A 112944-nucleotide genomic window follows, 5' to 3' on the forward strand; every position below is an offset into this window, starting at 1 on the left:
TTTAATTAGCCTTAGCAAAACAGAAGTATTTGGAGAAAATATCTCTTATACTGAGTTTTCATTTGCGGATTACAAGTGCTTTTTTTTGTTTAAATCAAAACTTTTTAAAAGTAGCACTGCTTAAACCTGAAAATTTTCATAGGAAATCAATTTATTGTCTTTAAACTTCAAATTGAATTCTTCTTGCTATTGTTTTCTTATCCTGAAGGGGTGAAAGCATGTTTTCGGGAGAGCTGAAAGTGTGAAATATTCCAGAAAATGTGGGCAGGATACAGTTCCAGAGGATGCAGTTTTCAAGAGAGGCATCAAAATAAATAACTGGATCAGTGAAAGACTCAAATCACAGCAGGTTTTCCATTGCAGATTTTAAAAATGCAGATGTAATTATGCATAATGCCTATCCACCAGTGTTGCTCAGAACACTGCAGACAACCTGTTTTAAAATTGGGAACAACTTTGTGCATCCAGTCATTCTGAACCATGTGCCATTTGTCTGTATACTTGAATGCGAGCACTCACTCCTACCATGTGTTGCCCTTCACATGACGATACAGGAGAGGCAGAGAAATCTCTGGAGTTTTCCATTCAGGAGTTGCCTGCCCTACTGACTTTGCAGCAGAACTGTAGTTGCTCTTTGCCTCATAGGATCAGGCCTATCCTAGGGGAACAATTTCTGCCTTTTCCTCATCTTTTACTGCTGCTCTGCTAGCTCCTGGCTGAGCTGCTGTGTTGTAACTGGATGTCTGAAGCTTTTTTTACAAGTTTGTAACAACCAACAAATCAACCGAAGCATTGCTAGGTGGCTTATTTCTGACTTGTAGAGCAACCCAGCTGAAAGCAGTAGGCAACCTACCAGTACCTACACTGCTTCTTTGGCAGCTCATGTGAGGTGCATACTGTGATGAGTTGGTCACAGAGTGCACCATTACTCTGTCCCAACTGGGACAATTGCAACTTGATGCCTTTTTTTTTTCACCAACTCTTCAGTTTGTTAATAGTTGATGTTGCAACCCTGATTGTCAATACTACTGCTATAGTCATCATGGCATCTGTCTATCTAATAATCTACAGTTAAGACAACAGAAAAAAAGGTGTGATTGTAATTTTCAAGAATTTAATATATCGTGGCTTTCCCTAAGCCATAGCAAAGCAGAAGCTCAGTGGAATTTCTGCCTTTGCACAGGGGACGCTTTTGGTTCTTTGTGCTAATGCATTCGTTCAAATTAGAGTAATTCTGTACATTGTTAAGTGGTGTAATTGGGAAGAAGAATGAAAGGAAAAAAAAGAACCTGATGGGTAATGGGTTAATTTGTAATTTCTATAAACACGAATACTCCTGAGTAGAAGTCCTCATTGCTTGCAGCCTTTTGAGGATGGGACTTACTGGTGCTTCTCTTTTCTGGGAGCATGTCACGCTCTCCACTTTACTTTCTTCAAGACAGCTACATAACATGCTGGCGGTGGTGGTGTACTTTCTGTTTCCATTGCCATCCCATTATTTAAAGTTACTTGAAGTGGAAAGTTCTCCAAGACTGAGGAGCCAAATTCCCAATTACTTGTTCAGCATTCCCTCAGTAATACATCAGATCCTGTAAGTAGTAATCTGGCTTCTGATGGTAATCTAGCTGAAGGAGCTTCAGTTTTCAATTGGAGCCAAGTACTGACACAACAAAGTCAGCTATGAAAGTCGCACTGACTCCATGCAGTCAGTTTATCTTTCTGCTCCTCCATCTCAATTCCTTTGGGATCTGGAATCCAAGTCACACCTTCTCCCTTTACTTAAAGTCCCACAGTTTTAATGCAATGCTATTGCTGCTGCTCCTGCCAGGGCCTGGAAGCTGAAACAGCGTGGTCAGAGTGAGTCATGCTATATGGCCTGTAGAGAAGCAGAGGCCTAGAGGCTCTGCAGGGCATACGGGGCACTGGGAGCGCCTTACTGGTGGCAGCAGGCCAACCCTCAGCCCCAGCCTGCCTCACCATGAGGCTGGGGGCTGCACAGTGGCCAACAACTGAGGTCAGTGTGGCATTGAGCCCTCTGCCAGCCCACTGGGGCCTATGGAGAAGCAGGCACTGTGCTTCTGCTTAGCTCTGTTGAAAAACAACTCCACCCCGTTCCTTTAGAAGGGGCTGTGGGGATTTACTGCTTGTAGGAAGGCTAAACGCTGTAAGCATCTACCTTTCAGATGTGTTTCCAAAGCTAAGCCCCTGCTTTTGAAGGCTTGCCTACCCCTATTAAACACTTCAAGGGGAAATCAAAGCAGGCATCCTCTGCTAATGCAGGCAAGAAATGCTGAGATGCTAGTGCCAGATATTTTGGCGAAAGGCAATAAAGATGAGGGAATAAAAGCCAAAATGATTCTGCAAAGCTGAAAAAGATTAGCTCATGGTGTGCTTGGTCTAGACTACAGTCTTTAGTTGTTTTAACTAAATTTAAAACATGCTTTTGAGAAGCACGTTGCATTTTGGCCATGTACAATTGATTCAGGAAAAGGCTGTATTTGTGTTGAGCATGAGCATTAATGGCTGTTCTGGAAAGATTTTTCATTTTATTGTGCTGTATTAGGTTAAAGGGAAACCTTGAGACATGTTTGTCTTGCTCTTGAAGATAAGACATATGTGAGGGCATTGCTTCTGAGAAATACCACTAAATCAAATTAACGTCATCTTATAGAAATAATCTGTTTGGTTGTGCTGATTAAAAGAGGAATTCTTATTTACAATGGAATATAGTCCACTTAAGAAGATATATTGTGAAATTTAATAGAAATAGTTTCTTACGTGACATTTTTGAAGATTTGAGATGAGATTGAATGGAAAATTATATATCTGCTACAGAATTTTGGAAATAATTACAATATTTTAATTAAAGCTACAGCATATAGGCTCTTCCTCAATAAAGAATATAAGATTTTAGGGGACTGTCTGTGGAATCCCTGTGGAGTCATATAGGAATTTTCATTTATAAGCTGTTCTCTTTCTGTATTCAAAAACATGAAAAGATTCTGTATTACCTGGAAATATGTCAGACAGGAATCTGTTGGAAGTTAATTCAGTCTTGGACTCAAGCACTCTAATGAAGTGAATTTGTTTATCACATGATTTACATTGGAAGAGAGGGAAGGGAAATGTGTGCAATTATTAAATATCCATTCAAAGGCTATTTCATTCATTTCTACTTCGTATTTTCTTTCTAATAAGGAAAATAGGAGCTCCTAGATTTTCTGTAATTAGATTGTGCTCTGAATAGAGGATGGTGTTGCTCATGGAAGTAAATCATATTGATGACTTAACCAGTCATGTCTAAGTGTCTTTAGTACAGGTCTATAGATTTTAACTGAGAGCTAGAAGGAAAGTCTAGTACTATCTCATGTATGTTTCCAAATTACATGTATACTGCCAGTGTTTATTGTTCTCTGTGTCTTTGTATTATGTATGACTTGTGGACCTTATTCCAGGAAAAGGCCTCTTAATTAGTAGTAAGTTAAACACACTACTGTTACTTTGTTATCATAGTAACTGTACTGAGTTGTGAAGTTTTTTTTTTTTCCCAACAGCATCTGTTTTATACAATAAATACCATTGGTGGTGAGTGTTACATCTTTAAAAAGCCTTAGTGTCTAAGAATTAGCAATAAATAAATAAATAGCATCTGTTCCATGTGATCATGGAGTCAAGCAATTCAAAGAATGCTTTTCCTTTTGTCTCCAAAGTTTGGTGCCACCAAGAAGCAGGGATGCATAGAGAATAATGTTGGCTGGCTGCAGGTAACAGGGGCACATCCTACATCCTGCTTGCCTTTGGACATTTAGTGCAAAAAAGTGACTGTTCCAAGAGGTTTTTCCCTCATAGTCCTGACTGGCTGAGAAAGTAAGGTTTGATACAAAATTTTCCCATGGAAAATGGGACATTTTAGTTAATGCAAAACTTTTTGCCAGGGTGTGGTGACTACCCAAGATGGACATTATGGTCAAAAGGAAACGGATGACAGAAATGGACAATAGGATGCATGCGGCCTGGAATTGCTTTTATCAGAGCACTGAGTGTTATCAGGGCATGTGAGTGTTGGGATAGCATACTCCACCTACTGCACACCTTCAGTTTCCCAGGATTGTTAGCACTGGACCTACACTCTTTCAGATCAGTGTGAAAGCAGTTTGATCCAGGCCTGATCCAGGCCCATGCTTGCACTTGTGCCAAGTGAGCCAGCCTATTGCTCATTGAGTTTAATCTAGCCTTGAACCAGCTGCAAGAAGAAACTTCATCCAGCGCTAAGTCGACCATACGAAGTTAACTTTTCAAAACTTCTCAAATGTTTGTCTCGGTACAGTATGGTTATTCTGGGTTAGCAGGTAGGGTTTGGTGACTGGAGAGTTTTGGGGACCCCAGGCTTGGAGCCCTACAGGTGAACTCTGTTTCACATCCCCAGGTCTAACCCTGACCTAGCACGGAGATGTGAACCTGAGTGATCCAGGTCACAAGAAGAGACCCTAAATTTTGGTTTTCTGTTTATTCTGGGTGACCCAGATGCAAGCTAAGGTGCACATATATTATTTTTGCAGACAAAAACATTTTTAAAAAGTCTTGATTTTCACTTGATCCTAAACAGCTCCACCCTTGAAAACCTCGACATTTTTCATTTAATAGCATCTTGACTATCTGCCAGCACCACTCACACTGGACCTCCATGCCTGTGGGCACTGTTTTGGGGCAGAATGAGCCACTTTGAGCTATACTTGTTTTGTCATTCCTCCCTTCTGCATCTGACTGCGTGACTGAGAGGCAGGAGTGGCCCAAATGGTGTGCAGAGTGTGCTTTTTGCAATCAATGACTCCCCATTAGAGAAGTGTGAGTGCAACCATTTTGTTTAATGGGGATGAACTGCCTTTCTAGCTTTTTCCCCTGCAGCAACAGCCCTGCCTGTGCAGCTCAGATGGCTTTGGCATGTATCAGCTCATGCTATGGAGCTGGAGCAGCTTTGGCTGGGAGCATGAAAAACGTGTTGTGCCTAGGAATGTCTAAATGGGTCTGGACTGGGAAATGTGTGAGTGACTTTAAACTAAGAGAGTCCAGTGTTTGCTTTCAGCATTTGGATTGGGCAGCAGAGAACATCGTCCTTCTGGCTGCACCTCCGTGACAGCAGCAAAGTATACACTTAATTTAAGCGATGTATGCGAGGGTTAAACTTGCTTCTGAGTGGCTCCAAACTGGGGGTTAGTTTTTATGGAGAGAAAGGGAGCCATCTGAACTAAGTGCTGGAAATCAAGAAGGAGGTTTGCAGCCCAGAAAGAGCCTCCGGGGCGAAATGTCAAAGCCAAGTGCACTTTCTGTTCTCAGTATAGTTTTGAGATAATCCCTTTTGTTGCATTAACAGCCCCTGAATAGGGCAGTATTTCTTCCATGCTTTGACAGGCTGCTTCCAGGCAGCGTTTTTCATAACTGCTCTGTATGTATGCATCTACTTGGACTCTTATCCGGGCTGAGATCTGGAGTAACTGCTTTGAGATCAGTGGATTTACTCCAGGCTTACATGCATGTGGCTGAGATTAAGCCAGTTCCAAAAATCCCAACCACCAAACAATGACTTCACAAGATCTGACATCCCCAAAATAAACATTAAGGAGTGCGAGAAAGGCATCCTTTGGGCACAGTTTCTCCCACTCGAGTTTATAGCCACACCTGCTGCTGCCCTGCAGCCAAGGGGCAGGGACTTAGTGCATCCCTTTTGCAGCACCCACCCTGCTCCTCTTCTCAGTGGAAGGCTGTACCTTGCAAAGTTGCAGGTCAGAAAATACAGTAAAACATGTGAGTAAAACACGCCTCTGCTTTTGGGAGTGCTTTGTAGCAGCAGGGCTTCACGCACCTCCCAGAGGGGGTGAGATGGTTTCCAGTGCGGACAGATTGCTGCAGTGGAACATGCTAATAATCTCAGGCTGCAGTGCTCAGATAGCTGCAGTGCTAACCATGTTGTGTCTGCAGTGAGGCAGCATGGCCAGCAACCAAGTGCAGCAAGGCTCTCTTGACTTCTTGATGAAAAATGAGGTGTCTGATCCAAACTGGGAGAGAGGAACTGGGGTAAGCAAATGAGCAACAGCTCTGACTGGGAAAAGGAGCCTTAGTGGCCAAAGAAAAGGTTGAGTTTGTGATCTAATTATGGTTTGCAAATATTAAGTGTCTGCTGTTTTGGCTCATATGTTAATCAGGCGGTATTTGTAGCGCTCCATGGGATACAGGGTCTGCGTGCCACCTCGTTCCCATCTGTTTGTGCCTCTTATCACTTCACTTCATGCAGGTGGAACGATATTAACAAACCACAGAAACTACAGATGAAAATCTGTCATTGCATAGCTCCCTGCATGCAGTCTGCCAGAAACGTGTAAACGGCACACAGTGTTTGCCTACCAAGTGCAGCTCTGCCCTCATTGTAATTCAGGACCCCACTAAGGTGTCACTGGTACTGTAGGAGTCCAAAACATGAGGCTGGTGGGTCTGTGTGCCAAGCAAGAATCTCTTGTGCGAGCCCTCAAATAGTGATAGTGACATTCTGAAGCTGCACGTTCCCCCATTGTAAGTGTTCTCATTGTGAGCCCAAGCAAAAACTGTTACCGCATTACCTGTTCCTTAGGTTCTGCTTCACGTCTGACCCAGGGCAAAGCTGTCACAGACTTTTCACAGTGGGGAGAGTTGCTGTAGCGAGCTGTTGCCTATCCTACAGAAGAAGGAAAAAAAGATTAGCAGTTTTACTATAATCCAGTGGAAAATGGACTTAAAAATAGTAGTGGTTTGGGGATTTGGCTTGTTTTCCATTATTTTGCTTTGGCTACAAAGTATGTTAGAAAAATGCTTGAATGACAGGGGATGCCAGTGCCAGGACAAAAGCCTTATAAGAGAACTGGCTCTCTCTCTCAATAGGAAATGCTACAGCTAATACAAAAATAAATCATACAACCATAGATCCATGTAAAGGTGACTATGAAGATGCTTAGAATTTAGTACTTAAGTGTATTACTTTTTTCAGGTGGGAAATAGGTCTTTGATGAAAGGTACTTTTGAGGCTTTTTCATTCTTTTTTCTTTAAATGCATGTGAGTAAAGTGTGATTTCCCACTGAGCTAATTTTTGATACAGAATTGAGTCCCCTGGCACTCTGAGAAGAAAAGCTGGTGTATTTGTGCTTTGTGTGCTTGTAGGTGATTGCAGTGTCATGGCAGCATTAACCATAGACTCACAGAATGGGCTGGGTTGGAAGGGACCTTAAGTTCCAACCCTCTGCCATGAGCAAGGTTCTCACTCTCCAGATTAGGCTGCCCAGGGGCCCAAACCGTGCAGGAAGTGTCTCAGAGTCACTTGTTAAGTTCTTGAAGTAGATGAGTGCAGTGTCACCATACGTGGTCTTTTAGCCACCTCTGCCTGGACTGCTGCCCGTTGCTAAAACCCTCACAATTAGTGGTTCTGGGCTGCTCAGATTCAGCAGCCACCAGGGTATATTGCTGTGCAGCAGCTCTGTCAAGCAAGCTTGGTGCTCTTCTGTTGCCAAACCTTATATCTCTATATGAAAGCTAATTTCAATACCAGGATTTTTTAGTCTGTTGTGAAAGAAGTGGGTTGTAGAGTAAGAGGAATTCTGCATTTGTGGGGAAATGAAGCAGGAGATGGTTTGGGTTGGAAGGGGCCTAAAAACCCATCCAGCCCCAACACCCTGCTATGGGCAGGACTACCACCTAGCAGCTCAGGCTGCCCAGAGTCTCATCCAAACTGGCCCTGAGTGCCTCCACGGATGGGGCACCCACAGCTTCTCTGGGCAGCTATGCCAGGGCCTCACCGCCCCCTCAGTGTAAAATTTCCCCTGACACCTAATATAAATCTCCCCCTCTTTTAGATTAAAATCGTTCCCCCTTGTCCTTTAACCATCTATCCATGAAAAAAGTTAATTCCTCTCCTGTTTATAAGTTCTAAGTATTGGAACGCTGCAGTGATATCTCCCCTGACCCTTTTCCAGACTGAACAAGCCCAGCTCTCTCAGCCTGTCTTTATAGGAGATGTGCTTCAGCCCTTTGATCATCTTCATGGCCTTCCTCTGGACCCACTCCAACAGCTCCATGTCCCCCTTGTGCTGGGGGCCCCAGTTCTGGACACAGAACTGTGGGGGGGGCCTCAGGAGGGCAGAGCAGGGGGGACAATCCCTTCCTTCACCCTGCTTGCTACCCCTCTTTTGATGTAGCCCAAGACTGTTGGATAATAGGTTTAGAGATATTGGAGACAGTTGTTTTGCATACAATTTTTGGCACAGAAATCACTAATGCACCTGCTTTCCTGGCAGCAAAGGACATGTGAGTGCTTTATAGTCCTTGCTGCAAAACCTTTTAGCCAGGACATTTCCAACCACTCTCAGCCACAGGTTGGGACTGAAAAATAGATGTAATAGGAAAAACTGTGCAGAGATGCAGCTCTGCTGACTTGCACTGAAGGGTTCCTGGCAAAGCAATGAAGTAGATCTTCCCCACCCTTCCCCTATTGATTTGAGACAGGGAATTGTCTGAAGTTTTAAGACAAACTTACCAGATTCACACTTTCTGATCCTTTTCCTTTTCCCTTTTGTTGAATACATGTGCATTTTATAATACAGATACATTAACTTTAGACTAATTAGATGTAATTGTGGCACAACTACAGACCGGTCCTAACTTCATTGGAGCAGCTTTGCAGTTTTGGGTTCCTATGATTTGGCTCCATGATCGCCCTCTGGCAGCCACTTGGGAAACCATTCCCCTCACTGTCCATACTGGATCCTTGCTGAATGTGGAAGAAGAGACTGGAATGGGCTGCCCAGGGAGGTGGCTGAGTCACTGTCCCTGGAGGTGTTCAAGAACCGCGTGGATGTGGCACTGAGGGATGTGGTCGGTGGGCACAGTGGTGTCGGGTTGGGCTTGGACTAGATGATCTTAGTGGTCTTTTGCTACCTTAGTGATTCTGTGATTCTATGATTGCCTTTGGGTTACTGACTAGTAGTCTCTAAGGGAGCCCTGAAAAGCACGGAGACAAATCACAGCTAAGATGGACCCTTACCCTCACCCCTCTGCAGCCTCAGTGTGCAGCTGTCACAGATGCTAGAAAATCTCCCCTGGGCGGGAAGCAGCAGCCTTGCAGTGCCTGTGCAGCCTCAGTGCAGAGCTGGCCGTGCTGCCGGGGCCAACATCCCTAGCAGCTAGGGCAGGGTTTGATAGAAATACCAAGACATTGACGTTTGCATATTTTGTTTTCTGGAAGCATTCACCATTCTGTTTGAAAAGGCCCGTTCTCAAAAATGTGAAGGTGTAGGGAACGTCTTTTGAAAACAGCTTTGTGCTAAAGCAATTAAGTAATGTTTATGTCAGATAATTAATTTCAAGGGAAGGATTAAATTGCTAAAAGGCTAAATAACAGAGTGAAAACAATCTGCAGGTTTTCGAGGCATTTCTCATTGGGAAGGGAGGGCTTATTACTGAAATTAGCTTTTCGGAGTTGTAAAGGAAGGTTCAGCAGCTATAAAGGCTGGGTTGTTTGGCACCAGCATCTCAGTTTGTGGCTCTAAGTGTCTGCTTGCAATTAATGTAGGTGCAATAAACATATGTGTGCAAAAGAATTTGTGGAAAAAAAAACAGAGCGAGTGCTGTAAGAAATGTGTTTCAGCCAAATGCAAGTGTAGTTAAGTGAAAATAAATATTGACAACCGCATCTGAGAAATGGGAAAATTCTAACCTAATGCCAAAGTTCAGAATGATCTCTGGAACTGATGTTTTTTCTGTATTTGTCTCCTAAGTCTGTGCCTCTCTCAGTGCCCTATATGACACTAATATCCTGCCAGAGGTGGCACCTGGTGCAGATCAGTACACAGCAGAGGTGGCAGGTTCTGATCAGCATATAAAAGCTTCCTCAGTAAGAATGATTGTCCCTTTCTGTATAGCATATTAGCACTATCCCCATCCTTTCATGGGACAGAGAAACTATGGGGAAACATGTTCACGGTTCCTCAAAGATAGGACATTTTTCTGTTTTCCAGATAGACTTACACTGTATTGCATACTTGCTTGCAATGTTACCTCTGTACAGGAAGTTATGTTTTTAGTTTTTCTTCCCTTCTAGCAGTCTCACCGGGACTCCTCTCTAGGTAGAGCCCACATAGTGGTACAGTCACAGTGCATCCATGATCCCCCAAGTGTTGTTTCAGATCCTTCTGCTCCCTCTTTTGTTTGGAGAGAGCTGCCAGGGCTAAGATAGACTTTAAGTCTGAAGCTAAATTTTTATCTAGTGAGAGCTGTAGCTCAATATGTAGTATTTTGGGTTAAATAGTTACAGATAAGCTAATGAAGTGCCTCAGGCAATAGCAATTGAAGTTCCCTCGTAAAAATGCTGAACAAAATTAGCGGTATGCTAAGTACAGCAACTCAAAGCCCTGAATTTCCAGCTCAGAGGGAGTCACTGGAAGGATGGGCAACATTTGCATGAAGTAATTAATAATTACTGACTTAGTGTAAAGCTATACAGGAGCAAGACCTCAGTTCAAAACACGATTCCCTCCAGAACCTTTTGGAGAGGCCTCTGACCCCCCTCCAGCTGTGCTTTACTCCTCTCCGGGTTCCATGCTGTGCAGACCAGCACTAATAGCAACCGCCACTGGGGCTGTTTGCTCGAGCCTTCATTGTGCTGTAATGCTTTTCCCTTTGGTAGCACTCAGTATTACTGTTATTACATGACGCTTTGCTAGCTTGCTGTTGGGAAAGGCAGCTGCCTTGCACGGAGTGGTGCAGTCTACCATTACACTGTGTGGGATTATGCATGCTACTATACTTCTGGCATCTGGGTCTGTCATTTAGATTAATTTGGAAATTACATAGTGACATGAGAAAAAGTGCTGCTGAATTCGTGTTTGTTATCTTGGACAATATAATTAGTTAAAAAAAAAACAACAGTAATTGTGTAAGAAATGTGATACTGAATGGTGTTGCATGTAAATTGGAGTACTAGAATGTAACTGTACCTTTTCCATTTTTCACTTTTTTTCCAGTATGGGGTACTGCATCCTCTTTGTCCATGGTCTGAAAAAGCTGACTACGTGGTTAAATAAGTGGAGAATTACTGTTCTGACTCTCTTTGCTTTACTGCTGCTGCTGTTCTCTTGGAAGACCGTGAAACAGAATGAAATCTGGCTCTCCAGAGAGTCCCTGTTCAGGTACGGGCAGCCATGGGAGAATACTTGTGTTTTCATATTGTTTAAAATAAGTTGTGCCTATTTGCTACATGGAATAAATGGTTTGCTATGTCACAAGGACTAGTCCAGCTATTAATGCAGTGGTGCAATTAACATTTTGATTATTATACATAAAAAAAGTCACCACCACTTACTTTCTGTTTTTTGACAGCTGTGCAAAAACTGGTGTCAGCACTTTATGTGCGTATGCACAAACTTTTGTTCTGGTAATAGCATTTTTAAGACACTGCTTTTAAATAACTTCAGTGCTGTAGATTTACCAATAATGTAATGCTTTCCTTTTTAAAGACATAGCAGAATTTTGTTGCAGCCCAACAAAACACCATAGTAACCCTATTGAATATATTGAATTTTCTTTAGCAATATTCTTAATGACAAAAATGAAATGCAACAAAGTGCCAAGCTTAATGTACCATATTTCATTTTATTTGATTACTCTTTGCCAAACAGCTCTCTTTATAACCTCATTTATATATTTTTCTGCATCAGAACAGACTGTTTCATTTTGTGTTTTGCTAGGAAATGTATTGCATTTGCCTCCAGCTGCTTTCAGCAGTTGTCTAATTGTGAGGTAATTGTAGAAACGCAGGTGATTTGCACACTGGTTGCTTAGCTTTATTTTCTAACTTATTGGCCAGAGCAAAGTTTAATTTACTCGGCACTAAAGAGTATGAAATCACTTTTTATGTGTACCTTTCAGACTTCAGGAGACACTCTTGAAGCGGTTGGAGCTCTGTTAGTGGAATTTTGTTTTAAATGTAGAGTAGGGCTTTCTTTACTCCAACACAATTCATTGCCTGTCTTTCTGAACCTCTGTTTGCTGTTCAGACAGCAGCAGCCATGGTGACCAATCTGGGCTCTCACAGCTCCGTGTTAAATGTGGTTCCAGTCCAAGCCATTCTGGTTGGTGGTGGCCACTTGCAGGAAAGCCAGACAGCTTCCCAAATTGGGTGACTCTCTTGTTGAAAGGGGGTGGGAAGATGGCAATTCCATATGTTGTGCATTTGGCATCATCTGTGTATCGTTGCATACGGCTGTGGTCACCTGTGTTTAAGAAAGATGAAGTCAAACCAGAGTGGATGAGAGGAAGCTATCTCTCACTCTTCTCTTCCAAGAGAACCCCTCTTGGGATGATTCAGTGTGCCAGAGGGTCTGTAACAGAAGAGACATAACCCGTAGTTACTTCAGCTTAGTTGGATGCAAATAGAGTTATAGAATCATTAAGGTTGGAAAAGACCACAAAGACCATCATGTGCAACTGTCAGTCCATCACACGGTGCCCAATAACAATGTCCTTCAGTGCCACATCTACACTTGAAATAGACTTGTATCTATCCAGATCAAATTCAGAAGCCATAGAACTGTGTTAGTGCAGCACTGAGCCAGAGCTTGGATGGACACAGTGCTCTGAGGTAGGGATTTGGTCTTGCCCACAGCATTATACTGGACTAAGTAGGTGGCTTGGGTTAGGCTGGCCAGCTTGGGTTTTTTGGGGACAAGTCTAGGAAAGATATCTGTCCTAGGCTTTTGAGGAGAAGGCAAGAATGTAGGTGTGCTCATGCTGGGTTACCTGGTATCACCTCAAAAGGCAATTGGCAGCAGATGCCTATAAAAGCAATTTAAGAACCAGACAAGCAGCAGTGATGCTTCTCTCAGTCTTTTCCTAGCTTGCACTGATCTCCAGTTTAAAGACTTCCTGAGTCAGGATTCATTTACTTTTTTTTTTTTCTTTCTTTTTTTGCATTTAACAGCTGCTGATGGACTTTTCTTCCATTAATGTCTCTGGCTGCTTTTTCAAATCTATTTATAGTTTTGGCTTCCATAGCATCCTGTGCACTGGGCTCCATCGTTAAATTACACAGTGTGCAACAAAACGACTTCCCTTTTGTATGTCATGAATGTTCTGCCTGATCATCTTTCTTGCTTTCCTCTAGTTCTGGTGTTTTGAATGAGTAGGGAGCAACCTACTGATCATTTTTCATGTGCCTTTCGTGTCTATACAGCCCAACCTCTCCCCAAGACCCTCACCCAGAGCTGCCTTTTTATTGTGCTGGAGTCTGCTAGTTTTGAACTCTCCTCATATGGAAGCTGTTATGCTTCCATATCAGTGGTTTCTGATCCTTCTTGTCACTATTTTTAGGTGTTTTCCAATTCTAACCTATCCTTTTGAGATGGAGACCAGAACAACATACTCCATTCAGATTTGCAGCTCAGTGCTATAGGGCCGTTTTCTGGTTGTTGTTCTCTATTTCTTTCCTATTAATGTCTATTTCTATAAAAGTGTCCACACAAGCTCCAGGATACCTATTATGAGTGGAAATGTCTGATGTGTAGACACCAATCTAAAACTTGTGCCTGTAACAGAATTCCATTTCATTTGCCGCTTTCTTGCTCAGTCTTCAATACTGCGAGATCCTTCTGCAACATTTTTTAGTTAGCTTTAATTCCTGCAGTGTGATTCATGTTGTCATTTGTAAATGCGTTGTCTCCCAGTTTGATCTCGTATTCAGATCTTTTGTGAACATATGAAGTGGCCTAAGTGCCAGTGCATGGCTCTTGGAACCCTGGTGTTGTAGTCTTCTCCATTTAGGAAAACTTTTCACCTACCTGTTCTCTTGCTGTATTTCAAGCAGACAGTGATTCACAAGAGGACCTTCCATCTTATTCCACGATGCCTTAAAGAAATGGGAAAACTTCAGTGAGGGATTTTATCAAAAGCCTTTTTAAGCATCCAGGTGCACAACATTGAGATGATTGAAACTGACTGGGCTTTCATAAAAGCTTTCAATGGCTTTAGTATCACGTGCCTGTTGAGTCTATCAAAGAACAACGGATCTGTTCACCTAACTTCTTTCTGCAAAATACAAGGTTGAATTTTTCCCTGTTGGATTGTAGCTATCCAGAAGTTTGTTAGATCTAGTTTTATTGTTTTATTGTTTCTCCTCAATTACTTGAACAGGAAATCGGACTTGCTGCTCTGTCACTCCCCATATCCTTTGGGTGGAGGCAGCTGACATCATATTCATCATCTCCCATTTCTCCTATATTAAGGCTCATTTAAATGATAGGTTACATACTGCAGCTAATAGCAGCTTCACATTTGATTTCCTTTGGAAAAGTTTGCATGCTACCAGACCCTGTGGATTTTTAGGTGTTCTTGGTGTTGGTTTGTTTTAATGCTTCTCTTAGTACCACTTTAGTTTGAGACACTGCTTTGGACTTGCCCCTCTAAGGAAAGGTTCTAGTGTGGGAACATCCTTCAGTTCCCCTTAGTGAGCTCTTCTGTTGTGGCCTTTTCGTCTTCAAGTATTACTTTTAGAACCTCAGATATTTCCTTTAGTGGGAATTTCTTAGGCTGATTTTCTATATCTGATGTATTGCATTCTTAGCTTTGATATCTTTAGCAAATTTTTCCTTATATCTGTTTTGGTCTGCCTAGTTATGGTTTATGTTAAACTGGTTAAAGTTTATACACTTAACTTTTTTACCTCTTCAGCTGCAAAGTTTACTTTTTAAAAGGGTGTTTTCCATTTCTCATAGCCTTCTTTATTATGCTATTTAAGCAAGTTGGCATTCTGTTGTCCTTTAAGATCTTTTTTCATAGATGTTACACATCTGTTGAGAGTCTATAATATGGTATGATGGGAAAGAAATACAACAGTGGAAGACTGGAAGAAGAAGATAATTTCATTATCTAAGGAGCATAGAGGCTGTATATGGAATGATGTTGAGAGGAGTGAAGGAGGGAGAAGTGGTTGGAGGCATGTTAGACAGCAATAAATTAGAAAGGACAGAGAAGGAGGAGGAGATAAGGAACAGTAAAGCAGTTTGAGAGAAAATAATAAGGAAACAGAGTAAATCTATATATGGGGAAAGGAGACATAAATCAACCTAGTTGGTAGTCTGTGTGTGTGTTGATTTTTTTTTAAAGAAGTATGTGCTGAGAGGATTTTTATTCCCATTCTTAGTTCTCTATTCTTCTTCCTCCACTTGCTGCTTTAATTAATTACTGATTCTTCCCTCCTCTCGTTCTTCCTCTTCACCTCTCCTTTCAATTCCTCCATTTGATTAGATGTGTTTCTTCAGTGTCAGTCTGTCTTAATTCCTTCAGTTCTGTTATACATGCTTTGTCTGCACTTTTTTTTCCCCAGGAGATGTAGATGTATTCTCAGCATGTTATCAGTTTTGTACTTTGCACCTCATCTTTTTTCATTCTCAAGGTTTGCCCTGCTTTGACACAGTGCTGCCAGTGTCAGCACCATCACCCTCCCTGCTCATGGCTGCCACAACTCTTGGGCTCCAGTACAGGGTCCAAATCTGGAGGAACCAGAAATCTCTAAGTCCTGGCTACCTCAGTGAGGAAGAGAATGATACCACCTGAGGAGAGGATGCATCTACACATTTGTGCATAAGTGTGTGTGCAAGGGCTAAAAGTGAGAAGCAAATGACCCACAAGCATAAAAAAAAATAGCTATAGCTATTTGAAGCATAAATTTCTAGAAGCTTCAAATTTGCCTGACTGCGTTAGCAGGTGGAGAAGGAGATCCTGTTTGAGGCTCAGGCTCCAGCCAGAGAGGGCGAGATGAGGGCTGTGGGCTGACCCCTGCATCCGCTGTGTCAACCTTCTCAAGGTTTGTGAAGCTGCCACGTTTCCTATTACTCCTAGAAAGCATTGCGTGCACAGCTCACATTTGTGACAGTGTCTGGAAGTAAGGCTGTAGCCAGTAAAGGAACTATATAAAAGTGGCTCTTTCTTAGTTGGCAGTTCTCCCTCCCTAGTCAGGTCTGCTGACCTCAGTAATGTGTAAAAAAAAAAAACAGTCAAAAACAAAAAAAAACAAACAGGAGAAAAATAACCAACCCACTCCAAAGGAGACATTTACTGCTGTGTGCTTTTGTTAATTCTGAAAGCCAACTCAGCTAAGAAGAACAATTTCCCTTCCATCTTCTCTAGAACGGTTCAGAGTCCCATGTTGATATCTGTGAAAATCAATACAGGGATATGAGGCCAGGGACAGTGGCTGTTGGGATCATCCAGGGAACATTTTGCCATAGAGAACCTTTATTGGTGATAATGATTCCCAAAGCAGAACGTATCACTTCAGTGTCCCAAGGTTCCTGCTGAGACAGGAGTGGTCTCGTTTCCTTGCAAACCGAATGCTCTTCATATGAAAATCACAGAAAATCAATGTATTTTCTACTCCAGACTTTGCAGAGTGGGACAGGCGCTGAGGAAAATAATATCATGGGAGACTTTTGCAGGCTAAATGGGATTTGGATTTGAGGTTGGAAGTGCCAGTGACATTTTGTTTCTCTGCGTTATGACTAACAGGCTGCATCCTTTCCATGGGGAGGAAGTGCTACGTAAGATGGCTTTCCTATTGCTTATTTTCCATTTATGTTATTTAGTACTGTCGTGGAAATCAGAAAGGAAGGAAATGCTCCTGATGAGTGACATTGAATCTCAGTTGACTTGTTTCTGACTGGCTGGATAGTGGGTCCTTAGGTTTTCAGAAGGGCATGTGTGCTGGGTTGGGAAGGAGGGAGACAGGAGAATTTGGAAAAGAAGTTGGAAAAAGAGATTGAAACTGTGAGAGACTGCGGGCTTGCGGGAAGCAGAAATGGAAAGCCATTGTGTTCTGCTTTGTTATTTATACTCCACCCTTTCCCACTTGGCTTTCATTTGTGGACATTATTGTTTCCCCTGTCAATGAGCAAACAGTGTTCTCAGCTGGTCAAGAATCAATTAGCAGAAGTGTTTGCTTAAACTCTCCAAAAAATCCAGTCTGCCTCCAGCCGGGTGTTTGCTGTGCTGCTGACAGTGCGGAGTCCACAAGCAGTTTGCCTCAGTCATTGCTGTGTGCGTTTGCAAAACCAAACACCCCCCCTCCCCACCAATGCAAGGAGAATAAATAGGTCGGGGAATGTGAGTGGTGTGATGCAGAAGCCAGCATCATGATGACTCGAACTCAAGCCAGTTTCTGTTTCCTATGTCACCCCCACCCCCAGCAGAATCACACAGATGAAAGAGCTTTATCGGTGACGTTTTAATAAATGGGACCAGCAGGATTAGTAATAAATTCTATTTAAAGAGAAACAGCCCAGAATTAAAATATTTAAACATATGCATCTTACTGTTAAAACTGTATCTCATTAGAACTGCAGTACTTGTGCATATGTAATATACTTCCCACCATTAACTCAGTGTGCTGTGTTTCAGCGGGGGCTATAACAGAGCCAACAACTCATTGCACATAGCTCTGAGATGGTAACAGCTTTGAGTCTGCGTCTCTGCCTGTAACGCTGTCACTGATGTAATTCAAACCTCTCTGTATAAGAATTAATATTCCGGTAATGCCCAGAGGTTGTAAGTGTGTAGTTAATAGCTCCCAAGGCCAATGGAAATTAACACAGCCATAGCAGTCACACATTACTTGCTGCTGGTGCAGTATATCTTTGTGAAAACTAATATAGAAAATCATTCTCTTAAGAATAGCATCAATTAACTGATTTAATTCAGCGATTAGTCACAAAATGTCTTATTCCTGTAGTGCTCCCAGTAAGTAATTTGGAAGTACCTGATGATTAGGAAGCCAACTGCAAGGTCTATTTTTGATTTCTGTAGGCAAACTGTGGCTGTGTTGTGCTGAACTCCGTAAGGCGGCCGTGGGCGAAGCTTTGGAAGCTCTCACAAGAAGGCATTAGTGACGCTTGATGCCACTGGCTGCAGATAACCAAAAAGGCAACAGATTTGCCACTAAGATTCTCCAGTGCCATTCAAAATGAAATTCCTAACAGAGGGCTTGGGCACCTGTGGGTGCCTTCTCCCCAATGTAGAAGCTGTTTGCAGCCTCATCTTTTCATGGTTAACTTCACTGCCCACCCTGCTTAAACAGCAGAGACATTGTAGGCAGAGTAAGGCTTGGAATGCCCTTACTCCTGAGTTTCTTACCTTGAGTAGGAAGCATAGAGCTAGTGGGGAGGAAGGAAGACAGCAGCTGGCAGGGATCTGCTTGTGAGTGAGAAACAGTGTTTTTTCTGCTTTTACATGAACAGTTTAATCCACTTTTATTTCCCATTACCTCAGAGAGTCCCTATTTATGTGCTGGAAAAAATTTCCCTGTTAAACAGCATTTTGACTTCTCTGGCTTCTTGCAGGGGAAATGTTTCCATGGTGTACGTGCTCTTGAGATTTCTTTCTAACTATAACCTCGAAGCAGCATTTCCTCCAGCTGTGCAAGGTGTACCTTGTTTTATGTGCTGTCAATTAAGTAAATAAGCACATGCCTGCTCTTCTCCTTTTGTCTTTGCACCCTCATTATTAATTCCAAACATTCAGTCCAATCTGCATAGCAAGGAGGATGAAGGGGAGGGCTGGGTTGGCTATGCAGTCACATATCCACGGTCATATGTTATAATCTGAGAGCATTCTACTTGCCAGCTCAGGGCAAGAGTCGTTTTAGCCCTCCCCTCCTGATCCCACTCTGCTCAGTACTGTGCTGCATATATATGTGTGCTGGCTGGGTGCTCGGTGTGCTGTGAATCCCCTCTAGTGGCTGATGCCTATGGAAAGCATACTTCTTTCTGGTGCCTGCAGCTGACAGATTGAAATCAGGGTTTTCATAAGGTGCTTTCATGACACTCAAGTTTAAGCAGGGCTGGAGATGAGGGAGCCTGTTACAGCTGTATTACAGAAAGTACTGCATGCTTTCCTGCTGAATATTAGGCTTTTTAGGGTCTTTCAATTTAACACATTGTATTTTGAATTACCACAGTGTCTCACCACAGGGAAAGTTGCCATGCTAGTGCTTACGCCATCCTGCTTCTGTTCCTTTTTGCAGCTCAGGAGTGAGGACTCTACCCCACAACGCCAAGGTGCACTACAACTATGCCAATTTTCTGAAAGACCAAGGCCGTAACGTCGAAGCGATCTACCACTACAAAACTGCTCTCAAGTAAGTTCCCTGAAGCCCCAGCTAGGCTTGCACTGTGTGGTGCAGCCCACCAGTAGCACACCCCTTCCTGCCAGGGGCTGCCTGCTCCTCACCCCCCAGCTCCTTCCCTGGGGACAGCTCAGTTTTCGGAGGTTAGGAAAGTTCCTTGGCTCAATGTTGCGTGTGTCATTAAAAGAGGGAGCCTGGCTTCCCTCCAGATCCATGTGTGTTTGTGTGTATACTTCAATATGAGATATAAATGTTACCATAGCTACACATTGAGCAATGAGGTGTCACTTACTTGGCTGAATGTGTGCTGGTAAGCAGGAGGTAGTTGTCATAAATGCGTTTTCAGGTTCCTGGGCCATTTATCTTAGTAAATTGTTAATGGTGCATGCCTGGAAAATGCCAGTGCTGTAGCCATCTGAAGTAGAGCAATAATAATAGTACTTACGGCTTGTATTGAGACTCCTGTCTGCAGAGCTTTACATGAACACTAAACTAATTGGTGCTGACAATGCTCCTGTGCAGTAGCAGGTAAATATAATTACCATAGCTCTGCAAAGGGGGAGGCTGAAGCAGGAAGGTGAACTGCCTTGCTTATAGATGCATGGTAAATCTTGGCCAAGGGCAGGGCTTAATATGCAGGATCACCTGGCCCAGGCTGTGCACGTGGTAGATCCTGGGCGACACATCTCCTGACCCCACATAGAATAGGGGCAGCTCCCTGCATGCGGTGTTCCTCCATTTGCTGCCCCACAGGGGATGCTTGCCCAGGGCTTTGGATGCTCCCTGCTGCCCTCCGGTCCTGAGAGAAGGGACTAGCCGTGTGGAAAGGTGTGCAGGTAAAATGGGAGTGGCAAAGGAGAGCCAGCATATAGGGTGCAGACAGTGCCACCGGGAAAAAAGGCACATATGGAAAGGGCAGACAACATGAGGAGTGGCTCTAGTGGCAAGAACAGAGCTCAGCACAAAAGGGCATGTCAGGAGGTGCAAGAAATATTCTTTCCTGACATGTGGTGTGAGAGGAAACTACACCTATGTTTTATCTTCTTGCCAACTGATAGGGTTATGCCAGAGACTCTCAAGGGCTCTTAACCCACCCATGAGCTGGGAGGGCAGGATGTTATTTTGTCAGTAAGGATTGAGTTAAACTGGGTGAAGGTGATTTTTAGATTTTGTGTAGCATCCTTTTCTCTTTTACCATGCTCAGGATTTAGGAAATCATTTAGAAAAGTCTCCATCCTATTTTTTAACATTTCCAGGAATGGAAAATCCAGTACAGCCGTCAATAAGTTGGACTGAAGGTTAATTACCCTGGCTGTTGGAAATGTCCTCCTTTATTTTTAGTCTGTTTTGTTTAACGTCAGCTTCCCGTCATTGGATTTGTTTACACCTTTAAATGCCACGCTGAAGAGCTCATTATCAGAAGACAGTTTTCTATACAGTGATCAGCTTCTCTTCTAATCTGCTGCTTGATACAATAAATGGAGCAAATGCAAAGCTTGCTCTGAAAGTAATGCCTCCTATTTATTTCCCTGGAAATGACGACAGCTACAAAGAGCACAATAACACTGTTCGATAGAGCAAATTCTCAGCTCCAAAGCACTATTTTTCAACATAGTCACCACCATTAGCTGTGCATTTTCACCAGCCTGCATGCTGTGTTTGTAAAAATCTGTATGGCCATCTGGAACATGGCTTGTCTTTCACATCGGTGTCACCACTGCTGGATTGCACCATCCACCGCCTCACTGCGCTCACATCCAGTGTTTGGTCTTCATAAACCTTCAGCAAATGTCAATGAATGTCAATGGCTGACATTTTTTCTGTGTGGAGAAATCCATTTCCACACTTTCGCTTCACATGTACTTCTATGATGCCATTTTGTCACTCTCCCTCTGCTGCCATCTGTCACATGGCAACAAAATCAAATAGGCCAACATAATCAAATAATAGGCATTAGTTTCAGAGCAGCCCTCCTAAATGCTGTCACTTTCACTGTTACGCAAGTTTTTGTGATCACTAGTAATTCCCATAGCTCTTCTCCAAGCTCTCTTCAAGTTACCAGAAAAGCACATTGAAAAAAAAGAGAGGGACTAACAAATATATTCTGAACCCCACTTTGAGCGTGATACTATGGAGTGTAACATCGCTCACTGCTTTCTGCTCCTGCCGACATCACCTCTGCCTGTGTAAATGGGATTTACTGGCAAAACATTTTTTTCTCCTCTGACTCAGCAGCACTCATTTATTATAATTATAATGCTGTCTTCTGCTCAGCAGTATTTCAGTTACAAGAGAGTCTATTTTGAAATGTGATTTCAAACGTTTCCTCAGTTGCATTAGATGGCACAGTCTGTGCTGCTGGTATTGTTTATAGAGCATCCAAGGCCTGGTCAGGGCTCAAGTCCACATGGAAGCACTTCCCAGGTACCCAGTGTCTCAGTGGCTCTGGCTCATGCTCTGATTGCTTCAGTTATTTCGGGATTAGTTCACATTTCTGAAAAACCATCCCCTGCCCCCACCTTGCATGCTCACTATCTGTCCTCGCAAGGCCTGCACTGCATGCATGCCAGGAGTCACTGGGGAGCTGCACTCCTTACTTCCACCACCTCAGCAATCTGCACTTAGAGTGGCAAAGTTGTGAAGGATCTGGAGCACAGGCCATATGGGGAGCAGCTGAGGGAACTGGGATGTTCAGTCTGCAGAAGAGGAGGCAGGGAGTGGGTTGGCCTCTTCCCCTATGTAACACAATAGGATGAGGGGGAATGGCTTCAAGTTACGCCACAGGAGGTTCAAGCTGGATATTAGGAAAAAATTCTCTAAAAGAGGGTGATGCACTGGAGCAGGCTGCCCAGGGAAGTGCTGGAGTCACTGTCCCTGGAGGTGTCCAAGAAACGTGGATGTGGCACTGAGTGACATGGTTAGTAGGCATGGTGGTAGGTGGACAGTTGGACTGGATGATCTTGGGCTTTTCCAACCTTTATGATTCTATGATTCAGTGATTCACTTAGACGTTCCTTATTTTTACGCTCTCACTCAAGCCCTGTTGCTGAGTTTTTGAGGCTGTACAGTAAGCAATAGAGTGATATAATTAAAAAGAGCTATATGTTTGCCTGTGGAGAATTACATTCCACGTTTTCCCCTTAGACATATCCATCTGAAGTGTTTGGCCTTCTGTGGAGGCCTCACAGAGGCGACTTGGTGCCTGTGGTAGTGGCTACAATGAAGAGATGGAGAAGGGGATGGATATGGGACAAATAACGTGATGGTGGATACTCTAGATAGGTGTTGCAGTATATAACAGTTTTCATGTTCACATTATTTTATGCATCCTCACAGACTCCAGCTTTGCAAATCACTGCCCCGATTGTAGACCAATTCTCTACAATTAGAAAGAAGGAAATAAGTAGTTGTACTGTCCTGACCACATTTTGATGATTCAGAATATTTTTGGCCACTGACCTGAAAACGGATGAGAAGCTGGGAAGCTGAGGCAGCACTCGGAATCACAGAGTTGTTTGGGTTGAAAGGGATCTTAAAGCCTCTGCCAAATTCCAATCCCCCTGTCATGGGCAGGGACACCTTCCACTAGATCAGGCTGCTCAGGGCCCAATCAAACCTGGCCTTGAACGTTAACAACACCAACTTCTGTGACATTCCCCCAGGTACACCTCACTATGTGTTTGGTCTCCAGGTGAGTTCAGATTAATCCGCACTCTCCAGATGACAGAAAATACAGATCTAGTCAAGGGGCTTAGCAATCCAGCAGCAGCTCTGTGAGAAGGATGGGAGATCAAAATACCACGTCTGCCTAGCGTGATGAGGAACAGTGGGCATATTAATAGGGAATTAATAAAGAAAACAGAGTCAATAGGGAAGCAGACTGCTGCTACCACCACCTTGCAGCGTCTGGGAGGTAGGAGAGAGAGCAGCACTGCTGTAGCAGCTCTCTCTGAGGCACGTGGCTGATGGCTCATTAATCATTCCAGCTCCCTCCCAAAGCTTGTGCCAAACTGCAGTGTAGGTTTGCCTGATCTCTGGTGAGTGAATTTAACTGTTTGCTAAACAAAAGTGATCTTGTCAGTCCATGCTTGGCTCTTTTTACTGCTTGCAATTACCATTCCACCAACGTAACAATGCGTTTCTACTTGCTGCTTCTCTGCCAGAAGTGTCAGCTGCCACATCACTGTTTAGTGAAAGTGACCTATTGCTCCTGTGGTGTAGGCAGGTGGTGTAGCTATGGCTGTGTGAAAAGATGTTGAAGTGCACATAGTTTACATACGGAAATAATAGCGTTTGGGACTAAATCCCAGGAAACTCAACCCCATTCCTACTTTTGAAGGCATTTGTAGACAGGATCTTCCACTGCCATGTGTCGGTTTATCTCTTCAGCTAAATTGTGGAGCAGAAGAACGTGTTTTCTCTGACACTGAAATTGCAGGGCAGGTTTCCAAGGCAAACTCCACAACTGATGCCATCAGCCAGCTCCTGATACACTGCTGATGTTTGAGACTCTTTGCAGGTGGCCCCTCAAAAGGCTTACCCCAGCCAACTAGCTAGTGATGCAGTATCCTGATGGAGCCTGATTTAGGTAATTAGCGCAATCCAATTATGCTGCCCAAGAATGAAGGAAATGAAAACTGAAATGATATGCAGAAATAGAAAACAGCAGCATAATTTGAATTGGAGAGAAGGAGAATGAAAAGGAAAAAAAAAAAAGTTTTGTGTATATGGGAAAAGCTCCACCTGTAAGTCAGGCTGAGGAAAAGCAAATGGAGGCATAACCCTTTGGAGCTGCAAAATGAGTTATCCATAAAGCAGATTTTATCAACAGCTGGCATTCTGTGGTTGTAGCAATGGCTTATAAAGCTTTTAGCTTACCTTCAGTAAAACAATAAAAACACACTGCTGGGTTTCACTGCTTTGGTGGTTTGCCTGACATATGGTAGTGACCCCAGGAGATGCTTGTTTTTTGCTTCTGCAAAAAGCAAAGACCAGAAGTATTCTGCCTGAGATACAATTGACCATGGCTACTCTGAAAGCCAGCCTGAAAATTCTTGGTCCTGTTGTTAGGAATTTCGGAGACCTCCTGTAGCTGGAGGTTAAATAGTTTTACATAAAATAAAACTTGTTTTGCCATTCTCATGTCTGTGACTGAGAATACAAGGCTATGCAACCTTATGCTAGTATGAGGAATATCTGTGATGTGCTAATGAAGATATCTTTGTTGTTGTTGATAGCTAACAAGCTTTTGTCCTGCTTCTTTAATGGCCTCATTTGCTTGATGTTGCTTGAGATTTTATCACTCCTCAGAAACTCATATGAACTGACATAACCAAAAAGCTTAAAACCAGTCTGACCACCGTTTCTTTTGTCTTTAATAACTCTTCAAGCAACAAAGGGAGAAGAGAAAGAATCACTCTCCCTGCTACTTTTGAGCTCATTCAAAATCTAATTCCCAGAGCAGCTTCATCTTACAGTCTGCGTTTCCATGGCCAGCATCTCAGAGTATACTTTGTAGGCATGCTGTGTTTGCTACCAGGTTCCTGCTTCCCATGGATCTCTTATCAATGTGAGCAGCAGCAGGTGATGCTGAAGGAAGTGATGATGGTAATAATAATTTGATGGTATGCAAACTACATCATTGTGTCCAGCAAAAAGTTGACACCTGAAATTTTACATTTGCACTTTCAGACATAAAAGCACATAGGTTTGCCCTTAATTAATAAAATATCAGTAGAATAATGAGTTTAATAGTGCAGGAAAAAGAGCTATGTGTGATTGAAATCAGGTACTGTGATCATCAAATGGTACAAAATGGTAGCATCACCAGAATTATTTCTATCAGAAGATGAAAGTTGCAGAAATGAATTGAGATTGGGGCAGCTAAGAAAGGAAAAGTGCTGGAAAGAAAGATAAAAAGTGTGTATGGAGAAAGACAGAAACTGATCTGGCTCTCCTAGCATCAGGCAGCCCTAGGGCAACCTGGACCTGCCTTTCAGGCTACTGCTCAAGGGAGGCAAGTGCTCATTGTGAACCGTCTCTTACCATCATGTAATATCTGATGGTGCAGAGTCCTGCAGAATGTATTCACTATATAGGTAATCCAGTGAGTTTTGTACATAAATGTCCCAGTGTATGTGCGGACAATATACATGCTTTTGCATATCTGTGTATGGACGTGTCCATCAACAGGCTCATTACCACATGTTCCCTTTGTGCTTCTGGCCAAACAGTGCGAGCAGAAGGGGGATCAGCCTGCTGTCAGCAGATGAGTGCAGAAACCTCTGTTCTCCCTGATGGCACTCTTCAGAAAAGGGGGTTGCAGGGCAGCAAGCAGGAACCCTCAGGCTGGCTCTCTTTGTGGCTCAGCCTTGAGGGAAGGGAGACTCTGGGCCAGGAGGCAGGCCAGGCAATAGGAAAATGCTTGGTGCTGCAGCATGGGCAGACTGTCTTTTGAGAACTTGCAAATAATAGAGTTAAGGGCATTGTTTGCAGCAGGGAAACTGGGAACGCTGGTTTGTGGCATGGGAAGCATCATGAGTTCCTGACAAGATGTGAGAGGAGGAAGCAATGTGAGTAGCAAAGCCATATCCCTCACTGAGGGAATAAATTGGTGCATAATGCTGCTGGAACAGGTAGAAAAGGAACAAGCTAGGCTGCCCTTTCTCCCCCCTCCACTTTAGAAATAAAGCTCTAATGCTATAAGGGAGACTCAGGTTTCTTGCTAAGCTTTCCCCCACATCTACTCACTGGCTTTCCATGCATCTTACATCAGCACTGTCTGGGGTTGTTTAAATTTGGTTAAATTGCACTCTCCATGCAGTAAGAAAACAGTGTTCGTATGGTCCTTGATGCATCGCGTGTGCCTTGGAAATGCCTCTCAGTGTCGACTGCAGGTGGCCTTGGATACCATCTGTGATTTATTTCTGGAAAGAATTAAAATACCAGCACCATTTGTTAGCCTGTTTTTACAGGGAGTCAAAAATGTGCAGTGCTGCTTTGCTGTGACTACCGGAGCTGTGTTTGCTCCTAAAGCATCGGGTGCTCTTCTGACACTTGGATTCCTTAGGTCAGGCCCTTGGAGCAAGCCCTCTGGTTAGGCATTGATGGAACATCTTCAGAGAGAGTTAACACTATGCCCTCCTTTAGTGGATCTTACAGGCCTGAGACAGCTCACGTCCAAGCTGTCGGGAGCATCTTTGTATGGTATTTTTCTAAATCATGCCTTGTCAAGATGTGCTTTTGGGGTATTGGTGCTCTTATATATTATGTGGTGGCTGTCCTGAAGCAAGACAAACCTGTTGAGTGATTTAATAATAACTGACGATTAAAAGGCTGCCTGGTAGTTTGAATCAGAGCTTAATGGCCTTTGTAACAGTGCATGGGATGATGGCCAAATTACTTCAGCCACTGTAATTTATTTTTTAACCTGTTAAACACTACTCCATGCCTATTTTGGGGTGTACCCCATGTTTGCTCAAATGTTCTGCCTTTTGTTGATGAAATGCTAATCAGGATGTATTTACTCAAAACCAGAGCAGTGTAAGTGTGACCATGAGGCCTCAAGCACAGGCATTACGTGTATCACTGCGGTGGAGCAATGGAAGCTGGATGTTCCTGCTGGAATGGGAGCTGAATGGCTTTGCCTGATCATAGGCATCTGCACTGAGTCACTTCCTAGGCTGTGGCTTTTGTCATGGGTACAAGCCTTTCTACACTGTAATACAAGGACTTGCTATCTTCTCCAAAGCATCTCCTCAGAGAAGAGCCCCTGTTATCTGTGACAATGGCTGTGGAACATTCCTCATATAGGGTGTGTAGCTCGGACTGTTTCCAAGGAAGCAAATGCACTTGATATTGAGGCTAAAAATCTGGAGAATGGAAAGCACTTTCCTAATGAAGCTGCAAAGCATTTTACTTATTAAGATGAGATCTGTTTCAGTTTTTATGTGAACTATGCAGTTTCTACTGTACTTTTTACTTTTTGCAAACAAGAATGTCAAATCCAAGGGCTGATTACTTTTAGTTCCTGCACTGTTTCTTTTCTGCTAGCCAGCTGCCTTTGCTCTTATTGAAACTTTGAGACCACATTTGTCCCAGAGAACAGCCATATAGCTGTATAGCAGTGGTTATTGCTGTACAAATCATGAGAGATTTGGCTTCTCTGGTCTTTATCAATGGGCAGCAGGAAAATTGGTTCGCAGCAAGTGTCTACTGAGGATAGTCTAAAGACTTCTTGTGAAGCCTTGGTAGGTGAGAGTGAAGTGCTCTCCTCATCATCAGGAATTTGACCCTTCAAGCAATGTGGGAAATGCTGGAATAGGGCTGCTCCAGTTTACATCAATGGCTGAGGCAATGCCCAGCCATTTCAGAGCCAGTACAGACCGCACTTTGGGGAACCGCTGGATATCACAGCATGACAGAATGATGTGAATTGGAAGGGTCCTCAAAGCCTATCCAGCCCCAATCCCATGCTGTGTGCAGAGCTGTCACCCAGCACTTCAGGTTGCCCTGGACTCCCCATCCAACCTGGCCTAAGTTCCTCCAAGGATGGGACACCCACAGCTTCTCTGGGCAGCTGTGCCAGAGCCTCACCGCTCTCTGAGTGAAGAATTTCTGCCTAATGTCTAATCTAAAGTTGGACATGTTTAAACAGATGGCAGGTGTGATTCTGTCCCATCTGCTTAGGCACGATGTATGTTGTTCTGTACCCTCATGTAAATGCTTGGTTGAAGAATTTATCTGAACTTGCTGTCTCCTGTTTGCTGTGATGCTGATCTGGTTTCTGTGGGGTCTTTGAAGAAGCCTGTACTGTTTCCTCTCTCTATAGGGCAGGCATGTCTTGAATTATTAGTCCATTGCTGGCCTTGAGTGGTTTCTGGGATTTTAAGGACTTACATGGATCCTACATAAATTCTTTATATGAAAGCAGAAGCAGGCAGCCCTATTTGATAACCTCTCATTGGCTCAACATCACAGGAAAGATGTGAGTTTAGGAGGGGGGCTTTTATTTACTTATTTATGTTTAGCTGTGACATTGACATAAAATCCTTTCTTTCCTCCTCAGCTCTAAATTTCAGCTTCCATCCCTACCCAAGTTTGAAAATTTAATGAAATACTCTTTTAAGTGCTACAGGCTTGGTTTTAAAATGTCATGCTTCTGAATGTGATGTTTTGAAAGTAGGTGCTGGGGTCAAAGAATAGATGTGGCTTTTGTCAGTTTACAGATTATATCCATTCAGCTCCTCTTGTTTTGATGCCTGTGTCCTGTCGAGCTTTCCCTCGATGGTAGAGCATTCTGCAGGCAAGGAAAGCAGGGTGGGCTGGCTGGCCAGCCCGCCCTTCCCTGAGCCCTGGCTTGCCCTTCAGCAGTGGTGAGTGGGACAAACTGATGAGTGTCTGAAATAGCTGTAGGCATTCCACATACCCCTGTTGCAAACTGCATGCAGCATCACTTCTGAAACCAGTTGTCACAGAATCGTAAAATATCCTGAGTTGGAAGGGACCCATAAGAATCAAGTTATGATCTTGGTGTTTCCATCAGGGCCTGAGCTGGTCCATGTAATGCCAGTGAAGACCCTGGTGGGACCCACAGAACCACTCATGGGGTGGAGCACACCGGCGAGGTTCAGAGATGCTCTGAGAACTGTGTGAGGTTAACCCCATGAGGTTAGGGTTGCTCCCTGCCTCATTCCTAGCATTGTGTGATGTGCTGATCCAACCCGCCTCATCACTGAGTAATATAGAAATGGGTGAGGTGTAATAGCAGCAATCAGGGCTGTGCGCGTACAGTGACTGCTTTGTCATGCTTTCACTGAAGGAGATTATGCCTGAGGCTTTCAAAAGAACCTAAAAGCCTTAGATCTCTCACTTGTCTGACTTTCAACAGGATTGCCAGGTTTAAAAAAAATCCTTGCCTGCCACAAATCTTATGCCAAGCTGAAGGGTGTTAACTTCGAGGAAATATTGATGCAACTATTAAAACTCTTCAAGAGAAACAAGCTGCTGCTTAATATTGCAGAATTGTCTCTTCGTCTATAAAAGGTATTCACATGCTGCAAATTGAAGGTCTTTTGGAGGATGACATAAGGTCTGGCTCTGTGACCTACATCAGATATACCTTTCAGACAAAGATGCCATGATGTCATGAGGCCATGACTTGACTTGTTGCCAGTGTAGGGTTATTCCCTGTAGGATGGCTGCTCTCTGTATTGCATCAGCTTTTAAATCAACCTTACACAGAGCTTTATGGAGAACCTAAGGAAACACATGAAAATGAGTGTGACGTAATATTCAAATTGGAAAATTGGGTGTATAGGAGTAAATATAAAGTGAGTAGTATAAAAATTTGGGACAGGTGTAATATTATTGACGTAACCTTCTTCTGTTGGCAAAATGATGCCAATAAAATATTACTATAAATGTTGAAATGGGACAAAACGTGTCTTAAAAACAAGTTGCTGTGCTGCCAGCAATAGGGGTGGGGTAATTAAAGCCTGATTGCTCCCTTAGTTTGGCTACAGCCAGTCTGTGCCTGTAGAGCACTGTGGCAAGGTCATATAGGCTCTGGAAGGATGACGAGTGGCAGCCAGGCAGCGTCCAGCATCTTGAAGAATGGGTGAGAAAACACAGCATCCTCTGGTCAAGAGGTAACACCAGCAGTTTGCCTGCAGTGGCACAGCAGTGATAATGGACCACAGCTGCTCCAAGGGTAGAGCATACTCTGTGTGCCTGACATGAACACGAGAGAGTTGGCCTTTTCTCCTAGATAGCTAGTGATGAGAGTTTATGGCCTTAAATTGCACCAAGGGAGGTTCAGGTTAGATATTAGGAAAAAAAATTGTCTCAAAAAGAGTGGTGATGCATTGGAACGGGCTGCCCAGAGGGGTGGTAGAGTCACCATCCCTGGAGGTGTTTGAGAACCGTGTTGGTGTGCCACTGAGGGACATGGTTTAGTGGTCATGATGGGCATAGTTGAGGTTGGCCTTGATGATCTTAGTGATCTCTTCTGACTTTAATGATTCTATGATTATTTAGTTAAAAGATAAGTAAAAAAAAGCAGGCATGCTATCTCTCCAGTTCAACCATTTGCTCATTTTTATCTCTAGCAGAAAAGAATATGTGCAGAGCCTCTTCGAGTATCATACAAGGAGGTGCAGGTGTATTTTTCTTTTCTGATGCTGTTAGGGCATGGCTATTAGGTTACTTATGTCCCATGTTGTTTATGGCTTTTACAGTCTGACTCATGTCCCAACTCACTGGGAGCACGCTTTTGACAGGCTTGTCATAGGTACTTGGGGCATCAGGGAAAGCCACCAGGAAACGATGACATCTCATGGGTGTCCCAGCTCTAAGAGATGGCTCAGGATGGCCTTCAGCAGCCCTCGTTGTGCTGCTAGACCCTCAGAGCCATCAATGGGACCTGTTCTGTGCTGTTTGTGGTCATTTCCCTGAAGAACTGTGCCTTAGAGTGGCTCCATCCCCTTTGCTTTCTACCCCTGTCTAGTGTTGGCTGTGCAAAAGCCCTGTAACACTCCAAGAGTGAGTGGGGAATTGTCAGGCTAATGCTTTTTGCCCCCTTAATACTCTGGCACCAGACCAAGGACTGTTTAAGGCAGATCCTGTGAGCAGAGCTTGCCAAGGGTTTAAGTGGTCTCTCTACATCTGAACTAAAAGAATTAAAATTCTTAGTGGATTATAGGTTGTATCCATGACAACAAACTCGCTCCCTTTCTCTTTTGGGGGGGGATCTCTTGTAGTATAAATATGTTGCCAAACAAAACCCTTCAGTTTATTTTTTTAACTAACGTTTCACATAATAACAGCATTAATTAAAAAGCAAAATAAGTAGACGACAGCATTTTGATGATTGTATACGTTTTATGCCTGGTATCATCTTATGAGACTAGAAGTCTCTTGACTGTGCAAGTCAATAGTGCTTTTGTTCGATAGTAGTAGAGGGAATTTTGCTAGCCTAAAAGAAGTGAGGATAATTATTAACAGGAGTTCTTGCACACTGTATACCTGTAGTAGCTAAAGGAGAAGCTGCTTAAATTTATTCTGACAATTGCAGATGCAGCACTGGAGGAATCATTTGAATTATTCATTCTGCAACAAGGAAACATCCCACTTGTCTTCTCTTCAGAATTGAAATCCCAGTCTGATTTAAAATATGCTTTAAAATATATGGTGTTAATTTCTTCTTTTTTTTTCTTTAAAGTAACTGCTGTTTCAAGACTTCTATTATGATTACCTATGAATGCAAGTTTTCTAGAGAAAATAACTCTGATTTCTAAAAGAAAGGAGAAATTGATTTTTTTACATGAACTGCTTCTTGTAGAATAGATTTAATGAAATTCAGCTTTCTTTCATAAATAATGCAGCACTTGCATTTGATTAGGTGAAGCCTAGAGGAATTTCTACCTAATCAGATGCATAGCAAGAATATTGCCTACAGACTGTTACTATTATCAATGGTGGTGGCAATGAAAACACAGCACTGTGTGTGTCCAGGCAGAGTGCTTTGTTTTCTTAAGAGAAGTTATAAAACACAATATACATTATAACAGCTGATTTTTTTGCTGGTGTCCCAGCTGTTTGTAAAACAAGGTCTGAGTTCTGGGTACTGCTATTATTGTGGCATGAAGAGACACCACGTTACCTTGATACCCCATTGTAAGGTATTTCTTACTCTTCCAAGAAATAGACACACATGTGGAAGAGACAATCTTTGCATCAGAGAATTTTCAGTTGAGATAAACAAGGTAGCTATCAGAAATCATTGGGACCAATATGGAAAATCTTGAAAAGCTATACAACTCTTGCAAGAACATAAAAATGAAAAAAAAAAAAGAAGTACATCTCCCTTCTTTTACAAAGATAATAGATTATGTGCAGCAAAAAGCAAAAATTGGCAAATGATATATCTGCAGATTTTGCAGAAATCTTTTGGGAGTTCTTTAGCAAATGTTGCTTTAATTAGTTATCTCTGGTCAAGTTTTATGATGTTCTGTAAATCCAGCCACAAGACTTTGTTCTGCTCTGTTTTATCCCTAGGAAGCTGCTATTAGAAGCAGCGAGTGCAGATGAAGAGGGTAGGATAGACCATTAGTCCTGAAGTCAACGTCCATATTAATACGTAGCAAAGGCTCTGGGACCCATTCTGTAGCCCTGAGGACAGCTGGTATGATTGGCCTGCAAGTATCTGAGAGATTGTAGCTGAGCCCGAGCTGATTTTGGGATCACACCCTGGTCTGGGCTTAGTGCTGGACCCCTCCTGGGAAGTGTTTCAAGATGGGCCATGCAGTGGCTCTGATTGCTTTACTCTAGGTGTTGCTGTCTTATGGCTTGGTTATGCTCTCTACTGGGCTCAGTCGAGTATCATCTTGCAGTATCACTGTACTAAAATAATATTCCAATAAAAACTTATAGAACTGAACCTTAGAGGAAAAGACCAGCACCACTGCCTTATCTCCCCATGCTCAGATTTTTTTCTCCCAACATTTGTTTGGATATGTAAAATTGCAACTGTCATAACTTCTTCAGGCCAGATGCTAAGCTGGCTTAAGCTGACAATTTGTGCTGGTTGAGGTTCTGTTTTTTCACTTACATTTCTTGGAAAGGGCAGTGAGATGTAATGAATAAATGTAAAACATAAGAAATAGAGCCCAGGATACATGGAGTTGTGTCTGCATCCTGTGATTTGCTGTCAAGAGGTTTTAGCGCTGAGCTCAGAAATGTATTTATGGAACTGTTGGTCAGAACTGTACAGTTTAGAGGTGAAATCAGTGCTGTTTTTTAATCCTGAATTTTCATTCCTCTGCAAATTGTTGCAAGCAAATCTCCTGGGCCTAAAATGTCATGCGGAGCAGTAGAGGCCTAGCGTAGAATTAATTTCTGAAAGTTTGAGGACAAAACCATCAGTTTTTGTAGAATGTTCATCTGTTTCTGGATTTCCCGAGAATTGTCTGAAATACCTCTGGCCGCTTACGTGTTGAGGGACTTCACGTCAGATATAAGAGCTCTTTTTATATGAGTATTGACAACAGGGGTGCTTGGCTTTTATCGTAGCCAAATGGAAACAAGAATCGAATATAACTACCAAACCTTTTTAGTTGAAAGCAATGTTAAAATCATGTGGGAGAAGCAGGAAGCAAGGCTGAGCCTTTCCTTATTTGCCAAAAGGCAGATAGAACATTCTTTACTCAAGATGGTGTCTGAAGTATCCCACAGAACTGCATGCCACATGGTGAAAAGCAGGCAAGTACAATCCTGTCCATTGCTCCACAGCCATTCCTGTGGAGATTTTCCCCTAGTCCTCTTCATCCAGGGAGGCTTAGCCTTGCTGGCCAATGGAGTTTAGGGCTTGGGTAACATTCAGCCCCTACCCACTGATCACTTTGTCTTTTACTGACTCTTCGCCAAGTGCAGGCAGCCTCTCACATCCAGAAGTGCTTCATACTGGCTGGTAGCTTCAGTGATGGAAAGTGATGCTATTTTCATGACAACTGGAGGCTAGCCTTGGGTAGCCTTCTCTTTGTTTCTCTGTAACAAGATCAATTAAGGACCTCTTCCAAAATCATTTAAGCCTTGAATGCAGGTAGTGTGGATGAATGTTGTGCAGATAGTGCAGATGGTGGCTTGTACATGAAAACTGCACCTGAAGGCTTGCATCAGGAGAATTGATTAGTTCTGACAGACAAGATACTTATCTGTACAGGAGGAATGTTGACAGAGCCTGCAGTCATTAGATATGAGTGGTGGTTATTACACTTACCCTTTGTCTGTATAATACTCTGAGTTTATATAAAACTACACAGCTCCAACCTTGGATGCTCTGTCCTCAATGATGTGGCTGTGCGATGTTTGTCTGCCAGGCTCAGTGATGGGCAGAAAAAGACTTTTGGGGCTTTTTTCTTGTTTAGCTGTAGGAAACATCCTGAATTTGTTCCTGGTGCACGTCCTCTTTTCTCAGAGTTTCCTCATGTGTTCCTGGCTTCACCCCCAAATAAGACCCTGCCAGAATCACTTATGTGCTGTGGAATGAAAATATGACTGATACAAATGTTGCAGCAGTGTATAAAATGCTAAATTATTCATGGTACTTAAGTACAGAAAATCCCAGGGCTCAACTGACAAAATGAGGAACTCCAGGCAAGAAAAAAACCAACATGGAAAGTCTTAGATTAAAAACATTCTCGAAATTTAGAGTTAGACCACATTATAATCTTAATCTCTGCTTCCTTTAAATGCCCTTCCCCGTGCCTGAGCTGTCACAGCTAACTACTTTTAATGTCATTATCCACATCTCATTCCCATGAATTACAAAGCTATTATCCACACTTTACAAACAGGGAACCTAAGGCAAAGAAACACCAAATGACTTGTCCTGGCTTGAAATAGAAAATGTGCACTGGCAGCAGGATTTGAGGCTAGGTCTCGTCAGTCTGAAACCTTGGCCATCTTAATCTCTTCCTCCCTATCGTGAATAAAATGAGCATCAAGATGAGGTCTGTGGGCACCTTCCTTTCCAGCTATTCTCCCAGCTTGTGTGGGATCTCTGTGGGCGTCTCTCTCATATTTCTTCATTATCATCATGAACCTCAGTTTTCATGGATCTGTGATACAAAGGGCCCTAGATCACTTTTACCTCTGGAGTTTTCCAGTGAAAAACCTACAAACTGCAGTGTGATTGTAGGAGCATGATTTTGCTTGAGAGTTGAAGCAGCTGAGTGGACCACAGTGTGCTTTTTTATTCATAGGGAATTTTAACAGAGATGCATTGGGCCCAATGTGAAATGTTTTAACTGAAACAGATATAAGTTTTTGTTTTGAACAGATAAAAGAAGAGCCAAGTGGTAAAAAGAAAAAAAATACAGCTAGAAGCTCAGGGAATTCATATCATAATGCAGTCTTTTTCCGGATTTTTTGATCATTTTGCTTCATCCTGAAAACATGGTTCAGCAGCTGATTTCAGGCTTCACTTTGCCCTTTATTAATGTCACTTTTATTGTGGGAAACAGATATTTTTAAAAAAGCCACGTATCAGTTTAGCTGTGTTGTGTTGGTTTCTGTATATGTCAAAACATATTTCCACTGGAAAGATATTTGTGACTAAGGGTTCTTGCTTGTTCGAGAAGCATTTTGAATAAAAACATCCAGGCTGCTCTGATCACTCTGCCTTTTGCTTGGAGGGTAAAACAGCATTTCAAAGCTGTTCAGTGTTCCCTTCTGCCCTGGAAGCATAAGGGAGCTGTAAGAGAAGATCTGATTTACAATCTCTTTGGGAGTTGAAAAGGTTCCTCATGATGCCATCAGGACCTGCAGCAAATGAAAGGAAGATGTTATTTTCTAGCTTTCCTTCCCATTACTGAGTGCTGAACAGCAGTGGTGGCTGGACAAGTGGCTTGAGCTTTGTGTGTCACTTAATGAGTGTCTGTAACTTGATATTTCCTTCTCCCCAGACTGTACCCTCGACATGCAAGTGCTCTCAACAACCTGGGGACATTGACCAAAGACGTGGTGGAGGCAAAGGATTACTATAGACGGGCCCTGCAGTTAAACCCTCAGCACAATCGAGCTCTCTTCAATCTCGGCAATCTGCTCAAGTAAGTTGTACACAGACCTGGGAAATCCAGATTCTCTCGGTGCACATCACCACAATGGGTTTTCTGCTGACTGGTGAAGGAATGGTATTAGTTCTTACTGCTGGCATGGGGACAAGACTTTGTCTGGATGTCCTTATGCTGTCTGCCGGGTCGCTTCAGGTACTGTTTACAGTAATGTTTCAGCTGGAGGGCATTCACTTGTTCCGAATTAGGCATCAAAAAATGAGGAGTGCAAATCCAAACCAGTCACCTGAGATTTCCATCTCAGTGAAGAGGTGTAAACCTTTCCAGTGAAGCAGGCCATGTTGTTCAAAGGGAGGCATTTGATGCAGATCTAATGAATAACACATACCCAGCAGATCCCTCAGAGCAAATTCCTCTTCTCATTAGTTAGCTGTAACTGGAAGGTCTGCTGTGTAGTTTCAAGATAAGCACCTAACTTTTGAGGTGCTTGGTGAAGCAAAAGAGAAGGTTCATCCAATTCCAGGGGTGGTGTGGGTCTGGGTTTGAGGGGAAAGCTGGCTTACATTCCTATGTGGTTCCTCTAATGAGCAAGAAAATGAGTTGATCAGCTCTTAATTTGATATGTTGTCATTTAGAGCATTAGCCTTTAGCAAGGAGAATAGCAATCATAATCTTGCAAATTAATTTGACTAACCATTTCTAAAGACTGAACTTAGATTTACAAGAAAAGCTTTGCCACTATGTTAAAAACTTCTAGAGGTGCAATTAAAAATAATCTCTATTAACCGCACTGCTGTTTTTTTGACATGATAGTGTTGTGGGTTTTTCCCTTGCCTTGCCTTGCCTTGCCTTGCCTTGCCTTCCATCACTTTGAGTGTGAAGTTTATGTGAAGGGTATTAAGTAGATTGCTGAAGCTCTGCGTGGTTCATTTGGTAATGGAGAAGTTGTCAGACTAATACTACAAGTAAATCTGATGGTTTGGGGTTAGAATATGGCAGATAGGTAGTTATGTAGAAGGCAGGTTAGTGCTTTATTGGAAATACTCACAAGAAAGGTAAAGACGGTCTTATTGCAAGATAAATGAAAAGTCTATATTATTCGTGATTTTTGGTTGATTGAAATTAACCTTAGATGGCAATGCTGTTTAAAAATATATATTGTCTTCTTAATCCATCCCATTTACTTTAGTTACTATTCTCTGTGATTTTTTTTTTTTTCTAAGTATAAAATATTAATACAAAAAGACAAAAGGCAGAAGCAGCATTGGAATATTTTCTGTCAATAACACTTAAATCTGGCAAGCTGATGGGCTCTTATGACCCAGCAGATGGGCAGAAACCGGATTTGTTGCGCTGGCAAAGCATAAAGGAGGCCTGTGGGAAATTGTCTTAGAACTGCTGTTTGTTTTGTGTGCAATATGTCATGTTTTTTCCTGATGTGATATTTAAGACACTGTGTGATACATTAGGTTGTGTGTACTCTGCATCCTTCTGTGGTGTCACGTACTGCAATATGTTAAAGGTGTATGATACTTCTGCTGACCTCTTTAAAATAAAGCTCTCAGGTTCCCTCTCCCCTTTTCCCACACCTATTTCCTACTATTTTCTAAGCTTTTTTGGGCTTCCAAAGCAGCCTATTGCGTCTGGATGCGCTAAGGGTTTTAATTATAACAGAAAATGGCTGTATCTTCCTGCTTAGGTAGAGTTCCTGGTGAGGGATTAGCACATATACATGTAATGCAGAAGCACCAGCACTTCTGCATAAGGTTTACTAATCCTAAAGGAAGTACACGGAGGCAAGTTATCATTCATCAGTTTAATAGAGAGGTACTCATGTTACTGGGAGTGGCCAGTCAGTTGGTCTCCTCCAAGTTCTCAGTACTGGTGGCAGCTTACTGGTACAGTGTCTGCTCTGGGATTACCCCCAGTGGATACCAGTGGTGGCTGGCTGGCAAGATGCCCGTGCCACCCCTTAGTACTGTGGCCATATATATAACAGCGGGAGAAAATAAGGCATCACGTATCAGGATAAGAAGTGGAGTCATTCACAGAAAGCATGGAGATTTAGTGACAGTTGCAGAGCAGTTTCTCACAAGCAAGCTTCTTCTAGCCACATGCAGAAGCTAGAGGTAGTTTACTTGTGTTCCCAAGCTAACGCAAGCCCTTTCTCACGGGCTAGTTGCCTGCCCAGGCTGGGATTTGTATTTTTCCACGCAGCATGTAAAGCAAATACTGTGTAGGCAGCAGGTAACAGTGATAGGATGAGAGGGAATGGCTTTTAATTGTGCCAGGGGAGGTTCAGGTTGGATATTAAGAAACATTTCTTCTCAGAAGGATTGATACTGCATTGCAAGAGACTACCCAGGGAGGTGGGTGGAGTCACCAGGTGTTCAAGAACCCTGTAGATGTGGCACTGAGGGACGTGGTCAGTGAGCATGGCGGGGATGGGTTGACTAGATGATCGCAGTGGTCTTTTCCAACCTTAGTGATTCTGTGATTCTGTGATTTTCTACCAAGTTATCCTTTTATTCAACCTAATCAGGAGAATGCAATGAGAGACTGTGTTCTACTGGGAAGAAACCTGAGCTGTGCTGCGGGTATAAGGCAAGCAGAATTATGCAGACACGAAATGCTATTATAATCTAGGTAATGAATTGAAATTTGCAGAATATTGCAGACGGATATTGCTTTCTGGCTGTGACATGAGACGTTAGAAAGGGTGTTTTGATATTTAAACTGATGGCAGTGAGAAGATAAAAGGTCAGGACATAGAAAGGATTTTCTGTCCTCTTAACAGGGGCTATGGTGACTATACCAGATACAGAGCAGAAAGAGACACATTTGCAACATCCAAATCTTGTCTAGTAACTATGTTTTGTATAATGGGACATGTAACAAAATGGTCTGGCATGGAATTCCCAGGCAAATTCTGCTGCATTCCTTACACCCACTCAAATCTGATTGCAGATACAGGATTTTACCTCTGCAGTGCTGGGAAAGGGGAACTCCAGGGTTTTGGAAAGATGGGATTGCTGTTCCCATCCAGGAATCTGCTGCTCATTACTGCCTGGATATAAGCTGTCTGTTCAAGCATCTGTTGCTGTGATTTAAGCTTGAGTAAAAATTTGTTTGGAGAAAAACAAGATGGAAAATTTTCATTATTATTATTTTGTTTTCTCTGGATACCCTTGATTAGAAAGAGATTCCATTTTCTGTTTGCATATGATGAAGAAAACTGCATGCCAGAAGATGAATGTTCTCGGGAATCATTGTAGGACAAAGGCTGAATAGACCACTGGTTTTGTTTACATATTCTAAAATAAAGTTTATGTCATCCTTTTCTTGCCTACTATAAATATTGGACAGTGGATAATTAAACAACACAGACAGATATCTTAGTTAAAATAGCCCCAGAAGGTGGCCTGCCTAAAAGTGAGAAATCTCTTTTTCCACTTTCATGTTCCAAAGCAGCTCAATGCTGCTTTCTTTTGTTTTGCTTCAAAGTTTCCTGCTACATAAATATTTAGCTCCTCTATATAGATTCAGCTTTGTTGACATGCAGCTTGAAAAACTGAGATAAATATGTATCATTCAGACTACCTCACATAAATTTATAGCCCGTGGGATATTCTGTAAGGAGACAAGAAATAAAATATTATGAACATTTGAAGTAAATATTTGGGATCTCAGCTTTCTTTTGCAGAAAAGGAGAGAACTTATTCTTTGCTGTACTCTCTCCAACGTAAAGTGCTCTAATATTCAATGCAGCATTTCTGATGAAGAAATGCCTCATAACTCTTACATGCTTTCAGAGTCTTATGGCTGAATTTTCAATGAAAAAGTGAAGTGCCTAGAAACAGTGTCCCCTGAGATCTTGAGTTAATTCAAAGGGCTGATTCTGTTCTGCATGTAGAGTCACAAAAGGTGTTCTGTGCATTTTTTGCTCTTATTTGTTCCAAGTTTAGCAAACTCTTCTAGTCAGAGGAAGGAGGATTGCCTGCCTCCCTAATATAGGCTTTTGGGTATGTATGTATTTGAATGTGCTAACATGGGCTTCTGTAAGTGCCTGAAAAAACTGAAAAACATCAGGTAGATATTATGTGTACTGAAGATCAAGATCTTTCTGAAAGTGAAATGTTCCTTCCTTCCTTTCAAGGAAGCGAACTGAACAATAACGTTCAGTGATGCTACATCTGGCTTTCTGGATGATTTCTGGTTAGAATACTCTTTATTGCTTGAAGTGCTGAAGTTGTACCACAGTATCGCATACATATTTTAGCTAGCTTAAAAACAAAAACAAAAGCAAAACAAAAACAAACCACAAAAAACACTGGCAGCATCAAGTTTAAAATAGATTCAAAGAGTAACTCAGGTTGAAATTAACTTCTTGAAGATCATTCAGTCAGTTCCACAGCTCAAAGTGGGTCAAATTGGTTCATGTTGCTCAGGGCTTGTCCAGGTGAATCTTGAACATCTCCAAGGACAGCCTAGACCTCTCTCAGGCCTTCCGCCAGTATGATCATGCCTTTCTTCCATGAGAATGCCCAACACTAGGCATTGCTCCAGTCTCATAAGTATTGTAAGAAAGGGAAGGATCATCTCCCTGGGCCCACTAACTTGGGACGCTCTTGTCCTTCTTCACCATCAAAGGCCAATGGCGAACATGTTGACTGCCAGGACCTCCAGAGCCTTTCCTGCAGAGCTGCTTTCCAGCCTGTTGTCCCTCAGCATGTGCTGCTGCATGGAGTTATCCAACTCTGGGCACAGGAAATAAACTTAGTTTTGTTCAAATTCTTGAGTTTCCTATCAGGCCTGGTCCTTCTGAAAAGGCGCCCTTCCTTGCACTGTATTGCCCACTGCCCTGGTTTGGTGTCATCCATCCACATAGAATAGAAGAAAACCAAAGGAGTGCATCTCACTGATCTGAATGGTTTAAACCCAGCGAGTTGAACAAGCTTAGGAGTTTCCTTTCAGACAATTACACACTACAAGCTTCCCTTGGATTATGGTGTAAAACCGAGGTGAGACGTTTAGAACTGTTGCGGAGTCCTTACTAAATTTCATGTTTCTGGCTTTAAAGCAGTCAAACTAACTTCACATTGTAAAGCAGAACTTGAAAATTAAAAAGTCCTCTAGAGCACTAATTCTAAATTACTTTTCTGTTGTGAATGAAATTTGCTTCAGTGCTAATAATAGCACACACAGCCCTGTGGATCGCCAGGCTTCTGTGGGGTAGTTTAAGCTGATGCTTCTCAAACTGCTGGGCACTTGGAAAAATGTGTAAGTGATGCTCCAAGGGGAAGAAGCTACTCCTTGCATTCAGCTATGCTATGGTGGTTGTGGAGGGCTGGAGACTCAAGTGAAAGAGGGAATTAGGAGAGGGCATTGGAAACCAAGGTAATTTGGGGAGGAATAGGATTAAGTGATCATAGGCTCCTTGTGTCAGTTGAATTTGTTCTTCTCTCTGTCATGTTGAAAGTATATATTACCTCGCTGTTTCTGCTGCAGATTCCCAGTTTGTGGTAAATCTTTGGTGTATTTGGTGTTTGTGGTGTATTGGACTGTTCTCCCAACACTCAGTGTTCTCCCAGATTGCATGAGATTTGTAAAAACTACAGCCTTGATTCCGAAAAGTGCTGAATATGTTGGCCTTAGTCCAGGAAAGCACTTCAGCCAGTAATTAATTTTCAGCTTGCATACATAAAAGTTAAGTATGTGTTTAAGTGCTTGGCCAGAGCAGTCAGTATCTTGCAGGACTGAGCTCTCTGAGAACCTATTGAATCTGCTTTTTGTAATATAACTCAGGCTGTCACATAAAAAGATGCCATAATCTTTCCCTCTCTACCCCCACTTTCAGGAGACAAACATTGTTCTTGGATCAAACGAAGAAAAGGCCATTTAGGAAAAAAAAGAGTAATTAGGAGGACTGCCCTATATTCCTAGAGCATGCTTGTGGTTAATGGGAACTTTTACTGCTGCTGAGCAGATCACTTAATCCTTTTATTTCTGTAGCTGGCATTTCCTACATTTTTGCCAAACATCAATACCTTTATGAAGCAGTCATCTGGTTTTGATTTATGAAAATGTGTCATGAAACTCCATCCAAGGAATTGAAAAGTTTTATAAATTGACAAGCTAGCTGGTCTCTAATTAGTGCAGGGGAAAAGTGGTTCTTTATTTGTTTTTGATTCATTCGTGTAATTTATATGGAGCACCACTGGTAGAAGAAAAAGAGTAGCACAACTGTTTTCACTTAGCATAACGGACAGGCAAAATGTTCCTACACTTATATAACTAGAAAAGGGAAAAATTCTGCAAAGCCACATATATTATCAGCTGAAATTTGCACCTTATAAACAAGATCTGGTTACTTGACCCTGTCACTCAGATGAAATCTAAGCCCCAAGCGGCAAGGTGTTCACATACTTTCTCTGTTCCAGGGTCCTTTGTTTCTTTTTGTAAGCCTTGCTATTCGTATTCCTTGTACACCCAGCACAAAGAAAATGTTGTTCCAGTCCAGCTAAGCATCTTTAGATGTTTGCTCAGGAAACCTTCTCATTTTTCCAAGGGAAAGAATACAGAGTGGTACTGGTGAAATTGTAGCTCGAATAATAAAACATCCATAGGTTTTTGTTGAGGAAGGCTTGTCCTTTTTCCAGGGCAGTGAGTGTAAAGTAACTGGAAGAAATAATCTAGCTCATTAACAGAACCATTTTTCAATATTCTCTGCTCATAATCCATAGGATCTGAAGAATAGAATCCTCTAACCTAACGATTAACATGGTTAGGTATTATTTAATGAGATCCAATACTTTTTATTTAAAACATTAACGTAATGAACTATATGCCTGGATACATAACAGCTCTAGCAGTCTAGCAACTTGCAAAGATTCCAGTGTTTTTAAGAAGTGCAAATGCTTTGCACCTCTGCCCTGCAGCTGTGGAAACCAGGTTGCTGGCAGATGTCCTACTCCCAGGTTGCTTGGTGCCTCAGTGGCACAACTGGGGCCACATTAGCTGACTGCAGACCTACTGTTACCCATGCCAGCTTCCCGTCCTGGCATGCAAATGGCTTTCCAGGAACTCATGCCTGAGAATGCTTTTGCTGTCCTTCATGTATCTAAAGATCCTGATTGGATGGATTAGGTGGAATTTGGTTTATTTTCCAAAAGGAGAAATACTGAGAGTACAATAAGAGTAGTTAACAAATCTAAAGGTTGTGACTTAACAGAGCATATGGCCTGTGCTGATTGCAGGACAGTCAAAATAAATTACTTTTTGCTCTTCACAGTGTGGAGTATTGAGGAATTCACCATTTGGAGATGTTTTTTCTTCACTGAGTACACTGCATAATGCTCAGTACGAACAGTCATCAAAGGAGTAGACCAAACAGCAGATTCATTAAAACCTATGTGTTCCCAGCTGCTGAGATTAACGTATATGGGTGCAAAGAGCACAAAGTCTCTGAGTTGGTTGAGGAATTGTCCTGGTGAGCACACTTCCCACTGTGGTATGAGGTAGAATGAGTTCCTTCATCTCTGCCAACGTGATACAGATACCTGTGTTGCTTCTTTCCTCAACAAGTGACCCACTTGCTTCTCTCTGGCTCCTTCCAGACACATCTGATGTCAGTCTTCCTTCCTTTAGTAGCTGTCTGGGAAGGGAGAGGCATTTTTACAACAGGGATGGGAGAAAGAGCCCACGTTTGCTCAAAACAGTGTGCTCTGCTTGTCAGCACCAGAGCTCAAGCAGGCAGTGCCTGTGCTACTGTTCTTGGCGTGCCTACCATTCCAGTGACATACAGGAGTCATATCAGGGGCATCTGCATCACTTATGGGAAAGAGTATGTGCCAGCAAGCAAAACTGAGCATGTATGCAGTGACCGGAGAGCCCACCCTCTTTCACAGGGCGGGTAGAATGGTTAAGTACCATGCCGGTGATGCTGGGTGTGTGCATTGTGGAGAGGAGGCACAAGTGAATTATTTAGCCTTTGCTGAAAAGAACAAGATGGAGTCTTTCACATCTCTTTCAATGAGCTGTTCAGTGGGTGATCTGCTGCTAAAGAACTTCCCTTTCTTTTTTCCCCCCTCCCTCCCTGGCCTGCAGGTCTCAAGGGAAGAAGGAGGAGGCTGTAATCTTACTGAGGGACTCCATCAAATATGGCTCAGACTTCGCAGATGCCTACTCAAGCCTGGCCTCACTGCTGGCTGAACAGGTAACAGGCCTCATTTGGGGCTCTTGCTCCTCCCGAGGGCTGTGGCACCAGTGCTGCAGTTGCAGAGTGGAAACACTCACTCTTCCTTTGCAGAGTGGGAACACTCTCACTTCACACACGTGCAGCAAAGTGCACAAGCCTGAGGCTATCTGGAGAGATCTATTGGACTGCTGCTTTAGAGATGACTTGTTCAGTATGGAAGACAACTCAATGAATAATTACACTCACGTGGTGTGGTTCTGAACTAAATCACTGTTAAAGATGTGAGTAAATGCAATTTCTGCTCCTTCCTACATCTACAGCAAAGTCTTTATCCATTGCATCTTGAATGCTGACAGCACAATAGGTGAGTGCTTCCCCCTCATGCACACCTACAGAGGTAACCTTGGGGTTTTATAAGAAAGCCCTCCAAAATTAGGAAATGCCAGCAACAAGATTCCTGAATTTCAGCTTTTCAGTTCTGCCCCTTGCATCTAACCCATCAGGGTACAGCCCTTAATTACCACAGTCAATGATCACGTACAGTGGGTAGAGAGGCTCACTTGCTTTATGTTGCTCTTAATGAGCAGCTGTTCGATATTTGATTTAACCTCATTGTTCAATATGTGCCCCAGACCTTATTTACTGCACAAGGCCTAGATTGTGCTCTGGAGGCAGGATTACTCATTTCTTCATGGGCTTTTTCACCACGCTCGTTGCTCAGGGCTCTCACTGCTTGCTGTGATGAGGTAATTTCCTTCTACAAGGTCTCTGTGAGGTGAAATACTGTCTCCACATAGGAAAAGGGAAATTGAGGCATGAAAAAAAGTGTGGGTGCCCACACTGAGACCACCAAGCCCTTCTTTCCTGCAAGCAGGCAGCAGCACCTATGAGGGATGCTGTGTTTTGGGCACTGCTCCTATGGTCTGCAGCCTCAACCAGTGGCCCTAGTCTGGCCCTGTAATGGTGAGTGGTAAGGTCCTTGCACAGCAAACACAAGCTTCTACATAGCTTTTGAAAACTGACTTTTTCTCCCCAGAATTTCAGATCTTACCGTTCTATGGCATGGGATGCTAAAGCTTTCTAAATAAAAGCTTGCCAAAATGCAAATACAGACAGCGATGGAATGCCATCTTTCACTATTTTCCATTAGTCTAGTTAATTAAATCTTTTCTCTGCAAGTGGATAAATTTCAGCTGAACTGTGGCTTTGGCTTCTTTACTGATGTAGATATTCTGCAAAATTCATCTATGATATATACGGGTTACTTAAACACATGCTATTTTATTTTCCCTTTTAAATGACTTTCAAGTGCTTGAATATTATCGATATCAGTTGCAGGAATCTAGAAATATAGTAAATGAATTGAAAGAAGAACCTTGTTGAAGGGAACTCTCCTTTGAATGAGCCCCTCCATGAGGAGTCTCCTGCAAGTACAGGAAATGAGTTGTCTGCAGTAATACCTGGTTTTAATATTAATTGAATTTATTAATTAGAACCATCAGTTGTAAGGTCAACAGAACAATAAAACGACTATAGAACCCTGAGGTCTTTTGCCCAAAGGAAATGTCATTAGTAAGGCCTGCAATAATTCATCTGCTTTTATGTATAGATCGTTTGTCCTCTTGTGACTTGAGTAATTGCTAAGGAAGAAAAGATAGTTTGTAAAGTTTCTTTAGAAAATAACAACTTCCTGCAGGCTTTTAACACGTTCTCATGTTCAGCCACAGCTGATGACTGCCTGATTGAGCACCTCCTTCCTCACACACCCGTCCTGGTGACCTTGGCAGGGATCCTACCTTGAACGTTTGAGAGAGGGGCAGAAGGGCTAAAAGCTGCACATTTAAGTAACGCTCATGAAGTGATCACTTCTGTGACCAGCTTCTGCTCTTTCAGCTTTGCATTAAGGCTGAGAAAGGGGAAAAAACAGTTGAAGTGATACGGTAAAATGGTATCAGAACTGTAAAAAATACTGCAAGAGAAAAGTCTCCTGCACCATTTGCCTGCTACATGCCATGATTACCCTTTTCTCTCCTTGCTAATTGATTCAAAAGTCAGAGCCCACCTGGAAAAAAAAAACACCTTCACACTGTATAGAAATTTATGTTGTTTATTCCTTTTATAAGTGCATGCTCTTACTATTGCTCTCTGCTTGATAGCATAACTCAAGCACAACCTATTGCTGCTTTCCCCAATCATTTCAGTGGTACTAGAATGAGAAATCAAACATCTTTGTTTGCGATTGTTGTGACCCTGTAACAGTGGTTCCCCTCTGAACCTACACTGTGCTCAGAGGGGCGGTGAAGCCCAGGCACAACTGCCCATAGAAGCTGTGATGCCCCATCCCTGGAGGCAGTCAGGGCCAGGTTGGATGGGGCCCTGGGCAGCCAGAGCTGCTGGGTGGCAGCCCTGCCTATGGCAGGGGGTTAGGACTGCATAGGCTTTAAAGTCTCTTCCAGCTCAAGCTGTTTCATGATTCTATGAATACCTTATTTCTAGTTTTTTCAGGTTTATCAGTCGTCTCATACTACTGGATGGTTCTTTTCAGGCTCTAGTTTCTGGATCCAAAAGTTTCCTAGTATTTTTTCTTTTTTTTTTTCCCTTTTCTTTTTTTTAAAGAATATTATCCTACACTAAGAAAAAAGTTTTTAACCCACTTAGTTGCAGAAGAGAGCCTGCTCAGGCATATCCACACGGAAAATGCAAGTCATAAGAAAATAAAGCAACAGAAAACCAGGCTTAAAAGCCCTGCAGTTTAACTGAGAGATCCTTACGTGCATAATTTTTCTAATATCATAAAAATCTCATACATTTTTAAGCCTGTCTTCTGAATTTTGTGAGCGTGATGAATGTTTCATGAAGGGCTGGGAAGTGGCGTTATTAAGTGTTAATGAGAATCAAGCCTTGATGAACTTAGAGCATTTCTCCTCGGAAGAGGAGCGGCTGTGAGGAGGAAATCTCTGGCAGAAAGAGATGGGCCCACCCTTCCCCACTTCTGACTGCTCTCAGTACAAACGCTTTGTTAGAGAAATCATTCCAGACTCTTGCATTGAGCCTGAGGCATGCAGGGTTAGGATGTTAGATGCCAAAAAAGCATTGTACAAATGCATGTGCAATGCAACCGTGACAAAAATGCTAAAAGTGCTTAGAACCAGGGAGTGGGAATGCTTTGAGATGGGACGCTGCTGCTAATCCAGATTAGCACAGCCCTGTCTTGCTTCAAGATCAGGTTTATGGTCGGTAAATAATACAAAGGAAACTGACATCCATGCATACAAAGCCATACTTGTCTGCAGCAAATTAAAATTAGAGGAAAAGAAATCAATACAGAAAAGCTTCAAAATATACTCATTAATGCATGTCTAAGACACACACTATCTCAAGAAGTTACTGTTCATTTCAGTCAGTTCTGATGGTTGCTTCACTTTTCCTGACTCTGCAGGACAATGACATCAAATTCACATAAAAACATGCACGATGTCCAAACTTAAGCACTTTTAAAAAATGTGTTTCTGTGTTTTATCCCACCCTATCTTTCTGCTGGCTGACCTTCATCACGTAAATGTGAAAGCACTTAACCATGACAAACCATTTGCTTTCATCAAGCCATAGTCTTCCATTGCTATTAATTCCAGCTTTCCAGTTCTGAAATAGGAGGTGAGAAAGGAGTCTGTTCATTTAAACAGCTATAGATCCAATGCTGCTCTCAGGTTCACCCTTTAAATCCAGAGGAAGCCCGATACGCTCTGGGATTTGTAGGTCTGGAGGAGAGTTCACAGCTGGACTGAACAGCAAAACCAACTCTGCTTTACACAGAGAAGTGGCTCAGGATCCCAAAAGCAATACTTTTTCAGGGACTGCCTTGACAGCCAGACATTGAGCCAAGGAGACACTGTGCTCTTGACACCAGGCTGTTGGATCCCAATCACAGAGAGCATTGGTGGGACAGGGAGTGAATGGATCCATCTCATTTCATCTCCTCCACATAAGGTCTGCTGTGGTGTTGCCAGGCTTTCCTTATAGGGCTTTGAATAGTTGATTTTGCGTGGGAGCTTTGTTAGGAGATTGTGGGGTTTGTCGCCGTAGGACTGCTCCATAGAAGCGGAGAAATTGGAAAAAAAAAGCCTTTGCCTCAGGAGATTTACCTGGCATCCCTCCACACTGCTGTTTTCCATTGTGAACAACCTTCCTGCCATAAGTACACCCAACAGCAAAACTCTGAGCTTAGGTGGGAGGAAAACCTTAATAAGTGGTGCTAGTGAGCATGTGGGCAGCTGGCACGTACCGTCTGGCGGAGGGAAATGGAAACCTTATTAAGTTGCTATTTGATCCAAACTAGATGCCTTGTTTCTGTTTCAGGACCTGCTGCCTATAGCTCAGGCTAGACAGGTCACAGCTGGTGGGACACTTCCAGAGGCAGAGTGTTCCCAAAGGAAAGATGTGCATTTTTCAGAAATGCTCTGCACCTACAAGCCTCCTTGAAATCTATGCAAAATGTAAGGGCTCGGCCTATTGGAGAATCGGCAGTAGCACATCCCATCAGTCCCAGGGAGGTACATCTCACACATTGACAACACCTGTTTTTCATCTGAATCTGTCAGGTTTTCCCCACTCTTCCATCACCCCCAGTCCTTCTCTTGCTTCCCTCATAGCCTTGTGCAAGCTCCATATCCCTCAGCTGTCATGCACACCGAGCTTTCATTCCTTGTATTTTCCCTGCTGCTCAGGGAATGAAGAGCGAAGCTCCTGAGGGGGAAAGCTAGCCAGCAAGATGCTCATTAAACAAATAAATTAAAACATATCAGCTCCCAAATGACAGATTGGTAACAGAACCAACATAACCCCTGTCACTATGTGTTTCCCAGCTGGGTGCGTGCTAGCTGAGGCTCACTGACACTGCACACAAATTGCCCAACCTTTTCCAACTGATGTTTTTGTTTCACAGGTAGCTCCAGTTGTGAATGCATGGGGGGGGAAGCTGTTAGGATTGCTCTGGCATACCAGAGTGCAGATGTATTATGCCTTTGTCACAGGGTAAAATGTTGGCTGCTCAGAAGCCAGGGGCCGTGTTCCCCTGCTAAGGGGCTTAGAGGGGGAGGGCTGATGCCTGAGCTCCCTGTGTGGCAAGGGGAGCACACTGGTGGTGCCAGCATGAGCACTGCCTCAATCTCCTTTTCCTTTGGAAAAAAATTCTTCTCAGAAGAAGCAGTGCTGCAGTGGCACAGGCTGCCCAGGGTGGTGGTGGAGTCACTGTCCCTGGAGGTGCTCCAGAACCGTGAGGATGTGGCACTGAGGGACGTGGTTATTGGGCATGGTGGGGATAGGGGGATGATTGGACTGGATGATCTTACAGGTCTTTTCCAATCTTAATGATTCTGTGATTATATGATCCTGTTTCAAGGAACGGCTGAAGGAAGCAGAGGAGGTCTACAAGGCTGGCATAGAGAATTGTCCAGAGAGCTCCGATCTGCACAACAACTATGGTGTCTTCTTGGTTGATACCGGTAAGTGAAATGGAACAAAGGATTTTCTCTCTCGGGATTATTTACTTTGACATATTTTATTCAGCGCTATACTTCTAAAAGAGTTTCAAAAGGTACTGCTGAGCAGTAGCTGTGCCTCTACTGTAGCTTAGAAATAAATATCCCTGCTCTGTTGAGCTGGCAATGTACTGAAATGTGTAGTCAGTGCACTCAGTGTGCAGCAAAGGCATTCAGCCTGCATGTTTCCTCCACTGTTTCTCACCATCTTTGCACAGGCAGTTCTCTCTTCAGTTCGAGCTGGGCAGCACCCTAACAATTCTGCAATTTCTCTGGGATAGCAGGCAGCATCAAGTAAAACCTCAGTTTAAAACCCTGGGCACACAAGTGGATCGTTATTGTCTTTGAAGCACTTGCAGCTCTTTAGTGACAAAGCAGCTCTTTGACTAAAGGTTGAGTGCCACTGCTATAAAACAAATATGGCTTTTAAACCACAATCCTTTGTGAAAACAAAATGTAAGATACTGTGGGGTGAATTGATTTCTCAGGGGCTCCATAATGACATAGAAAGCCTTTCTTTTCTGAGTTCCTGGTTCCCATCCAACTTCCATGGACTCAGGCACTTCCTGGCATCCACATAAAATGCATCTGCAGTTGCCACCTCTTACTGACAGCTTTATAAGCTTCCAAATCTGAGCTGACAAAGAGCTAGTGGAAACCAAGCTATTCCCTGAAGTCTCTCCAGAACAGAGCTCTGACTCAGTGGAGAAGCATCATAGACTTACAGTGTATTGCTGCTCCCCATTCAGTCCCTTTCACGCTCTGCCCAGCTCTGATGGTGCTTGGGAAGCAGGGACAGTGGCAAAGGGCCGTGCCCTTCCGTGTGCAGCTGGCTGTCGTCCCTTTGAGCTGACACTTAGCCATCACTCTCCTGTGGTACCAATGTGAAATAAATACGAAGCCAACAGGAATATTCATCATTGAAAAATGCCTTGCAGCAATAACGACAGATATTGAGATCCTGAATTTGTGCGCTGGCAAAATTCAAACTTGCAAATAATAAAAACTCCAGCACTGTACTCCTCTCTCTTTCACGACCCAGATGAACAGCCCTACGCCTGCCAAAAATTTTGGTTCAAATGCAGTGCAGCACTCTTTCTTTTTTGCACTTGGGTGTTCTGCCAAAGTCCAAACTAACTTTTCCTGTTTTATTACTACACTTCCCTACACACAAACAATAGGAAAAAAAAAACCAACACTGAATTTCAAAACCAAAATCCTGACATGTAAATAACCCCCAGGAGACATGGTAAAGTGTGAAGGAGCCGTGAGGGACTCAGCCTGTGTTCCCCCCTCAATGGACACTGGAGAATGGCTGTGATGCGCCATCCTGGGAACCTGCAGGTTTAGTGCAAGGTCCTCCAGCAAGTGTCAGCTCTGGAGATATGTATCTCTAAGTGACTCTGCAGTGAATAGGGATGCTCAGTGTGTCTCCCTTCCTGATTTGTGTAGTAATTTAGTTTGAACAGGACAGGCATTGGTTGACCTTGAGGACTTCGGTGCTCCCGAGCTGCTTTCCTGGCCTGTTTTGTAGGTGTGGTTTTCACAGACCTCCATCTCCTCAGCAGTGGAAGCAGAGTGAGACTGCTGCTGGATGCTTTAAGAAATATTATCCTGAAGGATAAGCAGTTGGTCTTTGATGAATCTTAAGTGCTTCTAAATCTTCCAATAGACTTCTCCAGATCTCCTAAAGAGGAAACATCCGAGGAGTGTTAATGGTACTTTTATGTTGCGTAGATAATCTCAAGGAAACCAAACTTTGTCTGGAAAGCTGTGAAAATAAAATTCCCACAGCAGCTTATGTTCAGTGCTTGAACACACACAGGCTGTTTCAAGTTCTGTTTTCCAGCAGAAATTGAATTAAATTATTTTGAAGTGATTTGTCTTAAAAAATGCCAATACTGTAACGTAGGGATGTCCAATCATTTGGCTTGCCTGAGCAACATTGAATGAGGAGGAATTGTTTTGGGCCTCATATAAAATATATCCTATAGTTAGTGTACAAAAGTAACAAAACTTCTTTTGTTTTTACATATTTAATTAAAACATAAAAAGAAAGTGGATTGGAAGTGTAGGCAGTCTAATGCTTTGCTATGGACACAGATCTGTGAGTATCAGTTTTCACCATCAGATTAGTTTTTCTAGACTATACGAATCAATTAAACCCACACTGTAGCTCAATTTACAGTATCTGCATTATTGAAATATTGGGACTTTTTACTGTGCCCCATTCATTTCTTCAGTAGCTGGTTAATGGGTTCTGCACTGCAGGGTCCCTCTTGAGGACAGTCATTGTTTAGATAAATAAAAATATACTACAAGAAATAGCACTGAAGTTGATGAATGAGTGGTCTGGCACCTTTCTTCCATTCAAGTTGAGCATTGGCATTTCCTAAAAATACAGGACACTAGTGAATTATTTCGGGCTTTCGGAGGCGTTTGCAGTCTTACATTGTGGTGGTGATGATGTCATGGCCTGCAGGACCTTTCCCAGGTAGAGCGTTTCTCACAGTGAAGCAGTGCCACCCAATGGCACTGAAGCACAGAGACAGGGCCGATGTGCTCCAGCGTAGGCATCCAGACACCTGTGGGCTCACATTTATTGCACCGAGCTGGGAATGAGCTACTGGAAGCTACTCCCATGCACAATGCGTAAAGACTGAGCAGGACCAACACTGAAGGGTGATAAGGAATAGTCTCTGGTTTGAAATGGCCTAAAAGATTTGCAGTGGTGGGGCTGCAAGGAATGTTAGTGGCTTGTTCTCCGTGCCTCTGTGGACCTCTCTCTCAGAGGGTGCTCTCATGGGAGGTGGGACACACACAGGGGTTACATCCCTTCGAGTGGGATAGCATGGGCTGAAGCACTGGTATAAAAGTGTTTTCTTCTCCAGGGGCTCCTGAAAGAGCCGTGTCCCACTACAGACAGGCCATCCACCTGAGCCCCACGCACCATGTCGCCATGGTCAACTTGGGGAGGCTTCACCGCTCCCTGGGTCAGAACAAAGAGGCCGAGGCATGGTACAAGCGGTAAGGAACTGAAGTGGGAGGAGAAAGTTTCCCTTGACCCTCCATATGGCTCATTTCTGCTGAAATGCCTGTGATACTTGAAACTGTCAATGCATGCTTGGATTCTCCATCCATTCAAAATCAGATATATTTGCCTATTTTTTTTGAGAAGTGCTAGGCAGCACTGACTGAGGCCTGCAGGCTGAGCACACTGCTGCTTTTGGGTTGGGTTTTTGCTGGAGGGATGTTCTAACAACAATGTCAGAGGTGTTTTCAATGGCTTGAGCAGGTTTATAGTGCTATTCCCACTGTGCTGAGGGTTGCTGTGTGAGTGATGTGCCAGTAACAGCTATAACTCCTGCATAGCCCCGCCTCCTTTTTGGCATCCCAACCTGTGCTCGCACTCTCTGCCCCTGCCAGCTATCCCAGCACCTGCTGTAAGCTCACATGGACTTTGGATTTGGCTCCTCCTCTTGGATGGCTGGAGAAATTGCTGCTGTGGGCACACTTATCCCTCCCCATGACCTTAAAATCATGCTTCCCATGGTGGGATGAGAATGCCATGCAGAGTGGAGGGCTTTACTGCTGCATCTCAGTGCAAGCCACAGCTCACTCTTCTTCTTTGGTTCCCACATCACCTGGAAACATCTCTTCTTCCCAAATTCCAGGGCACTGAAGGTATCCCGCAAGGCTGAAATCCTTTCCCCACTGGGGGCTCTGTACTACAACACGGGGCGATATGAAGAAGCTCTGCAAGTTTATAGAGAAGCAGCATTACTGCAGCCTTCAAACAAAGAGACCCGACTGGCTTTGGTGAGTATGGGGTGGAGCCCCACCTGTGGATCCCGCTGCCCACATTAGTGTGGCCGGAGGCACAGAGCTTGGTGCTATCTCCACGCCAGCCATCCAGTGACCATCTCTCCCACCCTTTTTGTTTCCTCCTCACTTCTTGTCAACCTCAGAACATGTGTCTCAGCCACTACTTTTCCTGGCTGTGTGCAGTCCTTCCATCCTTCCTAGAGGTGCTGCCTCTTAACACCAGCCCCTGCCTCACTGGAGCCTAGCACCAGCACTATATAATAGTTAGCCGAGCTTTTAAAATCATAAGTCTTCTTAATATGGCTCCACAGGCCCAGGTGTTAGCAATGATGGGGCGGACGAAGGAAGCAGAGAAGATGACAAACCATATACTTGATGAAGATGTGGAGTGTCTGGAGTGCTACCGCCTTCTGTCAGCCATCTACAGCAAGCAGGAGCACTATGCTAAGGTATCGTAGTTGCAAGATAGCCTTGTCTAGATGTCATGTCCCACAGCACACACTCAGGAGATTCATTTTTTTTTTTTCACTGTGCAACATGATTTTTGAAGTTTATGAGCACTTCCTGCTTGTGCTGCACTCAGCCCCATTGCCCATCAGCCATAGGCGTCTAAAACACCCATTTCCACATGCGATAACTGTGGGGCAAACAAGGGAAGGAGAATGACTTGTTGCTTTTCTGGCTCGTATTCTCAGAGTAGTGGTGAGACCATCAGAAAAGGAAGGGCACAGAATATAGTGATTCAGTGTCCTCTTGCTTTTTCACAGGCACTTGAAGCTATAGATAAAGCTCTTCAGCTAAAACCAAAGGATCCGAAAATCATATCAGAGCTCTTCTTCACTAAAGGAAACCAGCTGAGAGAACAGAATCTCCTTGATGAGGCTTTTGAGGTATGACTGCTCTAAGCCCCCTGTATAGTTGTATAGGTTAAAATACTGAGTTAACTCTTTGTGTCTAATACTCCATTATGCATGTACCTTGGCTGTTGGCTTCGCTTATTTATCAGTTCATCAGTAGTACAGCTAAAGATAAGGAGCAGCCAATTTCACTAGTTACTTAGAACTTTTCTCCTCAACAGAGGGCTGCTTTCTACCCTTCACATCTATCTTTTTTATTCCAGTGTGAAAATACAGCTTCTTGCCTTGAGAGGTTAATTATGGAATCATAGTGGGACCATAGTAGAGCTCAGGCGCTGACCAGACCCTTGATCTATCCTGCCCCAGCCCCTCTCACTGGCAGTGGCAACTCCAGGTGCTCAGCTGAAAGCTCAGGGACCTGTGAGAGCTCACAATGTCGTTATATCTCACCTCATTAACTAATAGCTGATAGACTGGCTTATCCTGTAGAACAGAAGGCTTGACAGCTCAGAAATTATGTTAATGCTGAATAATAGCACAGACAATTATGTTACTGGGACGGATCAGACTATTCTCAGTATCCCTAGAGACATGTAATCCTAGTTTGAATTCTTTTCTGTTATGAAACGGTAAAAACAATGCTGTTTGACAGAGTCCACAAAGTCTTTTTGCTTGTCCAGAGTACAGTGGCAGAAGCAATGGGGAGGAATAGAGCTGCGCTCAGGTGCTTGTGAAACTCGTGTGCAGATGGCTTTACCATAGTCTGCAGCCAGCTCCAAATTAAAGCCTTGCAGAGGGAGTGCACACTTCATTATTTTTGTGTTGTTCCAGTGCTGGTTTTGTTCGAAAACCCAGGCTCCTAACCTAAAAATGTTTCATATTTATGTAGAACTATAAACGGGCTGTGGAGCTCAATTCTGACCAAGCTCAGGCCTGGATGAATATGGGAGGCATTGAGCACATCAAGGTATGTTAATTTTGCTTTTCTTTAAGCTATCAGCTGCAGGGACTACTTGGGACAAAAAGCTAAATTTGCTTTGGATTGCCAAGAGCTGCACATTTATGCACCAGTATGGATCAGTAAGTGTCCTTGACATATTTTATCCAAAAAACAGGAAAGTCTATACAACCCCAGCTAGATTTTCCCAACTAGATTGCTTAGAAATATTTAATATAAATCCCGTATTTTTAAGAGGATAGGCTGCAAGGATCAACCTGCCCATCTCTTGTGTTTCTGTGCCCAAATTATTGACTTACCTTAGAAAAATTTCACAGTGAGCCAACTTCTAAAATTTCTTTCTACCTAATAAATTTAATAAAGACGTCTACTGCAGAATACTGACATGAAATTATAGAAATAGCCAGCTTTCTTATCTTTGTGAATTCTTTAACATATGATTTGGGTCTTAAGGATTCACAGTGTGTGTGAGGATGTCACAATCCTCAAGGTATTCTCCAAGTAAAGTTAACTCTTCTGGTACAATGTAATGGAAACATGTAAATCCACATTTTGCCATGTGTTAGTTTGAATTTAGGCTAACAGCACTCGGTGATCCGTTACGCAATGAAATATTTCAGCTATGTAATAATATTGTGTTTTATAAACACTTTTCCCTTTGTATTACAGTCTTCACTTTTCCCAAGCAATGAACTTCCTTTGCCAGGGAATACAAATGCAATCTGTCACTCATTTTCTTTGTAGGGAAACTACATCACTGCCCGTGACTACTATGAGAAAGCTTTGCAGCTGGTACCAAACAGCAAGTTGCTAAAGGAGAATCTGGCCAAGCTCGATCGCTTGGAGAAACGGTTTCAGGAAGTCCAGGAGAAAGATCAGACATAGCATTCAGTCACACCAGTGGAAAGAAACTCGTACCCCTTGGAGAAGAATGTGGTGGAAGCCTATTGCTCAAAGGAATTTTGGCAGGACTCAGAGTTACAGAAGGCAATTTTTGAATGCATGCTTACGTTTGATCAAATAACAGGAGGCACTCTGCTCCTGTGGGACATGCTGGAGAACGAATTAAAACCTTCCTTTAATCAAGATTTATGTTTAGGCTGAACCCATTTTAATCACACCGTGAGTGGTGGAACATATAACTCCAATATCATGGTTATCACTAGGGATGCCATGGGGACAGAGCACTCATTCATTGAAGCAGGGGTGAAGTAGCACCTCCTGTTCCTCAACGCAGGCTCACCTTGTCCACAGAGAGCACCACTGATGAGCTTTGTTGCAAGTGCTGCTAGGTCCATCTGAGCCAGAAAGGATGGTCCTATAGGTCACATAAAAAGGTTTCAAGGGGTTGATGTTGAGGAAATGGTGGCGACTAATACAGCTCTAAATGTGACTTGAAGATGATTCTAAAGAGAGGGAAAGCAGTATCTGAATACCACCCTAGAAGGATAATTGAACAAGAGGGACAAATGACCCTTTGAGGAAAAACCTCAGCTGAATGTTTTATGCATATGATAGTCATTTTGTAATAATTTGGGTACATGATATCAATATTGTCAAATACCATGTAGCTTTACCCTTGCCCTCTCCCTGCAGGACAAATAATTACTATCCTGCAAAAATGGAAGTATTCAAAGGCAGTAAGAAACTCTAGGATTACTTGTCTTCCTGTCCAGTCCCCAGTAAAAAACAAACAAACAAAAAAAGAAAACAAAAACAATAAAACTGATTGGTGTAGGAGGTAAAGTAAAGCCACAGAATGATTAGGGAAGATTTGGCAGGCTGGGAGGGTGCTAAGGAGGCTTTTTATGGGTGCGCAGGGACAAAGCCCATTCATCATGGTGATAACACTGACAAAACACTTCATCAAAGTGTTCTCACCACCTCCCCTAAGAGATGCAGAAAATAAGCTATAGCTAATCAGTCATAAATCTCTATTTTTAAATACTGAAATGGAAAAACAAGTTCTCTTCAGAATTGGGGTTTTTATTTTTGAGCTTTATTTATTTAACTTATAACCAAATGATTAATATATTTTCTCTGTTTTATATGAATTGGGCAGTGTCATTCACAGCTGGCCACGTGGCTGGGCTTTGTCACTTGTATCGTCTGAAGTCAGAAAAGTGCAGCACCACTGAAGTGTGCTTTAATAATTCCCCCTGATGATAATTCTAGAGTAAATGGCTGTGGAGCACATTGGGCCAAACTTCATCACAGTAACAGCACTGCTGTTCGTTCTGTTTGTACCAATTTAGAGAAAGCATGAATGGTTGGTGATGTTGCACTTGGTGGTCCTGCCTTTGGGTGTTGATATCAATTTGTTCTTCTTGCTGCAGAAAACTGCTCTAAAACGTGTATTGAAGCGTGGTTGTGCCCAGTCCCTGCAGAGGAGCAGCCCAGGGTTTGGCATTGATGCATGTCTTGTCAGAAAGAGCCTGTGTGGCAGTGATCTGTATGTTGCCCAGGTTTACTTAGTGGTGGTCATGACAGCCCTGTGCTGGCTTCACTGGCTTGATTTACAAAACTTGGTGTCATGCTGCTGCAGTTGGCCAAATTATTGATGTAAAGCAGCTGCATCTGATGCTGAGAGGGAATCCAGAGCAGCATAGACATCTGCTCTGCTACAGCCTGGGGAGCAGCTAGAGCCATGGAGAGGCCGGAGTTGTGAGGTGCCAGGTCCTGCAGTCCAGTAAAGCCAAGACCAAGGAGATCAGCCGGTGCTTGCAGTTGGGCAGAGGCCAGCTCCTCGAGTTGGTGGGAGGAAGAGGTCATTGGTAGGAGAAGGTGCTGATCTATTTCTGGGCTTTCTTCCTTCAAACTAACTTTGTTAATTCCAAAGGAACAGCTAGGACCAAGAGAAAGCTTCTCCCTGGTGGATTATTCCTCCCAGCCTCCTTGCCTTTAGAGGGTGAGGGTAGGTTTGAGGGCTTGGGGATGGATCAGCAGCAGCTCTTGTCTGGTTGCACAACTTTTATAGCCATAGACTTATTGACATAACATTTCTGCAAGTTCCCAGTGCCAGTGCTGCACTTGATGCCTTGCATGGAGTAGCTTTGCACAGCCCAGGCGCTGCCAGGGGTCCTATTAGCAGAATCCTGTGGGATGCTGGGTGGGGAAACCAGCACACAGATGGCCTCTTAGAGCTATTGATCTCCATCACGCATAGCAAAGCTGTAGAGGTTTCATATCCAAGATAATCAGAGGTACTTGGACCATACTAAGCAGCAAGGAAAAATAGCCTGGGCCTTACCAAGAACCACAGGCTCTTCTCATTATGGTCCGGTAAAGTGCCCTGCCTTTCTCCAGACACGTTCACCAGGGGGCTGGCTGTCTGCTGTACTGCTGGGCAGCAGCAAGGTTGGGGCTGGCAGGGATGTGCCTGGTGCAGACCCTGACACAGTGCTGTGCAGAGACCCTGCTAGGAGGCATGTGGAGAGAGTGCTCCGACACCCAGTGAAGCAGGGAATGGGCCAGGGGAGATGTATATCCTATAAAGTTTGTCTCATAAAGATATATTAAATAAATACTGTATATTCTACAAGCTGCACAATAGTGTTGCTTTAAAATGTGGCCAATTAAACGTATTTTTTTACGTAAATTAAAAAAAAAAAAAAGTTTAATTTTTTATAACAGTGCTTTGTGAGGGGAATGATTCGGTTTTGTGTTTATAACTTTAGCTTAAAACTTCATTTGTCTTTCTTGAGAGACCTGGTACAAATGTCTTGTTCTCCTAGAATCGAATCCAGTCCAAGCCATCTTGGCCTCCTAAAGCTGCTGCACGTGTGTAAGTACGATAAGGCTTTGGGTGCCCCCTCCCAGGTCCTGGGAAAGGATTACCATGATGGTAATGCTGTCTTCCTTGCAGAATAATCTAGAAAGATCAGATTCTCCTTCCATTGAGGGAGGCAGGTTGGCTGGAAGGCATGTCTCATGTTCATCCAGTCTTCTGAAAGAGGCTATAACATGTTCATGTAGAATAATCCCAGCTGATCTGGTTACGTTTCTGTGACGAAAGACTGTATTTATGGTAGTTACTGAGAGAAGGGTGGTTAATGACCCCCAGATTCCCAAAGCAGCACTTTATACCCTATCTATGCAGGGTGATGGTGTGCGAATTGGCAGAGTATCTGGAGAGTGATTCAGGCCATGAGCTACCAAAGCAGTTAAACGCTCGCGAAGTTTTGAGCTGACTCCCTGTCTCATTGGCTCCCATCTAAAATGCTGTGTTTATTCAGGACATTAATCTTGTAAAAGATTTATTGTAGGTAAAGAAGAGCAATGGAATATAATACGAAATGGGTTACCTCCACCAAAAGAGAGTACGATTGTGAAGGATAAATAGAGCGACTTACTTTGTGATAAACTGAGTATTATCCAAACATCATAGGAAATGTCCTCTTCTTCTAGCTCTGCATGGCTCATAAAATAATGAATTATAAATACATTGTTTTCTGCCAACTGCGGTGCTCAGCATGGTTAGCAGAGATTACAAATTAATAAATGGCTGAAGCTCCATGTAGTGGAAGGGAGTTTGTGTAAGTTGCGTTGGCTAAACCTCAATGCTCACCAATATTAAAGTGGAGAATTAACTCAAAGCTGGTGAGACGGCTCCTGTCTAATGCTCACTGTGCATTTTAATCCTAAATGAAAAACATAATTGTGTTGCTTTTTCCTTTCTCCATGAATAACATTTTCAGCTGATGGATTTTGTTTTACTTTATTGCTTATTTAAAGTCCAACATTCTTTGCTTCCATTCCTTTTTCATCCCTGAGGACAAATGATGCAATGGAGGGGATATTTTATCTCTCATAGATTGCTTGGACTTGACTTTCCTAAAAATGTGCAGGCAACTGATTTTGGCCACACAGTACATGAATGCAACAGTGAAAATAGCCTTTGTTCCAGAGGTCTCAATGAGGACGGAGGGTGTGTGCATGCAAGCAGGCACATGAATGTGAAAAGTCAAAGTTGAATAATTCAAAATAAAGAGCCTAACTTGGAGGGGAAACTGGACACTCCTTGAAATATCTAAACAAGCATCTCAAGCAGTTAACAGGAAACCAAGCCAAAGGTGGTGTACAGTATTTGGTGATGGAAGATAATGGTCATTTTAATTTTGATGATTAGGCCTTTTGGAATGTAATTGTATGATTTTTTGCCCTGTTTGCCCTCCAAACTGGTGAAGCAGTTGGCATGTGCTTAAGTCTCCAAAAATATACGTGCATTGAATTGACCAAGTTCTGGATTGCTGTTATTCATGTATGAGATCTTTGGAAAAATTGAGCCCTTGGAGGCTTTTTCTCCCCAACCTTCACTTTCTTGCAGCAATTTCAAAATGCACCATTTTGCTTCCACATACATTTTAAACACAGCAACAACGACAGCAACAAAAAGGAAAAATAGATTCACTCGTGTTTCATTGTGGCAAAGTTGCTTCAGATAATCTTGATAACTTTGTGCAGAAGTTCATTGCCATGTTTGTACTGACTTGCTGAAGTTTTTCTTCTGGAAAATACCCGTGGTGATATCCTATGTAAAAGTTACAGCTTCTACAACTGTATTGCTGTAGAAATCTCTGCCCAAAGTGGATGTCACACATGCTGTGTGTTCCTCTGTGTGGGAGTTGTTTGCGTTGGCTGTTGTTCATATGGTTCTTATTTCTGTATCTAATTTTTTAAGATCAGTTATGCATATCTTTTCAAAAGAAAACAAGAGAACAGCCCATGGATTAGAACAAATAAATTCACTCTCAGCAGCTGGATGTATGTCAGTGGTACAGGAATTTGCAAGTCTTTGCTTTTCTCACTGTGGACATACAGCTAGATTTCACATACAGGAGTTATGCTCGAATTTCTTTGCAAAAGAAGATGTATGTAAATGTCTATTTTATATAAAAAGTAATAAAAGCGAGTGGTGTGTCTGGCTTTGTTCTGTTGGCCGTGAGGTCAGTCTGTTCCTTAGGAGCAGCCCCAGGTAAGTTCTCTTGGAGGTGGAAAGGTGTCTGTTTCTTATTCCATTTGCTTTCCATTTTACTGCCCAAGGAGTCAAACCGATTGCTCACAGAGGAGCAGCTTTGCAGCACATACATGTGCGTCTGGTCATATAAAAATATTTCAGCAGGCATTTTTTGGAACTGGAACATGGGAAAAGTCGAGGGCTGGCGCTTATGCAATGTCTTAGTGGTTTGGACACATTATGCTGACATAAGCTCTTCATGTCAGGCTTTACACATCTGTCAGAAATGTATCAAACAAAGCGAAGCCTGCAGGGTATAAAGAGAAGAAATAGAAAGGAAGAAGAAACTCCCTTTGTTCTCATTCCCTTCTCTCTGGAGGATGTCCTCAGGTACTCCCCCGTGCTCCCCTGGGACTGGAGTTCTCTCAGGGGATATATGATGGTGACAAATGGCACTGCTGGAAATGGAACTGGAAGAAAATCAAAAGCCCTGAAAACAAACCGTAGTGTTTTCTGCCATCTAGGTGTGAGCACAACCCTCTGTAGCACAAAGGGGAATCGCATGCTTACTTTGAAGACATCCTGTATGTCCTGGGATTCTCCCATATCTGGACAGTGCATTATTTCATAATGGAGCTTGCTACCTAGCACTCCTTGCCCAGGTACTCACTTGCACTGATGGAGTACTTCTGGCACACACTTAACAGCCTCTTTGTAATCCCTGTGCATTGCTTCGAAGAAGCTGCTGGATGGGAGGGAGATGCAAACACACCACTATGCCTTACAAACACATCTGTCAGCCCACATCTCCTCCTATCCCCACTCTGCTCTCCTGCCCCTACAGGAGTGCTCTTTCTGGCTGGCCTGGGAGGGTAGGCAGGGAGTCCATGAGGTGAGGAGCACGGCTGCATGACCTTTTCCTGCACCATCAAGAGAGATTTGCTTCAACAAGCAAAGACTGAAGTGACTTCAGGGCTGGTGGTGGTGTGGGAGCTGTTATACCCTGCTTGTGTCCCTGATGGCACAGCACAAAGAGGAGAGACCAGGGAGCCAATGGCCTCCTGCGTGATGTGGCTAAGAGAGCCTCCAGACCTACCTGATTTGCAGCCCTGCAGCCTCACCTGCCAAAGCTGGTTGGCCCATCACCTATTCCAGGGGCTTGTTAACTAGGAGGAAGACGATAGTTCTGATGTGTGGCAGAGTGCAGCCTGGGCTCAAGGTTCCAGCTTCAGGTACTTCCTTGGATCATGGTGGCAACTGGGCTCCTGCTGCTGCTGGTGTCTTTTCTTGCTCAGTGTGGTGAGTCCTATGCTGGGGCATAGGGGCTGCAGGGGAGTGTGCCCCAACATGGAGCTATAGCAGTGAACACCAGTACTGTTAATGCTACTATACCAAAAAACAAGTGACTGTACCCAGTCAGTTTTGAAAAACCTCTCTTGGTATGCTCACCCCAGCAGACTGGGCTCTACCTCTGCTGGCACTGAAAGTTTTTGGTACCCTCTCCATCCAGGTGCTGCTCACCATGGTCCTCCCTTTGCTTGCTGCAGCAAATGGGCCTTTCCCCACTCAGGCTGCTCAGCTGCGCTGTGGTCTCTTGTCTCTGAGAGAAAGAGAAATAGCTTGGTCCTGCTGGGCCTGCTAACTGGTGATTCTGGGGCAGTTCACTAAGAGAAAAATTTAGGAGAGCGGTATTCTTGAATCCTTCTTATCTTTCTTCATGCAATGACTAGCATATCTATAGTTCCCCATTTGCTCTCACATCCATATAAATAATTATTTCCTAGAGGTGCTTTGAAGAGGGGAAAACAAGCATAGGGCAGGTTGAAAAGAGAGGTCGGAAGAGTGTGGATCTTCAAGCAGCTTCACCCTAGCAATGAAGCTAGTGCCAAAAAGATCTGCCCAACTGGGGCAAGAAATGGAATACCAGCTAATTGCCATTCATCCCATCCCGGTTCACTGTGATGCTGGTTCTTCCGCTGTTGCTAATGCAGTTTCTCTTCCCTGCCCAAGGGTATGGTGTTTTCTCCATTATTTACCACCTTAATAAGCTCTATTTTCTACTCCAGCAGTAGGCTTGCTGCTATAGCAATAATCACTGTGCTTTCTTGCCAGAAGAGCCAGTCAGCAACAGAGGCTGGGGAGAGCTCGGTCCAGGTCAGTGGCTTAGAAAATTGTGTCTGGTGTTGTGACTGAGCTTTCTGTGGTAGTCAAATACTTTGAGGCCAACAGTGGATGCCTGAGAGTGACACAGCAAGGTGATAAAATGCTGTATGGGAAGGGGGGGGAGGGAGAGGCTCAGAGCCCCTCTGTAGCCATGATGCTGTGTAGGGATCCCCACAGCCTTGTGATGGAGGGTCAGTGGTTGCTGCTGAGTCTTGGGGCACTGGCCGTGCAGTAGGAGGAGAGATGTGGGCTCCTCAACTCACTGGCACTCGAGTACAGCAGTGCAAGTGCCTGTGGGGCTCTCTTGTGCCACTGTCCTGATGGAAAGGGTAAGTGAGCATTCAAGGCTGTGCAGAGGATGTGTGGCCCAAAGCCAAAGGAGAGCAGATGGGCGATGCTGTTGGTGACATTTTCTCTCCTGGTGACTCCAGTGAGTTATTTCAGGCTCTTGCCTGGGCAAACACTATGAGTGCCTCCCAGTTACATTGTTTGAAGGGCAGAGAAATGAATCATAGAATTGCTCAAGTTGGAAAAGACCTTAAAGATCATAAAGTCCAACCTCAACCTAACCAAACTACCCTACCTTTAACAACCCACCGCTAAATCATGTCCCTGAGCACCACAACCAGATGGATTTTAAACGCATCCAGGGATGGTGACTCAACCACCTCCCTGGGGAGCCTATTCCAGTGCTTAACCACCCTACCCTTTCCTGATATCCAACCTAAACTTATCCTGGTGCAACTTGAGGCATTTCCCCTCATCCTGTCACCTGTCACCAGTGAGAAGAGACCCAATCCCGCTCTCACTCAATCACCTTGCATATACCAGAAGAGAGCAATGAGGTCTTCCCTCAGCCTTCTCTTCCCCAGGCTAAACAGTCCCAGTTTCTTCAGTCGCTATGAACTTTTGTCCTGGTCTCCCACCTTGGGACAAGCAGATGACCCCTCCCCTTGGCTTCGTACCATGAGAAACACAGGAGCCAAAGTGATTAACAGAGTGACTCTGGCTGGTGCACACGCAGCCCAGCTGAAGGGAATGCAGGAAGAGCTGCTGTTCCTCTCTCCTCTGAGGAGACAGAAACCTGAAGCTGGGGCTCTCTGAAACCACCCAGCCCGCAGCAGCAGGCCCCTGGTATGAGTGCTTACAGTTGGCTCTTTGCTTTGTGGCTCTCCAGGTGCAATTTGTGCTCCCACATTGTGCAGTGGTTTTGAACACCCTGCCTCTGTGCTGGTCAGTGCACCTTACACCCTGCAGCCCTGAGGATGGCTGGGCTTTTCCCTTTACAGTTCTTTCCAGGAAATTGGATCACCATGCACATCTATCTCTCACTGCACAGTTCAACGAAGCATCTAACGCATTATCAGCTCCAGCCATCCCTGGTTGGCCTCGCTCTCAGTCAAACTTCTCCCATGCTTGTTGCTCACATTTTTAAGGCACAGTTGATGCCAAAAGCAACGTGAGAAAGCTTTGTCTCCTTGCAGTGCATTTCAGACCAAGCCAAGACTGAGTGCTAGGTCAGCTTGATTCAGAGATGAGCTCTTTCAGGATGACTTTAGCTGCTCTGATTAAGCACCGCAGGGCGCTGCTAGATAAAGAAGCTTTGAAATAACGTGCTTTGAATAAAGTCAGGCAGCACCATTATAAGCTGTTGCACTTGTTACTAAATTTTCCTAAGTTCCAGTTGCATTCTGTTAAGGGTAACTAGGCTACCGGACGAAACCTGAAATTTATCTTATGACTGTGCATGCACACGCATTGTGAAAGTACCTCACAGGAGACCTCACTTTTCTGTACATCAGCTTCTCATCAAGAAATGTAATTTCTGTGCATTTTCATTTACCTACATATCACTTGAAGCTCAGGCTGGAGTCAGGAGACCCATGATAGCTGGGAGCTGTTCTGTTAATTCCCTATCTGCAGAATGTCTGAGGTGACACAGTTGAGCATGAGAGATCTGCCTCACTGCAGTACTCTTCTTTCTGTCCTCTAAGTAATCCTCAGGGGTACTGCACTGTCTCCGTCCTGGGGGAGCGGTACTTTTATTTTGAACATCGCCAGATCAATCTCTGGCAAACAGTTTTTACCACCTCCTTCTACCCAAAACCCAATCCCTACACGTGCAGCAGCTTGGAAACGTGTGCAGGTGGTAGCATGAAGGGCAGGAAGGCCTTTTAGGAGGGAAGAGAAGGCAGGGTGCTGGGTTCAGGTAGGTTCCTCTGGATGGCTGGCTGGGGTTGAGCTCCAGGAATGCTCTTGCAGCAGTAAGAAAGATGAGTGGGACCTGTGTGAAGTCCCCTCTGTTTTGGAGTCTTCTAGGGTTTCATTCCCTTCAAATACCTATTGGGGGTGAAGGTGGAGGCTACAGGTCAGCCATACACAGCTTTTCTAGGCTGGGCAGATCTTTGATACCTCATTTTGGGAGCAAATGGGTGTTTCCTCATCTCAAAATATATCTGATCCTTCCTTTAAAGGGCCTGCATTTCTGAGAAAGAAGGAGCAGTAGAGAAACTTCCTGGTTAAAGCAGCCCTGGCATCTGTCCTATTACCTACAGCAATCACTTTGATTTTGTATTTTTAATGCAAGACCAGCTTTGCTAAAGACCTCTTAATGGGCAGGGGCAATGATATAAGCGACGCCTTTGCCAGCCCTTTTACAATCCATTATGCTGTAATTGCAGTCCAGGCCGCTTCTCATCTGCTTCTTCCTCAACTTGAGCAACACCTCTGAGAACTGATGTTGAAGAATGACAACAATAAAAACTGTAATATGCAAGATGAACCTTGACGGCAAAGCACATCGTTGTTTCTATTGCCAGTGTTTCTGCTCTCAGCTGTTGTGCTGCCCAAGCTTGTTTCTGTGTTCCCCAGAGGAAAAGTTTCCCTAAATGAAGAAAATTGTTAATTATTTACGGAAAAAAGTTTAAGCAAAGACTTATGGTGAACCCCGTCTGCAGCTTTCTGGGGCACTTGTTGGAGGACCCAGTTATCGATTTTCTATGTGTTGGATAATGCAGCTCTGACAGCATAGCTGCCTAATTGCTGAAAGGCATTCTGAGGGGCACCTTGACTCTGCTGAAGCTGATTGCTCTCAGCTGAACTGTGATGTCGTATTGCTTATCAAATATGCAGAAAAGGCATAAAAGACACACTCTTGTTTAGCATTACATGGATCTATATAGTGTAGCTGCCCAAAAAACTTCCAAACTGTTAAATGTCTGCCTCTGCTTATATCCTTAATGCACTGACAATAAACAGAGAAGGAGGATCTATGGGGCCAGAATGACTCTGATGCTCAGTTCCCATGCTTTTGAAGTTTTGCATGTGGTTATGTCCTGAGGGACATGGTTAGTGGGCATGGTGGTGATGGGTTGACTGTTGGACTAGATGGTCTTAGTGGTCTTTTCCAAATTTAGTGATTCTTAGTGATGGTACGACCCTGGACTGCAGGTAACAAGGTCTGAGCTTTGTGTTTGAGGGCATTGTGAAACTGGCATTGAGATTGGTGAGGTGCAAGGCAATAGCCACTGTGCCTCTTCCCATCCAGGCTGGCTGTAGAGGAATCTGCTGGGACATCTTCTGGCAGCTCTATGTGGCCGTGCATGAGCAGTGGCTCGATGGGCAGCAGATGAAACAAGCCTGCTCATCAGTTTAAAGTGAAGTGCAGCTTTTCCACTGAGATCAGTGGATTCTCTGCATGGCTGCTGAAGTGAAGTCAGCCCAGCTGGGAGTCCTGTGACTGAGGGCCAAAACCAGTTCCCAGCACAGGAGCATGTTTTAGGGTTGCAGCATCTGTGCCTTCATGGGAACTGGCAGGAAATATTTTACATTGTGGCAGCAACTCCTTCCCACAGAGTGTTTTTTTTTGTTGTTGTTGTTGTTGTTTTTTTCCAGTTAGGAGACTTTAGAAGAGCCTGGTGGCCACTGTGAAGATGTGTCACCTGCAATGGGTGGACAGGCAGAAGTGTCCCAATCTCACGTGTCATTGTACACCTCTGGTTTAATTGGCTGTGCTATATGAGCTGTGATGTGGCTGTGCTACACCTGCAGCTCCTTAAAGCCTGCTTGCTTCAAGCACTTCTGCCTGCAAAGTCTCTGGAGGTGATTTTAGGGCCTCAGTGTTAGGGAAGTGATGTGAGCTTCATCTCCCAGGTTTCTTAAAAGCAGTTCCCCGAGCTATATAAAGCCATGCCAAGATGCAGTGAACTGGTCATGCCTGATCGTAGCCATTAGGTGACAGATCAGCCAACATAAAATAACCATCTGTCACTTATGCTGGCTAGGTAGTCTGAGCTGAGGTAGTTTGACTTGGTGGTGGTAGCCTTGCTTTTTGCCTGTAATGGTAGGAACCTAGGAAGTAAGACCCAAGAAATAGTTGTTTCAGAACTGTCTTGATCCAACTATTGGAGGAGATGGTTCAACATATATATCCCTGGAGGAACATTAAATCAGCAAGAGGCCAAATGCTGTCAATGGATATATTACAAATTCTGAACAGCTAAGGAATGCAGGGAGGATGGGGAAGTGAGTGGTAGTAAAGGGAGAAATCCTAGCAAATGATTTATAAAGCAGGGGATTGTCAACATCAGGGATCCAGCAACGCCTCCTTGGTCTGTAGGGTGGCAGCAAGTTGGTCAGCAATGTCCAGCACTGGTCCTCAGTGAGGAGAATGATTCACAGAATTTCCCAAATGCCATGCTGTTCCCACTGTGTGAGACTGATACGGAGGCTAAGTGCTTTCCTCATCTATCATTCTGTTCCCCACCTTCCCCAGTATTCTTCTGCTGAAGTCAGCATTCAGAGGCAGCTAACTGTCTTCCTGATCCCTTTGTGAATTTGCCATGCCTCAGTGTAAAGCTTATGACATGTGACTAACTTCAGTTTGTACTTCTAATTCTTAAATACCTACGTGTGGCTGCAGTGTTCTGGGAAGAGTCATCACAGACTGGCTTGGGTTGGAAGGGACCTCAAAGGTCATCTGGTTCCATCCCCTGCTGCGAGCAGAGCTGCCAAAGAAAGAGAAAATGGGAAAGTGTGGAGCAGTGCGATCGAAGGATGTTGTTTGTACCTGTAAATCAGATGTCCTCCTGGAAGTACCGAGTCAATCTGTGCGCCATTCTTTCTGCAGGGGATGAAGTCCAGCCTGTCTGTCCTCCAACATGGGTGAAGACTTTGAGTCTGGGATGCTGTACATGGCCAACGGCTGGGGCAAGATGTCTGCGGGTGATTGAACTTGCAGGGATCTCTGGTCACTCCAGGGAGAAAGGGTAGTGCATAAAGGAGGGGAAGCATTTTGTTTCAGATGCAGAAATACAAGAAAAGGAGTAGTTTGATTCTCCACCTGACAGGATATGCCTCTCTTGTCAGAGATCCTCTGCTTGTGAGAGGACTGTTCCCTGGATGAGATGTACAGATCAGCATTTTCCTGCAGCATGGGATCTTGGAGCTCATTAGCAAAGGTTGTGCTCTGCAGTACTACCGTGCATATTCATGTATGGATAGCTGAGCCTTGTGCAAGCAGAGCTGTCCCTACAAGGTTGCCTTCTACTTAAGAATGAATGATAGACTCTAATGGAGATGAAAATGCCTGAATCTGTACTTTCAAGGGCTACTCCTGATGATTCCTTCTCTAAACCCCTTCTCTTGATCCTAGGGTGAAGTGAAGCAGTTGGGGCAAGTGACTTCTGCTGTCTCTCCCCAGCTGAGCAGCACTTCCACATCCCCTGTGCTTTGGGGCTCATCCAAACACGCCTGTCACCCCTATTCCTTAGCAGCCCTCCCAGGAGACAGCACATATCTGTGGGAAGTGATGGGGGAGTGTGGCACGGGTAGTGCTACCAGGAGGCTGAGAGGAATGAGATACCTTGTGTACATAAAACAGGGTGGCTCTGGAGTGCCCCTTGTCTGTTTGAGGACCGGTGGCACCTGGACACAAGCTGGTGTGGTGTCCAGAAGTGCTTTTTTCTCTCCTATCTATTCAGCAAAACAGGGACTAGCATTGTCCTGCTGCTCCACCCACAGCACTTCTCTCTAGTTTCAAGTTGATGCATCAGCAGCAAAGCATTTTTATTATTTCTTTACCTTTATTTTGCAATGGTAGAACCAAAAGTTGAGGTAGACATGTCCCCAGATGGAAATCCCATGTTAATAGCAGGTCTGACCTGCAGCAGGGTGAAGGAGGTGATCCTGCCCCTCTGCTCTGCACTGATGAGACCTCAGCTGAAGCAGTGCATCCAGGTGTGGAGTCCTCAACATAGGAGAGATGTAGACCTGTCGGAGAGCATCCAGAGGAGGGCCACAAAAATGATCCAAAGGGATCCAAGGGATGGAACATTTTCCCTACGAGGACAGGCTGTGAGCCAAAGCTATTCAGCCTTGGGAAGAGAAGGCTCTGGGGAGATCTGAGAGTGGCCTTTCAGTGTCTGAAGGGGGCTATAAGAAGGAAGGAGACAGATTCTTTAGCAGAGTGTGTTATGATAGGACAAGGGGAAGTAGTTTCAAGCTAAAAGTAGGGAGATTTAGGTTGGATTTAAAGTAGAAGTATTTTACAGTAAGGTTGATGAGGCACTGGAGCAGGTTGCCAAGAGAGGTGGTGGATGCCCAATCTTTGGAAACACCCAAGGTCATGTTGGATGGGGCTCTGAGCACCTGATCTACCTGTGCGTGTCCCTGTTCACAGCAGAGGGTTAGATCAGTTGGCCTTTAGGGATCCCATTCAACTCAAACAATCCTTCCTACTCTGAAGGAAGAGCAGAAGGCTACTCAAGTTGATATGTTCCTGGATGGATGCAGCCCTTCCAGTTGGGAGAAGTAACCCAGAGAGCTGCATATCACTTCTGCCCTAATAAAACTCCCTTTGAGTGCTAGCCAGCTCCAGAACCAAGCTGTGGTTGTGCTCTTATAGCAGCTTGCAGGATTTATGGGGGTCATCTCCTAATCAAATACAACTTTGATCACCATGTGGAAAGAGGTGTGCAGCAGTTGTAGTGACTTATCACAAGTGCCTTTTATAGCTGGGCACAGGTCTGGGGGCTCGCTGCAGGCCACTTGAATTTTTCTGTACAGATGATTACAGTGCTAATGCAAGTTATTAAGGAGACGGCGATATTTCTGTCACAGCCATCAAAGTCGAGGTGTTAAATAATACCCCATCCATTATGGCTTCGCTAGAGCCCCATAATGGTTACTCTTTGAAAAGGTTTCTGTCTGCAGCTGAGTATGGGCCTGGTAATTGGGAAAAAATAACTGCAAGGAGTAGGAGCTGTGTGGCTACAAAGTGACTGCTTTCGCCTGTGTGAAGCAGAGCTATTGGCATCCACGTGGATCAAATGCCCATAGAAGATCAAGGACAGAAAGTTATAAAAATTGTGCTGAAAAATAAGCTTGGAACAGCCACGTCAGCTCTTAGTGGGCTGAGTGAACACAGGCCTGCTGTATTGGCAAGACAAATCCTGAAATGCTGGTGATGTTTAAGTAGGACTTTAGGGAAGAAATTGTGTGCGACCTTTAGAGTCTTCTCTCAACTTTGTCAGGTACTTCTGGTTTGACAGGACTGTGCCTGCATTGGAATACACTGTACAATGCTTTTCTCTCCCTAGCTGCTGTTCAAAGCCGCTTTCCTGTGCTGGAGCTGTGCAGTCCCTAGGGCTTGCTGGTCTTTGGAGAAAGTGGCCATGTTCAGGAGAACAGCTACCCTGACAACAGCTATCTGCCTGAGCAGCCAACTGCTGCCTTTCCCCTGGGCACCCACCGAAGTGTTTCCCAGGGCTCAGAAGCACCAACTGCTGCTGGCAGTGTCCAGATTACAGCAGCAATGCAAATTCCCCTGTGCTCTCTGGGCAGGGTAATGGGAATCCTCTCCACAAGGAAAGGATGACACAAAGTCCATTTGTAACGCAGCTTGTGTCTGGGCTGCGCTCACAAAATGGCTGTGGCTGGCTTGAGATCTGTTGTGCCCTTTGTGGCTCAGCCACATCCGTGTCAGCTTGCACAAAGAAGCTTTCAGCTCTTGCAAGAGGCACAGAAATGAGATAACTGGGCTGGCAGTGTCAGTAGCACAGCACTAAGCTATTGCTTCTGTAAGGAAACATTGGTCCCCACCTAGTGCTGGGCAAATTCACAGCATTCCTCTGCACTTCTCAGATGATAGAGTAGTAGTTGGATATGCCAGCTGTTGGCTTTTGGTACTTGCTTGCAGGAAAGTAATTACTGGAGGTTCCCAGCCCAAGGTGGGACCACTCATGTCTAAGCTCAGCCATTCAGATTCATGTCTTTGCTATTGTTTCTGTATGATTCTGTGATTGTTTGCTTCTAGTCCAGGTGTGTGGAATATAACAGTACCGCAGGAGAAAATGATCCTGATCTACTTCACCAAATTAGATGTAGACTACCATGTTGGATGTGACTGTGAATGTGTGTCCCTCTACTCAAGCAGAAGAGAGCCAACCAGTAAGTCTGGGTGTTTTAGGGAAGTGAGAGGCACAGGTTCTGATTTTTTTAATTCATCATCACGAAGAACAGCAAATAGTTGGCTTTGAGAAGCCCTTTTTATTGCATGCTATGAATCTGACAAGCTGGAGGTGATACCCAAGTGGGGCTGAGGGACATAGAATCATAGAATCAAAGAATCACCAAGTTTGGAAAAAACCTCCAAGATCATCCAGTCCAACTGCCCACCTATCACCAGTATTTCCTCACTAGACTGCGTCTCTTAGTACAACATCTAAACATTTCTTGAACGCCTCCAGGAGCAGTGACTCCACCACCTCCCTGGGCAGTTCATATTTGTCCTGGCATCTAGTGTAGTGTGGTGGCCTAGTATGAAGTGTCTCAACAGTGTCTTTCAGCTGCATATAATGAATCATGCCCAGCATTCCTTGTCTCTCCCATACCTGTTTTATTCCTACTATGGATAGCAGAGTAAGCTGAGTGCTTATTCTTGCTTAACTGATGCATAGCCAGGTTACTTTCTGATGTGTTAAGCATTGCCAGCAGGCATACTGGAGAAGCAGCTCAGAAAGGATGGTTATTTGTTGGTTCCAAACTGTTTACATGGCCCAGGAAATGTACAGATTACTGAGTAACTGTAGAGGTGAGACCAAAAGAAGCGGCCTCTTGCCCCTCTCTAAGGTGCTCTTAATATTGAACTGATAGAGAATAAATATTTCAAGCAAATACTGACTACTTCTCTCCTCTCAGCATTAGTGGCTATGTGCTGTAATAACCCATCATCCGTAGTCCACAATTCATCCTCTAGGAGCACTCAGTTCTTCATATGGTTGTTTTGGACGAAGTCCCTTCTCCAGTTTTTCTCTACAGCCTCTAAATATTTTATAGGTAGAGAAAGCTGAACAGTGTCTCCATTTAGCACGAGCTGACAGCTTCATGGAGGGATCTACCTTAATGAATCACTGTGATATTTGCCTGAATAGATGCGTGCTATGACCACCTATGCCACCAAATCCTTGTCTCCCTCAGATAAGCTCTGTGGGGAGATGTTTCCAGCCCTCTGCTGATAGTCAGACTGGGCCACCATTATGTTTGTTTGTGATGGGAACAATGCTACAAACAATGTGGATTCAAGCTTGCCATCACGGCTGTCCATAAGGACTCTGAAGCAGGTGAACATACCTACACTGTAGAAACTCCTACCCTTTCCTTTCTGACCCCCTTAAAATAAATAACAAAACCCCCCTAACTTTAGTGTTGGTGTGGGTTTATTAAAAAGCACTACGTAATGCCGGTCATTAAATTGTCTCTGTTCTCTCTCTCTGTACTGTAGGTTTGGGCTGTGGGAGTGTTGCAATACTGGTGGAAAAGAGAAAGATTGATACTGCTAATTACCCTGGCTTGTATCCCAGGAACACGAAGTGCCACTGGCTCATTGAGGCTCCAGCAGAGTATGCTGTAAAGGTAATAAAGGAGAAACTGCACTTAAACCTCTGCACTGAGAACCATTCAGGGGAGTGATTCAATAAAATCCTGCCAGAAACATCTGTGACACGCAAGAACATAAATTGTAAGATTTCTAGGTCGCTGACTTTTTACAGGGCGTGTTTTGTCAATTAAACATCACCTCTGAACCAGTGTGCGGGGCTGCTGTGACTGTTCTAAGTACTTTAAGTCTGGTGGCACCAATCTCATCACTACATAGCTTTATCTTGAAAACCAGAGCATTTGAAGTTAAAGAAGAGGTAGAAACCACGTTGTGAACAGCCAGCTTTTTTCTTGTGGCAGTGTTAATAACCGCAGGCTGTTCCTTAGCCCCATACCAAGGTGTTTATTCTTGTGTGTGGGTAGTGTAGTGATGGTTCACACACACAGTACCAGCATCTCTCTTTAGTTTTACTGCACATCTCTGTTAGAGCGCAGCAAGCATCCAACTGGCGTTGTTCTGTATTGTCATCTTATGTTGTTTGGAACATGTTTCCTCCCCTGCTGCCTTGGTTAAGGGATGGAAAAACAGTGTTAAACCTAGGAATGCCCAAGGGTATGAAAACCTATTCTTTTGGTTACCACTGCTCTGTTAGTGTTAGATCTTTTGGTCTGGATTAAAACCAAACCAAACAAAGGAAAAGCTCCTGAAAGAGCATTCCACGGGGGATACCCTTCTAAAATATAAGGCATGGAGTGTCCCAGTACAGATAACAGGAGAAATCCCTTAAGGCGAGACTTAGGCTGGATCCATCCTCTGCAGCTGTCTTTAGCCTCACATAGAAGAGCAGTCCGCACTATTAGGCCAAGACTGCCCACAGACTGCTCTAATGCAAAATGTGACTCACTTGCCAAGGAAAGCCACGCTGGCAATCCTAAAAGTGACTTTTCTCTAGCCCATGATTAATAAGGGTAAGAGCTTCAGTCACTACTCTGCTCTTGATGATTCCCTCTTGCTTGTTCTCTTTACAGCTGAAGTTTGAGAACTTTGCAGTTGAACTTAGCCCAGCTTGCGTTTACAGTTCAGTTGCTGTTTACAGTGATGAAGAAGATGAAAATCAGCTGGGTGAGTATTAATACTTTCAAAATGGAAATCCCTGTGGAAACAGGTGCCACATCACCAAAATACGTTCTGTTAGTGTGATATCACAGGAAGAGTGGTGTAAGCACTTCTATCTTGCCTATCACGGCCAAGTGTACCACTGGCACAGGAGATCCCACATCCTAGTTGAGGCCTTGCTTTTCCATGTTGCTGGATGGTGTTGAGAGGCTTTGTACAGGACCATGCTCATGTTCTGCTGCAGAGCACACTACTGCTCTGCATCTCTATCAAAGGAGAGAGCAAGAGCAACGTCGCTCTGAGTTTCATTAAGAAGACAAATGTTTAAAGTAAGGCAGAGGAAAAGCACAGTTGTCAATTAGTGTCTAATTCCACTGCAGTAGATGTGAATTCTTTATGAATTCAGCTAATTTGATTTGGATTTCATTAATGAAAAAAATTGCTAACCTGAGGCATCTCTTTCCAATGCTTTCAGAAGGAAATATTTTCTCAATTCTTCACTTTATATCTGCTTCAGTTTTATCAACATAACAATCTTTAGCAAAATAAATGTTCTTAATTTTCTTGAATACATATTTCCAGATGTTCCTCCTGCTTGGACAAAAAGAAAGCATGCTGTAACACCACAGCTTCTTTCAAAAACAGTTTCTGGGCACAACATTCACTTTAGCAGAGCTTGATATCTATTTTTAAGGTGAAAAGCAATCTGGCACTCAGAAGTGAAGACTGAGTTGAATTCTGGCTACATCTTTACAAGCCTATATGTGAACCAAAAAAACAGAGTAGGGTGATGAGATGTCCATTTCTTTATACCAAAAAAGCTGGATAAGAGGCCCAAACTGTCCTGTATTTACCAGTGACAAATGATCTTTGGCAAATTGCTTCTATTTTTTCCCCATCTGTTTTGTAGTGGTAATTTAGTTGCATATGTTTACCAAGTGCTGAATGAATATTAACATTACAACTCCCTTGAAAAGAAATCTGGTTTCCATTGGAAATCAGTGTGTACTTACACAGGAGGGGAGAAGGCTGGCAAAATCAAACTTGTAATCTTCTAGGGGAGAATGTCAGCATTCCAAAGCATTTCACTCGATGCTTTCCAGTTCAGTTTTGCTGTAGGAAATTCACATTCTTACAGGAAAGCTGCTTGGGAATAGAGTACAAGCTTCCTGCCCAGCTGCAGCGATGGGAATTCCAGATGCTGTGCAAAAATGGTGTGTCCTCCAAGGGAAGAAGAAACCTCCAGTAGATTGCTGTAGGCACATCAGCTTTACAAGTAGATCATTCAGGAGAAATTCCGCAGGTACCATCACAAATAGCCACATGATGGCAAATAGTCCTTAAGCAAAGGTTCTTTGTGCAGCGGAAGGCATTCACACTATCTGTTGTAATTCCACCATTAGAAAGCTGGGATTATTTTTGTATGCCTGTAATATGATTGCAGGAGATAAATTCTGTCTGCTATTGCTTGCTGATGTCACTGACTACCATTGTCATGCAACTTTTTCTTCTCAACAAAACAAGAACTTTTTCAAAAAGTGACCAAGTCCAAAAGTTTTATGTGTTTTTTAGAAACCTAGATTAGCTAAAAACACAAGTGCTTAAGGGATATCAATTCTCATCTTAAAAATACATCTTGTTCCTTCCTGCAGCTAATCTCTGTGGATTCTCAGCTCCCAAACCAGTGCTGAGTCCAGGAAATACTATGCTGGTGCATTTTGTGTGGATGTGATGGGGAGAACAGCTTCAGAGAATTCAGAGCCCATCTCACTTTTATTCATTCAGGTTAGTAGAGAGATGCCTGCTGTGTCTAAAAATGTCTGCACCATTTGCATCTATTCTTAGATAGCCAAGCCTATTTTTTAACCTAATCCTGCTGCATTATGTCAAGATAATTTTAAAACAGAGTAGCTGCTTGTGGCAGACCTGTCAGCCCTGAATAAATGAGAAGATTTAAGGTTGTTTTTTTCCTATGTCTCTCAGGGAAATGAGACGACTAAATTCTAATACCTGAAACAAACAGCCTTGTTAATGTTATTATTCTGATAACTCCCACTATCAGTACAAGCTGGGGGGGATAAGGATGGAGCACAGCCCTGTTGAAAAGAACCTGGCAGTACTGGTGGATGGCAAGCTGGGCATGAGTCAGCAATGTGCCCTCACAGCCCAGAAAGCTAACCATATCCTGGGCTGCATCAGAAGAAGTGTGGCCAGCAGGTGAGGGAGGTGATCCTGCCCCTCTGCTCTGCAGTGGTGATGCCTCACTTGGAGTACTGCATCCAGATGTGGAGTCCTCTACAGGAGAAACGTAGACCTGTTGGAGTGCATCCAGAGGAGGACCACAAAAATGATCCAAAGGGTGGAGCACCTCTCTTACAAGGACAGGCTGAGAGCTGGGGCTGTTGTTCAGCCTGGAGAAGAGAAGGCTTCGAGGAGACCTGAACACAGCCTTTCAGTTTCTGAAGGAGGGCTGTAAGAAAGGACAGACTCTTTAGCAGGGTCTGTGGTGACGGGACAATCGGGAATGGTTTCAAGCTAAAAGAGGGGAGATTTAGATTGAATATAAAGAAGTATGTTACAATCAGGGTGGTGAGGCACTGGAGCAGGTTGCCCAGAGAGGTGGCGGATGCCCCTCCCTGGAGATACTCAAGGCCAAGCTGGATGGGGCTCTGAGCAACCTGATCTACCTGTGGGTGTCCCTGTTCACTGCAGAAAAGTTGGACCAGATGGCCTTTAAGAGTCCCTTCCAACTCAAATAATTCTATGATTCTACAATCCCTTTGAAAATCTAGTTATAGAAGAGAGTCATGAACCTGGGACCTAGTCTGCTGTCACTGCTTTCTATTTTCATGTCTGTGTGCCGGCTGCTGCTTGGGGAGATGAATAACATCTCTCTTTGAGTGGGTGTTTTGGAGATCTATTAATCTGATTAAGAGCTAACTGTTACTTTCTCTCTTGCAGGTCTGAAAGTCTTTCCCCCAGTGTGTAAGATGGATTTTGCAGCGAGGCAGGTTCTTGTTGATCTCAAATCCTTTTGTGCACTATTTTCCTGAACAAAAAGTAATGAGGTAACCAATCTTTGATTCCATATGCATGTGATATGCTCTCTTTATTCTGGCTGCATGCGCTTCCTGCTGAGTTTGGGGCCACAGAGGTAGAGGGGAGGAGAGAACTTCTTGCAGTTCCTGAGCCTTGTTTTCTCTCTCAACTGCTAAACTCCTTAAGATTCAAGCTTTCAAGTGTCTGTTTTTCCTTCCTACACCACTTCCAGACAGGGCAAATTTGGTGTCTTTTTGCATCTTTGACCTACCTATACCCACTGTGTAAAGTTACCTAGAAAAACAAGAAACTTGCCTGCAAAAGCACAGCCATTTTGATGTATCTTGCAGACATCTGTGGCCTTCCCCAGTGGTGTTAACTAGGGCTGAGTAGGCCTTTCCTCACATCTGGCCGCAGTATGCTGCTCTGAACCTCCTTTGAGACTACCAGTGTGACGGGGTTGTCATCAGCCCCATATGGATCCTGACAGCTGCCCACTGTGTGCCCAACTGTTGCCTCTGCTCCTCTCCTCACGCTGTGTGTTCCTCTGGGCTGGAGAGAAAGCAGCCAGAGAGCTACAGATTGTATTCACACCTCTGAAACTTCCCTTCTGCCCTTCCTCCTGTGAACAGTGTTTTGGGAGATAGCAACGACTTTGTCTTGCCTCTGAGATCTGTTAAAGTTAATTGGACTATCTGTGATCAGAGCTGTAACAGAGCCAGAACTGATGCAATGCATTTGTTGTGGTGAGAAGCTCTTGCTCGGCAGTCCTGGGAATAAGTGACTAATTAGAGAAGAGCCAGAAGGGATGTATGACTGCTGAATAAGGAAGCTGAACAATTGACTATAAGTAGCTCCAATATGTTTGCTCTCATTATACAGATCCAAGAAACCCTGACACAGTCCATGGTAGAGCCCTGAGAGATTCAACAGAACAGGTGAGAAACAAGCAAGAACATGAGAAATGTTGTCTGTGATACATTTGTCCTTACCATATTTCTCAAAACAGATCTGTGTACACAAAGAAAACTGTCTTGGCAGCAAGGCAAAATGACTGGTGGGTAGCACAGCTTCAGGAATGAGAAAGGAAGTCCAGTAACTTGGTCTCACTGAGGTAACTTACAGCTTATGGAAGTGTATTTTATACCTGGTTCTTATTACTTGTGGTAAAGACTTAAAAATCTGGTATATGAATGAGTGCCCTCGATATCTCACTCTCTTGGTGCTGAGCAATATATCTGTCTATAAAAAGGTTGCTGACTTTCTTTTCTCTTCTAATGGGGAGGAGGAAGAAATACATGTGGAAAAGAGGTGACTCACTCTAAAAAAATTATTGGTTTGTATTTGCACAGCTTATTAGCTTGTATTTGCACAGCGCTACAGTCAACCATCACTGTAGGCTCAGGAAATCTAAATAATGTGTCCTGGCAATATTCTCAACTGAAAAGTGAGGGATTTCCATTTGAAGTCCTTGCACCTTATTTGTTTCTTTTTAATGAGTTTGGTCATTCTTTGGGGTTTTGCCCTCCTCCTTTATAGGTATGTGTTCAGGATGCACTTACAGGGCAACTTGTCCCTTCTTTGCCCTGACCCTCCAGTGTGCTGCCTCTCCATTTGACATGGTGAGCTATAACTCTGACATTGCCCTGATGCAGCTGGATGTACCACTGCAGTATGCCACTGCAACAGCCCTGAGACATGGTCTTCCCTCTGCACTGCATCTGGATGGAAGAAGGATGGTCTTCTGATTTTTGCATGTTGCTCATTATTAACAGAATATATACTTCCATCTCATTTTATTCTTGTGCCCAGACTTAACCTAGAATTATTCCCCAGCTGGTGGGAGCTGAGCTAAGCAATTTCAGCAGCTAGAGGGGAGTGCTCCTGAAGGTGTCTGCATACAAGCATTGGTAGGTCTCCTGGGGGAGAGAGCTGGCCAGGACAGAGAACGGCAAGTAGCAAATGACAGCTAAAACTCCAACAACCTGCTGTCCCTGAAATGGACACTGCTTACATGAGCGGTCAATCTGTACTGCAGATGCAATGTGTGGTGATGCTGGGAAGTGAGATCATGAATTGTAGTATTGTTTCTCTGGACAATAATATCCATGGTGCCTGTGGAGAAGAGAATGTTCTTCATTTGCACATTGAGTCCTATCTCTTCCTAGTGAAATAAATATTTCCTAATTGTAGCTGGCTTGGAACCTTTTTCAAGGCATGCTCTTCAAGATAATCTGTGAAGACTTGAATTGTTTTTATAAGGCTTATATTACAGCAGTGTCCAAGACTACTCTCTGTGAAATCATGAGGCAAGCTAATAAGAACAGCTGAGTAAATGAAAGGCAAACTAATTTTTATCAAGGTGCTGTCAAGCTAAAATGCAGGTTCTGCTCAGCATCACAATCTTATGGCAGGGTGCTATTTCACATGTACAATAAAACATGATTGACTAGTGCCTTTTGATTTTCAACCCATGCTCAGTCTTCATCCATACTCATAAGAAAACCTTCAAATCAGTCTCTTGGTTCCAGATCTAGGTTGAGTTTCACCATTAGCTGTGCCCTGTTCTTGCACAGAGGATTTCTTGGGCAAATCTGAGCTGTGACAACTCTCCTCTCAGGTACAGCAATGCAGAGGCCAGATGAGGTAACTGCAAGATCCCTGTCTCTTGGTTCCTATAGTGGTTCTGGTGGCCCCTTGACTATAGCCCCTTTGTGGAAAATATTCCAAACATGTTGAGGTTTTGTCTGGTAGACTTGAAGAAAGCAAAATCCAGGAGGCTTCAGTGATTTCCAGCAGAAAGTCCCTTTTTCTTTCTCTTCCTCATGGCTTCCCCCTTTAAAAAAAGATAAAGTCTAGTAGAAATTGGAATGAGAGTTTCAGAAGCATAAGTCTTGTATTTAACACTTCTGTCTCTTAAATGGAATACTACATTTGGACAAATACCTTTCTCAGTAAAACCAGCTGCTGCTGAAAATTCCTGCCAGACCCATGCTTTGATAGACAGGGCAGTCTGGGACAGCACTAAACTGAACTTGTGGATGTAAATATCTAGATGTTCAAGTCTGTGGGATAAATTTCTCCAGAGAAAGTAAGAGAAACCATAATTTATAATATGCATTGGTGAATAAGGACTTATTTCATGAAAGTGGGAAATTTCTTACAAATACAGAGGCCCCTGTTCTCAAACTGGGTGCTCTCTCGCAACAGAAATGAGGAGATCAAACCTTCGTAAAGTGCTTTATGTGATCCCAGTGCTGTCATACCACTTTCCTGCCCCAACCCACTCTGCTCCTCTTTCCCAGCAGTTTCTTTCCTCCTTAGGTCAAGATGAACATGGCTTTATAGTTTTGTTGGCAAATGGAAAAATCAGCTCCTCCACCACATTTAATCTGACACGATTCATGAGACTTCAAAGAGCCATCAGATAGCTTCAAGTTCCCTCCCCTCTGTGTTAAATAAATGGGTTTGTCATTCTAGAGAAATGTTTCACTCTGGCCTTTGGCTCAAGGTAGCTGCACTGGGAAACTGCTGATGCAAAACATTCATCTTTCAAGGCTCTGTCCCTCCTCCTTCTCTGTCTGTGCACACATACAGCCAAGAATGTAATTCTCCACTTGGTGAATAGTTGGGACTGTCCCACAACTTTTCTTGGGAGACATCTAATCCTGGACAGTTTTCGTGTTTCTATCCTCCTTGTGTTTTATTATATTACAGAAAATGGAAGACTTAACTCTTTTTTTCTTTTTTTTCTTCTTTTTTTTCCCCCTGTAGTGTGCTGTAGTTATGAACAGGAAATTAAAGTGTATGTTAAGGAAAGTGTGGATAATGCTCCACTCTCGGGTCAGATGAGAAGTTAGACTCCTGCTCTGTGCTGCAGCCGCCTGTATCTCTCCCTCATATGCCATTCATAGTCCCACGTAGACCTATGAGAAATGTTAGTACAGGTGCTGACTAGGGGAGAACTCTCTTCTGAGTTAAAATCAGTCACCAAAACAACCAAAACTGAGTTAAAAACTGTCACATGAACGACAGCCAGACCATTCCCAGAGGTAAGCTGGGAGCTGGCTGGAGAGCTTCCATCCCCTGGGATTTGACACAACTGGCTGCTGACCCTGGTGCTCCATAGACTGTAATGACTTTTGTGGATTTACTGGAGGTCAGGTAGTTCATATAAGAGACTGCTCAGCTCTGTAACTATAAATCTTGGAGATAGATGCTTTAGCATTGCGTATAGCTTTTGCATATGGTTTTGTACAAAATGTTCAGAGCCCTGAGGGCTCTTTGAGCTGGATGCTGACCACTGACTCATTTATCCGACATTCATACAAGCATATTTGCTTCTTATTGCAAGAAGTGCTTGGCTACGATAACAGTTACTGAGCTGTATATTAAATGGAGTACTCTGTGCCTGTCCTCTGATGCTGCACGGAGCATGCCATGGGGAAGCAGCACTGCACCTGGGACCTTGGCAAAGGAGCAGCCAGATAAGCTGTCCGCAAAGCTACAGTAAGAGGCATCCACACACAATAACTGCACGGCTCTGGGGGTGGCTGAGGGCAAGAGGCCACAGCACATTGTCTGCAGAAGGTGGTGGAGCTGTTCAATCTGGGGAGCAGCTCTGTGTGATTCTCCTGAGACGCATCTTCTGTGTTTTAGACTGAGTCTCTCTGGGTAAAGATGACTACATACACTCATATGCATGTACCAGAGCACCCATCTTGTGTGAGGAGCTCTATCACCTTGTTGTTGCTTTTTAAGTACAACAAACAGCCTACTGATGCCTCCTACCACCAATAACGCTTTTGATTTTCTCTGCATCTGATGCTGTGACAGTGCTGGAGGAAAGGCTTGAGGCACCTTCAAGTTACTGGGTGCCAGTGGCTCTGGCAACAAATCAGAGAGTATTATTACTCACAGCTTCAAAAAATAGTATGTTCTGGAGGGGAGGTGCTACCAGTTTGAGGACTTGTGCTATAGCCAGGGTGTTGGCATGCAGTGTGTGCTTTGCTCTTCTCATTGGCATCCTTGCTGGTGCTGCAAAACATCACACTACTGAGATAAAAATAGGCTCCCTGAAGTGAAAAGCAACAGGAGGTGCGATTGCTTTCCTTGCATCAGCCCAGCAGCTCCAGTTCTGGTTAGCTGGAAATTCATATGAGGTTCCTGTGTGCCCTGAAGCAAGCTTGTCTCAAATGCACTGCTTGTTGCTGGGAGAGCTCAAAGTCATGGCAAGTCCATGGTGCTGCCATGACCTGAATGTGGGGCTTACTCTGAATGCAAAACAATTTAAAAACTAACTTAGAGACAAGTTCCTATGGCTCACCCCTATAGCCTCCAGCTTCCAGATGGCTGCGTGCACACTCATGCTGCCATTGCCCACTGGAATCACAAGGACTGCATCCTCCAGCAGTGCTGCTTACAGACAGGAGCCCTTGTCTTGCTCTTTTGCAAAGCTGTACGTTTAGCTCATCAGTTTTCAACCTGAGGTGCTCAGTCTTTTGCTTTCCCTCTCCCCGCTGGTGCTGTTAGTATCCCATGCAGGAACACAGAGACACGGTGTGTTGTATGCATCTGCTCTGAGCATAAAGCTCATAAATGTTGGTGTAGAAGAAATCAAGCTTAAACAGAATTAAAGCTGTTCTATAGAGGGCATGACTTCAAAAATTGCTGCCTTGGGAGGCGAACAACCCTATTCTACTTGCACTAAAGGGACATAGCGTTCTCATTAGTGATCTTGTTTTCTTTCATCCTGCCCTATTATAACTACTGAGATGCTTCCAAATATTTCCCTGTTGAGCTGGTCTCTTATTTAACAAGTGTTGAGCCTAACTGCACTGTGTGTGTGTGTAGCTGCAGGCTAATCCTGCTCTCCTGCTGTGTTTCTGGAGAACTGGAGAATGCACAGACCAAAATGTAAGTTTTTATAATTCTTATCAAAGGTTGGTAGCAAGATTAAGGGAAAAAAAGAAATTATGCTTCTTCCTAAGCACTGAGTGAACACTGAATTGGGATAGAGTAGGCCCTTGACCAACCTGTACCTGAAAAACAGATAAACAGATATCAGATTTATAACACAGCTCAACACTAATTTGCAAGCAAGTCAGCTTTCCTCTGTGACCTGGAGTCTCAACCCTTTGTTGCCCACCTTGTGTCTGCTCCCTGAGTCTCTGAGGCTAAGGCAACAGGACTACCTCATGACCCTCCGCAGTCTGCATGCAGAAATGTAAGAAATTATCAAATTGTGTAGATAGGCAGGTTATTTTTATATATACACTGACCAAAATGAATGGATCTTAATCCTATGCCTTTTGTTTGTGTCTGCCTTTCCCGTGTCTGTAGTAGCTGTGCTTTTGCCCATGATATTGGACTTACTGGAAATATCAATATATGATAATTATGAATATTATGGTTGGACTAGATGATCTTAGAGGTCTTTTCCAACCTTAATGATTTTGTGATTCTGTGATTATATCTGAGAGGATAGAGAGGAAGGAACTGGTTTCCAAGTGTACGTGTGCATGCATATTTACCTCACTAAAAAACCATTTCCTACTGCATTTATTGACCTGTTAGACTATTTTCAATCACAGGTAGAAGTGGCAGGTTTCATATAAAACTGACTGTTTCTTCTTGATGCTTTTATTGCTGAAGTGTGCGTTCATCCACAGAATGTGTGGCAGAAATGAAGCTAGAAGAGCCTCAGGAGGTTATCTCTGTTCCTTCCTCATCATCAGGATATGTGGGAAGCACAGAGTGCTTGGTTACTCGGAACATCTCTGAAGAATAAGGTGAAGATTATAGTAAAACATCTGTCAGTAACAACACCAGGCTGCCAAGAGCAATTTCTAGGGATTTACGAAGAGAGTTGAAGAGGAAGAAAAGCGCTAGCTAACAACAAATGGTACGACTGAGGACACTCAGTCCTAGAAATTTCTCAGTTTCATTTGGGCCAATTTCAGAATGGGTTTTCATCTCTGATTGCATGACTCTGATGTGTGGTAGAGGCTTTAGCTCCAAAGCCTGAGTTGTAAACTTGGCTGAAGCTCTTAAACAATGTGTGTGTGCTGCATTGACCCTGTAGGAGAGCTGCCTATCAATCCACTAGGGAATAATAAAACAAACTGTATAGCAATGTATTTGGGCAAGTTGTAATGAAAGAAATTTGTGACACTGTGGTAGTGGCAACTCCCAATTTAAAGTTAATCCCCTTTTCTCCATGCGCTGCAAAATCTGTGAGATAATAAACTGAAATGTCATGGCAGTAGCATAGAATCCTAGAATGGGTTGGGTTGGAGGGGACCTCAGAAATCATCAAGTTCCAACCCCCTGCCATGGGCAGGGCTGCCACCCAGCAGATCAGGCTGCCCAGGGTCACATCCAACCTGGCTCTGAGTGCCTCCAGGGATGGGGCACCCACAGCTTCTGTGACAGAATGCATATAGGAAGAAGCAATGAATGATACTAAAGCTTTAGGTCTGGGGAGAAGGATCAAAATTATCTAGAAGTACAGGCAAGCATGATGGGTATCCAGGGGTAAGTCTAGCGCTCTGTAGGGAGAGACTACAAGGAGAAAGATTCAACAGGCTGGAAAAAGTAATTGAGGAGAAAGGCAGTGGCTTTATGGACTGCCATAAAGGGCACAGGAAGGTTACGAAGGAATGTTTAGCTACTAATTTTTGCAACATAAGGAATAGGGATATCAAAAGGAAGTATCGCACATCAACTTGAAAGCAAAAGGGTTTAGTTGGAAACTGTTGATACAAAATGTAGATCAGGAGGGGAAAGTAATGGGAAAGGAACAGAGGGAAAACTCATGAAGGCTAGATCTTGCAGAGGTTATTTTGGGTGTGCTGATTTGAGATGATGTTCCTTCTCCCAGCTCTTTAGTGAGTTTTTCTTTCCCTCCCCCTCAACCTCTTCCCTTAATTTATTCTGCTTTATATAAGTCAAACTTTTATTGTGATTATGGAAGTTAGAAATGAATTATACAGAAGGATCCACACTGACATCCAGATGAAGGGTGGTGGAGAAATCCACCATCAGCCTTTAGGAACTCTTTGGGTGAATTCCAGTGTATGGAGCTTTCACTCTCCATATATTTTCAGAATGAAGTAATGCCTCTGGAGGAAGTCTTTAGATGATATTCTGTATAGACCCTTGTTGTCTTACATCACACCAGTGATAAGTAAAAAGTTCTAAATGTAGCATGTCAGGGAACTCTGAAGTAGAAGGGAAAGGACAGATAAGAGAGAGGATGTGCTAAGGAGTACTTAGCACACTCCACAGCTATCTTCCTCTGAGAGCTCATTTATAAAAGCACACAAAAAATCTCTAAAATTCTCAGCCTATTACAGCTGAGAATAGCAGTTTAACTATTACAACTATTTATATGCAGGACAGAGGAAAATGCTATCAGAAATGGGGCCATCAGTCAAACTTTTCCCTTAACAGGAGTCTAATAGATGTCTCCCTAGAGCATCCTCCAGCACACAGACTCACTGCTATGTAATAGCATTTGTTATGGCTGGCAGTTTTTCAAGGCTGGGTATATTAAACTAGATTCCTATGTCTATTTATATGCCAACATACTGAAACAGCATCTTATTTTTTTCTCCACTCCTCCAGAACCAATGAGCAACAGAAGTCAGTGCATGCCTGCCTCTAAACCAAATAGCTTCTACTGAGAAATCTAAAACATAGATTTGGTCTTTCATGCTGACATGTCAAATTTTAGGATGACGGTATGATGGGGGAGAAAGAAGTTGGAAAATTCAGAGATCCAAAAAAGAAAATCCCAAAATATTTTAGTCTGCTTTACAATTGGAAATACTTAACAATGGAGGTGGAATAATGACAATTCTCTATCCCATCTCATTTTCAATTTATTAATTTTTAAGTAGTTCAGCAATTTTTCAGAATAGACAAAATGTCTACACTTCTAGGCAGACTTCAGGCAGTTGATGGTAAGCAATGAACTGCACAAATTCCTGCTGGCCAGCAGTAGGACAGTTCTTGCAGGAGAAGAGATGGAGGCTTTGCTTGCTGCCTTATCAGGACTTGATCCCATTGCTGCTGCATTACTGGCATTGAGCGTCTCTAAAATGTGAGTAGTTGCCCCCTTTTCTGCCTTTCCATAGAGTAACTTGTATGAGATTTGCCTACATATGAGATGTTTCTCAAATGTGTTGTGCTTGGATTTGCTTCTAGCTGTGCTGTGAAGTACCCCGAGGTCTCCTGTGGTTTCTCCAGAGTTTTAGGCCTGTGGTGAAAGTGTTGCTTTGTTCCATCAGCCATGCTATTTCTTAAATGATAGAATTAAATGCTTCTTAAATGATAGAATCACTAAGGTTGGAAAAGTCCACTAAGATCTACTCCAATCATCAACCCACCACCATCATATCACTAAAACCCTCAGTGCCACATCTACACAATTCTTCCATGGACAGTAACTCCAGTACCACCCTGGGAAGCCTGTTCCATTGCATTATCATTCTTTCTGAGAAGAAATCTTTCCTAATATCCAACCTGAATCTCCCCTGGTGCAACTTAAAGCCATTTTCTCTAGTACTATAGCTAATACTTGGGAGGAGAAGCCAACTCGCTCCTCACTACAATCTCCTTTCAAGTCATTGAAGAGAGCTAGAAGGTCTCCCCAGAGCCTTCTCCAGAAAAAAACAATAGGCTAAACTTACTTGATGCCCAAAGTCCAAGGTACAGTCAAGCTGTACACTGCTTCCCTCTACAGAAGATGAACTGAGCTGTTTGATTTTGATTGAAGCTTCAAGAATGTTCTCGTTTACAAGATATTTTTATGGGCATTCTGGAGGCTTTCCATATAGATATTCTCCAAACATGTATAAAAGCAGAACTCTCTTAAGCTTCAGCTTGGTAAAACTGGCTGATATGCAAAATGCTGAAGCTTTAAATGAGGCTGAAATGAAACTGAGTTTTATGAGATTATGGTGAACAAGATCTGGCCTAGTGGAATAGGAATGTAGCTTTCATGATTGGCTCATCCTCTACTTGAGCACATCATATCATGTAAGAATTGTCCTAGTCCATTGTGAAAGCCCTTGTAAAACCTAGTATTAAAGATGAATTTCATACTTTACTTTCTTATTCCGCTATGACTTGACAATATCCAGAAAAATCCCAAGGAGATGAGTTCAGAGCTGTCGCAATATAAGGATGACACCCTTAAAGTCTGAGAAGGAAAGATGGGATATCTTGGTAACGAGATGAGATGCAGAAACACCACCAGGTGAGTACCCACATTCAGACTCTTCAGAATTCCGGCATTAAAATCTGCAAATACTGAGATGTCTTTGGATGAATCTATAGGTATTACAGCGCATGTTAAAAAAAGCCCAAACCGGTCAAGTTCCTCAAAAACTGTCAGGAAAACTGGGGTTACCAATACCTTCTCTCCAGAAAACATCAGACAAATCTGTTGTCTCTGGGCAAAGTTGTCATCATAAAACCTGTTAGACTCCTGAATGTGGCACAACTGAGGGGTTAAAAATGGCAGTGTTTAACTGTGCTACTAAAAATCTTTTGGCACTTTCATCTATTTCCTTTTCTACCTCCTTTATTAGGCTTAGTTAGGATAAGAGATAATTTTCCATTCACTGGGCAATAGCACAAACTTCTGAACTGTTTGAAAGCTTAACTTCAGAAATAACGAATAATATGCCTGAAATAGATTCAGACCAGTATCCTGTCTTTGACTTTTTCTTTTTAATGGGCATTACAATCCCATTTTCCCTTGGCTCACATTTTGATAGCTATCCCTAGGAAATAAGAGCCAATTGTAAAATGTGCCAGCATTGTGACTTTGTTCTTTGCTTTCTGCAGCAGCTGCCACTGGAGAGTTATAGCCCCATTAAAATCCATTATTTGAGTTGAAGTCCTGGACTTATGAACTGAAAGAAATCTGTCTAATTGTCATGACCAGCTGATGGTGTATGAAGGATTTGGACTAACCAAAGAGTTAATATGTGAGAGAGTGCTTACCTTAATGCTGGGGTAGGTGAAACAGTGGAACTGTTCTAAGTTTCTTTGCAGACAAATGGGGATTTCTACATGGCATGTTTCCATGCTCCAGGAGAGATTTCTGATAATACTTGGAGCTCCTGGCTCGGTATCTTTCCCTTCCCAGGAATGCTGTTGCAATCAAATGTATTGAATGTGAAATCATAATCATGGCAGTTCTGTGCCTGGGAACAATGCAAGTCTGTCTAGGCTGCTTTTCCCAGGCCTGAATGTGTAGCATGGCAACTATCTTGTAGACTTGTGCTGTAGTCCAGTGCACGAATTCAAACCTGAATGGCACCAAGAGTTTGATACTAAGACACTTTCAGAAAGGGAAATATTTTATAACACCACATTTTTGGAGGTTCTGCTTCATAGGACTTGAGGAAAGGGAGAAAGGCTTACATTACAGCCTGCCCTATTTTGCAGGCAACCTCTATTTCATGCTATTTTTTATTTTTTTTTTTCACATTAGATGATGTATAAAGTATTTAGCGTGTCAGATCTACCTGCTTTTGAGAGAAATGATCATTAAGAATTAAAGGTCTAGTAGTATTTTTGAGTGCTAATGATTAAATGCATAAGTAGTGATTGAAATCTTGTGCTCATTCTCTACTACAAACTTGTAGAAAGGAGGTATTAGCTTAGGTGTTGACTTATATGTCCCATTCCATTCTGCTCTAGCAAACCAATGCTCTCACAGTCTGAACTCTTCAGAGTTCAAGTTGTTTTCAAGTCTGTAACCCTTTTTCTAGTTGATCACATCTGTGTAAACTCCATGTATAACTTGTGCTTAGAAGCCAAGCAAACTTCATTTCAACCAACAGAACTTAAATCTAGCATTACAGTCTAGGCTTTCTCCAGTATCAACAGGCCTGCTTAAGGAAATTCATGCAGAAAAAGGTTTAAGCAAGTGATATGATTGTTTTATTTTGTATTGTTTTGATTGTGCCCAGGACATAAATTGAAGACTATTAGAGACTATAACTAAGGATGCAAGGATCTGCATTTGGAATTTAGTGTTTATGATGGACCATATCTCTCTCTCAGGCAAGAGTCAAGTGGCAACAGGCTTCCCAAGAGACACGAAAAGAAGGTTTGTCATCAAGGGCCTCTTAGGTGGAAGTGACCTGCACTCAGTCCATCCTGATTTCCATCATCATGGATATGTAGGAGGATACTTACATCAGTTCATTTTTTACACCCTTTGTTTCTCATCTCGCTGTCTGAAATGCAGTTTGAGCAGGTACTGCTGTGAATACCAAAACTGCCTTGTGCCATAAAGATATCAGGATCTTTGGTTACCAAAATATTTACTGAAATGGCTTTTCTGATTTTCTCACTGTCTCCATCCTTTGTCCTCCCACATACGTAGACATTTAGAGAGCTGTTTGTTGAAGTAATCTCACTGGAGTATGAGATACACATTCATATAGAGCATGGGAGCAATTTGGCCATTGCAGTACTCCAGTACTGAAGGCTCCACTTCTACATCCTGGGTAGGAAGCGACGTTGCATAGGCCACTGGAGACACATCTCTTGAAAGATCTCACAGCCATCTTAGCATCACTAGCATCTTCAAGTATTGAATGTTTTAGATTAAAAATATGTCATTGGAAATAGTAAGTATAGGTGCTGAGTGTCAAATTGTACTTGGCAATGACTACAACTACAGAATTTTATTTTCAGCAAACTCATGTGGCCAGAAAAAAATCTTTTAGCATGTTCTTTAGTAGCAGCTCCTTACCTTCATTTCAAAACTGATAAATCTGTGGGATAACGAGGCTTCAAAATCCTTCTTGAGGAGCTGTGTCAGCAGCCAACACAAAGTGAGATGGAAGGCAGCAGCCAATGTAAGTAATGATCTGGATCTTTCCCTGTCTGCTTTGCAAAGAAGTCCTGTTGCTAAAGTAGTATTGAAGATTACAGGCAGGTAAATTTGTAATTTTTTCTGCTTTCCCCCTAAAGCTATTGCCCTAAGATAGTGTCAGGATAGTCTTCTCTGCTCTCATGTATCTAAAACTGTAGCAAGTTAATTCACTGCTCACTCCAAGCACTTCTCATTAGGCAGTAGTCCTCATATCTCTGCAGTTCTCACCATCACTAAGCCAAATATAGAAACGTTCCTGAGGGATGACTGTTGCTCTAAGCAAAAGACTAACCAAAAAACTAGTTTAAGATAGATGTATATTGGGAAGAACAATTGGTCTCACCTTGTAAATGACCTCTGATTAATTAATAACTATTCTCTGGAACTGGACGCTTATAAACAGGAAGCAGAAAGCCAAACAGTTCAGTCTATCTGTGCTAACATTTGCTTGAGAGCTTGGCTCCCCTTACTAGAGGGTCATGCCTTTTCCTGGGGCACAGAAAAAGGATAAAAGGAGCCTGTTATAAAAGTTTAGCTCTCATCACATGATCCAGAAGCCCCGCTGTGAATGAAAGGGAATAGGGGATGTGTCATACATCAGCCCTTAAAGTTCTCTATAGGTTTCTCCAAGCCAGCTCTGCCAATTTCAAGTATTTCATGGACTTTTTTTGTTAAGCATTTTTTTTCTTGTCTAGACTCATCCTCTGTATTACTGACATCTGAGGAAAGTAAATACTGCTCACTTGCAGTTTTCTTTCCTTTCTCATGCTAATGCTTCTTGTGAACAGTGAAAGCTGATGATGGTGGGATTGCAGTTATTTATGCCCTGTTTAATTTGCTGTTACTGGAGCTGGTTGAGAACATCTAACGAACTAATTTTGGGAAATGGAAACTTAGTGTTAGGGAAATGATTCAAAAATAACAACTTTGACTTAAAATTAATAAATCAAGGAATGCTTCTTACCTAAGAAATGTCACTTTCTGAAAAGCATGTAGGAGAACCACTTACACCCAACATAATGGCCAACTTCTACATATCTAAGATGTCAAGGTTCAAGTCCTTCCTAAATTGGTATTAGCTCACGTCCTTATTTTTTAGTACAGAATATATGGATATCTTCTATTCTTTTGAAGAGAAAAATGCTTCCAACTCTCCAACACAGACATGTCAATCCCACCAGAAGGCTGTTTCAGAACCTTTGGGTGTATCTATTGAGAACAAGTCTGTTATTAGTTTAGTGTCGAAGCACACCAGTTCACTCTATTTTCTTTATTTTTGAAAAAAATAAATGCTAACAGTATGGAAATAATTCTAGAGAATGCACATTTCCAGTAGTGGATCCATTCCGTGTGCTGGAGCCTGAAATGAGTGCAGAACTGGGGAAGCTGTGTGGGAAGCTGGATTGCAACTGAGCAGCTCTGATGTCCTGGACCTGGCTGGCCAACCTGTAGTACAAGGATCAGCAGTTCTGTGGAGGCTTTCTGACTGATGGAAAAATGAGTTCTGACAGCTGCACATTGCAAAATCAGGTGGATAATGTCCTCTCACCCCAAAACGCTGAGGGCTTGTTAGCATGAGGAACTGTACAAGCTCTAAGCCATCTTGTCAGTTCTGGCAAAAAATAGGTAAGCTTGGTGTTTCCCACATGTCTTACGTACAACCAGAGCTTTCCAACAGTAGCATGGTGCTAGTGTAGGCAGTGGTGGCAGTAAGATAGGTTTTGGTGTGCAACTGGTAATTCGTGTGCAGGCAGTCATGTAAGAGCTTGTCATCTGCCTGCCAAAGCTGCTGGCACCCATGGTGCCTGTGGCTTCCACTGTGTATTTAATAGCCCTTGTAAAGCTGTGGCACCACTTGATATTGTTAAATCTTCAACTTTGTTATACATAGACACCCATGGTGTCTTGGTCTTGAATGTTTCATCTAAGCTATAATACAGCCCAAATTTGTAGCTTTGATATAAGTTCAGTCCATGTTGGGTTCTGATTCCTGAGAAGATGAGTGACTGACCCACCTCTGGACTCTGTGTTAATCATAACAGCAGCAAACCTTTGGAAATGGAAGTCCAAGTTCTGTCAGCACAGAAAGCAGTGGTACCCCAACTGGGACTCCCCAAACTGTCCCCATGATGTTAGGTTCTAAGTCCTGGAACATGAACATTGCTGGCAGCAAATGTTACTTGTGAACTTTGGGCTCCCCCAGTGAAACGATGGAGTACTTTAGACTGAAAAGGATTTTCATTTTCCTTACTCAGTATTCAGATGAACTGTGAAGCTGTGCATGTGTACTATGTCTTAAGTGGGTTTCCTTCCAGAAGCAATCTGGCACTCCTGAAGCTGCAAAAACTTATCATTTACCACGCAAATGGGCAGCTAGCCTTTGGGACAGTTTGCTTCCTATCTGACTAAAATGCAGCATAAGGATTAGGAATGCTTCTGCTATTCTCCACAGGTTTTGAAGCAAGCTCTTCTGAGCAGGCTTCCCTGTGACTTTAGGGTGTAAGTATAAGCTGTATGTGGTCAGGAGAATAGCAATGATCACCTATTCTATGTGTCTCAGCTGTACTATGATCATCCAAATTAATGAGCCAAAATTAAGCAAACATGTCCCAAGGGAGCAGTTCTGCAGCCCAACACTACTGTCCATGTGCACAGCGCTAATGATACGCACCTCTGCACTGGTCACAAAGTAATGTACTTGAGGAAAGCAAAAGGAAAAAACTTCTATTTTGCCTAAAATGCCCAGATTCTTGTTAAAGGAATATCTTGTTGCAGTACAGAACTTAGGTTTTATACAACTAAATGCAGTGCTTGGATAAAGCTGAGAGAAGTTATTTTTCTGGCTAATACATGTAGCTCAGAGCAGGACCTGGGGGAAAGAAACTGGGAGAGCAATAAGCAGTGAAGGAATGAGATCTAGACAGAGATGGGGTATGAAAACAGAGCATTGAATAAGGAGGATAAATGAGCATATGGCTCTCACTATACCGTGGTGAGAGTATCTACAAAGAAAGAAAATCACAGTCTTCCTAAGAACTGCTTAACTACATGAATGAGTAATGGGATTTCTGCCCTCAAGAAGAGAAATCCTGGGTCAAACCAGCCTGAGGTAAAGCAGCTGCCCCATCCCCCCAGCTCCCTGACTCTTTGCAGGGTTTGCCTCTCGCCTTCCCAGAAACTACCTTCAAAAAATGTTTGGTTTGAGTGTGCTGTGGCCTCAGACAGCAATACTGATAAAAAGGCAGACTTGACTCATTAAAACAGCGCTCTCAGGCATTCGGCATGTACAGCAAGGGAACACATACATTATTAAAGCCTTGCTTTGCAGTTATGGGATACTGGAGGGAAAGAGGGATGAAGCAATGAGTTAAGAGACAAGAAAAGCAGGGGGCTGACTGAGGTAAGAGCGAGGAAACTGCTCCTGGCACTGGCAGGAGTGTGCTTTCCAGCACAGTGGCTCGCTTACAGGCATTGAGAGGGAAGCAGGCACTGATGCATGGTGCCGAGCAGCAGGACAGTGAGATGGGAGCTGGCAGTACGTGTGCCTTCCTCTGATGTGGGAGAGTGCCTATGGCCCATCAAGAGCAGTGACAGTTCAGAGTGGGGGCAACACCAGAGAAGATCCCCCACATCTCCTCCCCAGGTGTTGCTTACAGCATATGAAACATTTTTCTAGGTAGAAGCTGGGCTGCTTTCTCTGTCAGAGAGCAGCAGCTTCCAGAAAGTCAAAGCCAAAGTAGCTTTGACATAACTAGTGAGAGGATGAGTGGAAATGGCTTCAAGTTGTGCCAGAGGAGGTTCAGGTTGGATATTAGGAAAAATTTCTTCTCTGAAAGAGCTATCAGGTGCTGGAATGGGCTGCCCAGGGAAGTGGTTGAGTCACTGTCCATGGAGGTGTTCAAGAAGCATTTAGAAGTGGTACTAAGGGACATGGTTTGTGGGGAAATATTGATGCTAGGATGACCTTGGAGGTCTTTACCAACCTTGGTAATTCTTTGGATGGCCACTGATCTGTTGGACCTATGGGCATTATAGACTGGTTGGTATTTTAAACTATATCAATGAAAAATTGCCATCTAGAGTCACCAACACTCTACATCTTCAGCCTACTGAGACTGGACTTCATCAGTCACAAACCAAAATACCTGAACTTAAGCTGGAGATTTTCAGGTTTTGGTGTACTTTTCCTCCATTAAGAAGTTGTGGAGTACATTCGGTAAAAAGTGTGTGATTCAAGCCATCTTTCTGTAGACTTTTTCTGGTTTGGAATTTCAAACCTGAGCAGTCAGTTTTAGAAATCTTGTTACTGCAGCACATGTTGTGGTGCTGCAGTTCTGAAGATTCAGAGATGTGCATAGGAAATACATGGTTCCTCAGGGTTAGGCACATGTTTTATGTCAAGTTCTTTCCACAATTGGCACTCATCTGTCAAAATAAAATTGGTAACTCCAGTTCATCTCAGATGATCTGATTTTACCAGAAGTAATTTGATTTTTAAATGCCACTGCCACAGCATGGATATCAAAGATGAAGTTCTTTAGCAACAGTGGTACTTTTCTTCTTTTTAGCAACCTGGAATTTGGCATGATAGCTCATCCATTGTAGATATGTCTTCAAGTGTCAGAGAGATTTATTTATGACAAGCTGTTAGCCTCTTCTCATACTACAAAGGCCATGCTGACACAATTCAGTTTGCCAGGAGTTTGGGAGCCTTTTTTTTGTCTTTTTTTTTGTCTTTTTTTTTTTTAATGGAAGGCTTCAAGTATACTTTTGAATAGACACAGAATATTTGAGGAAGGAAAAGTGGTGGCTGAGTTATCTACCAGTTCCTAAGAAGCTTTGGATAAATACTAGACTTGGAAGTGAGTGTATTTGTGAATAATGCCTATACAAGCAAATACATGCATACACAAGCCAAGAAACATCTACTGCCTGCTCTCTTCCAATCTGCTGTATGTTGCAGTCCACTTAAGTATGGAAATATGAATATAAGAGTGCTCGTGATGAGGAAACCTCATGGCTATTGTCTGGCCAAGAAACCTTGACCACCATCTGCTGCCAAAATGACTTAAGTGCTACAGCCTACCTTTATGCCATCTGCCATTCAGGTACAATAGTTTAATAAATTAGGAGCTACACGTGACCTTTTGACTTGCCAAATGCTAGCCTCTCTGTTGCTTAAAGAAACCATTCTCTCTTCAGTCGCTGTCCCATGCTAATTCTGGAAGAAAGCCTCAAACACGCTAGCACAAGTCAGAAAACATCAGTCAATCCTTATAAAAATAATAGTTCTCCTAAACTAGTGAAGTTGTAAATTGCAGTATTTATCAAGCTGCTGTTACTGATGACTGACTTTTGTGTTATAACTAACTTTAAAAAAAATTGCTCTTCCACCATGACAGCAACCATGGTGTGGGTTTTGGCTCAAAGATACGATTTCCCCAATGCATCTTCAGCTGTGAAAATAGAGCAGCCTAGGGTTTTTAATTCAGTGCTGTATTACAGGCTGCTGAGACTTTTTTTCAGTGAAAACGTGTACAACATTAAGTGAATAATCTACTCGTTGAAACCTCCAAAGTTGCAGGGATAGGATGGGCTACCCATTCACTCCTCTTGGTGGCATTTAGACAGGGAGAAGGAAACCTGTCACTAACCATCTGACATCCCAAAAGAATCCCAGGCACACTGGGCAGTGCTATGGGGCGAGACCAGGCTGTGGGTCCCATTTGTGGAATTAGCAGGACCTCCAGCCTGTTTTGGGGGTTTTTTAGCTTATACTTTCCTCCCACTGAAATTTAAGGAAAACTTATGGTAAAGCTCAAGAGAAGCAATAAACATTAATCTGAACATTTTTTCTTTACTAATCTGTAAATGGGCTGCCCAGGTACTAAGGGGGGTTAACTACTTGCCTTGTAAGGGAGCTGTCATTCTGTAAAATAATTTGGAATTCTAGCTCAGAGTTATAATTAAAATGAACATGTAAGGCATCTGCTGTTTACACTGTCCTCCAGGATCTGCTGTGTGCTCTCCTTCTGGACCATCTGTTTGAAACAGGGATGTCTGGTAAGAGACGAGAGAGCCTCCAGTCCAATGTGATATGCAGTACTTCCTACAGATGAAGGCTTCCAGGCTGCAAATACAAACTGCTGGCTCGTGTCTGGCTTTTTGTCCATCAGGACCTCTTCTCCATTGGGCTGCTCTCAAAGAGTTCTTTTCCAAGTCTGTACGTGTATCTGGAATTGCCTTGACCCCAGTGCAACACCTTGCTTTTGGCCTTGTTGAACCTCATTAAATTCTCATATGCCCACTTTTCAAGCCTGTCCAGGTTCCTCTGGATTGCATCCCTTCCTTGCATTATATCAACTGCTCCACTCAGCCTGGTGTCATTGGCAAAGTTGCTGAGAGTACACTCAATCCCACTGCCTATGTGGTATGTGTAAAGGTGTTGAAGAGCATTGGTCTCAAGATGGACCCCTGGGGGACACCACTTTTCACCAGCCACCCTCTGGACATAGAGCCATAGAGCCATAGAGTTGACCACAACACTCTGGCTGTGACCATCCAACTAATTCCTTATCCCCTTCAAATATGTATCTTTTCAGTTTAGAGATAAGAAAATGTTGTGGACCATGTCAAAGGCTTTGCAGAAGATAAGGTAGATGACACCATTCATATTTGCTTTGTCCACCAATGTCATCACTCCCCTGTAGAAGGCTACCAGATTGGTCAGACATGATCTGCTCTTGGTGAAGCCGTGTTATCTTGGACCACTTCCTCATCTTGTATGTGACTTAACATTGCTTCCAGAAATATCTGCATGATCTTCCCAGGCACAAAGGTGAGGCTCACTGGTCTGCAGTTCTCCCGGTCTTCCTTTCTTTTCTTTTTAATAATGGGAGTGATGTTTCCATTTTTCTAGTACTCACAGGGGGAAAGAGAATGTCAGAACGAAGAATTGTTTGGACTTTTTGAAGGAAGTGATTGAGATACTAAATAGAGGAGATGGGTGACTGGGGAAGCGTGGAATTGTATAACTAGAGTGAAAAGTATTTCCTGAAAGTATAGATCCTAGCAAGCTCTTTTCTTCAGTCCTAAACTTGTTTGATACAAGAAAAAAATATAAATTAAACCATACATCATTGCTTTTGAGGAATATCTTTGCTCTCCAGGACTATGGCTTTACCATGCTGTAGATGTTATTCCTGACAGCCCATTAGAAACACATCTCTGTGCAAGAAATTCCACAGTACTGATGTTTTTCCATATAAAGTGGGAAGATAAGTGTACTGAACCAGCTGTAACTTTTGTATGTGCTTTGTCTGTGCTGCCAGCAGAGATGTTCAAAATCAGAAGACAAGATCTCCTGGCTGCCAACTGTTCCACAGGCCCAAAGATACGACCGATGCTAACTTGGCTTTCTTGTTTTGTGAACTCTGGAGTTTGTATCCTAAAGTGTAGAGAGTCTTGTTTGGTATTAGATGGATGCGCTTGAGTGCTCTGTGCATATTCTTCATGGTACAAAAAGTGAGAATATGAAATCCCAAATAGGCTTCAGTAGGCAGGAACACAGTGAGTCCTGGTGCTTCTAGAATGTTTAGCAGTTACTGCACAAAGTTCATTCTCCTATCACAGAGGCATGTTCTGCTTAATTGCAGTGGAGATGTTATCCTGTTTCACGCTTCTTTCTGTGTAGATTTTTTTTCTGTTTACTTAAATGTAGTTCAGCATGAAACTACAAGCTGCCAACTGAATAAATATTTTCTTTTCATATTAGCGAGTGCTGGTTTAAGATGAGTGGCACGACGTTTCTTTAAATGGAAGAAAAAGAAAAAAAGACTATGGAGAAAATCCAGAGTTTTAATTACTTTTCTCCCAGAATACCTTGTCCTTAATGTTGGGGCTCAGGTTTCTTCCTTCTAATGCTCTAAGTAGCCTGTCATATTTGTACATATACTGAAAGGCCTGTGAGAAGAATTTGAAACATTTGACATAGCTAAAACTTACAAGCTCAAAAGCAGATCAGCATGTCCTTGAAGCAAAGTAGATGAGATGCCATTTTTTCCCTCCCCCGAACTGGCTGGAAGCTGCTTTAGCATCTACATTTCCTTGCAAGAGCAAGCCAGCTCTTTGTGTGTAAGTTTTCTTTGGATACAGAATGAATGCACCCACACACAAATAAGAATCAGTTGCTCTTTTTCTCCTCAAAGAAAAATTTAATCTACGCTTGCTACACTCCTTGCTCTCCTTCCACTTAGTGGCACCATTTATATAATTGCTGCCTTTAATTAAAGTGCTGAGTACAAACTGCAAGTTTGATATAAGACAGCCAACATTCTTTAATTGCCTTTAGTTCAACTCTGGCTGTGGCATATCTCTTTGAATGCAGCTGACTTGCGAGAAAGTCTGGGAAAGAAATGATGCACTTTTTATTTATGCTTTTTCTCTGGCAAAATTGCTCTGTGAATTTTTATCTCCTAATGGTTTCTCTGACACATTTTAAAACTGTTTACCTCTCACCAAGAGACTATTTTATGTGAGATTTGGGCCTGTATACTATTTCTCTGATCTGGGATGCGCTGTCCTTTCTTCACAGAGCAATCCGTTTTGAAATTAGCTGGGCCTGGCTGCTTAGGAAGAACTTACAGTTGCTTGGCTGCTATTCCTGAATGGACCCATTAAATGCCCTATTTCAGTAAAAAGCTGCAAAAATCTATTGCTGACTAGCAGGTCCTGAAATTCATGTGTATCAAGGGTAGAATAAATAGTTCGTGTGTGTGATCCTTGTGTGAATAGTGGTCTCTAGCTTAGTAAATACTAACTTCTACCTGGTCTATTAAAAACATGATTATATAAGCTGGAAATAAGTTGAAACTTGAGTAGAGCTGATAGGAACTGGCTTCTCCTGTATTCAGAATGCCTTTTGAAAGTGGCAGTGCGTAGTGATATGATTAATTAACCTCTTCTGTGTTAAGCTATGGCCATTCTTGCTGTCCTTCTCCCACATGGTTACAGAGCATGACCTAAGCCCCAAGGTCCTGCCTTCCTTGTCCAAAGTATTTGGTAGAAGTGCTGTCACCTGTATTACTCCCAGTACTGCACAAGGAAGGCACAGTCTACGTTAACAGGGGGACAGGGTATCACTGGGTATGTGAATAACCCAAGAGAAGATAACTGAGGAGTGTGATCCATGGGCTGAGAAGAGGAAGTGCGCTGTGTGTATGATGTCAAGAGCACAACATGCCTTAAAATCAATCACAACTCTCCATGTTTAGACTTGTAAATGGGAGCAGAAGAGGAGGGCACACATTTGGAAGTGACAGCTCACTGGCAATAGGCTGGGGAGGAGAAATGGGTCCTGAACGAACAAGTGCGGTTGGCCATTCGTGAAGGTAGTCAGCTACAGGTGTCCCAATGTCCCTAATCACTGCCACTTCTTCCCTTTCTTGCACTGACCATGGAGTGGATTCTTAGTTGCTGGGAGGAGTGATCCTCCCCCTCTACTCCGCCCTGGTGAGGCCACATTTAGAATACCGTGTCCAGTTATGGGCTTCCCAGTTCACTAAAGATAGGGATCTCCTAGAAGGAGTCCAGTGGAGGGCCACAAAGATGATAAAGGGCCTGGAGCATCTCTTGTATGAAGAAAGGCTGAGTAACCTGGTCTGTTCACTTGGGGAAAAGAAGACTGAAAAGGAATCTGATTAATGTTTAGAAATATCTAAAAGGAGATGGGAGGCAAATGGATGAAGTCAGGCTCTTTTTGGTGGTATGTAGCAATAGAACAAGGAATAACGGCCTAAAATTTGAATGTAGGAAATTTCATAAAAACATGTAGAAGAACTTCTTCACTGTAAGGGAGACAGAGCACTGGAACAGGTTGCCTAGAGAGGTTGTGGAGTCTCCTTCTATGGAGATATCAAAACTCATCTGGACGCCTACTTGTGTGACCTGTTGTAGTGTACCTGCGTTGGCAGGAGGGTTGGTCTCAATGATCTCCTGAGGTTCCTTCCAAACCCTGCAGTTCTGAGTCCACAGATCACACTGAAATGGTTTGAGATCTCCATAATACAGAGCTACCTGAGCACTAATGCCAGCAGTCAGCTGACATCACTATGGAGAACTGCATTTGTACTGTGTCCCAGTAGACACATATTCCATCATACGTGATGGTACCTTCCTGTGGAGCTGGAAGTACTCAGCAGATGGCTACTCAGGCCTTTCCTTTGGTATCTGTTTACTGGTGGCATTATGTGGGTCAGAAAAGGAGCTTACTGTGAACACAGCACTGCTGGAGATACCTGGTTCTGAAACCCGTTGTGAGGGATCTATTCTCCCTTTGTGTTCAAGAAGGGAAAACACTTAAACAGGAATGAATTGAGTTGAATTTCTTTGCAGTTGTCCCCTTCCTCAGCCCAGTAATTTCTGGGAAAATACAATTCCTACAAAAAGCAAGAGGAGTACCCTTCCCTACAACTCTCTACCTCAGCAGGAATTCATATATTATTTGTACCAAAGTAAAAGCACAAAGTTTAGAAAAACACAGGCTGTGGGCTGCTCCTCACCTGTAGCTCCCTTGGAAATCCATGCAAGAGTGACCTGACTGGAATTGCCCCCAAAGTCCTGCTGGAGAGGTGTCTGGGTACTGTCAGGTGCCTTATTTTGCCATTGGAGCCTTCCATGGCTATGGGACAGAAGAAGGGTGCACCCACCTGCCTTTCAAGAGCCAAAGATGACCATAATAGCTGCAACAGATTCAATTACACCAGGTATTTCTGAGAGTAGAAAACCTCAGTTTAGTTGCTTGGAGGTTTTCCTTGCCTGCCTCTGCTTTTATTAAGCTCATTTTTCTTTATCCTTGATCTGTGACAGTTGAATCAGGCTTCCCAGAAGAGAGATGTGTATGCAAGCAGGTGGCAGGGGGCTGGGGAATACCTCTAGGCCAGCTTGTTGTGTGAAGGATGCCACACAGTTTGGGTTCAATGTGATCACCCTGTCCTGGGGTTCCTGCAGAGAGTGCCAAGTGACAAAGTGTCGCTGAGCTGCTGCACGGTCATCTGTCTTCTGCCTGGATTTGAGTAGCTGCAGGCAGATGCTCAGTGTACAATTCCTGGGAGAGTCATACCTGGTTGTGATTCAGCAACATGCGTTCAACTAAGGAACATTGCAGCTCAGGTCACTAAAGTTTATCTTCAGGCTTCCTCTGGATGATTTCTCACTTTCCTCCTCTGCTGCCACCATGTGTTCCTTTAGGGTTCAGATGAAACTTAAGAGAAGGATATGTTCCATCTTTGACTATATCGCGGCTTTTAACTGTACAACACATGTTTCTTCGTTTGCTGTCAAATATAGCTGGGAGGAACTTCTGACACATTTAAATAACAAAGCAAGGAGAGAGGCTCTTCATCTTTTTTTTTTTTTCTCTTTGCCATTTTTCTGTTGAAAGATTTCCAACGGCTATGCATTTTTCAACGCTCTGGAAAAGGTTATGTAGAGTAACTGAGTTTGCATACCAAGTTACAAATCTCAGGCAGAAGTTTTGCAGACATCTCAATCAAGAGCCAGGCTCGAGCCTGAGTAAAAATTTTTCCAAAGGGCCATTTATGAGGCAATTATGTGCAGAAGAAATCGTGTCACTGAAGGTTGATTGACTGACTGGCTTCTACGTGCCGTACATTCAGTTCTGAACATTGCACTTGGGACTCTGCACCATTTGTGTGCTCCTGGAAATATTGTGAGCAGCATTCCATTAAAACTGCCAGCATGGACTTCTGGAGAAGGAGAGGGACTAATGAAGATGTCTGGTGCAACTCATAGTTTTGTTTCAGAAGAGCACTGGTGCAGTAGTGCAACCTGTGTCCTATTCACCTGGGGGCCAAAGCTAATAACAGCATTTGGAATTGGACATAGGGATGATGTAATTTTAGATCAAACTATAGCTTCTTTTCTTTTTGTTTGTTTCTTTGATTTTCCAGCTATAACTTTCATTGTTATGTGTTATTTATTGCCTTTTGCTACATAGGCATGGTAAAAAAAATGAAACAACACAACACAGTATATAAATGCAGCTGATAGAATTGTGGGGGGACAGGTCCTGCAATCTTAATTTCTCTGAGGTTAAAATTACTTGGTTTAGCATTACATGTGAACAAAATGATTAGTGAGTCCTTACTTTGCCTAGCAATAGGGGAGCATAAGGGGAAAGAACAGCAGCCCTTCCCTCGACAGTAAGGGACTGAAAGCAACAGGCAGGTTGGGGCATCGGGGCATCTTGTCTCCCACCCTCCCATACAGTTCTGAGTGCAGTTCAGGGATAGTTGTTGGAAGAAAACACCCAAGAGTGCTCTCTCCTTTCTTTCAGAGAACACCCTTATGAATGGCCAAGGGGGTCTCATTTGTTCACTTTACGGCCTTGCAAGGGGACAAAAAATAAATGAGACAGACTTTAAGACATCAAATGTGATTCTAGGTGTATGAAAGCCTGTGCTGAGTCCAGTTGTCTGCAATGATGTGTCAGCTGCCAGCAAAGATTACAGCTGGATTCACTTCTTGATATTAGCTACATAGCAGGATGCTCAGTGTGTTCAAGTACCTAAAGAATAATTAAATCTCATGTGGTTTCATCCATTATCACAGCTCTGACAAGCAAGAGTTTGGCCCTGAGGCAGTGAAGTCCTGGTGTCAATATAAAAGAGAATTGCTATTCAGCCTCAGAAAATCACAAATGACTTTTTCCCATTTTCTTTCTCTTTCCTCCCTCTGCTGGCCAACAGAATAAAATCATAAAGTACTTAGATTTTAATTTGGGTCTTCAGAGACCTAATCTAGAATTCAGCAAAACTTCAAACTCTGACTCATCTTGAGCGTAGAATGATAATCACAATAGGTTCATTGATGACGTAGTAGAGGTTTACTTGCTGTTCCTTATGCTAACCTTAGTTCTAGGTCTGGGTTAGCATGTCACAAAAATGCTCTAACAAGGTTTATGTCTAAGCAGAAATTGCCCTAGAATGGGTTGCCAGGGCAGTGTCTTGTCAAGTTTTTGGTATCTCCAAGGATGGAAACTCTACGACTCCTCTGGGCAGTCTGACCACCTTCATAATAATATATATATATATATATATAATATATGTATGTATACATATATAAGTATGTATTTCTGATGTTTAACTGGAATTTCTTGTACTTCAGTTTGTGCCCACCGTTTCTAACTCTTTCACTCTGCAAAGAGCCTGGCTCTGTCTTCCTTGCTCCCTCTTGTCAGGTGTTTGACACATGGATAGGAGCCTGTTGAGCTCTCTTTTTCCCAGCACGTACTGTTGCCTGATGCCATTCCTTCCCAAGTGCAAGACTTTGCACTTTGCCTTGTTGAACTTGATGAGGTTCCTGCCAGTTCATTTCTCTAGCCTGCTGATGTCCCTCTGGATGGCAGCAGAACCCTCTGATGTATCAATATCTCAGTACCTCCTCATCCAGGTTGTTAAAGAAAATGTCAGAGTACTGGTCCCATATCCCACTGGATAGTAGGATATGCTGCTGCAGACCAGCCTCTAGCTGGAGGGGAAACAAACCCCAAACACTTCTGTTTTAGAAGCTGTGTGTTGTCCTGTGTAGCGCCCAGATCAAGGAAAAGAAAACGAGTTTGTTGTTGGTGTCTAGGTGTGAGAATGAGGTGCTTTTCTGGACCCGTGTGATAGGGATGGAGCCTGCTGAGCGACAAACAGTTGTCTTGCTTCCCATCTGGGAGGAAACTCAGGCCAAAGGATAAAGCTTCCAACCGAGCTAGTGTGGGAGCTGCTGATGAGCTCTTTCGCTAGATGTTTTCATCAGATTTTGAGATCTCATTATGCAGTGCATTCACAATAACACTGCTGGTTCTCTTGGAAACACGCAGCAGCCTGTACTAGAAGAGTCACTGTTCAGGGGAATATAACCTGCGTCATTCTGTTCCTTCTAGAAGCTTTTGAGGATGCTAACTGCAAACCTTGCAAATATGCAGTATTGGAGTTGAATGCTTTTACACCCCAGAGTTTTAGATTAAGGGTTGACTTTCCTTCTATATTGCCTACTGCTTTATATTTTCTAAAAAGCAATTTCTGAGTATAAAATGAGATGATACAGCAACAAACACTTTTTAAATTTACTGCTGCTGGAAAAAAAAACAAAAAACCCACCAACTTATCCAAGCACACTTAAAGAAATATGACCCTCTTAAAACTGCTCATCCCCTCTAACAGAAGAAAGCCATATTCTGCTCCGCCTTAGAGAATTTAGTAGCAGCTATTTCAAAAACAGCTTTCAGCATCTTAAAAGGAAACATGCTTTTGTCAAAGCCCCTAAAAAAATAAAGGACCCTCATAAAAAGCATATGTAATAAAAGATACTCCTTAAAAAACAGCCAGTGAAATAATACTGAGCTAAAGTTAAATTTTGCTATCTTTTTTATTACTGGGACCTCTACACATAGTTTTTCTCTCTCTCTGCTGCTGTGTATGGGAATTATTTGGAACAGGTCTGGTTTAGATTTAGTACACTCTTTAGACCTACATTGAGAGAAGCCATCTTTAACCATCTCTTTTACCCTCAGGAGACATCTTCATTTTTATACATGGCTCCTTCTAAGTTTTTCATCTATGGCAGATAGATGTTTCATAGCTTGTCTTCTGAGATGCTTAGAAATGTCCACTGTGTGGGAATGTGTTTCTTACAAGACTTCTTCAAATCCTCTGTATATCGAATTCACTTCCTCATTGAAAATGAGGTAACATCCTTGGGAACGTTTTTTAAGGTTGTTTTAATCTAGCATTTAGTGTTCTCCACCTCTTCCTTCCCGAGTGCAGTTTCTCAAAAAACAGCTCTGTCTCAATAGATCACAAGGAATCCCATACTTTAAGGAGAAATATTTCCTACAGACTACACAACTGGTTGGGATCTCCACAATTTTCACCCTTGCAATACTTATTGGTCTGAGTATTGGTGAGTATTACAAGCAGCAGTTACAAACATGTTGGCTTTTTTGTCCTTGCTAAGTAGGCAATGGAGCTGCAACAAAAATGGCCACTCAAACACTGGTGTTCTGCAGGGTCTGCTTATGGCTGCAAAACATTGCATCCCTTGGAAACGCCTGCAGAAAGAGGAATAAAAAGGATTTTGCAGTGTACTGGTGTTCATTGGATAACATGGTAAAAAATACTTGAATGCCGTCCAAAACTTTGGGGTTAGTTTGTATCCGAGCACGTCATCCATTAGGGCTAGCTCAGAAATTATAGGCTGCCATGTTAGAATGTGTAGCAGTAACACCCAGGGGACCAAAGAAAAGCACAGTGTGTCCATTTCTTACCCAAATAAGAACTTTTGAGAAATAATGTTTTCCAGCCATTGGGCTGGTGTGTTTCCATTACCCTTGCTTCCCAAGTGACCCAAAGGTGTAACTAGCTGTACTAGAACAGCAAATTTGGTCTTTTGTTGAAATATCCAGGTGCTCTGCTGGGAAGAGTGATAGAAACCTCTTGTTGTGTATTCTTTTGGAAAGCATTACATCCGAACATGCAGACATGGGAACCATCCTCCTATGTGTGGGAGTTAAGAAACCAACCCCATCAATTCAGGAACAATCACTTTCTTCTTCCTTCTCTGTTTTTTGAGGTGCAGCTCTTTCAGTCCATCAAACATACAGTTGGGACAAGTGCTCTGTGATTCTCCAGGGGAAAAATAATGAAAAATCACCCCTGCCTTACAGTCTTTTCTTTGATAAGTGATTCTCTGTGACAGGTTAATGATTTCAGTCATTGTGAAAATGTCATCAGTGAACAACCATCCATAAACTTACTTGATAGCCCCTTGGATTTAGATGCTTTTAGAGGGTTCCTTTTTGAAAAAAGATGGAGGGTCTCTTTTTAAGAAAAACTTCCTATAAATAGTTTTGCAAGCCTTCTGTGAGTATAAGGTAGTCACAGCCTTAGTGCTTGTAGGATGCACTTCTGTGAGAGATGCACTGATGTACAGAGTGGTGGTTTTAACATACCTCTGCATTTTAGATTTTAAAGCGCTCTTAAATTGCTTTACAACATCAGCTTTGACTTCATTACTGGTAGCAGAGTGGTGAAGAATGTGTTTGAGGACTTATTTAATTGTGGGTTTTTTTTGTGCTAATGGAGCCATAATTTACAGACATGCAAAAATGAGGCCTGCCTAAATAGTGGCAACTGAGTCTTCCATCTTCTCATTTAACTATAGACCTCATCTCAGGCATGCTCGGACAGGATTGCCAGCAATTCCATGTTCTGAGAACAGCCCAGCCCAGCTGGCTGCATCAGAAGCAGTAATTCTGTTTTCCTTCAAATTTATTTCTGCTAAGAACAGAGCACGTACATCTTGCTGTGAAAGCTCAGCTTCCGCCTGTCATTTTTCAAGACCTTAGCTTGTTTTTGGTTTCAGGGAAAAGAGCACTTGCCCTTCCAGCAGTAGCAGGTTTGTAATACATTTTGTTCAGTAGCGCACATTTAACCTTTCAGAGAACCATTCTATTATAAATGTATGGCACTTTTCAAATATACAGTAAAAATCACCCTATAAAACATGATTTATTAACCATGTGTAGAAGCCCAATAGTTTACAGATCTTTTACTCTCTAGTTATCCAGAATTATTCTTATCTCGGCAAGAATTGCACTAGGTCGCTTACAGCACATTTAGAGATATACATTGACCAACATGCATTATGAAAGCCTCCAATGACATCTCACTGCTGAGATCTAAGTGATTGGGAAGGAACCTTTTCTTTGGCTCTGGCTTCTCTGTATCTTCTAACCAGATAGGAGCAGACACCACTTGTAGCACAATCAAGGAAACAGCATGCTCATGAGCCACCCTGTCACAGAAAAGTCATATTGGTTAGATATGGTCAGACATTGGTAAGCCAGCTATTCACCTGAAGGTAATGGCTGCATCCATTATGTGCTGGGATCTGCTTCATAACCTCCCCAGAATGGAAACTAATCTATCTGTCTCTGGATGCCCTTCCTGTCCTTCCGGAAGGTAAGTGGGACACTTGGCTTTTTCCAGTCATCAGGAACCTCCCTGAGCTCCAAGACATTTGATGATTACGGAGTGGCTTCATGAGGATATGGACCACTTCCCTTCTTGCCAGGAGAAGCTGATCCTCCTTTTCTGCTCTTTTGCCTGTATGCTGCCTCAATTTTTAGCTGTTTTCTATCTGAAACACTTTCGTCTTTTTCCCCAATTCACTTTATGCCTGTGTCTTCACAATTTTCCTCTGTAATTCCAGTCATTTCCCCTCTCCGTCTTGCTCTTCCTCTCCCTCTGCCCTCCTCCTTTCCCTTAGGAGGAAGATGACATCCAGCCATTCAAAGAAGAAATTTTGCAGAGACATTAGATTTTAAGATTTCAAACAGGATTTTTTCCTCACACTGGGCACTACACTCAAACAAGTTGCTCTTATTTTTAAACACAGCCCCTCTACTATAAGACCTGTAAGATGAAAAGATGTTTAAGCAAACAGGTATCCACCTGAGTACCACTAAGCTGAGCTACTCTTTCCACATCATACTTCTTTTTTAATGGAAACCTACTGGCTGCTTCAAAATATACTGTCTAAACAAGCACTGTACAGCTCTTCTGAGAGCCAGTCGCTCCAGTTTTGTACGTGCAAATTCATTACTGAATCATACTTTGAAGAAAAGAGCTTTTCTATGCTTCCCTCATCTGCATAGCACTCTTCCCATAGATAAGTTTTAAAATTCCATTGAAAAAAATAGCAACCATGAAACTTAAGTAATAAGATGAAATAATCTTGATTTAGTAATGTTAAGGGGCATATTTAAATTCCATTGGAAGTCTAACCAGAGTGTGAACATTTAAGGAGATCCCTTGAAGGCAGATGAACCAAGAAAGCTGAAAGCAGATATGTGTCTAGAAAGTCTGGAAAACACTATTCCAAAGAGATACCAGCTTATCCATACTGCTCCCAGTCTGAATGGATTACGGTTGAGACTGGCTGCTGTCAAGTTAAGTTTTAGGGATCTTCTCACAACCGCAGTATTCTTGCTGCATTATTCCCTACCCAAACAAAGGCAGCGTGGACTCTGAGGCATATTAAGGACCAGTAAGCATTTGAGCTTCTTCCATTCTCTTGCCCAAATAGTGCTTAGATGAAAACTCAGGATTAAATCTTTTCTCACTGTTAAGCCAGTCCACTTATTTGTTATCTCAGGACACAGACATCTTTATGGCTGGACAGGAAAAACAACAGAGAATATCAACTTATCTGTACTTCTAAGTCTTATCAGCCATTCCCCATAATTTATTACAGTAAATTCCTGATGGAGAAAAAGAGTAGGATTTACCTGCATACACATAAACAATATTTCTTCTACTATCTTTTTCAGACCTCCGAAGATTTGTTTCTTTTCCCTTCTGTTTCTCCCCATCCATTATGTGAAATCTGTCTCTCTCTGCACTGCCATTGGAGTCTAGACTCCCTCTTTTATATTTCTTTACAACAGCAATGTTTTCATTCACGCTGCAGTTATTTCTTTTAACTTCCTACCACATAGAAGAAAGCAGCTTTCAGTTGGAAGGAACTCCAGCTCTGAGACATCCAGGAGCTACCAATCTTTAAGAAAACTTAGGTTTTTAGGTTTTCTTTCTGCTCCATCTAAAGATTTGCACTCTCAAAAATAACCACTGGTCTTACATGGGTGCAGCTCATGCAAATGTCATACATCACTGTTCCATACAACTGAGAGTCCATAGGTAAGTTAGAGCCTACATGTGTATTTGTTTCCTCAGCTCTTCACTAGGATTCAGTGATAGATCCAGAAGGTTTGGAGATGTCCTCACTGCATGAGAAGGAGCACATGCCTCTGTGTTGACCCCCATGTGTTTTGTTTTCTGGTTTTCCTTCTTGTTGGATGTTGCTGCAAGAGGTGTCGGACTCAGGAATTTTGGTAGAAGTTGTCTCTTTGGAAAGCACATGGCTCCATAACGTCAAAGTGGACCCTAAGGCAATACTGCATGAAAGGATTTCTCTCCACCTTTCATTGCTCCCCTGCAAAGGCAGAGTAGGAACAATTTAATTTTGGTCATAGTAAGATAGTGGAAAAGCACTAGGGGATGGGCTTATCAAGTTGTGTGTGAATGCAGACTTGGGCTGCTTAAAGCGCAGAACTGAGCCCCAGAGTTATTTAGGATGATGCCCCTGATCCCTGGAGATTTCCAAGGCAAGGCTGGATCAGGCCCTGGGCAACCTGATCTAGCTGTAGTGTCCCTGTTCATTGCAGGGGAGTTGGGCTAGATGGCCTTCAGAGGTCCCTTCCAACTCTAAGGATTCTATGTAGCAATTGAATCACAGATGGTGACAAAGCGCCTTGGCCAGGCTGTCCAACAAGCTGAATGTGTTGTGTGTGTGTGTTTAGGACCAAGACAAATATGGCACAGGCTTTAAGTGGGATTCCAGGAATGAATTTCAAGAGTCTATCCACCCACAGCCAGGATGACTGAGGCAAAAGTGAAATTGATTTTGGTTTAAAAGGGCTGTGAAGGAAGATATGAGTAAATATGGAGAAAAATAATCTAAAATTGATTAGAAAGGAACCATTACCCAGCAGGCAGTAAACTATTGTAGGTAGTCCATTGGATAACTATTACAAGAAAATGAGACTGCTCTGGTATATACAAATAAGAATCAGAACATTGCACTCCTGCCACGGTATTTTTTGCTTCAGTCTACATGTCATTTTTTTTTGGTTTAAGATTATAAACTGCTATGAAAGACTATAAACATACCCTATAATTTTGAAAAAACTCTTAAATTTTACATTCCAGGCTATCAAGTAATGCTTTGAGTAATAAGATACTCGGTAAAGGAATGACAGTGCTATGTGCTCGGAAAACACTTCATGTGTGGAGGAAAAGACATCTTGTATTATGCATGTGAAATAATCTGCAATGCTTCCAGCAATGCCTGTGTGGGAGATATGGAGGACCTTATTAAACCTCCTGTAATACCCAATACTAAAATAATTGCAATAATTGAATGAATAGTAATGTAAGCCTTCTGTGACTGCATGGTCCCAGCAGAAACCTTAATTCCTCTATTACGTTCGAAAAGATCTATAGTAAAAGTAGAGAAAATCATCATACTAACAGTTTAAGATCTAGCTCAATAAAATTGGAGTAAACCCTACTGAAAGGTTTAACATTTTCTCCCTATTGTAGGAAAAGACTTTGTTCTGGTAAGAATCCTACCAGCATTGCCTTTAAACAGTGCAGAGTTAGCTTGTGTCCCAACTCAGAGAAAAAGTTGTAGGGGGCTCCCTAAGGAAGCAACAGGTTTTGCTTTACATAATCCCTGAGTAGTACAGTCACAACCTGGGATCCATCTGGTTCCTAGCAGGTCTCTGACATCCAGCTGTGTCTTGTTCTGCAAAAGCAAAAATTTGGATTGCAATTGGAAACTACCAGAAGAATTCACACCAAGGCTCACTTTAGAAACGCAGTTGAGAGGGTGCATGCAAATGTAATGCATGAAATTATGTCACGGTTACCAAAGTGAAAGAAAAAGATGGATTTCACACTTGATGTTGACATGGAAAAGGAAAATCTGGCCTTATCACTTTCCTGCACTATCAGGAATGTGAAACCACAACAGTCTTTAATTACTTAGGTGGGACTTACTGAACCTGTCAGTTTGGAGACTATTAAGAGACAAACAGACATCAAATTCCTGGGTAAACCATACAACATATTTACAACCATACAATGGCCTTTGAACCTCTACTTGTGTGTTCAGGGCAGTTCTAGTTCCTGCCTAAGTATCTGTTCAGCCTAGATTTGATGGATGAACAGAGACTTGTTGATAGGCACAGCTAACATGTTAGTGAGAAATTAAATGATTCATTCCACTTTGTTCTTGGGAATTCATAGGGGCTGTGTTACAAAATATATCTGCAAAGTGCTTAGACATGTGGATTAGTTCCAAGACAGTGAAATAATTAATGTCACCAAGCTATACATGAGACTAAATTAAGTATTCTAGGAACGAGAGCCTAACTGCTGGTTTAACCACCCAATTGGATAAAAATTCAGATTGAGAATATCACGTAAAATCTTTAAAAATCCACAGAATTCCTGATGGAAAGTGTTTCTAAGATGGTCCTCCTCACAAGCAGGACACAAGGTTTAATCTTTCTCCCAGCCGCAACAATGCCTATGTTTCAAATAATTGTGTTGATAACAACGGAAGCTTATGCAAGTTATATTATAAACCTGCAAAGCCACTTAGAAAGTGTTGTGGGAAAAATGATTTTGCTCCCTTGGAGGAGCAGTGAGAGCAAGTCAGGCACAGATGCACATTTGCCCTGCTCTTATATTCTTTGTTATATATTTAGTTTGTTATAGCTGCTGGGAAAAAAAAGAGTCAGTATTAGGTTTGAAAACATGACTTACACAAGATAAAGAAACCCAGAAATATAATGCATATAAATATGAGAAAAGGGAATTGCTTGCTCTCAGAAATATGGAATAAATTTGCAGAGGCACAGTAAAAGATGAGAGATTATAAAAAGGCATTAAGGCTGTCACTGTAAAGTAGTTGGGGAATTACATGGCAAGCTCGCATTACCAATTCAGACTGGAGTTTGCTGTGAAGAATGGCCTGGTCTTTGGAGGGAACAGAATGGCTAAGCAAAGTGCATTGCAATCTGATATTCTTTGGAGAATTCAACAGGCTCATGTGGTAATAGAGCAATGCAAATGGAAAGCATAGGTTACGTACGTGCAGCAGCCTCCTAAAAGACTCAAATTTTAGAAACAGTAATCTAAGAATGAGCTGTTTGTTCATAATATCAACCTAGAAAAGAATAGAATTCATGTTGCTAGATCAGGGTGAATAACTGCCATGGTTTGATACATTTACACATTGTTTTTCTGACAGAGACTACACTGTGGCGTCGCATCATTATCTGCATTTCCCCATAACAGTACTATAGGGAACGTAGCGTTAGCACATCTGCTGTGCCAGGCAGCAGCACAGAGTGGGCTGAGCAACGAGCTGTAGCTCAGGCCAGGATTTCCAACCATTTACAAGGGCTGACGAGGACGATTCCAGCCTCTGACTTCTAATCCTACATATCCCATACTGAAAAGTCTACTGAAAAATGGAATTAAAATATTTGAGATTTCTGTAAAAAGCTACTGGGTCTGAAACAGATCCTTCTGCAGCTGAGCTTAAGAAATTGCCCTTAAAACATGGGCAATCTCCCTTTATTTCAAGAGGCAGCTGAGAAGCAGACTTTCCAGAATAGGACTAATCTTGGTGCCTATAAATATAGAGGAAGCTATGCAAGAGTCGCACTATTTCATGGGGAACAAGGATACTGAAGTGTAGGGAGAGGCAGTCTGCACGTGGGATGAAACTTCATGGACTCACGGCTCTGCCTGCCAAGGAGGTCATTTCTGGCACCTTTGGAATCCACACTCCCCAAGGAGAGTCTCTGGGAGACAATAACAATATTGAGATGAAGCCTGCAAATCATAGAATCATAGAATATCTCGAGTTGGAAGGCTCCCATAAAGATAACTGAGTCCAAATCCTGGCTCCACACAGCACCACTCAAAAATCAGACCAGATGTAGAATCTGAAAAGACACTGAGGTTCAGTAGAATAAGTAGAAGCTCCTGGATGGCATTTTGTCTGCTTTTAAGACAGCTAATGCCATTTTATTGATAATTTTTTTTTTCTTT

General features: G+C 43.0%; 1 protein-coding gene across 1 annotated transcript; it reads left to right on the forward strand.

Moving 5' to 3' along the window:
• Window positions 1-11040: 11040 nt before the first annotated feature.
• Window positions 11041-59647, forward strand: TMTC1 (transmembrane O-mannosyltransferase targeting cadherins 1). The gene is made up of 12 exons (XM_010714371.2): window positions 11041-11205; window positions 19086-19199; window positions 35651-35794; window positions 43865-43973; window positions 44067-44204; window positions 49354-49456; window positions 52384-52519; window positions 53167-53311; window positions 53629-53766; window positions 54085-54207; window positions 55064-55141; window positions 55877-59647. Exons 1-12 carry the CDS (start codon window positions 11042-11044, stop codon window positions 56015-56017), a joined length of 1533 nt encoding a protein of 510 aa, XP_010712673.1. The 5' UTR covers window position 11041; the 3' UTR covers window positions 56018-59647.
• Window positions 59648-112944: the final 53297 nt, after the last annotated feature.

Source organism: Meleagris gallopavo, chromosome 1 (genome assembly GCF_000146605.3).
Source record: "Meleagris gallopavo isolate NT-WF06-2002-E0010 breed Aviagen turkey brand Nicholas breeding stock chromosome 1, Turkey_5.1, whole genome shotgun sequence".
Taxonomy (NCBI): domain Eukaryota; kingdom Metazoa; phylum Chordata; class Aves; order Galliformes; family Phasianidae; genus Meleagris; species Meleagris gallopavo.

Bases quoted from the DNA above. Each gene is read 5' to 3' on its own strand.
- TMTC1 (XM_010714371.2), top strand. From the start codon at position 11,042: ATGGGGTACTGCATCCTCTTTGTCCATGGTCTGAAAAAGCTGACTACG. The intron at 43,974-44,066 runs GTAACAGGCCTC...CTTCCTTTGCAG, and splicing joins CCTCACTGCTGGCTGAACAG to AGTGGGAACACTCTCACTTC. The intron at 55,142-55,876 runs GTATGTTAATTT...TTTTCTTTGTAG, and splicing joins GAGGCATTGAGCACATCAAG to GGAAACTACATCACTGCCCG.